The sequence below is a fragment of the Cupressus sempervirens genome, chromosome 2 (genome assembly GCF_028749045.1).
Source record: "Cupressus sempervirens isolate cs-2001-9-10 chromosome 2, ASM2874904v1, whole genome shotgun sequence".
Classification (NCBI taxonomy): domain Eukaryota; kingdom Viridiplantae; phylum Streptophyta; class Pinopsida; order Cupressales; family Cupressaceae; genus Cupressus; species Cupressus sempervirens.
This window is the reverse complement of record NC_143119.1, coordinates 650,774,233-650,918,411: the sequence shown is the minus strand read 5'-3', so window position 1 is coordinate 650,918,411 and position 144,179 is coordinate 650,774,233. Positions and strand designations below refer to the sequence as shown.

The 144,179-nt window shown below is 36.0% G+C and overlaps 2 protein-coding genes across 3 annotated transcripts in view; both read left to right on the top strand.

The window, feature by feature from the left end:
- UMAMIT2 (nodulin MtN21 /EamA-like transporter family protein) overlaps positions 1 to 13,789 on the top strand; it is a 22,387-nt gene extending 8,598 nt beyond the window's left edge. The window contains exon 7 of the mRNA XM_089814919.1: positions 12,930 to 13,789. Within this exon, the coding sequence (XP_089671045.1) occupies positions 12,930 to 13,167 (238 nt within the window). The 3' untranslated portion in view covers positions 13,168 to 13,789. The remainder of the gene's footprint in view (positions 1 to 12,929) is intronic.
- Positions 13,790 to 49,101: 35,312 nt separating this feature from the next.
- LOC149575053 (tRNA (guanine-N-7) methyltransferase) lies at positions 49,102 to 100,800 on the top strand. Of its 2 annotated transcripts, none has more exons than XM_089814918.1 (8): positions 49,102 to 49,417; positions 49,735 to 49,788; positions 80,035 to 80,110; positions 81,852 to 81,931; positions 82,187 to 82,236; positions 82,416 to 82,500; positions 98,909 to 99,007; positions 100,039 to 100,800. In XM_089814918.1, exons 1-8 carry the CDS (start codon positions 49,190 to 49,192, stop codon positions 100,150 to 100,152), a joined length of 786 nt encoding a protein of 261 aa, XP_089671044.1. In that variant the 5' UTR covers positions 49,102 to 49,189; the 3' UTR covers positions 100,153 to 100,800. The 2 variants fall into 2 exon arrangements, with proteins under 2 accessions (XP_089671044.1, XP_089671043.1); XM_089814917.1 differs by having other exon boundaries at positions 49,106 to 49,417; positions 100,023 to 100,800.
- The last annotated feature ends 43,379 nt before the right edge of the window (positions 100,801 to 144,179 follow it).

Here is a 144,179-nt window from a genome sequence, read left to right as displayed (position 1 = left end):
TTCCACCAACATTGTTATTGGCTTATGGTGGGTATGTAAGCAACGGGGTATCAAGACTTATGACTTCATAAGAAGGCTTTCAATACGAGTGGATCTTGGTGATGGCATCACATATCTAGTTACACCTATAAGATCTATTTCTGTAATGTCCCCGTTTTTGGCAAGTCTATGCAGTGATGGAGTTAGCTCATCATAGCGACCCTCGTGAGCTGGCAAGGTGTTATGGGGGTCCCAGTTGTGGACTTACTATTTTTAGTAAGTCTATTATTGGCAATTGCTATTTTTGGCAGTGCAGTGGGTGGCTTGGCAATTGGTCGTCACTTGCAATAAATCAAGTTAATAATTGCACGAGCTCTTATTTATTCAATAATTATTAAGTTGCATTATTATAATGATATTTATATTATTATAATAATGACATTAAGAGATATTTCTAAAAAGTATGTTGGAAAGTTTCTAGTATTGAGTTCTTTTGGGAAACTTCCACAATTTGTGAATTGGAGTTTTTTAGGAAACTTTGGCCAACGAAAGATTATAAATGAGAGCTCATTTCATTGGGAAAAGCACGCTTGAATATATATTTGCTTTTTGTGCCTTTGTGGTTTGTTCCTGATTTCTGAATTGTATGCCTTTGCTGAAGTATAAGGGTAAGTCTGAGTAGTTCTTGGCAATTGTGCTAAAGTATACAATTGGCTAATATTCTCCTACTATATTTTCTGTGGCTAGGGAGAACAATCTTGAATATTATATTTTCTTGCTCATATCATTTGGCTGAGGGTTTGAAGATTTTTGAGAACTTCATTGATAATTGTGCTGAGGTAAACGATTGTCAAATTCTTCTACTGTGTCTACTATGGCTTGGAGATTTCGATTGAAGGTTTACGTTTTCTAATTGGGAGTTTACATTGTTTTTTGTTGTTGGACGAATTGATATTGGAAGTCAATGAATTTTCTAGACTGGCAGATGTGGTTGATAGCAAGAGCAGACTTCATGAATGACATCACCTTGGAGCCCACACAATGTTCTTAGGTTTGCGTTTGAGCTGGACGGCTGTTGGGAAGCCAGCATTACATATAATTGGGGCCTGTGGTTTGATATTGGTCACGTGAAGGACCTGACCATAGTTGTGAGTTAGTGTTGGGCTGCATACTGGAGACGACAGTTTGTTTGGATTGCTGTTGAGGTCGGAATCATATCTGCAGATTGGAATTATGCATTGGTTGCAGGTGGTATTGGAAATTTTGGGAGCTGTTCGAATCACATATTGATGGCCAACGTTCAAGATTGCTCATTTAGCAATTTGATTTGGATACCTGTGATTTGCAATGGAGGAGTCAACTGCAAATGGATATTAGTAGAGACGACAATTTCAGAACATTCAGTTCAGGTTCCATTTGCTATTCAGAATTGTATTGAGATTATATGCAGGGTTCATTTCTTCAATTTAATAAATTGACAAGTGATATTCGGATAGTTCATACTTCTGCAATTTATTTCTTGATAGTTTATATAATTCAAATAAAAGACTAAGAAATAGATATATGATCCGGAATAATACAAGAAATTAGAAAAACTTCTCGAAATTGCAAAAACCAATAAGTTGTGCATCAGTATTCAAATTGGGAGCCAGTACGGGTCTTTTCAATTACTTTTTGCATGCATTCAAGTAACATTCTTGAACTTCATGATGTCTTATATGTCCTTAGTTGGACTATGAATTCCTTGTAGGTTCAAGCATGGTAGCCATGGTAGATCTGGGGGTGTAGCCAAGTTTCACAATCAACAAGCTATTGTCAAAGGCTAACTAGTATCTTGGTTGATTGGCTAAAGGTATACAAGAGGAGGGCCTATATTGGTTGCTTGCTAATGTGATCAAACATAGAGCTTTGGTGCATAATAGTGACCACTTGGGTGAGCTATGGTTAAAGAGACTTGGTGACATGCACCATGGAGCATTACTTCTCTTGAAGGACATGGTGTAGAAATTGCCAAAATTATAGATAGAAAATATAGGAATGTGCAAAGGCAATGCACTAGCCAATGCACCAAGTTGCTCCCTACTAGTAGGCATAGATCAAGACAGATTCTTTTTTTTTTTTTGTTTAAATGTTTGCATACCTATGCTATTAATTTCATTTGTAGGTAACAACTATAACATCTCATTTCTTGACGATTTCTCAAGGAAAACTTGGATTTACTCCATGAAAAAATATGAGATCTTTGGAAAATTTGAAGAGATTACACAAGTAGAAAGATTATGGTAAAAGATTTGACAATGTAGGCAAGTTTCCTTTAGGACGTTGATGCTTTTTCTAGAGATTTAGGGATTATGGAGATGATTTTCATATACCCTTGCAAAATGGAGCTGCAGAAAGGAAGAAAAGGTCCATTATAGAGACATGATTGGTGATAATGCATGACCTATACTTTCTCATGTTTCTTTTAGTGAGGGAATGCAATTGTGTTGTTTTGATTCTAAATAGGTGTTCGAACATGTTGAAGAATAGGAAACCAAAGGAAGTTTTGACACGAGAGGATCTTGTTATTTCACATTTTAGGGTGTTTGGGACTCACATCTATAGTCATATGCCATAGTCGAAGAGGATGAAGCTTGAATCTTCTAGCTTCAAGGGTGTATTTGGGAGATATAATGAGTCCTTCAGGCTTACAAGGTCTATGCTTCATCACAACGGTAGATAGTAATAATTCATGACATGAAGATTGATAAAGATGCTTGGTCATCTAAGTATTAGGAGCCTCAAATGGAAGTCGAAAAAATTTCTGCCACAAATACTAATTCCTTGAGTATGAAAGTACCAAATGCAATTCAACAAAGTTTTAGTATAGGACTGGATGTTGTTATTGTTTAGTAAAGCCAAAAAGCCTTGAATGTGTATTTAGACATTGTTTGAGGCAAAGAACAAGTGTGAATGATGAATATTTCTTTTTGGCCCCAAGAAGTTTCTGAGATATGCTGCATTGACATGTTGGACCATTGAATTAGAGCCTTTTAGTTTTGAGAAAGCAAATTTAGCACAAGTGTGACAAGAGCCACGGAACAAGAGTGTCACTTGATTATGCAAAACCTTGTTTGGAATATTGCATCTGATACTAGAAACGAAGTCAATGATTGATTCTATAGTTGTACAAGGTGAAACATATGGTAGACATAAACATATGGTAGACATAAGCATAAAGAAGTACAAGGCCATATTCGTTGCATGAGGGTTCTAAAGAGAGGTTGTTTATTACGATGAAATCTTTGCTTCAATTGTAAGGGACACTTCTAATAGGTTAATTAAGTCTCTTGCATCTTATTTTGGTCGGTCCTTATATCAAATGGATGTAAAGATGACTCTATTAAATGGCAAGATAAATGAAAAAGTTTGTATCATTCAGCCTAAGGGGTTTGAGGTGCGTAGGTGAGTGTCACGTGTGTGCGGATAGGTTGAAGCAAGCACCATGTACTTGCTATTGATGGATTGATGAGTACTTATTGAAGTTGAGCTTCACCAAAACTGTAGTAGATTTTTACCTTCACTATTTGTTTTTTATAAATTGGAGGGTGTTCCTTGCCTATATGGATGTGTACCCATAACATGAATGTCTTGTGTATATAGAGACATTGCAAAAATACCCCTCACCGTCCTTAAACCCTCAACATCAACATAGAATTTCATGAAATGGGCAAGAAATGATATCATGAAATCTGAGACAAGGGATTTTTGTTAGGAAAGGTGTGTTGTACACATTGCATAATTATAATGCGCATATTTAATTGTGGTACATCTTAAAGATGTGGATACCACATGGGATAGGCATTCTTGGGGATGCTTGTAGGCTGCATATGTGGAAGCATGGATTGGTATGTGTGGCTACATGGTTTTCATTTGCTTGTTCACATGGAAGAATGTGACTAGAGTGCTTGATAATTCACAAGCTTTGCATGGTGTCTTTGCCAGGGTATTGATAGTTCAAATATACATTGAATATGTAAGGGTTTTGGAGGTTGGGTTTTTCCCTTGAATGGGTTTACCTAGGATACATTTGGTGTTATCTTGTTGTACATATGTTATTCTTTTGCATTGTGGATTCCTGATACTTGTTTTGCATGCCCTTTCTCATGCAGTTTATGTGGAAATGGTATATTACTGCTAGAAATTTCCTTTCAATCATCCCCATAAAATATATCCAGGAAACTAAAAGGGAACTAGGGTGAATTAAAAATTAAAACTATCTTGTTGTGGGCCCTTCCTTACTCAACTCTAAATGTACACAGCATAGCTCCCATGTCCATTCCTAACTATTTTACATATCCCAAACAAATGCTGTGACAATTCTGAAGGAAGAAAAGATTTTGTGAAGAGCAAGGTATAGCTTGATAAAAATCAAGTTAGCAAGGTGTAGCATAGTGATCAGGGCGTACTAGGAAGTAGGGCAGCAACAAAGGTAAGTCTATTTTTCATTTCAAAGCTTCATGGAATAACTTTGAAATATTATTTTCCTATTTGAGTTTGCACTTGCATTATTTTTTTCACAAAACAAGTTGGGAGGCAGCAGTGAACATTGAATGTTAAAATAACAATTATAAGTTTATGGCTTAGCTAGGGTTCACCAAGGTGTAGAAATGGCTTGGGTGAAGATTACTACCACAAGATTTCTTTAAATGTCCCATTTTTTAAAATGTCATATCCCATCATAATACTTTCAATATTAAAAAAGCAACAGAGCAAGGCAGTTGTCTTATCTGAAGACTTCGCAATATTCTATGAAGTTGACCAGGCTCAAACAAAAATCAAGCTAAGGTTCAAACAAAAATCAAGCTAAGGTTACTCAACGAAAACAATTGAATACATGATATCAAACCAAATAACTTCTTTATACCATTTGCAATCCTCATTGATAATCTGAAGACAACTCCTTAGACCATCACCCGAGGAAAAAGAAAATGTTTCAGATCTACAAGCAGTGATGCTATAGGAAGGATGTAACTGAGGGAAAGTGCAGTTGACTGTCAGACAGAAGCTTCCATTTAAGGAAAGAGTATAATGAACAATGATCAACATAAGTAAAGTAGTAATGTGATTATTTGTTTTAAAGCAAACAAAAGAAGTGAGGTTCATTCTATATAATTAATAAAAAAGACCGATTAATGGGGAGGCAACAGTAAGATTGTCATTTCCATTTAAAGCAAATACAAGAAGTGAGGTGCATTCTATATAATAAAAAAAAAAGCCTGATTAATGAGGAGGCAACAGTAAGATTGTCATTGCCTATCTTGGTGCCAAAGGTTTAGGGGATCGTCGCCAATGGACATTTACGGGAGAAGAATAGAATTAGCATGGTTGTCATCGCAGATGATTGCCATAAACCATTCACAAAATTGTTCCCATGCTGACAATCAGTTGAGTCTTCGATTACTTCAGATTGAATACCACTGCATATCAAGATTTACCAGGAAGGATTTAGCAATGGTCAAAGAATATCAATTAGGGCAAAGCGATATCAAATAACGTTTAAAGGCAAGTGACTTGAATAATTAATGGCAGTGATTACCTTTAAATAATGATAAAATCAATTAAGGAAGAGGCACATTTGTAAGTAAGAACACATTGGTTGAGTGACACAACTCCTCACACCAAGTCTCTTTAAGGATACTTAAGTGGATTGATGCCATTTCAGCCAGGGGTAATTTTGAGTTATTTATATTCAATTCGCATCTGAAGTACTCTATAAGAGCCAGTAGGCAGAGAAGGAAGAGGTGGTGTTCATCCACCCTATTCGCAGGGTTAAGATACACAAGTATAAGAGATACCCGTCAATAGTCAAGGGAGACAGTCATCAAAGGCGCAGGACTGTATCAAGGAGAACAACCTAAGTATCATAATCCAGAAATCAAATAGGATTCAGAAGTAAGTCATCAATTTTGTATTTTGAGTGGTGGTATACAACAGTACGAAGACAGAAGATTAGAAGCATCTAGTCAAACCAGGAGCTGAAGGCTCAGAGTAAATACATTAAATAGCAGTTTACATTCTTATAAAACATTGTGACTTTAAATCAATGACTCCCAAATGTAGTCCTAATTGGGGTATAAATTTTCGGAATTACAAGTTATAAACTGTACAGTAGTTTTACATTTTGTCTAAACACTTGGTTTCAAATCAAGATAAGAGTAAATTAATATAAATCCCAAAAGGGTACATTACATAAAACCTTATGCATAGTACATTACATAAAACCTTATGCATAGGACCCTTTTAAATTTACTAAATCTTTTCTCTAATTTGTGACAGCTATAGACAAAGACAAAATGAAGATTTTGGGAGGAGTTAGTGTGGGATTTTGCAATATTTTTAACTGATATTTTTGAGAGAGATACATCAGTGTGTATAGTCATCTCTTGGTATTATGAAATAGAAGGTTATAGTTTGGCCATAAATAAAAACAGTCCATTGGTAGAGTTTACATATTAGCTATGAAGGGCGAAGCAAAGTCTAAGGTTATGTCAATGCTAGTGAAGTCTACACAATCAACTAGCCATCCTGGTTTCTAGTGGTATTGGTTATGTTTCTACACGAGAAAAGAGAAATGTTGGTGTTAGTGAGAGAGGTTGGGGACATGAATAGGCGTGTTCATTATGCAAATGTACAAAGTCTTCTATTACCATGTTTTCTTTACCCATGCCATCCCATTTTCTATGGCATATTCTCCTTTCAAACAAATGTTAAAAGTTGAAACTTTTGTTGCTTCCTTGTTTACTTTGCTTGTAGAACATAAACTATGGACTAGCCCCTTGATAAAGAATATTTTATGGTGAATTTGGGGAAGGGCATGAGGTAAACTTGGATGAGAACAAGTTGCTCTATTGTGATGAATAAGTGGATCAATATAAGACATTGACCACTCATCAACATTAGTGACGCGCAGTTGGCTCATATTTTCTTAAAGTTGTTGATTCTATAGGTAAGTGCAAGAATACATACTCCCAATTCTAGATTTTGAGAGAAGCCAAAGAGGAGGTTAGGACTTTAAGTGCATTGAATTATTGTAGACGTGGTCATTGATTTGACGATGTGTGTGCAAATTAGTTGGCAAGTTGGTGGAGGGTGCTTACAAGCACATCTTTTGGACTGCATGTATGTTCATGTATTGAACAACTCATTGGAAGACACAGGGGAGATGAATTGGGATAAGAAAGTGGTGGCATAAGCCAGAGATATTAAGATGTTCTTTTGCAACTACTACACCTCGCTTTCTTTTAGAATTTGTCAAGGAAGGAAGTGCTAAAGCCTATGAAGACTAGATATGTTGGTTGTTTCATTTTGCTAGAGAAGATGCTTGAGATGCAAGAGGCTTGACAAGTGCTGATGGTTAATCTATAGGGTGGATGGACTAATGCAAAAATCACTAAAGGATAAGATGTAGACACAAAAGATTGTTGATGATGATTGATGGTCAAATGTGGGTAGTATTTTTAGTTAATTATCAACAGTTGTAACTTTGTTAGTTGAATCCTTTATAAGTATAATGTTATTCTTTTTGAAAGTTTTGTTTAGAGATATGTTTCCTCCTCCATTTCACTTGTAGATGTAATAGATATGCACATATGGACTCCCTTAGTCTTTGGAGAGATTTTGATACATTTGATAGCATGCTTGGGTCAATGAAACAAACACATTATGATCATGATCCTGATTTAGGGTTATATGAGCAGATTGGTGTAGTATACTTAAATCAAAATGGGTTGGGGGGGGGGGTAGAGAAAACAAATTTCGGCGAACTAGGGCACAAAATCTTGAAATTTATTTGCATACAATATTTTCATTACAAACTCAAATTCTGATCAATTGTCAGAGCTATTTTTGCGGCTGAAAGATATAGATTTCAGATTATTATTGGGCTTAGGAAAGACGCAACAAAAAACCCTTCTGCCCAGAATTTTCAGAATTGAAACGCTATTGCTTAAATTTTTTGAGATAAAAGAGAGATAAATATGCAGATTTTTAATACCAAAATACGCCATATTGGTTCAGAAATTCAGAATAATTTCCAAACCCTAACCCTTAAAATGGTGCTAGGTTCCCAAAATGGTCAACACTAGGTCTATTTTATGTGCTCCTCAATAGCTGTCCACAGAGTGCTTAGAAATTGATGGTTTGCTGGTGTAGAGTATTCCAGATCTGAGTCTTCAGCACAGAAATTGTACTCCAATTTGACATACGAACCTGATGAATACTTGCAGCATTTCTAGGGCTTCAGAAACAAGAGTTCTTCCATTGAAACACACTCCTTTGACTAGCGAGAGTCCAAATGTCTCACCAAAATTAGATATACCTATGGGTTTCAATTCTCAAGCCAAATTGCAGCAGCAATAAACTGAAATCTTCATCACATCTAAAGAGCTATATATAATAGCTCTTGAAAAGATAAATTGATCTCAGCTCTTGATTTTCCACCTCTTAATCTACTGCTCCATATTGAAAGCCTAAAAATGCACCAGTAGGCTCCTTAAAATCCATGCACCTGTTTCCTTTTTATCATGCACTTAATATCACTTATATTACGTAAAAGGGGGACAACTTAAGTCCGTTGGCTTAAAGTCTCTTCAGTTGCTTAAAAAGATGTGCTTATAATTTAGAATAACTCAAGTTCACTTAAGTTGCATGAAAAGACATGCACACAACTTAAGATTAGAATTGAGAACAAGCCAAAGACTCAAATATTTACCCAATGATGCTCTAAGTCCTCTTCCTCTTGGGTAATTCAAACGAAAGGACGATCAACATGCTATTAATTCTTATAATTTGAGTTTGGGGACATTACAATGGTTGGAGTGATTGTATGAGTTGGGGGATATCTCAGGAAAGTACATTACGTTTGCTTGGGTTGATTGCATGTGTGGAAAGGATGGTCATAACTTGGAGACACATAAAGGGATAATTGCTGGCAGTGTAAATGTTTGCTGAAATGTTATGACAACTACAAAGTACCAGTCTTTATTTGAGTCAAATTGTTCATGATGCAATAAATGGAAGAAATTTGGTGCATACAGAGATGGAGGGAAGTAGCAAAGTTGCAGAAAAAACTGATTTCTGTACCAGCAAATCTACAAGTTCATCACAATCCAGGCCTAATGAGGATGCTGAGATTTTGGCTGGGTATAAAGCATTGGGGATGCATTTGATGCGGTGTTCACTTCTAGAGACTTCTTGGTTCACTAAACGCATGAAGCCAAAGAAGAAATAACAGAATCAAGGGAAGGATAATTATGGGCTGCAAAAAAGGTTGGGAAACCTATCCTTACCTAGCTTATCTGAGGGTACAACCAAAACTGTGATTTAGAAATTGGATACCTACCTTGCCTTGAATCAGATTAAGGAGAGTGAGGCCATCAAATCTGCTAAATTCCACTTGAAGGAGTTGCACATGAATGGTGGTATCATGGTTTAGTGACACAAGGTCATAGTTCGATTGTTTCATATGAACAGTTTTGCATTTCATTGATAGAGCTGTTTTTCCACAAGGATTTTAAAGTACACTCCAGGGAGTTGGTTCAATTGAGACAGGTTGGGATAATTGATGCATACATTTCAGAGTTTCAATGATTGCCATTAATGGTATCTGATGTGAATTAGAAGAGATTTATTTCTTGGCTTATAGAGGGTTTGTCAAAGCCTCTCATGGGTTGGGTCAAAGCTTTTGATTCTCCTACTCTTGCTGATGCCAATAATAGAGCATGCGACATGGAATTTTCTACTCCTGAGAGTAAGCACAATCATGAGGATACACATGTCAAGCAAATGAAATCATCTCAAGAGGAGTTAAAAGTTCCATCCAAACCAAGGAAGGAAGATGATGATAAGAAATTGTATTTTCTGAGCAAGAATGAGCTGTGTAAGAAAAAGTTGTGTTTCCATTGTCATAAATCATAGGTGCCCAGTCATAGATGTCTTGAGAAAGATAAAATGTATTACTTGAAGTTACATACAACAATGTAGACACAATTAGAGGTACTTTTGAGAGTGGTAATGAGGTAAAAGATGATATAGCTTTGTCACATGGGGCTACTACTTTACTTCCTTGTATTTCCCCAGTATGGTGCGAGTGACATGTTTGGTGGACTGTGATGCAGCTCACAATTTTGTGAGTGATAGTGATGTAGAGGTAGATGATGGAATTTTTTATTATTAAGAGAAATGCAAAATCTTCCAAGTTTCTTTATTTGCCTACTAGCACTTAAATGGCTCAAGGAGGTCAAAACTCAACCAAAGCTTATCCAATGCCCAAAATGATTTGAATCACTTGTTTGTGCTTAAATTTCCAACCAATTTTAGTCTTCTTGGTAGGGGTTTTATCCTTAAACTTCAAATTACTCCTTGTAGGCCTAGTTTTGCTCAAATTAATACAGCTGGGACAGTTTTTTCCGTTTTCTCACAACTTTTCCAAACTACTTGAAAAATAATTTACATTTTCAGACACCCATTTCGGCCTACTACAACATATCAAAAGATTAGGTACTTTTGTTTAGGAGCGTACCTTGCTGTTCTCACCTGACGCTATTTTTAAGGGAAAAATGGTCACTTTTACAAAGGAATTACTCCAAATATTTGTCCCCAAACCTTGTGTCTTTGTACAATATTGTATTTTGTCCCAAATCAAAGGATTCTACAATCAATTTCAACCCAGAATGCCAATTTGTATGAAAACTCCCAAAAAACCTCACCAAAATGCACCAAAAACAAGGGTTTCTCAATACAACAACTTATCAATGCTTTCAGACTCAAATGAAGGTGACTACACCTTGTCACTAATCATATGAACTCCTCCCATAATAAAAATATGGTCTTGACTCTTATTCAAGCAGATCTTCTGCTGCTATAGGCTAGCCTCCAATTTCTTCCATTTTCCTTCATCAAACTCATAGTGTACCCCAACAACTGTTAGATTTCTTGCATGAATAGAATTAGTACACCAAATTACATGTCAAAATAAGTTTATCCCTTGAGAATCAAAGTACCATTCAAGAAATGGACAAGTTTATTTAAGCTTCTACCAAAATAGTTTAAGAAAATTAGTATTTTACAAATGCCAGTCAATGCAAATCACTAACTCCAGGTTGAATGGATCAAATAGAGGTTTAAACACTACAATATGAGAGTATACAAATGTTCAACTCATCCAAAAGAAGAGATCAATCCAATACAACAAGTATCCCACAAGAAAACTTGGAATTTACTTGCTAAAATTCTGTCTACAGCCGTACAGTCACGTGAAAAAAAATGCCTCCTCCCCAACTTCAGCTGTACAAAAGGCCTGTTTATTGTCTTTTTAACTTCAACTGAATTCAAGAGGTTGGAAGTTATAAAATGAAACACAAACTTAAAGTAATATTTTCCTCCCAAAATCAAGATGATTGTTACAATTCAAAATTTGAATTTGTAACTTACAAATTATCATAGCTTAAGTCTTTTAACCTATAAAATATTGTTCAATGGCTTCATAACCTTATTCTAAGCATTATAAAACTATTCTAGACCCAATAATCCCTGTTACACCATTATTTTAGTCCTAGGGTCCTTATCATGACCTCTAGGATAATTTTCTTATACATTTGTTTATTGCCTCCAAGGCCATGATTGGTTTCAATATGTGCCAATTGATTGGTTTAGGCTCCTCCATGTCTTTATTGTTCTTCAATGCTTCCTTGTATATAATAGGTGACTTTGGTGCTCCTGCACTAGGTAGCTTGGTGGCAAGAAAAGAATTGGCATTGGAGGATTTTCGAGGATTTTTGTTATTAGGGCAGATGGATTTAAGGTGAGATGCAACAAGAAGGTAACACAAATGAGTATTGAGTTTGAGGACTACATAATTACCAATGATTTATACATTTTTGAGATTGTTGATTCCGATTTCATATTGGGATTCCAGTGGTTGCATTCTCTTGGGCGGTACATTCAGGACTTCCAGCAAATGAAGTTAGATTCATGGTGGATGGAAATAAGATAATTTTCAAGGCCTGGTGGATGAAGCACCACAGGTAGCAGCAGAAAGGTTGAGTGTTGGTGCAAAAGATTTTTCAGCCATGACATTTTATGACAAGTTTTCGATCTACTATGCCTCTATGGTGGCAGATTGGAGTATGTAGAATGGGTAAGTATACAAAAACTAATGAGTATGCAGCAAGTTTTTAATCAAATTCCAATCTACAACATGAGTATGGACTGGTGGGATTATGATGAGACATTTTTGGAGGGAGAGTGGATAAACATAACCATAGGAATAATTTCACACGTCATAGAGATTAGCACTTCCTATAATACTGTGATATTTTATGTCAATTTATGTATAATGTCTGTTCATTGTCATTGCTATATTCCAGGAATGTTTTAGATTCTGAAAACCAGAAATCAGGGTGGAAATCAGAATTTTGGAAAATATAGGATATCCTTTTTCGGGATAATACAATTAGGTCCATCATGACACAATGGTGGAACACAATGAACACCATGTTTCATATGACAACCTTTACGACTCTGCCTGGTAATTTGAAATTTCAAAATTGATATAGTGAAACTGACTTGTGATTTTTCTTTTAAGGAAAGTTTGGATTGGGAAAAACCATTTGCATTTGTGCACTCCTCTTGGTTCAAATAACAAATGTGATAATCATCTCACTTCCTGTCTTCCTTTTAGGAGTTACTTTACAATTTATGCAGATTTATCAGGTTGAATAATATCTTAGGTGTCACTTGAAATGGATTCTATATATATATATAGATATCATTCTTTATATTTTGATTACGTTTTTGGATTTAAATAAGCTGAATAAGTCAGTTCCAGGCATTTTCCTATCAAGTTCTTTCAGCTTCTATTGACAAAGTACTAATTGCTTAAACCATTCTTTCTATTGTACTCTCTGCAGTATTATTGGTGGAACATGTATTATTGGGGGTTTGTACCTTGTAACTTGGGCACGTAAAAGAGGGGAGAGGCATATACTACCTCCTCGTCGCATATCCACTACTGTCAATCACAATAATGAAGACATGGCATATTCTGTAGGTGATCCACTACTGAAGGCATCTCATCAGAGGACCCAAATTCACACAGGGACCAGTCTACCAGTTTCACGATCTTGGTCAGAGCTCTACAGGCCCTAAGCATTTTAATTTCTTTGTAATGCCTCGTGAAAGGGTATTTAGTATTCTATTTCTTGCTCCACTGATTTCTTCAGTTCTAGCAATTCCAGTAATTTCTATGCTTTTCTGGTTTATCATCTTAAAAGTTGAAATTACTTCTTCATTGGTGTGCTCCCACAACATGAAGAGTTGAGAACTTGAGAGAGAACAGATGTATAATGTGATTTGTTTTGATCAATTACGCTGTTAGTTGCACTTACAATTATGTTCTGGGGCTCTCAGATCTTTGGAATGAGAGTTTGGACAAGTGCAGCTATTATTATTTGATGCGAATGAGGTATGTAGTTTTTATGACCTGAACACGGACTATGAATAACTTAAAGCTCATTCACACCAAGACTCCATTAGTTATGTTCTTTAGACCATTGCTTGAAGTTTGTGCCACATCATCTTATGGACTATTATGACTCAGTTGCAATAGTCCAGATTAATTGCAATTATTGCAAATGCATATATGCTGCGATGTACTCAAGAAATTAGAAGTGAGAACTAGTATAAGTCTGAAGCATTGTTGGAATTTACAGGGAGATTGTAATTCATAATTTATCAATTGATTTACCATCAATGGGAATTCTACCCATCATATGAATGTTACCAATCAAATGTCATTGTCCTTTTTAGAACGAAAAGTTAAATTGTTTATCAGTAACCTTAAAGGATCTGCTGCACAATCATCTAGTCTAGGAGATTTCGTGTGTTCCAAAACTCATTGCAATAAATGCCACAAAAATGGATTAGAAAAAGGGTTTTGTGTAATATTGGACCTTTATAGATACTATATAGAGCAATTGTTCAACCTCTAGAAGTTTTTGTGGATTTATTTTTAGAATAAATTTTTAAGCTACTTCAAACAAGGCAAACAATGTTTGAAGCTATGTTCCACTGAGCTTTCGGGATGTAGGGATGAGATTTTATGAGGCTATTTCCGGGGACAATTGTGGACGGCCATGTAAAAATATATATACATTACAAATTCGTCATAGTGACATACATTATAGAATCCTTGAAACACAACAATCTTCATGGTGTCAAACTTCATTTGTATTCTTGAAAATATTTAATCTATATGCTTTCATTGAAACCCCGATAAATTGTCTATGTACTTGCATTGAAACCCCAATAAATTGTGTGGGTCATGTATTGTTTACAGTTTTAGACCTGACAAAATATCCTTGAGCTGTCCCTGTCCTTAAGATGAGACATAATGACACAATTCTGTATGCATGTGAACCAATACATGCACATACATTGGTTCTTTTTGTACCTGCATATTAATGTTATGCAGGAAGGCAAACGCAGTGATATTGTGGGAATCTTTGGTTCGATCAATAATCATATGAGGAGTCTAATAATATTTTTTGATCTGTGAAATTCAATAGAAATAGATGCAAGTAAATGAGTTGTATGGTTGATGACTGGAAAGAAAATAATTTGATTTAAATAATTTCAACCAATTGAGAACAAATCACCCTCGATAAAGTTGCTGAGATAGATAAATGAAAGAAATTGGTGTGCTGAAATGAATGAGCTGATTGGATTTACTAAACTCTACGATAAAGGATGCTTGAATTCTCTTACTGATGTTATTGTTGTGAATCGATTTGCTAGTAAGTTGTCTTGATTTGATGGTTTTGATGGATGTATTAAGAGTTCTATTTTGTTTTCTCAAATTTGTGCTACAGAATAATGGTTTGACATGCCTTCTAAGTGTTTGAATTTGTCTAGGTTGTGGTTAGAGATTTTATTGAGCTTGTTGTCTCAATTTGGGAATAAATTTTTATAGGTCAAAACCCTTGGTACTGAATAAATGACTATTTGCAGCAGAACAAAAATGGATAGGAAATGAACTAGAAGCCAAAATTGGGGGACGGTATATGAGTATGCTAATTTTAACGATACATTTTGCTTCCACCTTTAGGTATATTTGAATCTAATATGAACATGCATTTAAAAATTCTCAAGTATTCTTATTTTTACTCAATTTAACTTCCCCCGCTCTCGCACCCCTTTCTCTCTGCACACCCATATTTACTTAACAAATTATATTTTTATTTTTACACTTATTTAATATTTATTTATTTACATATATTCAATGCGGAGAGGCATTCAACAATGTCAACTAGTGTTGGAGTGTAATAGGAGTGCATTAATAAAATCTCTTCTATTTCAAATTTGGCAACCATTTACATGTCAATATTAATTTATGTGACACATTCTAAAATAACAGCACATGGCGTGGAGTGTAATAGCATGGAAGTGTGTAGAAGATTTATTATTATTTTATTTTCACTTAAAATTGACAATCATTTTTTACATCTTAAAATATTAATATTTAATGATAAAGATATTATTTCAAAAGAAGCAAAAGATAAAAGTTTTGTCTCCACTCAAGTGGTAAATGAAATAACTCTTAAGGTGAATCAAATAGTATCAAATTTACTATGTCTTTATGTTATATATACATGTTTATGATTATATCATTTTTAGATAGATATATCTGTACTTGGATTATATATTTGTATGTTTATTTTTATAGTTAATCCAAGTATAGATAATCCATAGATGGATTATGTTTTTTTATATATCTATACTTGGATTAAGTGTTTGTATGGCTAAGACTCCCAAAAATAAGGTTAGGGTTCGTTTAGTTGTTGGAATATGATTTCAGAATTGGCATTCAGAATCTTTGATTTGGGATTCTAGAACTTGAATTCTAGATTACGGTTTTGGGAATTTGATTTGGGACTGTTTGGTTCACCAAGAATTCATTATAAGAATACTCATTTCCTTCGTTTGGTTGCACATTTCTGAAATTGGAAATATCGATATGAATGTGTTTTTTTTTTGAATTTTAAAATTTTAACATGAATGGAATGTGTTTTTAATACATCATTTTAGCGTGATCAAAACTTGATATAGTGCAGGTGTAAATCAATTTAAATTTTGATTTTTTGTGTGTGGGGGGGGGGGAGCGGCAGGATGGGGATTGGCACGTTGGCCTTGATCGCTTTGTTCCATCTCTCAATCCCCATCACACTTCTATACAATCACTCTTTCTCTGCAACAACACTACTGAAAACCTTCCCCTATCACGATCTCCATCTCCATTTGCAACTTGTTAAAAATGTCTACTGTCGTTGGGAAGAAGAAGAAGAGAAGACCAAGCAGAGCAGATGCTTCTCATCCTCCTCCCAACTATGAAACGAGGGTTGAATACTAGTACAAGTGTAGAGATAGGGAGAAAGAGAGAGAATATTCCTCTCCTTCACGCGGCAAGGAATGTCATAATCGAGGGTTGTAGTGGCAGGGGACTGGCTGTGAGGAATAATAATCTCTCTGCTTCCAAACGCAACACTTCTGCAATGCCTTCGAAGCACACCATTAGGTCAGGGGTTGGAAACTCGGGCAGATCAGAGGAGCCTAAACAACCTGCAAAGGAAAAGGAGGAAACTCAAAGTCTTAGTCTCAGGTGGTCTACTTCTTCTCTGCCCTTCTCCACCAATAATACCAATGGTAAGTCCTCTTCCTTTGTTGTATGCATAATCTTTGATATGCAACGAGAACACAGAGGGACCGAGAATGCTGAAGAGATAAACGGTAATGACAACAACAACAATATATTTTTGAGCACGAAACCAAATAAGGTTGTGGTGGATACCAAAAATTATTGGTTTCAATAAGTCTCGAATGCTCATTTTCTTCCAAATTGGAATAAAAATAGGTATATCACCAATTCCAAGTATTTGGATGGAAGACAAAATCCTTGAAATGGAGTATAAATGAGGATATTGAATCCCATTTTAACCAAATTCTAATTCATGTTTTGCACACCCAAACAGTGGATTGGAATTTTTTTAGAATTCCAAATTCTAATTCTCTTTCAAATCCACAATTCATATGGACCCTAAAAGAATCCAAAATGATTGGAAATGATGAGGAGACCAAGAGTGACATCCTTGTTTTATCTACTACAATGTAACCAACAAAGAAAATATGAAATGTTTCCAATAAACCTTAGGTCACCCTTTTATGAAGAGGGGAACTTAATCAAAATCACCTCTTAATAGGTTCTCATACACATCCCAAACTGGGAAGAAAACATAACAAGATTCAAAGGTGCCATTTTTTATTATCACATTATGGTCTTTTTAAAAGTGAAATGTGAATGTGCTCCATGTTCTTTTCACTAATAACAAATAAATATGTTACGAAATGCTATGCCTATTTGACACTAATAACAACATGAGATAAAACCAATGTTAGGATTGTTGCTCCGTGTATGGGTGAATTTTGGTCCAACACTAACATATCCTTAAATATTAATAAAAGACATAAATGATAAAAAACCAACATGACCAATTAATAGGTGTTTAAAGATACTGTATGACATCAACAAATCATTACAAACAATGAATATTGTCCTAACCATGGATGGATCATTAACCACACCAATTATTAATCAAATACACTGTTATGATCTAAATAAAATAATAAAAGCTATAACTTTTGTATGGTACTATGCCATTCCATCACGCTCTGCGAGAACATTCCTCCAAGTTCTCCAATCTCCAGTGGTGGTTGAGCATCACCCAACCATGTGGTACCTTCATGTCCACCTTGTGTGGCTAGGAGATAGGTGTTCACAAGAACACTCAACAATAATGGGGTATGTTTGCTAAGATACTAATCATAGAGATGATCCATTTAAGTATAGATGACAACAAGCATTATAATCATCAAGGCATACACCCCAAGTTTAATCAACTAATTTTAGAATAATGAACTCGAGCGAAAATTATTACCAACAATAAGATATGATACACTTCATCTACTATAAAATACAAACAATAAAACACCCAATATGGATATAAACACACACAATCATGGTATCATTCAATTGCAAACATTTATTGAGATGACTCTTATGTCGAATGCTAGTCTAACAATGATAAAGATGAAAATTGTAGGGGAAGGGCAAGGAGTGTCACAAGATTGAGTATGCATCCCATTTGGCTTGCAAGGGTACCCAATCAATAATATCTATCAAATCTTCAAGAGGAGTGCCCTCAATAATCTTCAGTGACATTTAGAATACATCATGTCATTTATGCTTATATTAAGCCTTCAACATTACTCTAGGTGAATCATAAAACTAATATTTAAACTCATTTTTATTTATCTAATGAAGCTTCATTATAATTTAACTATTAAATCTTCACTCGTACTTTATTGGGATCCATTTTGTATCCCCACAAATTTGAAGAGCCAATAATTTCCTACACCATATACCTCAAACCCTAGTTCCATCATGCCAAAACACAATTTGAGTGGCACAAATTTCAATGTACAAAATTGATACAAAAATTTAAAAGATCTTTCAATCCAAAAATATTTAAGGAAATCTATTTTCTTCGAATCAATTTCATTAAAAAACATTCATAAATTTTTTCTTTCCAAAAACACTCTCCAAAAGAAAAACATACATTTTCCAAAAACTTTATTAATGAATGCTCAACTTTTTCAAAATTGGAAATATTAAAAATCAAGTATGCCCTTTGCCTCTTCTAAATATGACCCAACTACATCTTTTTGCCTCAAAAATCTCATTTCCTAATTTTTGATTTTTTTTTCCATATCAATGGCTTTGGTTTGACACACACACACACACATATTCTAAAGTCTAAGGTTTATATTGAAGTTCAAACCTATATGAATGAGGCCATGTATAACCACCTATTATTCACATATTAATACATGAAATCCATTTAATTCTAATTTCAAAATTAAGATAAGAGAAAATTACCTTCCAAACACACAAACAATAAAGCAAAATTCTAATGGAGGCAAACATGTCACCAACATGGACTCAAAATGTCCAGCCTGAGCTTTGTTTTCAGTTGTGCTTCTTTGCATCTGTGCCTCTTGTCTTTGTCTTTGTATATTATTGACTTTTTATCTTCTCTTTGGCTTCTTGATGCCTTTTCTACACGTTCAACTTCAACTATGCTTCTAGTGACTCCTAATAGAGTGTGTATGACTTCCTTCAATGGTGTTGCTACCAATACCTTGTCCACCTCTCCAATGCTACATCACCTAACGAATAACTTGTGCCTCACACGAGAGTCCCTTCCTTGCCTCTCATCTTAGGCCTATTGGCAACTAATGGACCATCTTCTATGGCCCTTGATAGACCTTCATGCCTTCCTTTTTGCAGCTAGATGGACAAGCACCTATACCAAAACCATTAGCAAGAATCACATAAAAAAATCTTCTTGGGCTAGGTCCTAGTGTGGATGGCCTCTTGCGGCGGTCTACCCACACACTCAGGTTCTTCTAACTCTAATACCATTTTGCAACAGAGGAAACAATAAAACTCAAACAATCTCATAAGATCTATTGACCCATTCTTCATTTCATAATGTAATCAATATGTCAGAGGCATAATCAACTTCAAAGAACTCATTCAATCTTCTAATTTCCAATCATGGCCAAGTTTCCAAATGGAACCAAAACAATGTTAAGGCATTCTATTACTTTCCTAAATCATTAAATGGATACATGCAACTCATTTACATCACATGCAAGCAAGAAAATTTATCAGAGAAAGTGACTGTAATAGAAACAATTAAAATACTCAAAGCTAAACTATAAGAGAATTTATCATTCCTATCAAAATACAATGCAAAATATGATTGTGACATTGTTGTTCATTTCTTTGATTAACCCTAACTTTAATAGAGTTCACATCTTCATTAACCTCAATTGGACCCTACTGCAACAGGACAACCAAAGCGATTTTTTTACATTTTAACCCTCTGATCTACCTCTCTTCAAACTCAAGCATTACAATGTTTTTATAATATTATGGGATCGTTACCTTTCAACTTCCCTAAAAGTTACAATCTATTGGGTGGATATTTTGCAATCAACAGTTTGGGTAAAATCCAGTCACAAAATAGGTAGATTGTCCACAACGTGTGAGATAGAGTCTGTACTACCTTAAAGGGAAGGCTCCCCCTTCTAACTGTTCCTTAGATCAACTCAAGGTAAGCAAGAAGTTGAGAGATTTTGAAAGGGTATTACCAACTATTCTTTCCACTTAACTTTCAGAAAAGAATCCACTTATACATGAAGTGAGTAATGGGCAAGATGAAACCTCCAACTACACTTCTATCTAAAATTGTAAATGGTGATACTGATAAATCAACACTAACTCAAAGACTAGCTGAAAGCAAACCAGTCTGGCTCTAAGTCCATTCTTAATCTATGCTATAAGAGTAACCTTTACTATTGGGGCACAAAAACTTCTAGAAGTAAAGAATTCTAACTATTTTTTTCAATTAAGAAGGAGATACAAGCTACAGTCAAAGCTCCTAGTCTATGTATCACCACAACAACTCCTAGTTAAAGCTTCAGCTCTGATTTTTTCTTAACTCTTCATACTCAATTATCAAAAACACATGGATGAAAGATAACAAATGCAAATCATAGTCAAAGCTTCCAATTTGCACTAATGACAATTGCACGCAATCAAAGTTCAACTCTAATTGTCTCTTTGTATTCAATTTTCTTTCAAAATAGTACTACACAATGAAAGATATGCTTGCAAAATTTATCGAGAGCTTTCTTGCATACAATAAAAGATGATTTTTACAATGAGGGTGCTCTCCTTTATATAGGCAAAGAAGTTGAGAAAAATGAGGAAAAAGTGGGAGCAACTCAAACAACTTTGACCTTTTCTAACTAAATGAGAGAAATTATTGGATTGCATGTCATAAGAATATGCACATCGTATTACATGCAATTACACAATTTCAAGCAATACATCCTCTCCAATCTACAAACATGAAAGCTAAAGAAGAAAGAAGATGAAAACGAGTGATGAGACAATCCTTAGGATTGTTCTTAAGTGCTTGAAACTTGACGATGACATTACAGACTATAGGAATATCAAAGATTTTCATTGTCTTTGATATAGCCTCTATTCTAATTGCATTGACATATGCTGATTTTACAACTTTGCAATTTGCCATGAGAGAATCCTGTAGGTGTTTTGCTAATGATTTATACAAAGAAAACCTATTCATTTTGTGCGAACCAAAATCTTCAGAATCCAAATCAACATTAACTCTAACTATATATTTTGAAGTCATCTTCTCTATTGTGACCAAGTAGTCATCCCCAGTAAGAACTTGGCATCCCATTTGTTCCAGGTTGCACATTACCTCAATTTCAATTGACTAACAATCTTCTAAGGGTTTGCAACTTTGTTACAAGTTTCCTTAGCATCTCTTCCTTGTAACCTATGAGTTTGTGGCATCTGTAGAACATTTCACAAGATGGTACATCACATGCAACTAGGTCGTCCAAATCAGAATTTGCGATTTCATCCCAATCACACAAGATTTATTTGAAGGTGTTATCTTCTTGATTTAGAGATGCAATTAGGTAATGCAACATCTCTTCAAGACCTCCGATACATTCAAAGATTTTGACCAAATCTGTGATGGCCTGAACTCCTTCAGAGACAACTTCTCCAAACCAAGTCTTTGTCACTTCCATTATTTGTTTCTCTTGAAGTGTCTGAGATGTAGTGACTGCTTGTTGTTGAATAACCTCATGCTTGAGTTGATTCTTCTTTTCCCATAACTCATGATTGGTCTTCAATACATTGGCAAGTGCATAATGAGCATCTTGTAGACAACCTAGCCACGATTGCTTACCAAGTTCAATTTTGGTGAACTTGTAATCTAAACAGTTAAGTTCTTCATCTAGTTTGTCCACCAATGGTTCAACAACCTCTACAAACTTAGTCTTTTTAGAATGCACAACAATTCTTGAAACAATCCTATCTTTTAGAGATTTAGACTTAGTTTTTTTGATAGGAAGATTATTTGGTGGCAACACAATCTTCATTCTCTTCATAGTGATCTTGCCCAACCATGCAAGTGAACTTAAACCTTCATCTGCTAAATCAGGTACAATAACAACCATTGGCATTGATCGTAATTGTATTTTCATTGCGACTGAACATGCTTTAGTTTGCACAGATGTACCAAGAGGTACCTGATGAGAAGATTCTATCATGAATGCTTCAAAACCAATCATTAAAATTCTATCATGAATGCTTCAAAACCAATCATTGAAGTATCAAGTTGGGAAACTTGACCTTCTATGAGTATCGGGAAATCTTCAAACATGTTTCCCAAATTCTCACATTGCTAAACTATGAGAATCAGAGGAGCTACTGAAGAGATAGGAAGTGCCAATGTGTTTACTTTCAAGGTAGGGATGGTAGGTGTGAAAATAGTGGACCTTGCTAATTTATTGGTCATGGAGGGGAAATGATCATAACCTCTCCTTCTTCCTGTTCATCCTCCTCATCAAGTTCTTTTCCAAATTCCTCTTCACCAGGTTCTTGAGCTTTCACAGATGCTTGTGAGGGTTTTGGAGGTGATTTAGACCCCTTTCCGCCTTTCAACTTAAACTTGAGGAATTTAGCTGAAATGGAGGAAGAGGCAACATCCTTGCTTGAAATTTCCAGTTGAGATTTCCAAAGCTACCACAGTCTACCCTGAGCTCAGGATTCACCCTTTTTAGGCCTTTGATCTTTAACCATTTGTTAGTATTTGCTAAGATAGACTGAAATCTATGAAAAATAGATACGCTTTCTTTTTGCTGCCAATGTAAAGGAAAAGGGCATTGCTTGTCAAAACTAGTATGATGGTATTTTGGATCGAGAATATTTCCATCATCTTCAATCTGGAGATTGGATGGGGTTTTGAGCATGTTAAGATCAATGATTTGTTGCAGTGTGTGCTTGCAATAGTCCATCCTCATGATGTCCAACTCTGTGTGCAGGTCAATCCATATGTCCTCTATGCGATGAACATGGGTGAATGCTCTTTCGATCATTGAGTGCATTCCTCAATAATCAAAATCATACCCAGCCTTGAACTTCTTCAATGTGATAAGATGGAGTTCTACCTCCATATTTTTCGCCTTGTAAACTGAATTGATCATATACTGACCAATTACCAAGGCTTGGCTATAGTGATACCAAATCCTGGCCTATGTTGAGTATTATGATACGACTACACTTCCATGAGCTATCTAGATAATTCCATCAGTATGATTTTATTAGTAGCATATCTTGAAGAGTATATGGTTCTTTAAAATAGCCAACTCTCAAATAAGTGAAAGTTGGAAATTGCAAAAAGACAACACCAAATTGATTTACCCTATTCCAAGCTTCATCTGACACTCTCTTAATTACCAACTATTTATTAAACCAACAACTGAAATGTCCAAAAAATGCACCTTGGACTCTCCTATAATGGTATTTGCTATGTGACAAGGTGATTTGATCATAATATTCCCAAATAAGAACTTGAAGTCGATCTCCTTTAGTTGAAAGCCCTGAGAAAGATCCCATGGATGCAACAATGTAGACCAAGTAGGATTTAATGTAAAACGGTGTTGAGGTTCCCACATTGAGCAACTGTTCAGAAAGTGTAGTACTAATAAGCTCTCCCCAGAAGATAGGTTCTTCATTATCAAAGATCTGGAAAATGAATTTGTACATCCATGGCTCGAAGTCATTGGAATCTCTCAGACCACATATGTTGCTAATCAAGTCCTTGCATTTGAGATTGAAGGTAGATGTATGAATGAGGTTTGGCCATCTTGAGAAAATTGTTTCTTCTAACCTTCAACCAGTATGCATTTATATACTTATGATAATCTGCCTTCTTCTCATTCCGTAACTCCAAAGATGTCTCCTTTGACAAATCTACACACTTTGCATTTTGAGGAACTTTGAAGATATGTTCAATAACCTTTGGGTCAAGGCTAATGATGACCTTTCCATCTACATCTTTGATTGTTTTGGTCTTTGGACTAAAATGTCGTTCACATCCTAAGATGACTTTTGGTTCCAAGGCAACCATAGGGAAAGTAGACACCAAATTAATACTACTCTTCTCGATGTGTCTCATTTCAGGATTTGAAGGAGCTTTGACCCTTTGTATGAAATCAACCATGTCAACATGCTCGATCTCTATGTTAGGAACATTATCTACAGTTGATGAAACTTGAGATGTTGTCGCATGGGCTAACTCTTTGTTGTATTGGTACTTCATCTTTCCCTTAGATTTTATGGATGAGGGCATATCTTGTGCTACAACATAAAATTCCAAAAATGTTAACACATCATCAGAGGATATTGATTCCATAAAGACGTTGATTCTTGACTAGCAACAATAGATCTATTAGGGATAATATGTTTGGAGTATGGATTCAAAAGTTCTTATGCGAAGGCTTTGAATGGAAATGGTATGCATATGCAAGGGGCTGAAATATGATTCAAAGAGATAGAAAACATGTGAGTGAAGGATGAGTCCTTATGTAAATACTTTGATGAAAGAAGGCTAAGCGCGGGGAATGCATGCAAATGAGAATTTTGGCTTTTAAAGAGTGACCTTTAGCCAAAATTGGCTTCTCTGGATGCAATTACATGTAATCATTATTTTAATGCAAACATGTAATTAGGTTCCAAGGATGGAAATGCATGTAAATGATAACAAGGAATGAGATTACATGTAATTGTGAATGAGGGATGAGATTATATGTAAACACATATGGAGAATGAGATGCAAAGTGCTATGACATGTAATGATGGATATGGAATGAAATGATGCACTTGCACGAAAAGATGAAAAGTGGAATGACATTACATTCTTGGGAAAGAACTTGCAACTTCTTCGAAAGAAGAAAAACAAAACAACAAGCTAAACAAGAAATAAAAATATACCTTTGGTCTTTGACTCAAACATGCTAAGAACAAAGTTTCTCTCTTATGCAAATTCGAATTTAGAACTTTGGGAAATTCTAAACATTAAAAAATGGAAGTTCTCCTCTTATTTAAAGAAAAATTACACTTTTCATGGCACATCTTAGGACAAATGTACAAGGATGAATGGAAGATCCAATGAAATAGCAAGATAAGTATGAATTGATAAGGAAAGTTAAAAATGTATACTCACTTGGAGATCAAAGAACCAAAAGTGGAAGATAAATAAGTTTAAAGAATGATTCTCCTCCAAATTTGAATCTTCAACCAACTATTTTGACCTCCTTCACACTTGCAAATAGATATTAATGAGAAATCAATGAGGCATTTTTGGATATGGATACCAAAAACATGTTTCTTAATTACCAACATTCAAGATGTTTTAACAAATACCATGTTCTTGGACATTTTTTGCTAAAAACATGATCCCAATATGCAAGAGCATGAATCATTTTGGCATGGAAATGCATCTATATGACCTCTAATAGCAATGAAATGCATCTAAACTAAAAAATGACCCTCCATTGATAGAAACCGTGAGCTTGAAAAGGACAGATTTGAGTGTTTTTTTATCAGAATGTGCCCTTGAAAGGTAATGAAAATAACTTTTTTGCAAAGAGATTGAATGCCTAAAGCATGGAAAGGCATGGAAATGCCAAAACACCCTTCTTGGAATGGATTTCATGCCATGAAACAAGCAAATATGAATATTTTTAGCCAAAACGTGCACTTGGAGACTCAAAGCATGGATGTTTTGCACTTGAAAGCCAAAATTGGGTTCTCAAAATGCATTTGCATGTGTTTCAAAGGAAAAATGCACTCTATAAGGGAGTTTGCATGTTTTAAATGTCATGAAACTTAGTCTCTTATGCAAATCACACTCTTGGAGTGCATTTGCATGTTTTAAATTACATGTATTTGGAGTCTAGATGTAAATCGCATTCTAGAAAGGGCATTGTTTTAAAATTGGTCAAAAACAAGCAAGTAGTGTAAAATCACTCTCTTGGAGGGTCATTACATGTTTCAAAATACATGCATTTACATGTTTTAAATAATTCAAAATGCCTTTCTAGTGGAAAATCGCGGTCTTTAGAGGCATTTGCATGTAAACATGTAAATAGGTTGAAAACTATGCATATGCACAACTTAAATGATCAATTAAGCACAAGTCTAATTGATTTTTGAGGACATATCACTTAATTGGGTCAAAAAAAACATTTGCACTATATAATTTAATAACTATGTGCAATTATCATTTCAAAAAGTAATATTTAATCGAGATGTTTTAAATAAAACATAAATTAATTCAAAAATAAATCAAACTATGTAGTTAATAAAGTCACTTATGTGAAAAATATAAAAAACAATTCAACATGAAAATATAACATAAAGTACACTATAGTCACTTAAGTGATAAATTTAAGTAATAAAGTAACTTAAAAACATAACATAAAGTGAATTTATGTTATATTTTTCAAAAAGTGAATGTCAACATTAAAATATAACATGATTTTTTTAATCATGCAATTGCATCTAGAGAGTCCACTTTTTGGGCACTTATTTGGTCATATCTTTTGACTACCAAGTTTGCTTAAGCCCTAAGATAGACCAAATCAAAGGGAAAACCGAAATCAATGATTTGAGCAAAACCAAAAGGCCAAAAGCAAACAAAAGCACACTCAAAAATATAAAAAAGATGTTGAAGACCTCAAAAATCAAGCATAGGCTCAACAAACAAAAAAACTAAAGGGACTTAACAAAATCTTTTAGTAAAAGGATTCATTATATCAATTGGGGTCAATTGGTTGATCAATATCAACCAATTAAATAATGGATCAACTTAGAGAAAAACAAAACCAAGTTGAAAAAGTGTAGTACTGTTACCTACATTTTGTGGTGACAAAATGCAGGACAACACAAGCAAATCGATGGTTTGAATTCCTATCATAGTTAACAACTATTTTAACTTCCCTAACTGACCATCTTTCTATTTTGGAACCATTTGTTGGTTCACAACTTATAGTCCCTAGTGTTGAGAGTGTTGACTTGGTGGTCAACACCTCCTTGGAGATTCATGTCATGGAAAGTCTCAACATTTGTCTCAAGCAATAACAGTTTGAGCTTTTGGTGCAATGACAAATGTTACCTACAATTAGTATCAGAGCCCTTGGGTCACGAGTTTGAGTCTCCCTTGAGTTGGAGCTGAAGGCCTAGTCTGTGTTGAGGGGGAGATTGTTGAGAGTGTTGACTTGGTGGTCAACACCTCCTTCGAGATTTGTGCTATGGATTTGGGTAAGTCTCAACATTTGTATCGGACATTAATAGTTTGAAAATTTGGTGCAATAACAAATGCTACCTATGCTTGGTACCTAGGAAACAATGAAATTTTGTAGTTTTGCGAGGTGCAGTTTGGAAGCCTTGCAAAATAGTGAAAGTTTTTCTATTTTGAAAGGTGCCTATATACATCGTTTACAAATGACTTAAAAGCGTTTACATCTTGACTCAAATGCCTTATGAATGATCTCAAATACATTGAAATCTCTCACATTGTAACTCTTTAGCCTCTTGGAATGCTTACTCTTTAGGCTCTCATGCACCAATGAGAACTAGTGCAATTTCCACTAAGGACCATATGTATGAACCAATAACATAAAAAAATCCCTACACTACAATTTTGAACCTCATCCATTAATCTTTGTTAGTCATGAAAAGTGTTGATATCACCAAATCAATTATTTTGCATCTATGTCTAATAAAATGGAACACATTGCATTATTTCACATAATCTTATATTGGTGGTAGGACCTTCCATTTAAAGAATAAATAAAGCTTTATTAATTATATGAAGTTAACTGGCAAATCATGATTTTGTCGCAATATGGTGGTAGGCCCATCTTGAACAACATGTGATAAAACAAACTAATCATGTAGTACCAAACCAGTGTGGGAAGTATTTTGCACCATTGCATATTGTTAGTATGATCAACTATTTGAAGATGAAATAATAGTTCAAAGTTAATTCAAAACTTAAATAATATTAAATTTACTTCAAAATTTATTTGTAATTGTTTATAAGATAGCCTTACCAAGGTGTGTGACAAGTTATGGCTTCATCACACTATGGTTGTAGGCCCATCTTGACCATATGTGATATAGTAGCTAGTCATATGGTACCAAACCCACATGGAATTAGTTCACATCATCATATATTATTAATATTACCCACCACTTGAAGACACAATTAATAGTTTAGAGCTAATTTGTAACTTTAAAAATATTAAAATAATTTCAAAGTTTTTTTTTTTATTGTTTATAATTATAAGATGGTCCAATGAAGGTCTAGGGAAAGCCATAGCTTCATCGCAAATATTTTATATTACACATTGTTAGTGAATGGTTTCCTCCCCCCCGCCACCCCAAGTTGATTAAGTTTATATTAACAAGAAAAACAAACTTGCACCACAAATGAGTCTTGATGAACTGCAAAAACTCTATATGTTTCAAAGGCACAACTCCCTTTACAATAATTTGCAATACAACTCTTATCATAAATGAATTATGATTGTCATTCCTTTGACCTTAAAGAACTTAAGGAAAGGTGTAAACATCCCTTCATAACCATAAAAGAATGTTGCTGATTTGAGTAATCACACTTTAGATATATGTCACATGACATAAAACTTCAGAAAATCAGAACTATGATCAAGCTCACCAAACTAACAAAAGGAAAAGAACTACAACACTATTAATGAAATAGTATCCATATGGAAATGAATTTCATACAAATTTTGCCACCAACAAGATAACCACACGATTATCAAATAGATACTCTAGAATAACCAAACGATCACTTCTATTATCATTAACTTCATTGTTCAACAACAACTAAAAGAAACAACTAAAACCTACTAGCAAAAGAAAAACAATGAAAAAGTCCAGAGAGTCGACCTATAAGATCACTTAAAATATTACATATATAGCCACGCAAGGCTTTTTGAATTCCTTCAAAAAGTGAATCCCTTCCGAAAGTTCAAATGTTTTCCAACAACAGAGTTTAAAAAAAATAGATAACTACAAAAAGAAAGATGCAGGTGACCCTTCACTTCTCCTTTAAGCTCCAGTTTTACTATCTATATTAGCATGAGAATCCTGGGCATCAAAACAACCACCACTACTTTCTTTCCAAACCTTGTGCGCAACAAGAAAACCAACCCTCTCTATTGTGGGACACCTAGCTGTTCCAATCAAAGCTTCCACATCCTCATGATTCGACAGATATGATCCAAATTTTTGTCTTGTACCTCCAGGTGATCAATATAGATAATCATCATTGAGTTTTCCTTAGTGACGATTGTTAGATCGTGAACAAAAACTTCGCTCATTTCCTTCAGTAGCTTAATGTTGGAGAAAAAGGTTGTCTCCACTTCCTTAGGGGGATTTTCACTTCGGTCCTCATTTCCCATGATCTTCACATCAATACACTTTATGTCAGCAATCAGGATCTCCTTCAGACATCCTACCTCCTTAAGCAGTTCAGAGCACTCTTCTAAACCCCTATTCCAACACTATGTTCCTCCACTCCAAATTAGCTTGGGTGATGAACAGAAAAAATTGGCATCGATCTTAGCTCCAAGGACTTCATTCATAAATTTTTCTATGCCATATTCTTGAACTTCAGAGGTGTCAATGATATATTCATCCCATTTGATTTTCTCAGGATCCTAGGCATTTGTTTCTGATTCTAAGGCTACCATCAACTTGTCAGCTCTTGCACTAGTACTGGTAAAACGGGAAAATAATTAGTTGCTTGAGCATGTAGAGCGTTCAACCACTCACCATAAGCTTGAGCAATGGAGCGATATCTTTTAACTTGCGTGATGAAGCTCTTGTTGAAGGGAGACTAAACATCAATAACCAAAATGGCATTCGTCAAGGCTTCTGCATGTGGACTTTGAAGCTCATGAATGTACTCAACCATTTTTCGAATTGATTGTTTTAATTCTTGTTTATCTGTTTGATCCTTCCATATCGACTGGGAAATTTTGGTGTTCCCTACATTCCATATCTTCATATCAATGGCTCTGGAAGCAGGCCCAAGGATGGTCTTCTTTGCCAAATAGTCTTGGGGGTGTATTTTGTCTATACTTTTCTCAGTTGTTGGTTTTAGTACCTCTGCAACCCACTATCCTGTATCTTCATCAATGTTCAACAGAGCTTCAATCTTTTACCTTTTGGTCTTGGGAGTCTTCCCAAGACATTTACTTACCATGTCACCCATTGGGAGCATCGCTGTAACTATGCTTCTTTTCTTGTTTACTGATAGATCAAACCAATTGGGGACAAAAGATTCTCTTTGGGAGGAGAAGTCTGTAACATAGGCGATGAACTGAGAGACATCACACTCAAAGTATTAGCAACCTCTATTGCTTGTTGACACCCTTGTTCCATTTCACTGATTAGGGATTCCCTTGTTCCCTCTGTCTCTTCTCTAAGATCAAGCTCTATTATTGCCAATTGTCACGAATCTCGTTCAAGCCCTTTGACTGCTCTTGCTTCTTCTTCCTACGATAGCAGGTCCACTTAACAGATGGAGGGAGATGAAGTGAACCTTGAACAAGAGGTTCAGGTTCAACACTCAACTTTGGCTTTCCTGCAACGAGAGAAGCAACAACTTTATTAGAACTAAGAATAACCAAGGGTGAACTTGAACTAGTACAAGCCTTCTGAAAACTACAGGAAACTGATCTTGACTGCTTCTTTTTTGTGATCCATCACTCTGTTTTGGCTAAGACAGGTAGGGTTCTTTCTTGCAAGTCATCTTCCTCTAGCATTGTCCAGTCAATCTTCGGTAATGGGTAAGCTTCTACTTTCTCAATGTAAGCTGGGTCAATGATCTCTTCATCCACCTCTTTAGTTACTCCTGAAACATCTAATGGGAGACTGAACTCTTTTGATCTGTGCTAACATCAGTCTAGACCATAACTTTTTTCTAACTTCGAAATCATCCTGACAATCAACCCAAAAATCTTCTAAGTGGGGAACATGCAGAGCAGAGGAACCTAGTTCATAGTACTTTAGGGCAAATTTTTGGCTGTCAAAATTGGGTCTAGCAGGGTAAGTCAGTAAGCTCATGGATTTGATCTCGACTTTGAGCTTGAGGGCATCCTGAATGGTTTTGCATTTATAGTGTCCAAGCTCGACCAAGAATGTGTAACCTGAACCTTTCCTTGTCTTACAATTCTTTTTAACCTCTACCAACTATCTACATATTTCCATTAACACAAACTAGTCAAGGCAATGGCAAGGTAGCCATAGTGGCTTGCTTTCATATCCTCCAATCCTAAGACAAGTGAATTTGGGAAATTGGGTAAAGAAACTACCATAAATATCAATTAACTAGGTGGGTTCTTCTATCAATATCATATTCTCTTTTCCTTGCAATTCAAATACCATTTTGGCTAGGAAGGTGTCTTGAACTATTTAAAAACCTTTAGGGTTTTTACTCTTTTGCAAGAGAGCGTAATACTCATAGATGGGCATACTTGGGTCCCAATCTAAGTATGGTAATCCTTTCCATTCTCTGTGGCAAGCTAGAATGTAAAACAAGTAGGAAGTCATATAGAAACTAGACGTTCCAAAAGCCTGGGAGAGCTCTTCCTGTAGCCCAATAGCTATTGTATCTACCCAATCAATGAACTTATCTTCCCCTAGAATAGTTTGGATGAAAAAGTACATCCAATTCTCCCAATGAAAGGCATGTGGGTTACCATTTACCCTCTTTAGTAGTGTAATGACATCCTTAATTTTAGGGATCATGTATTCTCTAGTTAATGGATGTGCAAGATGGGAAACCCCTCTCCTAGACTTGAAAAGCCAACTTTTAGCAATGTTGTTGTTCAACTCTGTGACATCTATGGAAAATTAGGCATAGGAGGAACTTGTTGTGGCCTCACAATGTACGCCTCATTTTGAGTCACAAAATGGGGACTCCCTAGTTCCAAAATTCCCTATGAGGCATCTAGTCCGAAGCCTTAGTCATTTTGGGCCCTCCTCTAGGTCTAGGTCAAACCCCGATCTCTAATCGGGAAGGTCCGGGCAGTCAAACATAGGTAAAAAAGAACAAGTTTAAGACTTTCATGTGCTTAAAGTGCGCACATGCACAGGTTGGCCAAGTGTGCACATGCACACTTCACCCCTGCTCTGGAGATGCACACATGCCTCAGAGGTGCGCACTTCGGTCCCCCCCTCGCTTGCACAATGGGCCAATGTTGCAAGTGCGTAGTTGCACACCATGCATACCTTGTCAAGGTGCACATGTGTGCTAGTGCACAATTGTACACTTTTCCATTTCTACAGCAAGCACTTTCCAAGGTGTGCTAGGTGTGCTAGTGTGCAAAACTGGCTTTTGGGGGGAAAAACCCATTGTCATGTCTATTTTGACTGGTGTTGACCTAATGTTTTGTGAGTCTAAGTCTTGTGGATTCCTCATTTGGGTCTTCCAACATAAGATAACTAATGTTTGCTTCTTTGTATAGATAAAAAGACATCCTTAACTTGTCGTGGTCGTAAATTTTGACCTAGAGCTCAGAATTAAAAATCGTTTACACTTTTGGAAAGAAGAACTAAAAATCTAATTTTAGTCTCTAAAACAGCGAGCCTTTGGCTTCAACTCACTATTTTAAAGACCGATGAAAGTTTCAACTTGAAATCTTGAGTAGAAGACCTTTGAAAAAGCCAATTAAAAATGCCTAGAAAAGCTTTTTAAAAAATATATGAAAAAGTTTCATACATTTGATTGTTTTGGATAATCTGGATCACCTAGTCTCTAATCGAGAAGGATCAGGCAGTTGGAGAGAAGAAAAAATCAAGGAATAGACTTCGCAATGCACAAAGTGCACATACCACAAAGGTGTGCCACATAATGTGCAAGTGCACAGATCATCATCGCATTTTCATTATCAGCAACAATAGAGATCTCACCTAAGTTGGTAACCTTCACCTTCAAAGGAGTCACATGTAAGTTTTGATTCATGAATTTACACTGAAGATCAAAGATACAAAGGTTGGACACATGAACTAGACAAGTTCCTCATCTTATGAAACTATTAATGATAAGATGCAACACATGTACTTTGGGAGTTTAGATAGAAGAAGAACAAGGAGTTCAAGTCTATGACAATGTTGGGCTATAAAGAGGGTATAAATCATCAAAAAGGGCAAAATAAGTACACAAGAGTACTCCTAGACCTCGTCTGAGAAAAACCCAAAAACTATTTTCAAAACAAATAACTTTGATTTTTCTGTGAATTGAGCACCTTGCACAAATTTCCTAAAGGTGTGAAGGTGCACAAGGTGCGCAAGTTACAGAGGTGCACTGCCAATTTTGAAGAAGTGATAGTGCACTAACAGTAAACTATCAGTTGCTAATTTAGAGCTTTCCATGCACCAAAAATACATTCTGGCGACAGTTTAACTCCTACAAATGCTTAGAGAAGGCCGAGCTTCCATTTTTAGAGCTTCTAGTGACTCTCAAATCCTCTTACAACTTACTTCTTATCTACTTCTTCTTTCATTGTTTTAAAGTCATGTGAAGGCTCATGAACCCATTAATTGATAAAAACAAGAGTGGAGTCCTACTTAGCACCATTTAGAGAGTTAGTTTGTATATAATTAGATTTGTATTACTAGTTTAGAAGCACATGTTTTCATTAAGATCTCTCTCTCTCAACACAAATTGAGAATATAATTTCTTATAAATTCAAGAATGTAACATGTATTCCAAGTCGTTATTTTGATGCAATAATATATCCTATTGGTGCTTTCATTTTGAGTGTAGTTATTCTTGCCGAAGTTTGTTATTTTTGTGAATTCTTTTTCATAAATAATAATGGAGGCAATGGTTTTGTTGTGTTTATATGATTGTGCAATCTTTTAATTCTGGTGTTTGTCACATGTTGATGAATTTCGTTGACATACAGAGTTGGAGAAGAGATCACCTTATTGTTCCTACATAGCTTCTTGTCTCACATGAGTGCACTTTCTCTGGCCTTTTGATTTGATGAGAAGTGAAACATCTTTCGGTTTTTACTAAGTTCCCATCGACGATTGCATAAGTAGATTTGAGGAAGCGCTACTCCTATTTTCATTGTTTTCTTACCCGATCTTTTTGACGATTCAACTCACAAACGTATTGTTACCGTGGTTTATGTCCATTAGGAATCCCTTTCAAGTTATTTTCTTTCATCTCTCTTTACCTTATCTTCATTATTTTCTTTATTAACCCTTGGCTAAATTAGGAATTCATATAGTTGCATTGTTAGATTGCATTCATTTTAAAAACAAAAAATACCAAAAACATATCTCTTTTGTGTTTAATTTTGAAACAACAAGCAGATTGAACATCTTATCCAAAATTGGTCAGAACAAACAAAGGCCTTCCTGTGAACAAACACATTTATCTTCAATTGAGCGGATTCCAGTAGGTCACAAGATCTCCTAAAACCTTGGAGTTGATCCCAGATTAGCTTTTCAAGAGAGGAGTTCGAAAGAATTCTTGTCGTTAAGCATCGTGCAAAATGACAACTCAATAGAACTGATAGTATAGTCTTCATAAATTTCACGTGGGGGAATTCTCAGAGCACCCATGAAAACAACTTAGCTCACATATACCAAGACTTTTCCATTGAAAGCACAATTACATTTGTCAGCTGTATCATATCTATTTCTGCATGGTAAGACTAACTTAGGGGAGGGGAAGGCTTATGGGAAGGCATACGCTTGCAACAAACCACTATTTGAGACTTTTTAGGATATGGAACTTGGTTTTGGATTCGTGAATCTAGCTAGCAATTTGCTCATGTAATCCTTAGCAAGGAAGGTGTCTTCCATGTCAGGAAAAATACTACTAATAGCAGACTCTCTAACCTGGTCAGGTAGCTTTGAGCATAAAGGAATGGTCATGACACAAATTTAACCAAAGCAAAGTGATACAAAAGAACACACAACTCTAAAGAAATGCATAAGGAAATGACACTTGAAAAATTAGAGGCTAGAGACTCACCAAGCTGAGTGCATGCAGAATAGAAAGCTTAAGCTATCGCCATGTACATCCGACCCAGACAAAATAATCTTTACCAAAAGCTGAAGTAGTAGGGGAATGAAAACAAGGCAACTTCCATTTAAGACGTAAAACTTGGACTTAAGGCGTGGAAATGGATGATAGGACTTATGACAAGACAAGAGTTACAATCATTAAAAACTCACCCGAGTTCTGCACGTGCCATGACATGCCTTACCATTATTACCCTTTACTCTTCATTAATGTAATTTTTTTCGTAGATTTAGTAACATTGCGCTTCTGTTGAGCTATCAACTTGCACATGTGGCACCGAAAGCATTCATCTTTATGACCAGGTGAACACAAACAGTTGAACTACAAAATAGTTCAATCTTCAAGTTTAATAGTCACGATATATTGGAAATTGTGCTCATAACAACAAAGTAGAGACAAAGGTGAAAACGTGAACTTGAACCTTGAACAAAGTGTTCAATGTTCAAGTTTAGCATCGACATTGAGCGACATTATCCGTGGAGTGGTTAACTCTTTTTTTGACTCGACCAAAAGGATTGATGAACTGATGAACCTTGAATAATGAACAAAGTGTTCAATGTTCAAGTTCACGAATTTGTTCAACCGAGAGACAAAAATGCCTAAAAGGTTAAGATTCACAATGGGACTTCAATAGGGGACCCAATTTCTTTACAAAAGCTTAACTATTTCCATGTTTATGTGCAAGAAATATATGTGGACCATTTATGGATAACACACGTGATTAGTCATATATTAACAAAACTAACCTAGCTTTAATTTTCATCATTGCATATTGTTGGTAGGTGTAGTGCCCCACCTAGATATCCTTGGAAAAAGGATGAAATACAAGCCAAGATAATTTCTTTTACAAGTATGAGTGCACACAAAAAACTCACACATGGATCACAAAGATCGCAACAAAAGACTTAACCACAATCCCAATAACCAATGAATCTCTAAATGCCACTACCCGAACTGACAAAACCAACTAAAGGACGAAAAACCACTATGATAGCAGAACCTAAAATCTTCGAATTCTAGAAGTAAGGAAACACTAGCAAACCCAAAGGGTACCAAAAACACCAAAAATTAATCCTCGAAAACCAATGGAGATACCCCCTATTTTATGCGCGAGGACAACATACAAACATAATTTTGGACGAGGAACTGCACCACTACATGCAAGGATTTTTCTTTTGCGCGAGGAAATGCATCAAAGGGCACGAGCAAGTACTTAGCCCAATAGCCAAAGTACCCCAACACTGGTGTGGGCTTTCGCATGAGAAAGTGCCAAAATCCACGCGACAAAACCCAACACACCACACAAGCATTTGCATTCTCGTGCAAGAAAGTACAATTTTGTGCGAGAATCCAAAACAACATGCCATAAGGTAAAAAGGTAAAAAAAACTAAGGAAATAATTCCTCCACATCGGGGAGTACAGGATCCACATATCGAGGAAAGACACCACATCAAATAATTGAAAGATGGAAAGCCGAAATCTAAATCTAAACATTTAAACATAACAGTGAAGGTAAATAACTGAAAGCAATATCGTAGTGTACAGAAGTAACAAACTAAGTGCACGGTTTCTCCCAACCATAATAGCATCATGAGACCTCAAAGGTCCTAGCCATCCCTTGTGTGTAACATCCCAAATTGCCAACTAGATAGTCAAAGTTGTCTTATAAGGACATCACTACTAAAGCGTAATAACATCATAAGAGCAAGAAATCTAACATGCTAAACCAAAAGCAATCAATACTCCAACCAAGCAGATAACATCATCTAATCATAAACTAAACATCATAATAAGAGAATGTGTCAATGAACTAACATTATCTAAACATGATATACACGCATTCCAATGAAATCATAAATCACAAGAAAGCATACTCTGAAACCCGCAGTACCATGTGAAAACATCCAACAACAGTCGCACTGGCATAATAGACCGTCTTTGTACACTGATCCCTAGTAGTGGTATGGGTAGCTACTCCTCCCCAACTGTGAAAACCGTAAGTTTACTCTCGCCATGCTGATAGAGATAATGATCCAACCACAAACACACTCAAAGAAAACGTCCACGACTAACACATACGCTAGATAGTAATGAAGACTGAAACCAAGATCATGAGACAATGCAAGTACAACAAGTCCTAGTTAGACACTCAAAGGGCTACTAAGAAAGGGCTAACATCATGGAGAGTCACTTCGCATCAACAAGCCCAAGCCAGTATTGGAAGCTGCACTCCCCAACGAAAGGTGCACAATCTGGGTGGCAACTCTTCCCATCTTTTTAATTATCTTATATTTATTACCACCCAATATTTTAATTTGGTTATCACTTATATAAAACTTCCTCTACCAACCAATGGGAAATAGTCACTAGGTTGAAAGATAGAAGCCCCTCCATGTGCTACCCTACCCTACCCATGCTCATCCAACAATGAGTGTTTGTAGGCATGTATATTCCCAATCCAACCCCAATGATCATAACTTTCGAAAGTACCACAAAAGATTGGGCTTTGCAAGTCACCCAACAAATGTACGTATACGTACTCATGTGTGGTGCACCACCATCACGAAGATCATAACACAAGGACTTGATGAGAACACAATGCAGAAAAATACTCAACCAATAACAAACTCAGGAGGACGGATGTGGCACACATACCAATGCAACATAAAAAGTGCAACAATGGTCTGACAGACATCCAAACAAATGATCTAGGTCCACGACCAGGTCCATAACCAACATCATACCAAGAAAACTTGAGAAAATAGGGTGGCACACAAAGCGAGGTAAAAACCCCAAAATTGAAAAACTTCGAAATAAAAACCCATCTGGTCATTGGGCACAAAGCCTCAAAAATCCAATAAAATTTGGGTTCAGACACCATATGCAAAATGACCAGCATAACAATGTGAAACCCCAAACCCTCATCCCGAAAATGAGAAAAATGTTCATACTCCACCAACCAGGCAGAACCAACAGAAACAAAGGGGAACACTAGTTCTCAGCCTCCAAACAAACAACTACTAGAAATAGATACAAAAATTGAGTTGAAACAAGAAAATGAAACAACTCTACCTGACAACAAAAGGGGCTAAAATAGGAAACGACACAAAGAAATAGATCACCTGTTGAAACTATCAAAAATCACGACACAACAAGGTCTCCTCAAGCTAGATCCAATGAGACTGACCTTGTGAAGATCCCACACTTGCAACTCTCACAACGAACATAAACGTAAAAAACTCTCAATTTTGTGTTTTGTAAAGGTGAGAAGTGAGGAATTAAATTCCTCCTTCCATACTTATTCACTTTTTGAGTGAATAATTGATTAGGGTAAATAGCCAGTTAGACTAGCTAGACTTTGAGTCGACCCAAACGAAAACAAGTTATTCCTAGAAATAGGAATTCATCTATGGCAAAGCTGCCATAAATTAAATTCAATAAAATTTAAAGCCGAAAAGTCCAAAATTATAGAAATTTCTTTAACTTTCGTGACATTGTGAATCTCTAAATGCACATACACGCTCATGGGTCTAGTCACATAATGCAAATGAGTTTGGATTTAACAATCACCGAAAAGTTTAATTAAACAATTAAAATAAGGATACGTCGGCCATATAGGGACGACATTGGTGAAATATGAATAACTAAATCACTAACTCCATGTGCCACTACTAGGGATATAATTCCTACACACTGAAACACATGATCAAGTGCAGTTGCATATAATATCATAGCCAAAGCAATAAATGCATTAAATACCTAATTTAACCATTTACATCACTCACGTTCGCATAAAGCACATTGAAACAAGAATGAAGTAAATATCTATAACCTAAAACCCATCACATAACATAATCATTGATATGTCTAGAACACTAGATAACTAGATATCATCACAGAATATATTGTCATCTCAAAATGGCATCAACATGTAAATATGATAAATTCAATAGCATAGCAGTATAACATCTATGATATTGGAATCAAAGTATAAGATCTGACCCTCAGGTCATCTCAAAGTACAAATAATAATAGTATCAACTATCTCTCAAATCAAAATAAACAAGGTACACACTGCAAACATGAGATGCACTATAGTAGGACCCACCACTTCAAGACAAGATTAATATTTTAAAAGTTACAAATTAAAGACACTGTTTACAACTTATTTATATTCATGTGAAATGTTTCATAAACAAAATTTGGAAATTTAATAAATCAAAATTGAAGACAATGTTTACAAAGATTATAAATGAATCGTGGAATGCAACAAAGCTTCTCCACATTGCAACAAGTTAATAAATAATTTATAAATGAAAAATGAAAATGTGCACATGGGTTTTTATTGGCAAAAAGAAATTATTTTGGATTTTGCAATATGATTCATGTTCATGAATTACAATAAATAGCATAAATGCCTAGTGATACTCTGAGACTCGATAGTATCCTAGAAAATGGTAAATCTCATTGACAAATAGTTGAATTACCATGTCTAACACAAACCCAATTGTAAATCTATCTCCTTGAACTAAACTTCACTTTCTTTCTCATTCTACCTACATTTTGGTTGCTTGAGTTCATCTCAACACGACTACTATAACTTGATGTGATATACAATTTAACATATCATTATTATTGGAAATGTTGCCTAACCCTCTTATTTCACTTGTGGAAGTCTAGTGTGTGTGTGTGTCCTCTCATAAGATTTTTTCCCAAGATTTTATCGGCTAGTATAAACCCTTAGAAAAACTTCCAAGTTCTTGTCGAGTTTACTTCTTGTCTTTGATTTCAGGAACCCCAATTCATTGAAAACTCTCTCATCCACAACATAACCCAATATCATCGTTTGACACAAGCAGATAAGTTTAAAACACTTTTAGAGTTTCAAGAAACATTGGGCTATAATTCCCCCCCCCCCCCCCCCCAAATTCATGTTATTGATCTCAATAGGTACGAGCTATTCAAAGATTTAACTTTTTCATGCATTGTTGGCGCAAAATGGGTTGATCATTTGCAAGTTTAGTTATACTTATAGCTCCTTTTGCTTCCTTTCCATCAACTTTAAAATTGACACTCAAATAATTCACCAATTTAGTTAGCCTCTTTTAAAAATCTTGTAGATCAAGCATTCTCCTATAATTCGGATACATAATAGATGTATGACTTGTAATAGTTCCTCTCGAGAGAATCAATTTAAAATCTTTGTTGAAATCTCTTTTGTAATCTTATGTTTTACAAAACTCACAGTATCGTTGAAAGCTTTTAGTGTGATTGATCGATGGTTTAAGCTTGTTTGTTACAATATTCATTTTGTCAATGCTCTAGTAAGTATAGTTTAATCGACAATTTGAATTAGTAGCTTACCTATTGTATGGATCTCCCCTCCTCTCAGTACCATTTCATACCAACATGTGAATCCCATATAAGACATTAATAAATAAGATATATCATATGCTAATAACATGTATATCTAAACTGCCAAACATAAGCTAAAACACTACTTAAGGAAATTGAAACTATTACAATGATAGTAAACTTAACCTTGCATGAATAGTTTAAAGGTGTAAAACAAGGCATAGACATTATGCTTATAAGTTTTGTAAAATTTACTCTTATCACATTAAGATCCAATTCAACATATGATTTTAAAATTTTAATTTTAGTATCCATGGTGTAACTCATTACAAGACATGAACTAGTTTTTTTATTTAATATTTGAATGCTATTTTTACAAATAATGTAGCTCTAGAGAGTTTTCATGAGTTAGTTTATTTCTATTTAGAAACCTAGCCTTTGTTGAAAAGTAAAAGTCTCCCTTTCCCAATTGTAATTAATATCTTAGAAAGAGACATATTGTTTCAATACATAATCAAATAAAATCTTGAATTTTAGCTCCTAGGTATGACTAAATTACAATACCAAACTATAAAATATCATTGAAAAATTAGCATGAATGAACTTGAACACACATAAGTCAATCAACCATATAAGCAATTCTAGTTACAAGAAAAAAATGTTAAGTTGATCTTAGAAAGAAATAACAATTTGCCGAGATTTTTTTTAGTTTACTCTTTTATTGTGGTAAAAAATGCGTTAACTAACATATGAATTATGCTAATTATAAAGCTAAATAGGATCGAGCTTGTAACAAAATTTTAGCTAACATTTACCAGTTATATACACGACACCGTCTATGGTGCCACTACAATGCACCATTTTGCAATGCTGATATAAGTTACTTAGACTAGTGCATACAAGTTGCCCCCTAACCACTGACAAAATAATTTTGATGATCCTAGTACAAGATGTTCACATTTATAAATAGTTTTCTCAAGGTATTTAAGCATAAAAATTAAACATAGATAAATGTAAACACATTCAACAAAATATGATCTATTGTCATTTTAAGAAAACAAGAATAAATCATAATATTAATCAAAGATTTACAGTAGGGCCATGCTAAGTGATGGGAATGCATCCAATTTAATGGCTTATAAACATCACAATTTGAAGATAAAAAGCATATGGTTCTTTATAATTCAAGTACAAATTGTTGCAATCTAAATTAGCCAATATCTCCAATGAATATACACCATTCTAAATGACAACATAATGAAATTTATAGTGTATATAAACACACTATTGATGAATATATAATGTATATACATATATTTGGGAAGAAATTCAAGGGTTTAGAGTTGAACAATTATAGCATCAATTGTTTCTGTTAAGAACAAAGCAATGATAAAATTGTTCAGATGATCTAAATCAAAGGCGATTTGACAATGATGAACAATTTGTTTCTAGAGCATAAAATTAGAGCAACATTTTGAAAACCAACCCCTCTCCCCCCTCCCCCCTAAAAAAACCTTACAACATACTCATGCATCCAGGAAAACCTTCTCATACATTTAACATGTTTTGCACTCTTGAAAATAGAAAGTTTCAATTAGTAGATACAACCTTATGTCAATTATTAGTTTTTATCGTAGGAGATAACTATTGCATTGATGAAAAGCAACTTTCCAATTTAATTGACCAATCGCAATATTAAAATTTTCAAAAACTTTTTATTCTTATTTGAACTGAAAACATTTATCTCTAATTGTATTGGTGGAAGTGTGCTAGAGTCATGTGTTTGACTTTTTTTGTCCATTTTCTAAACTTTATATCTTCCTATTTATTATTATGAACTTTGACACAACTATTTGTTATGATCTTTGACATTGTCTATATTTGTGGGTGTATTGTGGAGGACACAATTGTCAAATCATAGTTGCATCACTAGTTGAAATGATATATTTTTTCATTATTTATGGTCTATATGAATTATATCATTTTCTAAAGACCAATGTCCAATGAATTGTTAAGTTTATAACTGTGATAATCTACTGGTCTGAGAGTGTAGACCACACCTAATCTTCCTCCTCTTTAATGTCATTTGAAGGCATTAAATATATAACAAACACCTCTTGTGATAGGCGGCAATTCTTGAGATAGTTTAATATTAATGTTAACTTAACACATTGTGTTAGTTATTGATTATTGTTAACCATCCTTGCTAAGTTGTTGATTTCTGGGAGAGGGGTTTGAGCTGACTTGGGAAGGGTCATGTCCCTTTGAGGGACATGCTCTTTGGTCATGATATTAAAGGAGGGTGTTATTGTAGTTTGAGGACACACAAGAATTACAAGTCTGCTCTCTCAAGTAATAATACCAATTTGAATTTATTGCATAGATAAATAACATTTCAGTAAAGAATAATTTAAAAAAAAATAAAAATCGATAAACAACCAAAGCCTAGATTAATTATTATTATTTATTAGAATTAATTATTATAATATTTTAAGCGAAGGTAGATTTGAACACAAGACCTCCCACATGAGAGGCTCGCAAGTTACCATTGCATTGTAGGCTTTTGCCTGGTAAAGAATAAAAGTTGACAACTCCTCCAAATATCAGAATATTAAGAAGATCATTTCCAACAACAAAGGATAACCTAGAAGTATGAATTATTTAGTACATAATTTGTAGAATCTTTACATGGTATTAGAGCTCTGGTAGTCGAACCTAGGCTTTACAAAAATTCAGTAATCAAATTTTATATCTAGCATCTATCTCCTATCTTCAATGGCATACACAATCATACCCGAGGACAAGCTTGATGGGAAAGAACACTTTGAGGCTTGAAAATTCTGAATCAAGATGATTCTTGAAGAAAATGATGTAAAACAATTTGTTGATAGAGCATCCAAACAACCTAGTATTAAACCTCATAAAACTATATGGAGTAAAGGAAATATAAAAGCCATTCAGATCATATTAGATGGAGTAAAGAATGATATTGTACCTATGCTAACAAAACATCAGACATCATTTGATATGATGAAGGCATTACTAAATGCATATAAGGTCAACAATACAACTAGAGTTCTGACACTGAAAAGACAACTAAATCACATACAAATAAAAAAAGGAGAATCAATGAATTCTTATTTCCTAAGGGTTGCTGGCATTAGAGATGAACTGTCAAGTATAGGAACCATTATTAGTGACACAAAACTAACACTGGTGGCTATAGATGGATTACCAAATTCATGGGAAACTTTTGCACAAGGAATAAGTGCCAGAAATAAACTTCCTGACTTCAACAGACTTAAGGGCGATTGTCTTCAAGAAGACTCCATAAAATTAAAGAAATGAGGGAAACTGAAAACAGAAGATGAAGAACTTCATGTTCTTAATACAAACTCCTATAAGGGCAAGAAGAAGCATTTCAAGAAGAAAAAGGGAAATCAAAAGAATGGCAAACCCAAGAAAGATCTATCCAAAATAAAGTGTTTCAAATGTGAAACATTTGGACACTACAGATCAAATTGTCTTGAGAATTCTAAACAACAAGCAAACTATACCAATGTTACTAGGGAAGAAGATAACTATGATTCCAAGAATTGTGTATTGTATTCGTCACTATCAAATGAAATCTCAAGTAAAGCATGGGTAATCAATAGTGGATCTTCTAGACATATAACATGATGCAAAAAAATACTAGAGTCTATATCTGAAAAGGTTAATGGAAAAGTCATCATTGGTGATAATTCAACACATTCCATCGAAGGAATTGGAAATTACACCTTGAAACTAAAATCAAGAAATTCTCTTCTTCTCAAAGGTGTACTCTACGTACCAGGAATAAAAAGAAATCTAATCTCAATTACAACACTTGAAGATGATGGGCATAATATTGCATTCATGGACAGTAAAGTAATAATCTGGGCAAAGAACTACTCAATTAATAAAGTGAAGTTGATTGGTTAGAGAAAAAAGATATTTGTATGAATTAAATTCAGAATCTAGCCGACCTATTCAAGCCTTAATTCATGAAGCTGTAGACATAAATGAAATATGATACAAAAGATTAAGGCATCTAAATTTCAAAACCTTATCAACTATGGAGAAAATGGTTACTGGTCTACCTATACTAAATAAAAGCCACTTAAGCATATGCAATGGGTGTGCATTGGGTAAGAACACCAAAAGTCTATTTCATGATAGCACTAGAAAAACAAATAATGTTTTGGAATTAATTCATTTAGATTTATGTGGACCTATGTCTGTTCCTTCTCCTGGAGGATTCTGGTACTATATTTTGTTTATAGATGACTTCTCTAGGACAACGTGGATTTACTTCTTAAAGTGAAAAGAATCAGAAGAAATCCTAAAGAGATTTAAAGAATTCAAAACATTAACTAGAAAACTTATCAGGACATAAAATTAAAACTCCTAGAACTGATAATGGAGGAGAATACACCTCAGATTTGTTTAAAAGGTTTTGTAAAGAAACATGAATTAAGAGGGAGTACACCATTCCTTATAATCCAGAACAAAATGGGGTAGCAGAAAGAAAGAATATAACAATTATAGAAGCTGCTAGAGCTATGATATTTGATCAAAATCTAGAATATTATCTTTGGGCAGGAGCCTCTTGTATTGTTGTCTATATTCAAAACAGAAGCCCTCACTCGTACCTTAGAGATAAAACTCCTGAAGAAGTCTTTACTAAGGTTAAACCCAATATAAGTCATCTTAGGATTTTTGGGAGCCCTGTATATATCCATGTTCCAAAAGAAAAGAGAACTAAGTTATAACCCTTCAGGAGGAAAGGTGTTTTTGTAGGGTATAGTGAAAATTCCAAAGCATATAGGATTTTCATACCTGGACACAAAAACATTGAACTTAGTAGGGATGTAATTTTTGAAGAAGATCTAACATTCAAAAGAGCCCTAAATTCTGAAGAAACTTCTCCTTTACCTAGTTTTGATAGAAATCCCGAGTCTGAGTCTCAGAGGGAGAACATAGAAGAAATTGAAGATGAAATTCAAAATTTAAATATTGGAGAAACTCAAAATTCAAAGAAAAGACCACTTTGGGCCAATAAAATAGTCGAGGAAGCACAAGACTTTACTGCACCTTCTGGAACAGTCAAAAAAAGAAAAAGACCTAAAAGATTTTCTAGTTATACAATAAACATGAATTATTTGTCCAAAACAGAACCAACCAATCCTTCAGATGCTATTAAACATACTTGGAAGCTATGATAGAAGAATAACAATCTATTATGAAGAATGATGTTTGGGAAATTGTTCCAAGACCTAAAGGAAAATCTGTTGTTTCTTCCAAGTGGATATTTAAAATAAAGCATGTTGCTGATGGTAGCATTGAGAAATATAAAGCTAGATTTGTGGCCAGAGGATTCTCTCAGAAAGAAGGGATTGATTATGAAGAAATCTTTTCTCTTGTTGCCAAATTTACCTCTGTGAGAGTAGTCCTAGCAATTGCAGCATCAAAGGGATGGAAAGTACATCAGATGGATGTAAAAACAACATTCGTAAATGGAAAGATTATAGAAGAAGTATATTTGGAGCAACTTGAAGGATTTGAAACTCATGATCCTAATGTTTTTGTTTACAAGCTCAAGAAAGGTCTTAATGGGCTTAAGTAGGCTCCAAGGGCTTGGTATGAAAGAATTGATAAGTATCTCATTGGCTTAGGATTTTGTAAGAATCAAGCCGATCCAGATTTATATTATAAAAGAGATAAAGATGATACGGTAATTCTGATACCGTATGTTGATGAATTACTAATAACAAGTGATGATCATCTCATAGATCAATGCAAGAAAGATCTAAGTAGAGAATTTGAGATGAAAGACTTGGGACTCCTTCATTACTTCCTAAGACTTGAAGTATGACAAAATTCTGCCAATATCATACTTGATCAAGGGAAGTATACATTAGATATTTTGAAGAGATTTGGAATGTGGAATTGCAAGTCTATGTCGTGTCTAATGGAGACTAATCTACAAAAACTTAAAGAAGCAGCAACAAAATCACCTTCCATGTATTCTACTCTCTACAGACAGATGATTGGGTCCCTTATGTACTTAGTAAATACAAGACCTGATATTTGTTATGATGTTAATGCCTTGAGCTAGTTTATGTGTGAGCCAAAGGATATTCACTTAGTTGCAGTTAAACACATTATGAGATACTTACAAGGCACTCTTAATTTTGGGCTCAAATATGAGAAAGATGACTTAGATTTGCATGGATTCATTGACTCAAATTGGGGTGGAAGTGTTAAAGATAGAAAAAGTACTTCAGGATGTTGTTTTAGTTTAGGGTCAACAATGATATCTTGGATATGTAGAAAGCAGTCTTCAGTAACTCAAAGCTCCACAGAAGCCAAATACATTGCAGTAGCAATGGCCTCTTGAGAAGCAGTTTGGCTAAGGAAGTTACTTGTGGGATTATTCGGGCAAGCTATGAATCCTATGATTATTCATTGTGATAATCAGAGTTCTATCAAACTTTTGGTGAATCCAATTTTTCATGACAGGTCCAAGCATATTGAAATTCCTTACCATTATGTAAGAGATATGGTAGATATGAATACTGTAAAATTAGAATACATTTGCATTGCAGATCAGACAACAAACATACTCACCAAACCTCTATCTAGAGTGAAGATAGATCACTCCAGGAGAAGACTTGGTATGGTTGAATTGTAATCTGTTTGTATTCTTTAAATTATTAATTAAATAATTTTATTTGTGAGGCTATTGACTGTTATGGGCTCCACCATCTGTATTCATTATTTAAGAGGTGATGATGTCTGAGATAATGAATACTTTGATTATTTAAGAGGTGACAATCTCTGAGATAACGAATACTTGTAAAAAGACATTATGAGAGATGACGATCCCTCAGATAATGTATTAAACAACAAAGAACTACTGTTAGATCTAGGTGAGTTCAAGATCATTTGTGAAATAAGCATTTCTATGCCTATTTATCACAACTTGGATAAAGGAATAATTCATTCTTCAATCTTTATCATGTTTTTTGGTAGATCTTAACTCAAGATCAAATTGTGATATAGGATTACCAGTTCCTATGAGTCCCAACCTGGATAAATGAAGAATTTGATCATTCTTCAAATTTTATCCTGTGGGCATTGCATCATATATGCAATACTAACATCACTAGTATAAGTGATGAGACATATCACAAGATGGTTATATGACTCAGTATCTTGTGATGCTATTTTCTCAAGAAGATTCAGACAGATATAGAGTATCAATCTATGCTTATTCATCATAATTGATGATGCTAGATATGTTATCTCTCAGTATGATTATCAAGTTAAGAGGGAGTGTTAAGTTTATAACTGTGATAATCTACTAGGTCTGAGAGTGCAGACTGCACCTAATCTTCCTCCTCTTTAATATCATTTGAAGGCATTAAATATATAACAAACACCTCTTGTGATAGGCGACGATTCTTGAGATAGTTTAATATTAATTTTAACACATTGTGTTAGTTATTGATTATTGTTAACCATGCTTGCTAAGTTGCCGATTTCTGGGAGAGGGGTTTGAGCCGACTTAGGAAGGGTCATGTTCCTTTGAGGGACATGCCCTTTGGTCATGATATTAAAGGAGGGTGTTATTGTAGTTTGAGGACACATGATTTACAAGTCTGCTCCCTCAAGCAATAATACCAATTTGAATTTATTGCAGAGATAAATAATATTTCAGTAAAGAATAAAAGTTGACAACTCCTCCAAATATCAGAATATTAAGAAGATCATTTCCAGCAACAAAGGATAACCTAGAAGTCTGAATTATTTAGTACATAATTTGCAGAATCTTTACATGAATGAAGGTCAACAATTGGATTTTGTAATCTAATGACAACCTATGATGTAGAACATTTATAATTGAAATTATTATTTTTGGTTTTATACTATTTTAATAATTCTATAATAAAGTTCAAAAAAATATTTTATTTAACATATTCAAGTGAATGTTCTTAAAGTTGTCAATGGGCCGTTGGTCTACTAGTGAAGTTGAATGGTTCACAAAGAGTCTTGACGACATGGATGCCCCTCAGTCCTTGGCTCTAAGCCGAAGAGGTTCAAACATGAGTGAGTCCGTATCAAATTCCTAAATTGAACCTTCTATCCAAAAAAAAATGTTCTTAAAATTATATTTATTTAGTTGAATTCATTTTTTGAAATATTTTGAACTTCATATTATACATATAATTCTTATTTCAATAAATGAAAATTAAATTTCTTTTAAATAAGATTTATTTTAATTTGATATTTGCTTTAATAATAGTTAATACTTTAACTACAACTTACCTAATTATACATGAACAAAAACTTCAAAGCTATGACCTTGTTCTACAAATGGCTCTTCAAAACATTTAACAACCTATTTCAATATGCATTAAAAAAAATATTGGACGTTATTTAAATCTATCATATCATATTATATTCCCCACAAAATGCACCCAAAATTCATTGAAATGTTTCTAATTAAAAAAAGAGTTAAAAGTACATTTTGTCGGAAAAAGAAAGAAATAAAGCTAAATTTCTGCAGACTAGAACACCGGAAGGATTAAATTTCCTTCCTTGGCCAAAACACCACAAAGACGATTGTGCAGTCGATAAGATGACAGGAACGAGATGGGTTGCAATTTCAGCTGGTTTCTATCCCACAGCAATTCCCAAACCACAGCTAAGCAAATCCTTCGTTGTTTCAAGATTTTCCTTTGCCCAGTGGAAACATGCTAGAGCTCTATGTACAGAAAGATTAGACAATGCTGTGAGAAAAGAGAGCCGCGAGCTGGTGGAAATGGAATACGGAGAACTCAATCTTAACCAAAATATAAGAGAGAAGGTAAACTTCCTTCTCTAAATTTTCACGTATTTGTGATCGATCGAGGCCCAAAGTCGTTACCGTTTCTCCCACAAATGATTTATACTGCCTTTCGCTTTTCTATTATAATGCTTTTTCGTAGTTCTTCAATTTATTAGGATCTCAACGGTGTTCTTGATTTTTTCTCTCCAACATTTAATAATTCATTGGCGTTTGAAGTCTTCTCACAAGTCTGGGCTGGACCTTATTGTTAATTAAATTTCTTGTTGGATTGCATTCTGCTATATTATGCTGGATTTAGTTGTACTGAATTTTTGTATCTTGGTTTGCTTTTACAGTTTGGAGGTGTTCGGATTCGGCAACATGTTAACCCTCTCAAAGCATCTCTAATGGTACTATCTGTAAACCCTTATATATGTGTGTGTTTTGGTTCCGGCCTTTCTTAAATACACCGGGAATGCGAAAAACAGAGTAAAAGAGAATTTGCAAATTCCATCTATGTGAATAATATGAGGAAAAACAACTGAAAACGTAAACAAAAGTGTATTTTTATATCCCGTTTTTCGGTGAGAGATGCTGAATTTGAAAATGTATTCGCCACTATCGCGAATGGAAATTGTATGATTGACCAATACCCCACCAATAGACTTTGGGATAATCTTCTGCACTGCCCTATGTTTTAATATTAGTCGTGTTCCACGGAGTTTCGCGACGTGGGCAAACCAAGGGCCTAAGTTTGGGATGGCGGCAGCAACCCCGATATAAGTATAGTATACTTGGGAAACCAGTTGTAAAAAGACTTATAAGAATTATATTCCAAATTAAATTTTGGTAAATTAGTAAAATAATTAAATTTCAAATACTATATTCTAAGATTCAAGATTTTAATTTTAAATACTTGAATACTGAAAAGATTGACGAATGAAAATGTCAAATTGAAGATTTTTATTATATCTAAAATATCTGTTATGTCTCTGCCATGTAGAATAATTGCAGCCTGATTAAACTTCAGACACAGAGTTTCAAGGATAGGGACAGGGATGGCAGGACATGTTTCTGGTATGGGGATAAATTGGGGCCATTTTTAGGGAACAGCACGGAATGACTATTAAAATAGAGGAATTTAAAAAAATAGTGAAATTTCAAATATGCATACTATAATATTGATAACTATAGATATTGTAAAAGCTATTCATTATTGTAGAAACTTTCATTGTCAATGTGCATGCATATTATATTTAAAAAATTAAATAATAACAAAAATGCTCAAGGCTCCAAGTTTTAATCATGAAATGACATAAATTGTGAATAATAAACATGGAACTAAGAAAATATAATAATATATCGCTGTCCATAATAGCAGATGGTATATCTAAGAGTTTAAATCAAGTACATTTGATGCGCTAACCTCCTCATTCAACTTCTGTCCTTTCCTTGACCAGCTGCTCCTTCTGTTGCTGCTCTTCTCCTTCATTGCAATGTGAAAATGAATTTTTTTTCTTCTGTTTGTTTATTTTATGCTAGATTAGTCTTTGGTGTTGTATAATGTGGTTTGGGTGTCCTTGTGGATCTGACCAGCCTTTCCTTCAAATGAAAAAATGTATTTTTTTAAACTGGCCATCGAGAAGTGGCCTAGGCTGGAGGGCATGGCCAAGGAAGGAGTCCTTTGGCCATCCAGAGACTTGTGGCTGTCCCCCATGCCCCCGACCCTTCTCAGAGCTGTCCTGGAAACATTTCTCGAGTTTTGCATAGATTGGGGACAGGCAGGGTACTTCAAAATATTGTCCCCATACTGTCCCCAGTACTGGAACAGGGGTACCAGCATCGGGAATAGTGAATTTATAGGCCATGTTGGATGTCAATGTGCCATCACAACTTTTATATAATTACCTAGATGGTATATCTAAGAGTTTAAATCAAGTACATTTGATGCCCTAACCTCCTCATTCAACTTCTGTCCTCTCCTTAACCAGCTGCTCCTTCTCTTGCTGCTCTTCTCCTTCATTGCAATGTGAAAATGAATTTCTTTTTCTTCGTTTCATTTATTTTATGCTAGATTAGTCTTTGGTGTTGTATAATGTGGTTTGGGTGTCCTTGTGGACCTGACCAGCCTTTCCTTCAAATTAAAAAATGTATTTTTTTAAACTGGCCATTGAGAAGTGGCCTAGTGATGCAAGGAGGGATAGGGAAAACTAGAGCCAAAGGCACACCCAGCTCTTCGAACCACCCTGCAAGAGTTAACACAATGGAAGCAAACACAAAGAACAACAACCAAAGGAGGAAGAAGAGTAAAATACTTTTATTGATTCTTCAAATATTCAACATACATGCCTAGCTGTAAGGTCTTCTAGGTTACGGCCAAATACAAATACATTCAAATCCAAGATCCAGCAGCAAATTCGCACTTTCCAGTTCTACTCTCGAATCCTCTCTCTGAAAACTGCCTAAAAACTCTTCACTCCTAGCTCTAAGCCTAAACAGTCTATTTATACTAGCCAAAACGGCTTACAAATCATTCTAGAACATGGAGAAGCCACAAGTATGATCTCAGCAAATATTAAATGAAAATAAACTTAACATTAAATACACAAGTCGGCCTGCATCAGCAATTAACTGTCCTGAAATCGATGTCCGAGCAAAATCATGATATCTCATAGCTCCCATTGAGTTAGAACTCGTGCTTCGAATTGTGGGCAGATATCTAGGTCCTTTACAACCCCTTAAGTGCGCAAAGTCTGATTCATTAAGGAAAAGTGCGCATCCATTCCGAAAGTTGAGCACAGAAAACTGTCGCGCAAAACTGCCAAAAATCGATGTTCCGGAAGAATTTCCATATCTCCCAACTCATAAGGAGTTAAAACTTGCTCCTTGGACCATAGATAGTACTCTAGGCCCTCTTCAATCCTTGAAGTGCGCAACCCTTCATTCATTGTGGAAAATTAATTACACGGTCTGCAACAGGCACCCAGAAACCAGAAAACACAGTTTCAGCAGAACCCAGTTTCAACAACAAGATAAAAACTCAAAACATGCAAGATAGTAGTGCAACCCAGGATGCTCTTGCATCACCTAGGCTGGAGGGCATGGCCAAGGAAGGAGTCCTTTGGCCATCCAGAGACTTGTGGCTGTCCCCTATGCCCCTGACCCTTCTCAGAGCCGTCCTAGAAACATTTCTCGAGTTCTGCATAGATTGGGGACAGGCAAGGTACTTCAAAATATCATCCCTGTACTGTCCCCAGTACTGGAACAGGGGTACCAGCATAGGGGATATTGAATTTATAGGCCATGTTGGATGTCAATGTGCCATCACAACTTTATATAATTACCTAGTTAAGCATAGGTGATTGAACGTATGCAAGAGGCCGACCCAAAATAAGGGCAATAACATTAGCAGTGATTAATCAAAGAATGCTGACTTAGTTAATTGAAATTATCTAAAGGATGTTTGCAGAAATAAAATAAATAAGGCTCACCTAGAATGGTCGCCACGTGTCACAGAGTCACACCTCTTGGGCCTTGAAATGGTATAAATGGGGGTGTCATTGGAAAACATATGGAATTGCAGACCCTAAATTCAGACAAGCATATTAGGAATACAGACAGCTTTGAATAGATTGAAGTTACGCTTCAAGTCTTATTTACCTATTAAATTGCCAATCATCAAGGCAGATATGGATAAGCATGTACAGCAGTCAATACATAAAGTAAACTTCAAGTAGCCTGAGTAGTAAAAGAAAGGCATATTGAAGAAATAGTAATCAGTATATGAATTCAGACCAATGATTCAGAATAGCAAATATAAATAGAGATCGAACCAAAAGCAGCAAGTTAACAGATAATAGAATTGAAGAAAGACTTCTGCTCGAATACATAAGACAGTTACAATCTGCAAATGATGGGGGATCGATCAAGTAGGACTGTCAATAAGTGAATAATATTCAGCATACGGTCCCTATGCATTATATAAGTGTTTGGGTCTGATGCATGATGCATAGACTCTGATCTTGCTGATTTGCTATTTTATCTTCCACATAGGAATCGTATTAATTAACTGTTAGCAAGAGACACTCTATTCTAGCTTGCATGTTGTCATTGATGGCAACACTACATGATTCTGTTTGTCTCTTACCATCACTGAAGGTTATCAAAGGTCAAAAGACAAAAATGTCCAATTATGGCAGAACAGAGACAGTGGGCAGGAAACAGAGAAAGCTTTGGTAAGGACAGTTATGATGAAATATTGAAGAGTGAACCTAGGGGGATGTATTCTATCCTATTCTAGCTTTGTGACAGTTAGTGATGATAGGTGATGAAGTTATGATAGACTTGATAGAAAACAGAGGAGAACTGAGTCAGTCAATTAGTAAATCAATCATTGATCCTGACTGATTGATGATCAATGATGTTTTCCAGCTTGTGATGATAGAGCCGACACAGTTGAAGACATCCATGATAGTTATCGAGGATAGGAAAAGTTTTGTGTGAAGATCTGGCTGACATCATATGTACCTAATGTTTTGTTTTTGAGCTGACCCATGAAGAACATATCCTTGATACAAGGTATATAAGATAGAGTTTTTTGAGTTGAGGAAGGAAGATTGTAGATGATAATGCTATGATGGGTATTGTACATGCAAAGGAACAGATTGCAGAGGCTAGGTGAGCAGCGTAGCAGAGTTTTGATGTGTAATTAGATGTGCAATAACAAGCATAGTTTGTGCTGATTCCCAGTTCATCTTTGGATTATAATTCATTTGTGCTCATGTAAGGCAATGAGCTTTCCCATATTGTAAATTGAGCATTATGATCTAGACAGTGCACCTGTATGCAAGTACATACCTATTGTACTAAATACCCTAACAGGGTACTTTTAGTAGAGTAATTTGTTGGTTCCATTCCGAACGTGGTTTTTCCCTTAACAGGGTTTCCACAATAAATACTATGGTGTCATAATTTTGTGGATGCTTGTTTCATACTCAAGTTGTTTACTTTGCATTTTGGTTTGTTTATGTTTGCACACTTAAAGTTAAAAGTTGCAGAACATGATTCACCCCCCCTCTTAGTGTTCATTGATTCTAACATTTACATGTTTACATATATATTTCATTGCTATTATGGTGTTATGCTTAATGAATTGTATACTAGATTCCTTCGCACTTTCATCAAATCTACTGTCCCATCATGTAGGGGTGATATGGAACCTGCAAGGAATGCAAGCTACATAAGGTTCATTCGAGTACCAGGGAAAATGAGAGGGATTGAGTGATCAAATGACAGGTGTCATTTTGCATTCTTGAGCTCAATGGATAGGCTCAAGTCATCTTGTTTGATCCCCCACGCTACCACATGATGTGCATGGGTTATCGGGGAAGATCTTAAGGGAATTCCTCATGCTTAATGATGGAATATATTTAAGGTATGCAAGGAGCACCTAAGTTCCATTTGAGTAGTGGTGATCCGAGAGTAATAAGTAGGCCGAATAGCAGGTGTTATTCTATGCTCTTGGGCTTGATGGAAAGGAATAAGCTCGAGGTGCCTTATATGTTTGTCCAAGGAAATCCATCAATGAAATTAGTTATATATGAATATCATATAATGAAGTTAATGATCCTAACCTTATTGGGAACGATGTGTTTTATGGATTATGTTTCAGTGATTACCTAACATAAGTGTAGTGGCTCAACTAGGATCCATCTTATTCCACAATTGGTAAGTAATATTGCTAACTTAATTCCATTTCTTGCTTTACTTGGTATTGAAAGTAGGGAAAAAACAAGGGGATTGGAAAAGGGGGCATTCCAATATCATAAAGATGATTACAATGAGTAAATGATATATCAAAATAAGTACACAATGTCAAAACGTAGGGAAGGGAGGCCTCAGATCATCCCCAAACTCCTCGTCATTGTAACTAGTGGACTCTTCATTGTCAAGCTCCACCAAACTAACAACGATCAGCCTTGAACCTAAAGTAGTAACATCCTCATCATTCTGTGTTGGCTCGTCTGGCTCTACATTCCATTTGTGTTGCGGGGCTCTCTTTGTACACAAGTGTCTTGTGGTCAATGAGACACAAAACGTTGTATTACAAACACAAATTTCTCTACTCTCTTAGAGGTGAGTTCATTCCTTTTAAGAGAGTGGATGAAGCTATAGGTAGACTAGTCCCTCTCAGTAGTTGAAGAACTCAAAATTTGAGATAGCAATCAAATGGCTAGATTGGTAGTCGAGGATTTCAGTCCATGGCAATTCCTTCACAAAATTGGGTTGTCTAGTGCCATAGTTGCTATGTCTATCTTGGCTGCTTTAGAATAACCCCTAAGAGACAAATTTTGTCCTCTCGATGTGAATTGTGCTGGTATCTGTAGGAGTACACACCTTCTTAATGGCCCTAAAGAACACTACATTCACCTCAACATCTTGTATTGGTGCAACTCTGCTAGGCCTAATCTTGTACCACTTAGAATTTAGTGCATAGGCAACCATGTGCATGGGAGTATTGAGCCAGCTTCTCTTATCTCTGATGGATGATTGGCTGACTGTGCTCATTGTAGAATGCTAATGTGGGGTCCTCTTACATGACAATCCTCATCAGGTCAAGCATAGAATCAATGCATTCATACAGCTTTCCAAGATTATTTGCATTCGTCTAATGCCTCCTTTTTGGGATTGCTCTAAATCTTACTTTTGAGTATGTTGTTATGATTTAGCAGACTGAGTTTATGCTGATTCCTTTTTGGATACTGATTGCTGCTTGATAAATGCTTATGTGGATTGGATCAATTTATGTGCATGATTTTGGAATGATTACTTGATCTCCTTGATTTCTTTGAATGATATCTCCTTTATACATTATTGATAAAAGGTTCACTGTCTTTCATATAGTACCCAAAATTTATCACCATTTGATGTCCTCGTCAAATGAAACTTTCTCACCATTATATCTTCCAATATAGGGGAGGGTCACACATCTTCATCATGTCTGCAAACCCTTTGCAATGGTCACAACCTTTTGCAGTTACTATCCTTTGGAAGAGTCACAATCCTTCATCATTGCTGCCCCTTTGGAAGTCACTTCTTTATTCTCTTCCCCTTCCTTTATTCTTCCACTAATCCTTCCTTTAATCCTATGTTCCCTCTTTTCTTCCTTTGTTAGTATTAAATGAATTCTTCTCCCTTTTATATCTCATGCTTGAGGGAGTCACAACTCTTCATGGCATGCCTTTTTATCATATTATATTATTTTTATTTTTATTATTATGAGTTTTTATTAAATCCTATTTCAAAAAGGGGACATTATAGTCCACACTGCCCTAGATTGGTTGTCCTCAAGCAATCTTGCTTTTAATTATAAAGTAATCATAAAAACATATGGAATAGAAACACATTAGGTATGAACTAAGCACATAGCATACACATGAAATCACAAGGTATGCACATGAATATATGCAGAGATAAAGCATCAGACAAAGCCTTATGTATGCACTTGAATGTATGTAGACACAAAGAAGACACAAAAAGCACGAGTATACACATGAATGCATGCAAACATAGAGAATATATGCCAATACGTGTGTTGTTAGATCTCTTTTTTGAGCCAAAAGGTACTCAAACCTCAATTTTGCTGCTCATAATCCATTTCAAGCTAGAAAGTGGGATTAATCTTGCTGCTCATAATCCATTTTGAGCTAGAAACTGGGCCTAACCCTCATCTTGCTGCTCGTAATCCATTTGAGCTAAAAGTAAGCCTAAACCCCATCTTATTGCTCATAATCCGCTTCAAGCCAAAAAGTGGGCCTAATCCCATCTCCCTTTTTTCCTCTCCTAATCCGCTTGGAGCTAGAAAGTGGGCCGAATTCCATCTCTCTGCTTGTAATCCATTTTGAGCTAGAAAGTGGGCCTAACCCTATCCTTCTGCTCATAATCCATTTGGAGCCAAAAAGTGGATCTGATCCCATCCTTTTGCTCATAATCCATATTGAGCTAGAAAGTGGGCCTAATACCATCCTTTTTCTCATAATATATTTTGAGCCGCTCATAATTCATTTTGAGCCAACAAGTGGGCTTGATCCCATCCTTTTGCTCATAATCCCCATTGAGCTAGAAAGTGGGCCTAATACCATCCGTTTTCTTATAATATATTTTGATTCAGAAAGTGGTCATAACCTTATCTTTTTTTGCCCGTAATCCATTTAGAGCTAGAAAATGGGCTTAGCGATTTAGAGCCAAAAAATGGGTCTAACTCCATCTTGCTGTTCCTAAGCCATTTATGTTAAACAGCATGGATCGTTTTTGCAAATGTAATTATATTGCCATTGTTATAGATATTTTCCAAATGTAGATTTGCGGACTCATAAATATGAGACTAGACATGTCTCATGAAGAGATATGTCTCTATAGTTAATCATCATTAGTTAGTGTATTAATAATATAAATAACCATATATATATATATATATAATGATGATTTACCATCAATAATGGATCTCATGATCATATCAATTTGACTGTAGCTACAAACTTAACACTCCCTCTTAGTTAGGAAGGATTGATATAGAACATATTATATTCTTGAGTATATGAAGAGATATCATATATTCCTAGAATGGCATATTTAAGGATGTCAACATAAATCCATCAACACACATACACACACACACACACACATATTAACATATATTACATATGGAATTGGCTTCGATTTACAATGGAGCTAAATTTCTCAACACTTCTTCTTTAGCAAAGAGGGAATTGAAGAAAATTCTCTAACTTTAATGTAAGTTTAAACACCACCTTAAGTGTGGTCTATAATAAATTTATGTTATGGTGTTTGGCAAGATCCGGCCCAAAGAACCATAACAATTTAATTTCATGGTGTTCGGCAAAATTTAGCTCGAAGAACCATGATAACACTTGCTTCAACACATTTTGGTGTTAGGAGATAGGTCTACTATTGATAAGATTGTCACTTTTCAATAGTTACCTTCTGTTCGTTATCATAACTTCCGGCACTGCGAGACAACAACTTAATGTAGTTTGTTATGATAACAGGTCCAATTATTGATAAGATCGTCACCTTTCAATAGCTCCCCTCTAAATATATACATCAATGAAAGATCGTCACCTTTCATGACATAGTCACAACAACATCATGTAGTAACTCACATGGTATCCACCATGAACCAAGTTAGAGGGTGGACCCACCATAGCTGCTACTAGAGGGTGGAACAAGGGTTTTCACCTCAAACTTCTCTCTCATAGAGGATAACACATGACAAAGAATTTCTCGTAGAACTTCTCCTCATAGAGAAGATATCATCTACAAAGGATTGCATCTCAAAATTTCTCCCTTTGAACATCGATCCTGGGAAGTCAGGTCCTCTAGTTACTTCCTCATAATCTCTCTTTACCCAAGGATGCCTGTTAAACTCACTCTAAATCTGATATCAATCTTTTGATTTTCTAGTGATAAGTCAATACTTCCTCATAATATACATAGGAGTAGGCCCATAAAAATCATGCTGTCACACATGTATTTCTAGACTCCCCCTAAGTATCAATCTTCTAGGTTGCTGCATTGCTTTAGAAAAAGTGTCATACTCCCTCTTAATGTAGAAGAATCTCATCATCTCAATCATCAAAGATGTTTGCTTCAAGAGCCTCTTTTTATCCCTCTTGATCATCAGGGTCTTTGGACCTACTATCATTAGATTGAGTCTGCACAATATTAGGTAACATATGTAAGTACCAAACTTCTTTTCCATAAAGAAAAGATCAAGGCAAATAACCCTTATAGTATGTATAGAATTACAAATAAATGTAAAAGATAAAAATACTTATCTACACATGAAGATTCATAAATTGTCTTTTTAGATTGTTTGAGAATGGAACATCTCCCTCTAAATAAGGTTCAATTGGGAATGGAACTTTGACTATTATTCCCCCCACAATGTAAAACTTCCACTCATTCTTATATTGTTGAACAATTTTGTATCAAATATGACAACTCCTCTCTAAGTTCCAACTTGCTCTTTTTATCCATTGAAGGTCCAAACATCATTTAGCTTAACAGTAGAAGCGAACATGTCCTTCCATTTTGTCAAACTCGTCCACAATACGCCAATATCTTGATTGAGTATGATTGTGCCACATGAATGACTCTACAACTCATACGTCGAGTTTCATTTATCAAAGAGAGATTCGTAGATGGTTCAAATGAATTCTTAAAACTTCATTAACATCTCACAACATCTCAAATTTCCTTTGTTTCATGCAAAGGTATTTGTTAGATCTTTTGATTAAGCCTATATTATGCATCACATAAGATTGTCATCATATATATTAGGGGGCAGACCCATTAAAATCACATAGTCCTTGAGGTATATTCATGAATCACAATCATCTTGATTGCTACAATTTATTGATCACTAAAGAATCCATCTCAACATGGTTTACTCCCTCTCAATCAATATGATCGAGATCACCGAAGGTTCACTGAATCATATCCTCTATTTTATTGCTCTCTTTCAAGGTTACCTCTAATGAAATGTCAAGCTCCCTCTGAATCTCAATCTCCCTCATCTTGTAGTAACATTCTCGGAGGAAAGGATCAAAGCACACAACTCTTATAATATAAATATAAATAAGAATGTTAAGATTAATTAGAATGTTAGTAATTTCACTCATGCTTATTGCTAACAATAACATAAATAATTTTAACATAGCTCTTTAGTTTATATTTCCAATAAATGAAATAAGAAAACATAATACTCAATCTTTACTTTTCATACTCCCATAATGAATCTCTTTATATTTAACAAAATTATAAATTGTCATCGTTTCCTTACACTATCAAATATCTACCATTATATGTTAATAATGCAAGGAATTAAAAAATATATAATTACCTTGGACTATTTAGCATATCATAATTATGTTCAAGTTAAATAAGAAAAAACATTAATGAACATACCTCTTGAATCTAAATTAAAGATGCATTTAATATGTTGTTACCCGCATCAATGGTCATATGCATGCACTTCGTGCGACATCTTTACTTTTCAATGGTTCTGCCCATCCTTACATATCGCCTTTATCTTTCTTTATTTCACATTATAGCCTAGTTCATAGTGGGTCACCTTTCTACGTGTCATGCTAGGTAAGAATTTGTATGGTGACTTATTTGTCACCTTGACATACCCTTTGATTATCGGGTCGGTCACCAATTTGCACCATTACATATACCATTGCTTTTAATGTATATATCTTTCACCCTCTTACAAGATATCATATTGATCTCCTCAATCCTTTATATCGCACTTGATTGGATTGGTAAGCGAAAGCTTATCTCTATATCACTGTAAACCCTTGTTTTAATATCTTTGAAGGTTTCATGATTGATGGTGATCTTGCCTGAACTCACTTTACATGGTTTATATGTTGAGCCCTCACTTATTCATTGGTATGGTCCACTACACGTGGTTTTGAAATGCTAAATAAATTATACTCACCCATATTTAGATTGAATGCAAATGTCACGTAATCTCTTCTTCATACGGTTCTTTCCCGTGATTGGTCTTTCTATCCTTATGGGTTTGTTGCGTACGGTTAAGGGTCTTTGTACTTCCTTTTCGGTCGATTAATGTTAGTATATATTATTCCCTATATTATACATGTCCATGTGCAATATCCTTTGTGATGTTGAGCTACTATTTCCTTTTGCAGTTTATCATGGTGCTGCATATGCTTCATACTCTTGTAATATTGTTATAGTAACTGCTGAAGGTATTACGAATAGTGTAACTGCTATGTTTGCTGACTGGATGTCATTTCTTCATTTTGATCGCTAATTGGTCCATGTCCAAACCCTTATCTCCATGATATGGAATATTTTATATGTAACTAGAATTAATAGAAGCTCGCGGTTTGTGGTCACAACACAACGCCTCATTTGGATCTCAATTCACAGCAGTATTTTGATAATTCCTGCCAATTCAGTAGCTTGATTCTTTCTAAATGTTTTCTTCCCATCTTCGGTGCCATCCTTTGTCTTTGACGATGATTTTGATAATTTTTGTCTCTTCTTGAGGATGCAAGATAGAATCTATAACAATTGCATATCCATAGATTCCATCATTCACAAAATTCAAACTATATTAAGTTTATTTGACGCTTCCGAAATAATATCACATGAATCTGTTTTAGTGCTATCTGTAATATCGATGAAGTCAGAGTATACATTCAGTAGACGATATGTTTAAAAATAGAGACTTCAAACACAAACAGGCTGAAGAGAAATTTATTTTTCGACAAGCTCTCCGAGTCTCCTTAATGTTATTCATACTAGACAAACACGATACTCAGAAACTCAATAAATATTTTGCAAACATCGATAACATACATAAGTGCCTCTACTGTCATAATACAATGTTCAAGATTTGTTATGATATCGACATGCTCCTTCCTTTATGGTATCGTGTGATCCGATTTGAAATATTTAGAATCATAAATGTTAAACACTTACAATGATATGTATGTAATCAGATGCCATTATGAGTTCAACTTGTCGCTTGGCAATCCATATTAAAACAACACATCCAACTATCACTACATAGATTGTTTCTGCAAATCCATCACTTGCTTTATATTTGCAGCCTTGCTCTGATACCATGTTAAGTAACATAGATCGTTTCTGCAAATGTAATTATATTGCCATTGTTATAGATATTTTCCAAATGCAGACTTGAGGACTCATAAATATGAGAGGAGTAGACATCTCTCATGAAGAGACACGTCTCTATAGTTAATCATCATTAGTTAGTATATATATATATATATATATATATATATATATATATATATATATATATATATATATATATATATATATGATGGAGTTAGGCAAATGGATACATATATGAGCATATGGAGTTAGGCAAATGGATACATATATGAGCATATGGGAGGATTAGGCCACATTCTAGCTCTAAATTGTTAAGATTGTAGTTACAGTCAAATTGATATGATCATGAGATTCATTATTGATGGTAAATCTCATGATCATATCAATTTGACTGTAACTACAATCTTAACAATTTAGAGCTAGAATGTGGCCTAATCCTCCCATATGCTCATATATGTATCCATTTGCCTAACTCCATCTATTTTCTCATGAGCTATTTAGAGCCAAAAATGCTTGAAGAGAAGTAGTGATAGGGCTATTTTCAAGCAAGCATCACATACCACAGTGCCTACAAAGCTGATAGATTTATTATAAGATTTCTGGAAGTAAAGGAGACTAAAACTAATGTTCATATTATTTTGTGACAAGGAGCGTACACATGCTCACCTATTGTTAGAACTTAGAAGACACAATGTCAAGTGAAGGAGAGCATATTAAACAAAGAGGAAACCAATAGTAGAGCCTCCATTGTTAGAAAATCAAGTGATCGAATCTATGCCTAAGTCCTACTAATGAACCTAACTTGATATTGATAGTACAATAGTATGTCCCACCATTTTGCCAATGTGGGACAGTCAGTCAATCTAATGTCCCCAAATTTTGTCCTAGATTACAATCTTTTATTTTAAGAAAGTAGGGTTTAGAGATACCTTTTTGGTTTAATTGATGTCGTACAAGCAAGTTGGAAATCATTAATAAATATAATACTTAGAAGTTGTTGAGTCAGAAATAAATATATATTGAAAATGCAGATCGAATCAGTAGAATGCTCGAATCAGATTTAAGATGTATCAATCATAAAGGTGATAAGGTAGGATCACTTGATGAGGTGCCCTAGTGATCCCTTACCCTAGGCTCAAGAGAAAATATATCATGCCTCTTGGTCTCTTGTGGCCTGCACCATCCATAGAAGGTGGTACCTAGTGTCATGTGCACTCACCGTTTCCCTCTGTAATGTACCAAAATTATGAGAGTATCCAAATTTTGCCTTAGATTGCAATTTTTTATTCAAAGCAGGTAGGGTTTAAAGACACCTTTTTCCTTTGATTGAGATCCTGCGAGTAAGTTAGGAATCATTTATAAACATTGTATTGGTATAATTTCAATTTTCAACACTTTGCATGAGAAGCCGCGTGAGGAGAAATGCTTGTTATGGAGATAAAAATAAGTATTTTAAATATAGAGCTGGTATTTTGACTTCTCCCACTTGCAAGGGAAGAATTGCAGTTAGAGATACATTTTATTAAAAATAATTTTTTCATAAAAAGCTAGTGCATGAATATATGATTTCTTTTTTGGCATTCAATGTGTCAAAGATGGTCTATTTATTGAGGTAAAATTGTAATGTTTTCTTACCTCTGATCTATATGATCATCTGATCCTTCATTCATATGATCAAAAAGGGTTTGTAATTTTGTTCAAATGAATATAAAGATTTATTAGCTGTTGAGCAGCAACTTTTGTGTGTGTTTCTAATTTCTTCATACGATATCAAAGTAGGTTCGAGAAGTTATTGAGTTAAAAATATTACAGATTGTGGGTGTGAAGTTTGAAGAGTCTGAAAACAAGGATTGTAGAAATTGCGGACAGAGGACAAAGGCTACACCAATGTTGTGGCTCATCAAAATGATATTGTCAAAGTTGATAGGATGAAGACAACCCTACTATTAATGCAGATGCCACCACCAAAAAGATGTGAAGCCAATCTCATAAGAGGGAGATTGAGGACTCCAAATGGAATAGGATTGTCAAAGGATGAAGCCACCTCTAGAAGAGGTGAAGCTAATCTCATAAGAGGAGACTGAAGTCAATGGGATTAAATGTCCAAAGAAAGAGGAAGTCCGACCAGCAAGAAGCAAGGTCAATGAGATTGAAAGATTGTCGTCTTTCAAGACTCTATTATCCCTTTCAAGATAGTAGTTGCAGATCTGAACATGTTGATTTGCATGATGTAAGCTTCAAGTTTCACAAAAGGCTTGAAGGGGCTAGAAGCCAAGAATTTTCCAGCCAAATTTGCTAGATAATGCATTCAAGTAGGAGAGAATCCTGCTAAAGTTGGAAGAAAAATAACTGTTTTGTGTTGCTTGCATTAGTGATTGAAATTAAAGGGAAAATTGTTGGTATATAAATTTTAATACTTTGCATGAGAAACTATGTGAGGAGAAATGCTTGTTATGGAGATAAAAATAATTGTTTTAGATATAGAGCTGGTATATTAATTTCTCCCACTTGCATGGGAAGAATTGGAGCTAGAGATGTATTTTTCTAAAAATATAGTTTAAAAAAAAGCTAACTATAGTTGTGTATGAATATGCATGATTGCTTTTTTGGCATTCAATGTGTCAAAGACTAATATTTATTGAGGTAGAACTGTAGTGTTTTCTTATCTCTGATCTATATGATCTAGAAGGGTTTGTAATTTCATTTGAATAAATATAAAGATTTAATAGCTGTTAAGCAGCAATTTTTGTGCGAGTTACTAATTTCTTAGTGCATATATTGGAAATGCAGATAAAATCAATAGATTGCTTGAATCAGATTTAAGATGTTTCAATCATAGAAGTGATAAGGTAGGATGAGTTGATGAGGTGTCCTAGTGACCCTCCACCCTAGGGCCAAGAGCAGATATATCATCCTTCATGGCCTCATGTGGCCTGTGCCATCCATATGAGGTGGTGTATCTAGTGTACTTTCCTATCACCATTTCCCTCAGTCTTGTTACTTCTATCTTACTTCCAATGATTGAGCATCTCTATGCATTTATTCACCATGATAGAGGTTACGAGTGACATTCACAATGGGGTGTCTGGATTGTCCCTCCTTCCTAAGCCCAAAGGCAGTCCCTTTGCCCCCCTTCAGCCTCATGGGACAACTTATTGATATACTTTGGGGTGGTGTGCGGATAAGGTGAGCATCGTTGTTTCCCCTAGTCTGTTATCTCATTTCCCCTAAATCCTACAATAAGATATCCCAAATCAGGAATGCAATATATTAAATCAATGTTATGCAGATTATCTTTACACATGTCTGTATATCTATGTATGTATAAACAATCACATAATATCATACCTCTGAACTGCATACATAATTCAATAAAGACAGTCATAAATATATGTGCCACATAATATTCATACCGAGATTGCAGGTCTGAATTATTATTATAATCTGCTCTTATCTTTTTATGTCTTGTCTTCTATTTTCAATGATTGAATGAATGAATGTGGTTATGATAGTGTGACACTTAAATGATTGATGTTTGACTTTGAATCATAGAAGCTGAAATTGGGAAAGGCTCTCGATTATTCCTGATTAATTGGCAATCAGGGGTTGGCTCGTCCCCTTCACCCCCCAGTCAATCAAGTCTCACTCAACAATTATTTGGTGAAAAATATGGGAATAGTAATTTTTTTTTTTTGATAAATTGGTTGCACAAATCGGTTAAAATCCCTACCAAAATTCCTGAAAACATAAACCCTAAAATGCACGAAAATTAAAGCAATCATTTGTGATAAAATCCAATGCAGGTTTTGTGAGATAAAACAGATTTCTCTGACGGTGTAGGTCGACGCTAAAGCCATGGGCGAAGGGAGACAGAGCCAGAGCTGATGGGGACAACCAGTTTTTTTTTTGAATTAGTAATGTCTATTTTGAAATTTTCATAGATATTTTACTATTTAGATTATTTTCATTTTTTTGAAATCATTAGTATTTCGTGAGATTGAAAAAGATTCATGGTTATATTTTAATACTGTATTCTTTGACTTAAAAAACCTATAATTAATACTGTAATATTATATTTTTTTAGTTGTTTTTTAATTAGTTTATATTTTTTAATTTATATTTATTCTGTATATTTTCAAGACAGCTTAGTTTTTCATTAAAACAGTATTGTATTTCTCATACTGTAAACATATATTTAATATTGTAATTATGCATTCTTACTATAACAGTACTGCCTTAAAAATATTTTGTAGCCTGTTAATATAAATACTGTTAAAACTAAATATATACTATTAATACTATAAATATATTAATAATACTGAAGTTATTTTTAATACTAATATATATGGCAATGTCAGAGTAAATATATATTAGCTTTTAAGACAATAATATTCAAAATATTTAGGTATGCAAAAAATAGTACCTAAATAAACATTATTTTTCATAGAAAATATATACAATAAAAATAAAAATGAATTTAAAATTTATACCAAAAAAATATATCTATACTAAAATGTGCACACACACATATATAGAGTATATATGCCATTTTATATTCTGTATGGATTTCACTGTATACAATTTTATATGCATTTTAGTTTTTACTGCATATATTCTATATAAAAAAGATTTAGGTATAAATTGTGTGTATAAATTTGTAGAGTTACTCTGTATAATTTTAGCATATTCTACAAGTGAAATAAATAAATTATATGTATTCACAAAAAAAATTGAATACATAATATTTGCATTAAAAAACTGAATTAAAATGCTTGTGTTGATTCTCGATCACAATGTTGCCCACGAAAGACTTTGCATGGACACATTGGACACCGATTGTCCGTAGTATAACAAAGGTTAAAAGCAATTGGTGTCTACATGAAGTCATTGGTGGAATTTACTGCTTCAAATGGCATTTGTCAAAAGGAGTGGGAAATAACACTACAATATGTGCTGAATGCCTTGCAAATAATGTCTATGAGGCTAAAAGAGCTCTTGATGGAGTTACTGATTGCAATGCCAAAAAAAGGCAAGAATTGGGACTGAAATAGGATAGGAGAGGGTTTAAGGAATCTGAGACTAGTGAGAGAGCACCTACTGCAACATATGGTCCAAATACAAGTGGAGGGTACATCAATGCATTCTTTGCACCTTGTACTGCACTAGGATCACAAACCACTTTGGAGAGTATGGAGTGGAGGAAAATTTTCTATAAACAGACAATAAAGGGTATTCCAATTTTTTTCCCCTCTACCTTGACATTCCATGCTTGTAAATCTCCATATTGGCAAGCTATGATGGGTGGTGTTGCAGCCATAGGGCCCGTGTCTAAAGCCATGTCTTATGATACGATGTGAGTTGCATACTCAATGATGCAGTAAAAGATGTTCAACATGTTGAAGACCATCAGTTAGACTGGGCTAGTAGTGGGTGCACTATCATGTCGGATAGATAGATAGAAGGAATCAAATCCTCATCAACTTCCTCGTCTCTTCTGATAGAGGCACTCTATTTTTGAAATCTGTGAATGCATCAGATACAATGAAAAATGCAACTGCATTGTTTGAGATGCATGACTTGGTAGTCATTGATTTTGGGCCACAGAATGTAGTTTATTTTATTGCAGATAGTGTTGCGGCTTGTGTTTCTGCTAGGAAACTCATGACAGAGAAATACCTCTCTATGTTTTTACCCCATGTGCAACACATTGCCTCCAAGAGGACATTGCACTACAGACTCCAGTTCAACAAAAAATGAACTTGAGATGCTTGGAGACGCTTGTTTTTTTTTTGCCAAGTGGATGGACTCATGATTTTCAAATCAAACAGATGACATGAGAGTGGTAGAGTACATATATTCTACCATTTTTTTGGGAAGTAATTGAGCAAGTGGTAAAATTTTCAAGGCCTCTAGTAAAAGTCATGAGACTAGTGGATGGATACCAATCCCCAATGGGATATTTGTACGAGGCCATTGATAGGGCCAAGGAGGTGATGAAGGGTAGGTTGGCAAATGACAGGATGGGGTTATGGGCTGTTATGGGACAATTGATAGGAGATTCGATGGACAGATGAACTCTCCTTTCCATGCTGTAGGATAGTTTCTCAATCCATCATTGTTCTACAACACAGAATTCAGAGAGATTGTTGTTGTGATCACACAAGGCTTGTTCAAGGTGATGGAAAAAATATTTCTAGGCAAAGACCAATTGACGAAGCTATGTCAGAGTTGCAAATGTATAAGCAGGCAAGGAGATGATATAATATAAGAATATTTTCTTCCTTTCTCCATATCCATCTCAAATGAACTTTCCTCCTTTTAATACTTATTTTGAGGGAGTCACATCCCTTCATTACATATCACTTGACATTTAATTAAATCTATTTAATTTATATTATATATATATATATTTTGATCGGTAAACGGCCAAGGCCATGATGATATATTATTATTAATAAAATAATTACAATAGCGTTCCATCGTTCAAATGGGCACTGGTAGGAAAGAACGGGGAAAGAAAACCTCCAGTCTCGCCCGGGACCATAGTCCTATATTATTACATCATAAAAGCGGCATACCCCAGTCAAAATATCCAAATTATACATTACAACGCAAATATTTATTTACACAAAGATTAAAGAACAACTCTCTTTTGAAGCCACCATGTTCTCTGGGCATGAATTCCATCTTAATTATGCATAAGAACCAAATGCGATCATCCCTATCTAGCTATCTTGCACAAAAACTGGTTAATAATAAATAATATAGAATCAAGGATAATATTCTAACTAAAACTGAGACATTCATAATCTCCTGTACAAAACAATAGAATAAAAATGAACCTGTATATAATAGGACATAAAGGATGATATAAACCAATAAATAGCCTAAAATAGAAGTCAGAATACCTACAAGAACTAATTATATCTGAAATACGACAACTAACTTTTCCCCAAGAATAAAAATACAACGACCAGTTCCTATTTTCCATAATTAGACCACCACCACAAAACTGCAGATCAAACAATTATATATTAATCTAGAGAGATGCCTAATTAATAAAACCAAATATTGCAATGTAGAAAAAGAGGGCAGAATTAATCAAAGATATGGGAGCTTTAGCCCAAGACCATAATAAGAGGGTATAAACCAATTCCAATCCATTTATAGTGCAATATACTGCAAATTCCATTTAACTAAAACTATCTGCAATACACAGGAAATGTCGTAGAAAATGGAGAAGATAAAAATTATGATAATCCAACCCTGATTGTCATCCATAACTCCGATTCACTGGAAATACAACATAGTGCCTTCCCCTTAATCGAATTCAAATCAATACCTCCATTTTACTTGAGTAATTTCAAAGATGAAATGTGAAATCTAAGATACCAAACTAAATGTATTCCGTCTCGAAAAATGAATATCTACTATGAAACAGCCACCCGTATGCGGAAATTATACTATAGTCTTGAACAGAATTGTCATACATTATCTTATTGAAATTTCTATCATAAACCAGCAAATAAACTACCTTACTTTCATCCATGCTCGGTTATCTTAACTAACGAAACTGGAATCTAATAAAATTGATTATTGAAATCAATAAACACATTCATAAATTGACAAAACCAAAGCCACTAATCAGTACTAATACCAGCTATTATTGATATGAAAATATGTCTTTATACATATCCATGATAACAGAGGTTTCAACAACTACAAACTTCTGTAAACCTGTAAACTAAATCAAAATGCTTTAAACAGCTAAATATACCGATATTGTATCATAAGCATCTATTACAAAGAAACCCTTAACCAGGGTACTAGGAAATCAAAACCTAAATGGAGGACCTAGAAACCTACCAGCATCCAAAAACCCTACTTTGGGAGAACCATAATGACCTCAGAGATGTCATTAGGGTTTTCCACATGAAAGTTGGGGGGGAATTCAAACTCGGATTTTACCTTGCTGGTCTTCTCCGAATTTGGAGTGCAGAAAATTAGGGCATCCAGATTGTCAAATGCTACTCCAGGATGAATATAAGCATTATAAACATTGAGGTAATCGGTAAGCCAAATCCTGTTCACCTCTTTCACAATGCCCCTCCAATGCAATAGAAACTGGATACTTGCCACCATCTTGGGCCATTCCTTGTAAAATGCTAGGCTCTTGCGAATGATCAGAGATGGATGACGATATGCAACCTCCAGATCTGGAGACCCTGGTGGGAGAGCCATGTACTCCTCTGGTAAAGGAATTCGCAACTTGTCATCAATGCTCCTTACCGCTTGTTTGAGGCCCTTTCTCCAGGTTAAATGAAAAATGTCACAACAAAGTTGGGTTATGTACCCGTGCTCTACCTAAGCTCTAGCTAGGCAACCAATGAAGGATCCAATTATGTCGCTGTTTGACCTCTAGGTGTATTTGTAGTCGAAGACTCCTTCCTTAATTACCCTACTCACAGCCATCCTTGTCATATCATCCATCGGATTCAGTAATCTGTTCCAACGCTTTGGTTTCACTTTGCCATGGAAGGCCATCGTGCGGGATTCCTTAGAATGGAAAACGTAAATGTTGGATTCCATTTACAGATCAAAGGAAATCAAACAATGAACAAGGAAAGCGATAGCATAGGATAAAACAAATCGAACAAAGGGTTTGGATTGTCAGTCTAGCATGGCTTCTACAAATAAAGACAACATCAGCTCAAAACATGAGGAAAATAAAAGAGGGAATAATGAAGAAGTAACAAACTAAAGATCCATAATGACTCTGCTAAGTAAGGACAAAATTTATCAGAGAACGACACCTACTGTGATGATAAGCAGAAAAGGAAGAAAATAAAATGCCAAAACGAGGACCAATCAGAAGCCTTCACAGTTGTCACCGAAATCATGCAAAGAATTGCTTGCTTATTAGGGGTAATCATAGAATATAGAACAAAAAGGAAAAAAAGAAAAACCCAAAATTCAAATTCAAAAAAATAATGGAGAAAAATAAAATCACTAACCTAGGAGATATATCTTAGCTAGGTAATATTTCATTAATGAGTTGGAAATTAACACCATCAACACCTTTATTTGCTAGATAATCCGCCTTTTGATTACCTTCACGGTAACTGTGACAAATTTGACTATCAACGAACTGATCAAGAAGATCAAGAACTTCGCCTAACCTAGAGTTGAGGACCCAATTAGGGGTTGCACGTTTCCTGACCACGTTTAAGATGATCTGAGAATCACCTTCTATGATAACTTTTGTCACCCCTAACTCATGACAAAGATGCAACCCTTTTTCCAAAGCTTCTAATTCAGCAAGATTGTTGGAGGTGGGCCGAATAGACATAGCTTTTTTAGCTATCCATTTACCTGTATCATTGTTAATGATACAACCAATTCTTGCCGTACCTGTATTGCTTCTGGCTGCCCCGTCAAAATTGAGCTTAAACCATCCCCTCGGAGAGGGAGACCATTTGCAACTTTCTTTGGCTTCTTTGCTTTTTTTGAGATATACTAGAGGGGGGTTAATCAAGTTGGCCCAGTTCTTGTTCATGAGGCCATCCCAAATAGAGAAGGATCCTTCCTCTTTCTGACAATTTCTTAGATTTGAGTTAGTTACTTCTACTATGCTCGCCTCAATTTTTAAAATTAACTCCTCAATTTTTAATTCAGACCTCGAAATATGCGTCTATTCCTCTCTTCCAAATTTTCCAAGAAATGATTGAAGGGCAAATGTTCCAAAGTTTACTATAAATGCCTTTGACCAAATTTATAGGCCATCCTTTTAAGAGATAAAGGAAGGTCTTCGACAAAGGTGTGGACCACTCCAACCTAAGTCTAAGCCATTCCCAACATGCTTGAGAAAAAGGACAACTATATAATAGGTGGTCCAAATCTTCGCTATTGTGTCTACATAACACACATCTGGATGGACCTTGAAATCCAAATTTGCATAGCCTGTCCGCCGTCAAAATTCTATTTTGGAAAGCTACCCATAAAAAGAATCCTGCCTTGGGAAGACAAGCCACATCCCAACAAAGCTTGAGTGGGATATCTACTTTATTCCATCTTTGTGAATGTAATATAGATTTGTAACCATCTCTCACGCAATAGTTTCCGTCATTTGTTGCTGCCCAGATTAGTTCATCTTTCCGATTGCTTAATTACCCTATTTGACAAAATCTTTTCAAAGGCCTCTATAGCCACAGGATCTATTTCCATCCCTTCCACAGATTTCCAAACCCATTTATCAGAACCTTCTGAAGTGATTTTTGTCTTATAGTTACTAACTTTAACACTCCACAGAGAGATTAGTATATCCCTAAGCTCCTTAGGGAAGGGTCTAGAGACTATAGGAGGGTGGCCGTCCCAGGACTCTTCCCAAAATAAGGCCTCATCACTCGAGCCAACATCCCAAGAAAGAAACTTGCAAATTAAGTCACGACACTTCAGCATAAAGTTCTAGCTTTTAGAACCCCTAGGAGGATTTTTCATTCTGAAAATCGATAGCGGGTCATCCGCATTGAGATATTTATTATATAAAATCTTTGCCCATTTTTGATCTCTTTCTTTGAAAAGATGCCAAATCAATTTTGCTCCTCAGGCTTCATTTTGCCACTCTAAATTCTTGATCCCAAGTCCCCCCATATCCTAAGGTTTATAAATGTTTTCCCATTCGATAAGCGCCAATTTTTTGTCTTCTTCACAATCTTTCCAAAGAAAATTCCTAAGTTTGGCTTCGAATTTGAGACGATAGCTTTTAGAGAGAGGGAGGCAGGAAAGAGGATAAATAGGAATGGCAGAAAGAACAAAACTAATTTTAGTGGTCTTCCCTGCCTTTGAGAGCCATTTGTCTTTCCAACATCCGATCCTAGCGTCCATTTTTTCAAAGGTGTTATGCCAAACCTTACTAGATTTCGAGCCCTTCTCTAGAGCAATGCCTAGATATTTGCAAGGAAATTGACCTTTTTTCATAACCCATGCACTTACATATCTGATCTTCTGTCTCTTTTTTAGTATTTAAAAAAAAGATTTCAGATTTGGCCTCATTTACTTTTTGACCGGATGCCACCATATAGGATTTTATGATGGCCTTAAATCCCGCGGCCTCTGTAACTGTACTTTTGCCAGGTAGAATCGTATCATTTGCATATTGTTGATGCGTGATGTTGGGCATGTTTCTGGCAATAGTATTACCGGAAATTTTCTGCATATGTTAGGCATCAGACGCATCTCTCCCAAAGGCTTCTGCCATAATGATGAAGAGGGAAGGAGATAACGGATCTCCTTGTCTAATACCCCTCGATATTTCAAAAAAACCTTCAGGCGTCCCATTAATAAGAATTGAAATTTTAGGCATAGAAATAAATTTAAAATTAAGGTTGATCCATTGATGAGAGAATCCAAAAGCTTCAAGAACCTTACACAGGAATCACCAATCAACCATATCATAAGCTTTTTGGATATCTAGCTTGATGAACATACAAGGTTCCTTGCTCTTACAAGCAGAATGAATCGTTTCTTGAATTGTAATGATGCCATCAAGAATGGATCTCCCAGGAACGAAACCTGTTTGTTCCTTTGAAATCAACTTCGGTAGAAAACCCGTAAGCCTATTTGCTAGAATTTTGGAGAATATTTTATAAATCGTGTTACAAAGAGCAATAGGCCTAAAATCCCCTGCAAACTCAGGCTCATTCTTTTTGGGTATCAGTGTAAAGAAGGAGTAATTAATTTCCGATAACAGAGCTCTACCATTCCTCAAGGCTTCAATGGCTCTCCATAAATCTACCCCAATGATATCCCAACATTTCTGAAAGAAGAAAGCTTGAAAACCATTAGGACCTAGAGATTTATCCGGGTTCATATTAAATACTGCCGATCTCACCTCTTCCAAGGTTATAGGTTTATTTAAAACCTTATTATCCTTAGGTGAGATTAATTTAAGGATAAATTTGAGCAACTTATCTTGCGCCTCTCTATTTGACCCTTCGTAATTATTTAGTATTTCTTGGAAGTGTGCCATGAAGGTGTTCGCAATTTCACTCGGATTCTCAATTCGTCTACCCAAGTGGTTTTTAATACTAATTATTTTTCTCTTTGCTCTATTATATAGGGTAGAATTGTGAAAAAAATTGGTATTCTGATCCCCTTCATCTAACCATTTTTCTCGAGATTTCTGTCTCCAAAAAATTTCTTCTTTGGATAGTATATCCTCTTGTTTAGCAAGTAATTCTTTTTCTAACAAATAACTTTCATTATTCATCCCTTTCTTAATAATTTTTGAATTTAAGTTTCTTAATCGGTTTTCTATATCTATTTTTTCTTTGAAAATATTATTAAAATGTTCTTTATTCCATCTTAAAATTCGCTCTTTTAGCATCTTCATTTTGGAAATGAAAACAAACATCTTGGAACCTTCAAAATTATCTTGTGCCCACCAATCTTTGATGTTCTTAATAAAATCAGGATCTAGGAACCACATTTTTTCACATTTAAATGGATTCCTTATTGGTTTTATTGGTTCTAAAAATTCTAGTCGGACTAGGTAATGATCAGACCCAGCAATTGGCAAAATGGATGAATGAAGATTAAAGTTATTAGCATCTAGATCACCTATAATAAAAAACTTATCCAAATTTTCAGCAATGTATGCAAAATCTTTCCTCCAGTTATTCCATGTAAACTTCCCATTATTAATAGGAACATCAATCATGTATTGCTTATTGAACCAAATTTTAAAATCTAAAGACGATTGCAAGAGATGTTGAATACCATCTGCTTTTTCTGATAGGTCTAAAATAGTACTGAAATCTCCTCCTACCAAGATAGATTTATCCTTATAGTTATTTATAAAACTACTAATTTCTTCCCATACTGCTTTTTTTCCCATATAACTAATAGGACCATATACAGTAATTAAAATGAACTGCAAATTTGACTTTAGACTCTGGACACTAATACTGATCCAGTTGTTACTACACTTTAGACAACCTATGGATACCTTCCTAGGGTTCCAAAATATTCCTAGACCCCTTGACGCACCTACAGATTCTTGAAAGATGGAAGCCCATAGACCTAGCATCTTATCTAGTTTCATTCCTTCTACCTTGTTTAACTTTGTTTCTTGAACTAAAATGATTTCCTACTCAAATAATTTAAGATTTTGTTTTAATAACCTTTTCTTGCTAGGGGTATTTAAGCTCCTAGCGTTCCAAGTTGTAATCTTCATGACTCTTTGGAAAGGCACTTCCCCTTCCTGATATTAAGTAGCTGATCTATCTTTTGCTGTTCTCTGCTAAGTCCATTTGCTTCCCTGAGTTCCTTCAAAGATCTTCTGCCTCTTTTACCATTCATTTTGCTGTATTTAGGTGAGCTCAGACCTTCCTGATTCATATGGATCCCGAGGTGCTCCAGATCTTTTTCTGTATTTTGTATAATAGTAATCTTGTTGCCGATTTTACCTTCCATATCTTCAGTTTCAAGTTCTCTGATGATCTGGTTGATTATACATGGCTGATAATCAACTCTGTTGTCAGAACCTTTCACATTATCAGTACTAATCCCTTTATCTTTTAACTTTGGAATCTGAATCTGACCCTTAATATTATCCTCTGCCTCTATATGCAACAGATCCCTTCTTAAATCTTCACATGAGTAATTGCTGCCTCCTAGTTTAAGAATTCTCTGAATCAATTCTTCCTTCTGAGCCTCTGTACTATTATCAATATCCTCGAAGTAAAATACCTGGACTAATTCATCTGTTAGTTGATCAAGATTCTCATCCAATTAATTCAGATTTTCCAATTCTGATTCCATAATACTTTCCTTATTTAGGAAGTTTTGTACTTCTTTATACAGGGAGCTCTCTGCCCTCTTTACATTGCAATCCACTTCATTTTGGTTGCCTGCTGGAGTGAATGGAGAACTGCCAGAAGCTGATGGGGTCTGCCAAAACTTGGAAGACCTGCTATAGCCCTCTTTGCTCGGAGTTATTTCTGTAGAAACCTGTACATGACACTGCTCCATATTGGGTGCTTCCTTCGGGGATTTGAGAGACTCTTTACATTGCAATCCACTTCATTTTGGTTGCCTGCTGGAGTGAATGGAGAACTGCTGGAAGCTGATGGGGTCTGCCAAAACTTGGAAGACCTGCTATAGCCCTCTTTGCTCGGAGTTATTTCTGTAGAAACCTGTACATGACACTGCTCCATATTGGGTGCTTCCTTTGGGGATTTGAGAGACTCACTTTTATCTGTCTTTGACTCAAAAAGCAAGAAATTCTCTAATTCCTCTATGTTGTCTTTTTTAGAACTCCATGAATCCTTGTTTTGCTGGAGTGGGGGTAACATTCTGTCTGGATCTTCTTTGCCTATAGGATTTATTTGCATATCTATAGAGTCTTTGCTAAGAGAATTATTCAATTCCTGCTGTTTATTGCCATTAGAGCTAGCTAAGCTTGAATCCCTTGCACTGGTACCTGACTGTTCTTGCCCCTGTATTGGGACAATCCCATTTGTTTCCATATCTTTATCTTCTTCTGTTGATAGACTCTGCTCTGAGGTACTCTTTGGAACTTCTTGCTTTCCTTTCTTTCTCTGCTTTCCTGCTGCATAGTTATCTATTGAGAAATCCGGCCTCTTCATGTGTTCATCCACTATAACAGATCTGAGTCTTCCTTTCGTTTCTGAATTATTGCCAGTGATTGTCTTATCACCATCTGGAGGATCTATTTGAATCTTGCTCTTTTCATAACCCAGTGAAGAATTATTCAGATCGGAAGATCTTACCCTCAAATTCTTTCTCTGAGCTCTGATCCTTGGGAACTTGTTAGAAAAGTCTGATGTAAGAGGTCGAGTTTTGAATCTTATTTCCTTGCACTTCTCTATCTTTATAATTTCTGATATTTCCCCCTCAAAACATTGCAGATTAAGATCATAAGACGATCTTTTTGTAACCACTTTCCTTTTCCCTTGCAGTGATTGATTAATTTTTGTTCTTATGAGCAATTTAACATTATTGTAGTACTGAAAAGAGGAATCTATGCCTATGAGTTCTCCCAAACCAGACCCTGTTGACCTAAGAATCTCTATATGATTCAGCTCTGGCAGCAAAGACTGAATATTAACCCAGATTGGACACATAATATCTAACCTTTCTATATTAAAATTCGGACACCATTCTATGAATTTAACAACATGACCATTGAAAAAACATTCAGCTACATTGATAAAGTCTTTTTTAATAGCCTCATCCATACAATGTAAATAAAGGGCTGTATCCAAAAAGTAAGAGATACTTACTTGTTTTTTGCAGTTTTCTCCTAGCCAGTTCGAGAGAAAGAGCAAATCATCCTTAGGGCCACACCATACCGCGAAGATTCCAACTTTTTGACAATCGTTCCATGAATCTTCAATTTCCTCATCATGTAAAAAGATGGACTTATCTTCATTTTTTGGGTGAGCCGGGGATCTAAGGATGCCCTTAGGGTTTGTTGAATCCACAGGAGCTGCAACCGCAGGACGACAGTGTGGAGGGATATACGAACAAGGATACAAATTGCCAGGATATGTGACATAACTAGATCTAATGGAGGGGAGTGAAGAAGAAAGTGCGAACCTATCATTATCTAATGGATGAAAGGAGGGCTTGCAGATATTGGGGTAGGCATATTTTGTCAAGTTAAAAACCCTAAATTGCTGCTCCAAACTGTCAATAGTGAAAAAAGACTCAGAACAATGATAACCTAGCAATTCTGATATGGTAAGTGTGGATTCAACCTGCGGAATTTTTGATAAAACTGACCTCCCATTCGAAACATTCTGCTGATGACTTGCTTCGTGGTGAAAATGCTGATTGTGCCTTTCTGAATCTTCAAATTCTCCAAAATGAAGAATTTGTTCAAAATTTTAACCACGTGGTCTGATTTGGAAGTATCTTGAAAGCCCGCTGAGGATGGTCTGAACTATTGCTTCGAGGAACCTTTAGACTTCCTGCCTGCAAAATGATTCGACCTAGGGTTTGTTTTTTTGGCTTGGTAATTGATAGTCTGCTCTGAATTTTTCGCTTTTTTGCCAAAGTTCGCCATCTTCATTAATGTCAAAAGAATTGTAAAAGGTGGACCGACCTAGAAGTTTTTAAAAATTTATATTATATTATTTATTTATTCATTTTTTAATATTTTAATATTATTATTATTTACTATCTAATCCTATTTCTGAAAGGGGACATTACAGTCAACATTTCTTGACAGTTTTCAGCTTGTATCAATTATACCAAACCATGGTTACCAGGAGACCCGTCTCCCCCCTAAAAGTGGCGTCTCGGAGACCGAGACGCGTCTCGGAGACTTTTCGCGTCTCCGGAGACCTCAAAAAAGGTTGGAGACTTCATGACGAAGTCTCCTGAAGTCTCCCCGTCTCCTAATCCAAAAAGTGAAGTCTCCCCGAAGTCTCCTGATAAAATATAAATGTAAAATATAATATTAAATAATTTTATATATTTTAGCCCTCATTTAAATGTTTTTAATGCAAAAATCTAAGGTACTATATGAATTCTGTAACAACTGCTTGGTGATGTACGTCACCTACTGGAACACGATACAAGTCTAAGACAACATATTGGAAGCTATACAGGATTGCAGTAAAGATCCCAAATCACATAAATTTATGCGGCTGAGGAATTAGGGTGCAAAAACTGTTGTTAGTGCATTAGAAGATAGTATTACGTATGTTACAGAAATCTGATATGCAAATGCTTGATAATAGTATTATTCCTCATGAAAACCAAGCATCTATTTGTTGATAAAGACTCAGCGATAACAGTGATAGACTAGAGGATTTATGTATGTTAACATGAATGTATTTGGTCCCATATCATGTTTCAGTTTGATGTATAAGTCATATTTGTTATTCGTACCTGTTTATCTACTGTTGGCAATATCCTAGTACCAATATAGGAATCTTTGTTAGTTGAATCTGTGTAACTGGAAAAAAAACACTATTACAAAATGATTTACTCCCTTTTAAACTAAGCAATCCTAACTCTTAGTTAGAAAATAGAAATCCTAAGTGTGTCTCTATGCATGCATCGATGTTGAATAATTCAATAATTTTCACAATTTTTTTGTAGCAATGCCAATTTGTCAGGTTTTAAAATCTATTTCAGTAATGTGCTTCTGTCTCTGACCGCTTATTATTATTATAATCTTTGACAGTTTGACTCTATGAATCTATTTTAATTTTTAATGTGACAACACTAGTATTATTAATTTATTATTTACTTTAGTCTTTTAGTCTTACGGTATTACTATTTTGAAATTTTGAAATTTTGTATTTACTTTTAGTATTAGACTCTTTAAGTTTAAACTATTAAAAATTTATTTTAAACAAAAAAAAAAAAAAAAAAAAATTGCCGTCTCCAAGTACCCCCGTCTCCTATTTGAAAAATTGCCGTACCGGTACCAGTACCAGTACCGGAGACCTCAAAGTCTCCCCGTCTCCCGGTGACCTTGTACCAAACAAATTGTCAAGAATTTATTAATTTAAGGATGATGTAAACTATCAGTGGTCTGATCTTCTCTATCTGCATGTTCTGGAATGATTTCTATCGATGCCCAATCACCTATTCATCATAATAGCTTCCTTTAGTCACATTAAGCTTCTCTAAAAAATTAACTTGTGGATGCTGCTTTTATTTCGGTGTACAGGAGTTCTGATATGATATTTGCTTTGATCTATTCTTCAACTTTTTCTGGTTGATTAAGCCTAAAGTTTCCGTGAGTTAGTGGGATTTCTTATGAAATATGTTCTCATGCTCTCATCAGAGGTATGAGTTAGAATGATGTTTTGATTAGCATGTTAGTATTCAATTTTATTGGTACTCAAATATGTCACAGTGAAGAGCTTGTGATTCCAATCTTTACTTATGTTTTTTGGAATATCTGTTATTGACAGACCCCTGTTGAACCACCTAAGTGGGAAAATGTTTTTGAAGACACAAGTTTACCTCTTATGGTGGATATTGGCTGTGGTATGTCATGCAATCCTCAGTACGATATCTTGATAATGATTGCCTAACATCTTCACTGAAGTTTTGTAATGATCTCTGATGTACATTTTACCTAAGTTTTGTGCAGTCTTCTTTTTTGCATTCCCAAACCCCCCAAGGAGAGTCAAAATTTAGAATGGCAATCACATTAATTACTGTATTAATATAGATTCCCAAACCATTTCTAACATCTTCCATTTGTTAATGAATATGATAATAACTCCCTTCACTTGTAGTTTATATATTTGTATGCAAACTTGAGGAAAATCACACACTCTTTGTACTATGTACTTTTAAATATTTTGTCAAGTTTTAGGGTCGCATGAAAACATGCTCTATATCCCAAACTGTGTGTCCCTGAGACATGAATGTGGAAGGGGACATTCCTGAATGTTTGTTTTGCACAATTCAGGTTGTGCGTCCAGGTCTGCACTGTTTCGATAGGGAAATCAGATCGAGTGACTAAATTTTGCTCAGCTTGATGATTTACCATCAGGTTATTGCAATTTGCCAATCACAGAAATTTAGCTTGTTGCTTGACACCTGGCGCAACATTATAAAGGAGCAGTTGTGATAGCTGCCAGTCTTTGATTGTTGTTTTCCTCGTTCTTGAAGCTATTTGTTTCATTTGAATTTGTTCGAAATGCTTCCTGCTTTGCAGCCACACTGGCCGTGCCTGAACAGTGATTCTTCTCATCATGGAAAACACAGTCACTTCTTGCTTCATCATATATAACATCCTTCACATCTTCAAACTCAAACCTACCTTCCACTCAAACCTGGAAATAAAACAAGTTAGTCAGGTTTGTTATTGAAAGAGTCTTGTAAGCTATCTGTAGGTTGCTGTGCTAGGAAATCCTTATATCTTTTCCGTTCAAGTACATTTGCCCCATCTAAGTATGTTCTTCATGATGTCTGTCCAGTACCTTTCTATGGGTTGCACAAGCTGTAAACTGAAAACAGAAATAAAGAACATTTTGGCTTCTGCCAATTAAGATTAACTTTAGATGCTTTTGAAGTTAATATCTCCTCCAGTGACACTGACATGATTCAGTGATAGTACATGCATGATACCTCTTATATATTTTAAACTTTTAGCTCAAGCTTATCCTGTTCTCTCCGAGGAAAACTAAAAATTATTGCTGACACTGGCAAAACCCAGTTAATAAAATTTCCAGTGTCATAATTAAATATATCCAAAGCCCAATAACGTATTGCATTTCTTTTTAAACATTCATTTATTAATTTTACAATTTCTTTTTTTCCTCCTTTTTTGATTTCCCCATAGTATGGTGTTTTATCAAATCCCTTTTCCAGTAATTTGGAGTCATTGATTATTATTTTTTCTCCCTTGTTTGTATGGGAGATGAATCATGATATACTCCAAAAAAGCAAAATTCACCATTTAATTTGTTGTCACCTTTTGCAGATCTACTAATTAAAGTCTCAAATTTCAATGCATTGTGTTTTTCTTTGACTGTTCTAGCTCATATGTGCTAGCTGACAATAGAGGAAATTAGGAATTTCTTGCTCTATCTGGCTTATTCATTACTATTGTTTCAATGTTGGCAAGGCTTCTCTCAGCATTCTCATTCGCTTTGTAGTTTCTTTCACTCTTTTTTATATTCTCCTCGCACACTCATAATAATGCAACATTTTCTCCACATGCGTACATTTTTGCCGACTGATATTTTACTTGCTATTTTTTGCCATTGATATCCAGGAAGCGGCAGGTTTTTGATATTGCTTGCCAAAAGATTCCGTGGAACAAAAAATTTCTTGGGATTGGACATACGGGATAAGGTTCTTCCATTCCACTCCCAGCTCCAGTTTTTCAACTTTTGTTTTTATTACAGCTCTATCAGTTGTGTGTATTATATACATTGTGATGCACTGTTAAACTCAAAACTCCTGGCAGGTATAAACCATTGGCATTTTTTTAAAGTCTCAAATCACTTAGTTTAATGGTAATATCTCATACATTGGGCTTTTAGAATACACTACTAGAACTTTTTTGTTGTTGATGCAAAAGCTTTCTTTTTGATTTTTGGTACACAGTTAGTACACCGTTCACAGTTTTGGGCAAAGGAGTTGGCAATGAAAAACATGTAATTGTTTGCTTCTTCATAGATTAAGAAAACTTTTTAGCATTTTATTCTGATGAGTTCTCTGACAGGAAGGCTGAGTAGCTGAATGCTTCACATCAATTTCTGTAAAAATTATTATTGCTTTGTCTACTGTACATGTTAAATACATATGTTAATGTCTAGTTTATTCTTGTTTTCAGACATTTCATGGTTGCCAATGCTACAGTCTCTTTTGAAAACATAATTTCTACATATCCAGGTCCATTGACATGCGTCTCAATTCTGGTAAGCAACCTGTTTTTATCAGTTTGTGCTTATATTATACTCACTCAACTGGTGTCTAATGCTTACTTATGAACCTTGTTTGAATTTTTTAAAAACCCACAGTATGGTTCTATGAGTGTCAACTTTGAAGCACATTGCATAGTTTTACCATTAAATATTAACAGTTAGAAAAACCAACAGTATATTTTTTTAATTTCACACCCAGTTTCAAGAAATAACTAGATTTTTTTAGTTTTTGCTCATGATAAGTCTTTCCATTTCCGACTTATCTGTTCGTTTGCAACTAAGGGTATGTAAGTGTATTGGTTTTTCTTGTGGTAAATCAAACTGCCTACTAGTTGACAATTGTAGGATTTTGCTAAGTTGCTGATTCAGGTTCAGGGATGGATTCGAGTTTGGGGTTCATGTTCGTGGGTTCGTGCAATTTTTTTCCCCCATTTGGGTTCGTGGGTTGGTTCGTGAGTGTATATATATACATATACATATACATATATATGTATATATGCAAAAAAAAAAGAAACGTGCATAATTGTGTTGTGTGGATATTTTGCAGCCGACAGTTTTGGGTAAATTCCACTCCCAAAATAGGATGACCGGCCACAGCGTGTGAGACAGAGTCTCTTCTACCTTAAAGGGAAGGTTCCCCGTTCTCACCGTTCCTTAGATCAACTCAAGGTAAGCAAGAAGTTGAGAGATTTTGTAAAAGGGTGTTACCGATATTCTTTCCTCTCGACTTTTAGGAATGAATCCACTTACTCGTGGAGTGAGTAAAGGGCAAGGTGAAATCTCTAACTACACTTCTATCTAATAGTTGGAAACGGTGATACCGATAAACCAACACCAACTCAAAGGCTAGCTGAAAGTGTACATATTTGGCTCTAAGTCCGGTCGTAATTTTATATGAAAAAACTTTACTATTGGAGCACAAAGACTTCCAGAAGTAAAGATATCTTAATTATTTTGTGAATCAAGAAAGAGATATAACCTACAAACAAAGCTTCTAGTCTATATATCTCTATAACCGCTCCTAGTTAAGCTTCGGCTCCAATTGCTTCCTAATTCGTTTTATACTCAATTATCAAGAAGTAAAACAACATGTGAATCAAAAACAACAAATCCAAATCACAGTCAAAGCTTCTAACTTGCACCAGTAGCACTCACTCAATCAAAGTTAAGTCTCAATTGATTCTTTGTATTCACTTTCTTTCAAAAACATGCTACATAATCAAATTTATGCTTGCACAATTTCTCCAGAGCTTTCTTGCATACAAATAAAAGATAAATTTTACAACAAGAGAACACTCCCTTATATAGGCAAAGGAGTTGAAAAAAAGATGGATCACAAAGTGGAAGCATCTCAACCAACTTTGACCGAGTGAAGACTAGAAGAGAAATTATTGGATTACACGTAATTATGCATGCAATTTGCATTACATGTAATTACATAATTCCATGCAATGCATCCTCTTTGATCTACAAATAGAAAACAAAAACAAAATAACAATCTTAAAGATTATTCTTTAGTGCCTTGAATTTGATGATAACATCACACACTATAGGGAGATAAGAAATCTCCATTGTCTTTGATATTGCCTCTATTCCTACTGTTCTTACTGCATCTGCATATGTCGATTGCACAACCTTGGAATTTGCCGCCAGAGAATCTTGTAAGTGCTATGCCAAAGATGTATACAACAAAAAATTGTTCATTGTGTGAGAACCAAAATCCTCAAAATCTAAATCAATATTAATCCTGATTGTATATCCCGTTGTGATTTCTTCAACTACAACCAAGTTATGATTTTCATCAAGAACTTCACATCCCATTTGTTCCAAAGCATACATGTTTCCAGTTTCTATCGCCTGGCAATTGTTGAAGATTGTAGCTGCAATAGATATCTTTATTTTTGGAAATATGGACGTTATTACCGTTATTGTCACCTTCAGCTGAAAAGGACAGTTATGTTTAAATTGTAATATTAAATGTAATGACATGTGTCATTCGACATGCATTGAGGCATGGAAATTCAAAGAGTTGTAATTGTAATTGTTATAAAGAATCGTTTTGGAAATTTGGAGGGATCTGGAGAGACCTTTGGTTGGAATATGAAGAGTCTCTCCTTAAGTTATATATATCGCATCAAGCGATAGGCATTGTACACTTGAACATTTAATTATCAATAAAGATATATTTTATGTTGTGGTTGGGTTTTTCCCTTCATGCTCGAAGGGTTTTCCTAGGATATTTCTGGTGTTCTTTGTTTCAATTTTGTCTCTTTCTTATTGCTGGTTATTTTCATGGATTTCTAGGCTCAAGTTTCAACATGGTATCAGAGCATAGTTCTTTTGATATCAGCAATAGGGAATCTTTCTCTTATATTTGTGGTTAAATCTAGGTTGTGATTTTTTTAAAATTTTGTCTCTGTCTGTGATCCAAGCTAATTTTTTTTTTTTCTGGGCTCAGAATCTGAACATGGTATGATACCAGCATTGAAGGTATCCGCCTATTTGAGAGATTGTCTTATGCAAAGTTCTTTTTATGGTTATTCCTCTCATGGGCAGATGTGTATTAGTGGTATCTTCTGGTTCTTATGCCTATCGTCTTTCCTTGTCATCTTGTTTACCTTTCATATGCTCTATGGCTAAGTAACATTCTCTCATATTACTTCATGTACCTCTTGATGAACTCGTATGATCACGTTGAAGTTTCATGTGCATGAGTATCAGTTGATGGAGAAGTCTTGCATTTGTTTGGCCCATTTTCTTAATATTTTGTAATAGTCCCTCAACCTCTTAGGCTTCATTAGTTTCCTGTTGATTTTTCCGTTTTGATCTTTTTGGCATCTCATGTATTAAACTTCTATTAATTTTTTTTGCTATATCAGGTGTTGGCTTTTTTCTGGCATGAGGAGTGAGACCTGGTTATGTCTCGTTGCAGCTTCTATAGATTATATCTTTTTCATTCATCTCTAGTTCGTTATTCCTTAGCATATCGCTTGGTTCCTTCATTAGTTTTTTTTTCCAGCATAATGGTTGTTTTTAGCTGCCTTTCGTTATTGTATGTCCATGTGTCATTGCCATCAATTTTGATGTTCACAAGAGTTAATTCTAAAGATTGGTAACCGTCTATATTTTTTTTGTCATCGAGCCATACTCCTATTGTGGATGTCACCGTTTTTCATTGTTATTATCTCTTCGTGCCAGTTAATTTTGTTACTGGCGGCATATCAATCTGGCCTTTGGTTGTAGTGGAGGAGGTCGTAGTTGTGTGGTTGGGTTTTTCCCTTCATACTTGAAGGGTTTTCCCAGGATATTTTTGATGTTATTTGTTTTAGTTTTGTCTCAAGACATTGGCAAGTGCATCTTGAGCATCCTGTAAACAACCCAATCGCGACTGCTTTCCAATTTCTACTTTGGTGAACTTGTAATCAGAACGATTAAGTTCCTCAACTGGCTTCTCTACCAATGGTTCAACAACTTCTACAAACTTAGTCTTTTCATAACCAACTATGATTTTAGAAACAATCTTATCTTTCAAAGATTTAGACTTAATTTTCTCTACAGGAAGGTTATCTGGAGGTACCACAACCTTTCTTCTTTTCATTGTAATCTTACTCAACCATGCAAGCAAGCTGAAACTTTCATTTGTGAAAGTAGGTACAGTGGAGACCATTAGCATTGATCCCGATGTATCTCCGTTGTAACTGAGCATGACTCAGTTTGCACATTTGAATTCATTGGCGCATGATAAGAAGATTCTATCAAGAACAACTCAAAGCCAATCATAGAAGTGTCAAGTTGGGAAACTTGACCTTCTGTGAAGATTGGAAAATCCTCAAACACATTTTCGAGATTTTTTGCGTTGCTCAACTGTTAGAATGGAAGGTGCAAATGTATTTACTTCCGATGACGGAATAGGAGGTGTGAAGAATGTAGAGAATGAATCTATATCATCATCAATTGTACCTAGAAAAGGTGCCTCTTGCATAGATGGTTTATGAGTTTGTGCAAGTCTCGGAGAAGGTTTGATCATGACTTCTCCTTCTTCCTCATCCTCTTTATCAAATTCTTGTTTTGATTCTTGAACTTGAGCCGGTTTTTGAGAGTTTTAAATACTTTCCCATCTTTTAGTTTGAACTTGAGGGATTTCTTCACATTGGAGGAGGATGCACCATCTTTACCCACAACTTTCAATTGCGACTTTCTCCCAAACGGACCAAAACCTCCACAATCCGAACCCAACTTTGAATTTACCCTTTTGCGACCTTTGATCTTCAACCATTTGTTAGTGTTTGCCAAAATGGGTTGAAATCGATCAAGGATAGAGTTACCTCCCTTTTGTTGTCATTGTATGGGAAAAAGACATTGTTTGTCAAAACCAGCCCGATGATATTCTGGATCAAGAACATTACCATCATCTTCAATTTGAAAATTAGATGGAATTTCAAGCATATTCAAATCAACAACCTTCTGCAAAGTTAGCCTGCAATAATCCATCTTCGTAATATCCAACTATGTCCGCATATCAATCCAAATGTCTTCTATGCGACAGACATGAGTGAATGCCCTCTTAATTCTTGAATTCATTCCACGATAATCAAAGTCATATTTGGCTTTGAACTTCTTCATTGTGATTAGCCGAAGTTCTGTTTCCATAACCTTAGCTTTGTAAACTGAATTGATCGTATAATGACCAATTGCCAAAGGCTTAGCAAAGGTGATACCAAAACTTGGCCTACGTAGAATGCTTTGATTACATTGTACCAACATGAGTTGTCTGGCCAACTCCATTATAATGATTCTGTTAGTGGCATATCTAGGTAAAGTATAAGGTTCTCTTTTGAAATATCCAACTCTCAAATAGGTACAGGTTGGAAATTGAAGGGATATGCAGCCATATTGATTAACCTTATCCCAAGCCTTATCAGACACCCTTTTGACAGATAATTGTCTATCAAACAAACACCAAAAATATCCAACGAATGCATCTTGAACTCTTCTGTAATGGTATTTACTATTGGTCAGAGTAATTTGATCATAGTATTCCCAAACTAGAATTTGAAGACGATCTCCTCTGGTTGAAAGCCCATAAAAAGATCCCATAGTAGCAACAATATAGACAAAATATGAATTCAGGTAGAATGGTGCTGATGTTCCTACATTGAGCAACTGCTCACAAAGTGTAGTGATGATAAGTTCCCCCCAAAAGATATGTTCTTTATTATCAATGATTTGGAAAATGAACTTATACATCCATGGTTCAAAATCTCCTTGAGGCCACATATCATGTTGAGAAGGATAATTAGGTCTTTGTATTCCGGCTTTAAACTAGATTTGTGAATAGTTTTAGGCCACCTTGAGAAGTTGTACCTCTCCAACCGGTATGAATTAACATACCTTTGATAAGTCGCCATATTCTCATTCCATATCTCTTGGGATGACTCTTTTGTCAAATCTACATATTCTGCTCTTTGTGGCACTTTGAAAATCTGCTCAATAACCTCTAGATCAAGATTAAGAATGACATTACCATCTGCATCTTTGATCGTTTTAGACTTCAGACTAAAATGCTTTGCACATCCAAGAATGAATTCCGGTTCTAAGGAAGCCATAGGAAATGTGGACACCAAATGAATATTACTCCTTTTGATCTGTTTCATTTCACGAGTGGTAGGAGTTTGTATTCTCTGCAAGAAATCCACCATGTCCACATTCCCAATCTTTGTATTTGACACACTATCAAGAATAGATGTGACCTGAGATGGAGTTGCATGAGCCAACTCTTTATCATACGAATATTATATCTTTCCTTTTGTTTTTGCAGATGAGGGCATTTCTTGTTCTTGCGCTGCAATATGAAAATCGCAAAACATGTACAAATCATTAGAAGGTATTGCTTCCATAAAATTGCTGATTTAATGGAGTATGGATCAAATACTCAAAGGACTCTTGTGCAATGATATGGAAAAGTATATACAAAGGCTGCAATGCGACTTGTGATGATGAGAAAATGAGGCAAAGTGAGCTCTTATAGATATCTCTGAGGAAAGGTGATGTCCAAGTACATGGGAATGCGTGCACATGATGTTTTTTGACTTTTCAAAAGTAACTTTTAGTCAAAAATGGGTTCTCAAGATGCAATTACATGTAAAGGAATTTTCATGTAATGATGACATGTGATTGGGTGCAGAGAGTGAGGTGTGAAAGTGGGAATAGAGAATGAGATTACATGTACATGCAGATGATGGATGGAAATACATGTAATCGCATATAAAGAGTGACATGCAAAGTGTTATGATATGTAATGATGGAGGTGAAGTGAGATGTTCAAGCTCTTGGGAAAGAATTTGGAATTTCTTCAAAATGAATAGAAACAAGAGAACAAACAAAAATGCAAATAAAACAAGCACAAAACAAACAAATACCTTCGGTTTGACACTCAAACATGTCAAGAGACAAGTGGTTTTATCATGCAATTTCAAATTTGGAGTTTGGGGAAAATCCAAAAATGTGAAAATGAAAGTGTACATCATATTTAAAGGATAAATAGACTTTTCATGGCATCTCTATCAACAAGTGTAATAAATCAAGCTAAAATGTTCAAGATAATAGCAAGATAAATATGAATTAATGAAAAAAATGAAAATGTCCACTTGTTGTTAATGATCCAGCAATGAAGGAGGAAGAAGCTCTATCTTTGAAAAATTCCAAACAAGCTTTGATTTCTTTAATCCTTGCAATGATGAATGATTAATGAGCAAGAGATGAGGCATTTTTTATGTATATGCCCAAAAACTTAAAAGCACAAATTGTTTTTGGCAAAATGCGTGGAAAGAAGCCGTTTTTGTCAAAAGTGTGGTTTCATGAGGGCATTGCATGGAGCGATTTTCATCTTAGAATGCAAAAAACATGACCCTCAATGTCATATACAATGATCAAAACTCCAAAACAACCCTTCATTTGGCAAAAACGTAGATTCTAATGACGCAAATCTAGGCATTTTTGTCCAAAACGTGGCTCCCAATGAGGCTGAAATGAAACATTTTCCTCATGAATAGGGATGCCAAATGCATGGAAATGCATAAGGATGCAAAAACGCCTCTTGAGGAAGAGATTTTAAGTCATTTCATGGAAGAATCCAAGCAAAATCATCAAAAACATGTTCTTGGAGGCCATAGACATGGACGTTTTTGCCCTAAGAGTAAAAAATGGGTTCTCAAGAGGCAATAACATGTGTTAAAAGCCCAAACGCACTCTTGGAGTGCTATTACATGTATTTGACTTCTCCAAGCTCAAACACACTCTTGGAGTGCATTTACATATTTTGAAAACATGTATCTTGAGCAAAAACGGGATCTCAAGATGCATGTGCATATTTTAAAATATGCTTTATGTGCTTGCCCATGTTGAAAGCACTCTTGGAGTGCATATGCATGTTTTGAAAAGATGCAATATGCTTAGCTCATTCTTGGGAGACCATTGCATATTTTGAATGAAAGGCATTTACATGCTTTTAATTCAAACTATATAGTTAATATAGTCACTCAAGTGAAAAATTAAAAAGTAAGTCAACTTAAAAATATAACATAAAGTGCACTATAGTTACTTTAAGTGAAAAATCAAAATGATAAAGTAACTTAAAAACATAACATAAAGTGAATTTATGTTATATTTTTCAAAAAGTGAATGTCAACTTAAAATATGACATGATATTTTTAATTCGTGCAGTTGCACCTGAGGAGTCCACTTTTTGGGCACTAAAATGGTCATATCTTTTGATTGCCAACTCCGATTCAAGTCTAAAATAGATAATAAAGGGAAAACTGAAGGCAATGTTTTGAACAAAACCAAAGGACTAAAAACCAACAAACACACACTCAAAAGCGATAAAAAAGAAGTTAAAGGCTTCAAAAATCAAGCATAGGCTCGACAAACAGAAAAACAAAAAAGACTTGATGAAAGCCTTCAGTAAAAGAATTTGTTACGTGAATTGTATTTGATTAGTTGATCAATGCTAGCTAAATAATGAACTAACTCAAAAAAATGCGAAACTAAGTTGAAAAGTTTCAAACTGTTACCTACATTTTGTGTTGACAAAATGCAGGACAACAAAATGTAAAATTAACTTACCAAGTCATTTTGTAGTATGAATATATGAATGTTACTTGATCATTGATCAATGCCAAATGTCAAAGATAAACATTAAATACTCGCTCTTTAATCTATGTTCATGATTGTAAAGAAAATCATATATTGAATTACTAAATTGCAAAATGAAATTTCAAAACATAAACTAGTTCATTACATTGAAAGATAATAAAGTTTGAAACATAATGAAATATGCTAAATGTTTAATAGTTTATCAATAATCATAGATCCATGGTATCATAGTTTGAAACACAATGATATATGAGAAATGTTTAATAGTTTATCAATGATCATAGACTCATAGTATCAGAGAGCAAAATGAGAAAGAAAATGAGAGATTAGATGAATGAAATGTTTCATTAAGGGCTTCTTTTAGGGTTAGAAACAATTTTTTATTATATAAATTGATTGTTTTATGTTTTTAAAGCCACATTTTTTGGCCCTACGCACCGCGGGTTTGCTCGGATTCGCCTAGGTCCACTTTGGGTCAGAAAAAATCACCATTTCATCCAAATGGAAGGAATGGTTGATACGAGTCACCATTGTCTTCTTGTGCTGCTGCATTTTTTTAAATCTTTGTTCAGATGGAGTATTGTAATGCTTGAAAATTAAACCGAAAATAATTATTTTAAGTATCATGAAATGGATGCATATTTGTTAATTTATTTATTTTTATACAATGGGAATTTGGAGCTTTAGCAGGTTTAAATAAATGCTTCTATATAAAAGTATTGTATATATTTAAAATTATAAATCATAAAAGCATATGTTATTGAGGAATGAAGTTCAAATATAAACGTATTAAAATATGAAGATGTTACTTATTTGTTTATTTGGGATTCTTTTATGGTTTTAAAATATTAGATATTGTCATTTCAAGAATATAATGGGAATCTGGATTTGAATGAATGAATGAATGAGAAATTTTAGTAACATGCATGAGGTTGAAGCAGCCTATGGGACCCAAGAATGGTACACACCCAAAACAAGACACCAAACCTTTATCTGTTAGCTTCTCTTTAGATCCGCCCTTCAATAGTGAATTTTGATCAATAGGTTTGCTTTGTTTCTTTATGCAAATTGCTTATATTTTCCGTTTCTAATATGTCCTTATGATTGGTACAAATTGTTAAATCTAAAGCCTAGAAATCAATGGTGATAAACAACAATAAGGAGCCAAAACTGAATTAAAAAAAACACCAGAATTATCCTAGGAAAACCCTTCGAGAATGAAGGGAAAAATCCAGCTACACAACACAAATATATCTTTATTGATAATGAAATGTTCAAGTGTACAATATCCTTTGCTTGATACGAATATATAACAATAGAAGTGATTCTTCACATTATAACCAAAAGTCTCTTGAGATTCTCATAACTCCTGCAATTAATTATGACTCTTTGAATATTCATGCTTCGATGCATGTGAATGACACATTTCATTTAAATTTAATATTACAAATTAAACTTAAGTGTCATTTTCAGCTGAAGATGACAATAACGATAATAACGTCCAAATTTCGAGAGATAAAGACCTCTATCGCAGCTACAAACTTTAACACTCCCTCTTAGCAAGAGAGAGATCTTTAGCTGAACAATCACACAAAGCTACAACCAAAAAATGTCAATGATAAATTCTGATCATATGAATTCAAAACATAATTCATGGAGTTACTCAACATGAAAACCTGCAACGAGTCATATTCATGGAATCACTCAACATGAAAACCTATAACAATTACTCATAGTCATGGAATCACTCAACATGAAAAGATTTGTAAGACTCACAACTAAGCCTTTATTCATGGACTCTCTAAACGTGAACTATCATGGAATCTCTCAACATGACATTCAACTCCCATCACGAAATCTCTCAACGTGATGACACCATGGATTCTCTCAACATGATATTCACTATCGTATAGTGAAAGAGTTATCATAGCTGATCTTACAATCTCATTTATTCACACAAGAATAAAATAGGCAATAACAAACTAAGAATTGATTCCATTTAAGTCCTAAGATTTTATAAATACCACAAGCATCACAAGCATCTATGAGAGTGATAGGGATTCCATAAGTACTCCTTAGTTATGAAGCCTTCGTTTGAAGCTAAAATCTCCCTCTAAAGCTCAACATCTCCCTCTAGAGCTATAATCCTTATCTTGTTGCATCCTGTAACCAAGAATGATTATTAAAATCAACTATCAATGCTAAACATAATCTCTTTTCAAGTAATATAACCATAAATACTCATCTCTTTGTGGTCTAATCTCAATAAACACACACACACACAAAGAGGTTCAAAATGATGCCTCAATAGTTATTTCCAGTTATATAATAAGAATTCAAGAACATAAATGACTTATCTTTGATTGTCTGATTGTATAAAATCATCATAATGTTGTAGTTGCCTGTCACCAAGCAACTTCAAATACTCCCAACAATGTTGATGATTGAGAGAGTACTGAACTCTCACAATTTTAGAATGCTTAGTTTTGTCACTGCACAAAGCTTCATAGGGTTGTGGAGAGTCCCTGAGAATATCCAACCTCTGTGAGGTGACTCCATGGATGTGAGTTCTACTCCCCAAAAACATCCTGCCCCAAATTGTGCAAATTGGTTATCGAGTGTAGGTGAATCTGTATCAGGCCCATTTGCTCCTTCCATTCTGAAGCTAAGTATTAAATCAGTCCTAAGGAGTGTTCTCATCTCGAGGTTGAGGGACAAGGTCTCTGCAACATGACGCATAATGGAATGCACGAGTTTGCTCTTATTGTACCTCTACGCAAGTCTGAATGTCTTCCTCACAGACACAATGCTTTCTAAGATCGATGCAACCCTTCTTATCAACATGGAGCACCATGATAGGCTGCTGCCTTCCCACCTTTATGAGGCTGCTCATGCTTCGAATGCGCCGTCGCGACAGCTCCGAGAATAATGTCATGCCCTCTATGTTGTTATATTCCTGTTAATGTTTGGTAGCTTCTGTCAGATAACTCTATGATTAATTATATAATTATATATGAGATATAATACTATGTGAGAAATATACATATACATATATAACAACAATTAAGTTTATATAAATTAATGATTTGATTATTGAATAGACATGTCTATTCAATAACCTATGCTCAATATAAAAAAGAGGATGTTGCATATGGAAAACATATACCTTATCATAGGGAATGCTTAGTACATTTGCAGCAACGATTCAAGAAACTTAACAATTCCAACAGTGGTACATAAGCCCCCATGTCTGCAATATCATCACCACCATGTCCACTTTCAGGTAACGAGATTCATACATCCTACACTCTAAATTAGGTGTCATTGCCATCGCTAGACTTCAATCCCTACAACTCTCTAAATTGCCAAAATCTTACGAATTGCTAGCTCTGTCTCGCCTTCTTGGAATGGATTGAAGGATGCTCTACTCCTTTTTTCAAACCTGCTGCTCCTTTGCATGGAATTTCTTGTCTCAATGAAGAATAGAGTCCAAACATTGGCCTCCAAGAAATGTATGACCCGCAAACAAATGATAGGGGAGGAGATTTGGCAAGGCAATATGATGATGTAGAAGTTTTGGGCGATTGCAGTAGCACAAATTGACTTCCCATACAAATTTACCGACTTCTGTTACCCTTGCTTGACGAGGGTACAATTGTAACAGATGTTTCACAATAAAGTAACTGACGATGACAGTCAAATCACGAGCTTCCTCGTCATACATTCACCATTTGTGTGGAAACTCCCTTACGCTGCCAATGTTGAGTGTAACCGATGATAGTAAATACGTAGTCAAGAAAAAGAATATGTAATGCTTGATGCCTGAATGGAAACCAATAACAATAGGGATATAAAAACCAATTGGAGTAAAACAAACGCTCAACCTCACACCACACGGAAAACTATTACGGAAAGATGCAAAGAAAAGCGATTCTCTGCAGTCATCAAGATATCCATGCCTTGAAACGAAAAGACTCTCAGATAATCTAAAACTGAGACCCATGCAATCAAAAGATATTAAGGACAATAATAAACAAGCAAAAGTTACCTCAATATAAGTCAAGCTTGATCTACGGAGAGGAAAAGCAATGGATAAAACACAATCACAAAACAAATTTGAATACAAGTGACGACATCACCAAAATATACTTATGAAAGCATTTACAGACGACTTCCTAACAATACAAATCTTGACTTATGCCAAAGAAAACTATGTCCAACGCGGCAAAAATAATAAAATACTTAAATACACATAAATCTAAAGAAATACAAGATATCATAGACTGCCGATATTGCAAATACACCAAATCGAAGAGGAAACTGCATAAGACAAAATACTTAAGAAGCCATAGAGAGGCATCGCTTAGAAATGAAAGATAACAAAAAATAAAATTCCCTTAATCAATCTGGGCATCATTTACACACATCCGCCCAAGAGTCTTAGATGGAAGGCATAGAACTATCTGCCAAGCACAACATAACAGGACTAAATAAAATATAATAATATTTATGCAGAAGTTGATGACACCAAGAACACAAATAGGCTTCCTTCATTAATAAAATCAAACGAGGCTTTGATTCCTTGTTAAATCTAGAGCCCAAAAATCAATGGTGATAAACACCAATAAGGAGCCAAAATTGAACAAAAAAGAAACCAGAATGAAATGTTCAAGTGTACAATATCCTTTGCTTCATGCGAATATATAACAATAGAAGAGATTCTTCACATTATAACCGAAGGTCTCTTGGAGATTTTCTGAACTCCTATAATTAATTATGACTCTTCGAATAGTCACGCCTAATACTGACTACAATAACCATGTATCATGAAGAGTTGTGGCCATACTTTTGTTGCCTTGAAATGCTGTATAAAGTTGAACTCTTTGGTTGTTTCACTAAATAGATAAAAGATTTTTGGTTATGTTAGGAACATATTAAACATCCTTGAAAGTACAATTTATGGTATATTTAATGTGACACGAACATTTCCACATCATTTAACATAATGAATTAGCACTAAAGAAAGCAAATTCATCTCTACCTGTACTCTCAGTAAAGATTACATACTAGTTGTTATGACATGTATAGTATGGCTATACCCAAATCAAAATACCAAATTTTGGACTCAACTGATTGAAATATAATGCACAAAATGCAAATCCTTCTGTTGCGTCTTGGACATCAAGGCTCTCAACAACATTAGCTTGAGTATGAGTGCTTTTGGATTCAAATGTGTATTTTTATTTCAATACAAAAGAACTTATACATCTGAGTCTAAGAACACTCATACTGTTGCTGTGGACTGAAAAACTTTTGCCTAACATTAGCTTGCTTGGATTTCCATTTAAGTGTGAAGTCACCCTTTCTTTTTGGGCATTTTCTCTTCTGCTCTGATCCATTGGATGCATTACCACCTTTGAAGGAGTCACTTGACGAGCTACTAGTGTTATGTTGGCCTTTTCCCTTGATGCATGCACTGATGCATTCTCCATGGTGTCTGAAATTGATGCTTCCATCTCATCTTACCTGCACTCTTTTGCAAAAGAAGTGTAGACAATTTCTCAGGATCAAGCATTTCAGTCCCTGCAATTAGATTAGGATTTCAAAAAATAGATTTTAGGATGATGGCGGCCATTTTAAGTACAACTCTTACCATATTTAATCAGCCATTTGTCTTTGAATAGTTGATAACTGATGCAGGGACTTCTAGGGGGCATAACTTTTGACTCGGATGTGGGTTTTTGCTCAAATTTTTAGGGTGGCTTTGTTAGGAGTTGTTAGGTGGTTTACCAATTCAGCTATGTTTATATTGTGGCCAGTAAAAAAAAATTCGAGTGCCAGAAAATTCATTTAGACCCCTAAAACTCACTTTCCGTTTTTTTGGTGCTTTTTAATAACTTCGAATGAATGTTTCCAAATTCAAAGATTAGTCAGCAGTTCTAGTTGTCGTAGTTTAAGGAAAGTCCAATTTAATCTTCAGATTTCTAGGAGTTATTTTCAAAGGTTTCCTAAAATGACAAATTTCAAGATTTGTAAAAATCTACTGAAAAGGGTAATTTCTGTTATTTCTAGTTTAGATTTTTAGTTATTTAGGAAGATGCTGAACTTTGTAGAAGGATGGTTGTTGAATGGAAAATATGTGAGTTTCGAAATATGTGTGTCTCATCTATGTTTGTTTATCTGGTTTCATTTTGAAGAACATATTACTGTGTATAGATACCTGGGCGTTGCATCAATAACTGATCCCAGAGATCCTTAATCTGCAGCAAGTTTTTAGAAATTAATTCTGCTTCCAACAACTTAGATACAAGGAATAAATTCTTTAGATGTAAGATCTGTCCATTTTTTTGTGTCTGGTATTTGTTTTTTAGGATCTCATAGAGTTGGCACCCCTGTACAACTTCGGACTTTTGATATTAATCTGTCTACAATTGACAACTTTAGAAGTATTAAAGCTTCTTCATATCGCCAGTCAAAATCTTTGGGTCTGCAAGCATATGGTCTGGTCCAGGTATTTCTACTTAGAAATGATGAGTATTATATGATTCTATACACTTTTGTTTTTCCCATTTGACTCTTAAGACTTGGAAAAAAGTAATATTGTATGTTAGCCCTCATTGACTATGAACCTTAAACATTTGGCTTCCAAAAACTTAAAAATCTTGCAGCACTATGCGAATACAAAGGCTAAATACCACTGCAAGTGAACTTGAAACTCTAGGAAAGGTAGTCTGACGAAGTTTCAGATTCTGATCAATCTCAACCAAAAGATATCTAAATTAAATAAATTTGAACCCAGCCCAATATGGACAATGTTATAATGATTTTCAAAGTAAAAAACTAAAACAAATTGAAACTTTAAAAAACTCAATATTTGCAACCCTAGTTTTTTCTACGACTCTATTCTGTAAGAATTTGTCAAAAACATATTAAAAATGTACCATGCATCATGCTTCACTTGGTCTAAACTTCCACATCACTGCTATGTTCTACTCCTGGTGCCACCTCTCTACATTAGTAATCATGCAGCTTGAACAATCAATATTTAGAGTTAAAAGTTTAACATATTTATAAATGTCATATATACTGAATATTTATGTGCTTGACTACACATCATCCAACCTGCACTTCACTTTGCTACTAAGTTACTGATGCTGGTTCTAATGCTGATGCGGGTGTGGGGTGCTGATGTGCAGAATTTTGGATGCATTTGTGTGCGTCCACACACACACACATATAATGTATATATGAAAAGAAATGCAAGAAATATAAAAAAATAAGCCATTCCATAGCATGATACTTCACCATTGATAGTTCAAATTGAAATAAGAAGAGACCCCAGCTGCAAACAAGAGCAATGAATGGCCTCTTTTAGGGCAGTTTTAGGGTTTAGGAGCAAAATAGAGCAAAAATAAAATTAAAATAAATCAATTAAGACATGCTTTGAAAAGTTGCCTTAGTGATTGGGCATTGAAAAAGTCACGGGTGCTCTCCAAATGCACCCGGATGTTGTTTGGGTGCTCTTGGAAGCATCCTGAGCGCATCCACAGATGCTGGGCGTGCTTCCTGAGAGCATCGGTGCAGCATCCTAAAGCATCGGCGCATCCGAACGCACCAGCATCAGCTCCCTGAGTTTTTGGGATAGAATCGGTATCTTAGCTCTGCTACAAACACCACTGCTCCATGTTGAGCTCTCCACTCCACCAGATTTGAATGTCCTTTTTTGTGCCTGACTCTTATATCTCATCCTTCTCACCTCCCTTGCACATACTGCACAAATCTTTCTTCCCTGCAGAACACCAACATAATCTGATGGCACTGCTTTAACGTGGATGGTTATCTTAACAGGTAAGCAGATAAAATCACCCACTGGTTGTTGAAAGTGAAACACTTTCTTCCTGATTTGGATATGCCTGCTTCTTACCACAGCTCCTCACTCAATCAAATGCCACCCACAAGTGTATGCAAGAGTCCGGCTTCAAAAATTGCATCTCCTCAATCTTTTCTGATACCATATTAGCATTAATGCACAAGCCATGTTATTACATGGATTTGGATGCTGCTATTTATAAGCAGGCAACCTGCTCATACAAACAAATAACATGAAACAAAAAAATGAAGCTGCTACTAATTTAGGCACATCAAGTCATCTATTAGTAAGAAAAGTGACACATCAAACAACTATCTTGCCTAAATGTATATTATCTAATAATTTTTTCAAAATTTTTAATTGATGTGTTTCCTGCAGTGTCCTGATCCACATTTCAAAAAAAAGCACCACAAACGAAGGATTCTTCAGAAACCACTGGCAGATGCGATTATCAACAACTTGGCTCCTGGGGGTCAGGTAATTTACAATGTTTTTCTGATTGATATATTAATTAGCATGACTTTGCATTAAACAGAGTAGAAAAAATGCCATGCTTCTTGTGAATGTTTATGTTTCCAACTAGTATTGCATATTTCAGATTGCAAAATTATGGATTTCTTGTTTCTCAGCATTATAACTTTGGTTTTGCATAACATGTTTTTTTACAACATTTTTATGCTTGATAAAAATATGAAGTTCTTTCTATTAGAAGAACCTATTTATAATCAATGTAATAATGTAATATAAGTAGCTGGATGATAATCCATCTGTATGTAGCATGAATGTTTTTTTATGGTTATTTATGAGAAGCTGTTAGTATAAGAACTATTGTATCAGATTTGGTTTATTGGATCAAAACATACTTTATATCACTATTGCTGACCCTTCTCTGAACATAAGTAGAGAGAAACTAGGTATAAAACTGTAAATGAATAACACATAGATCAGAGATTCCAGGAGATTCGCAAATGTCAAGATGAAAATGTTGCATTAGGAGCTCACAGAAAAGTTGCAAGAAAATGACAATGAATTATTATGAAAATAAATGCTAGGTAGTGAGTTCATATAGAACTAGGGAGAGGGTAGAGGACGCAAATCCAATCAATAGGAAGGGACCACAAAGTGGCTTAAATATAGTAAATTCTCCTCCCTTTTAAATGAAGACATCTCAACTACTAATCCACTAATTATATTTAACTAAACTCACTTTAGTAACCTAAACAAGCTTAATAAGAGTGCAGGAAAAACTTGTTAGGATGCTAAAACAAGAAATATCAAATACAGCTGATCCATAGAGCTAAAGAAGTAACATTTGCTACAAATGCATGTTAGTTCATTTTTCACATTTAATTACAGTAGGCATCCATACCATAAGCACTAGACATTTATAATTTTATTGTATTCAGTTATTTTTTATATCAAGAACTAATTAAAATTTTAAAATACTCAAATTATAATGTTACTATAGAGACTGAACTTTATTCATGAACAGATATTTGTGCAATCAGATGTTCAAGAAGTGGCAGTTGACATGCGACAATATTTTGACAGCCGACATGATTCATTACTTCCAATGTATATCCATCATCATAATTTATGTGACGATGAAGGATGGCTCTTAGAGAATCCTATGCATATAAGGACCGAAAGAGAGATCCATGCTCACTCTGAAGGTGCAAAAATCTATCGAAGAGTTTATGAAAAACGATGAATGATGAAATTATAAAACTCTGCTTAACATTATCAAAGCATGGATTCTGGTCTCAGTGCCAAGATCTGGTGCTCTACGGTGAATCATGTGCGTTGGAGTAGCTGAATTTTGAAATTTATGGCACATGGCAGTATGGTGCTTCTTTCCCTTAATGAAATGGCCTCATCCAAACAGTCAGGCTTTCTTCAGGTGCATCACTGGAATTGGTAGAAGATTGGAATACAGTGTTGAGCAAAAGAAACACCTTATTTACTTTGATCAATAGTTGTCATCATAATGGCAAGGTCAAGAATCTAAAAAAGGTTGAACAATCAATATATTTATCAATCTGCAAACCTATTATCAGAAGGCCTTCTGAAATGAAAACCTAGGTGTCTCTGGCTACATTAATAATTTTAAGTTTGTAGCTTTTTTGGGTACACCCATTATGCTTAACACAAGAATATTGTAAGGCTTATAGTTATTTTAATTCAGTTGTAGGAATTATGTATGCACTTACAAAAGTTGTTCTTTTGGAAACAGTGGTTTAATCCTTGCAAATGTAGTGCCAATTTAATCATTTCAGTCATTGCCATCTTCTCTTTTCTGTTTTTGATATGTGGAAGTATACCTCTTGAAAATCTGAAAGTATCTTTCCCTGCATATTTTTTTGAAATCATGAGAGTATCTTGCTGTATATATTCTATGCTAGTGAATGTTGCTAATGTTATAATATCATTTTCTAGGAAATGAAAACTGTTGGTAGATGCTGAATTGTATGCAAAAGTCATTTGAATATTTAATGGCCAGATGCTGATTTTTGAGTTTCTAGCTTTGGAAGGTGGAGTTGCTTTAAAGCAACTTGAGTTGGATGTTTTTTTTGCAAAAAGAGGGGTAAAAATTTATTAAGACAGAAAGAAATACAACAAGGAGAGCTCAACAAGGAGCTCGATCCTGAGCAACAAGATCATCAAATTCTTGCACCATCTCAAAGGACAGTTGCCTCCTATCCCTAATATTCCAACCCGGATCATGACTAGATGCCCATTTGACTAAACAATCAGCAGTTCTATTCCATTCACGAGGAATATACGTGAACCTAATGAACTGAAAAGAGGAAGAGAAAAAAAGAATCTACTTAACAACAGTGGCCAGCTGCCAACTAACATCCTCAAGCTCTTGCGAAGAAAGCATGTTCACCACCACCTGGGAATCAGACTCACAGATAATCTTACTCCATCCCCGCAAGCAACACTGTTCCACAGCATATAAAATAGCCTGAGCTTCCATGAGATTGTTAGTATAATCACCCTTATGAACTGAGAAGAAAAATTTAACATCCCCAGAACTACAACGAGCCACTCCGCCAATACCAGCCGGACCAGGATTCCCACGGGAAGAACCATCAGTGTGAATTTTCAGAACTCCACAGGGAGGAGGAGTCCAGTGCCCATCCCGGTTAACCCGACCCTTCCTCTGATGGTGAAGCTGCCTGGACATAGAAGGAAACCTATGAGCTACAGCCCCATCCTGCAGATGAAAATTGAGGCGATTACAGATAGCAAGATCAACTGGATCCATACCCCCATCAAGCTCACACTTCACAAGAATAGTTTCCTGAAGAGAATGTGATATTTTCCACCAAAGATGCAAAACACCAAGCCGAACATCTTGGAATATGCGACGATTCCTCTCCAACCAAATATGCCAAAGCATGAAAGATGGGCCAGCAATCCAAGCAGCATGGAGAAAAGAAGACTTGGAGGGAGCAGTACCCAAGCGGGCCCAAAACTCAGGCAAAGAGGAAGCATGCCGACAAGAGCAACCCCAAGCGCTCCACCAAAGGTGCCATATCTGAGTAGAATAGGAGCAATGGAAGAACAGATGGGAGATAGACTCCTCTCCATTACCACACAAAACACAATAAGAGGGGCCCTGAAATCCACGTTTACAAAGATTATCCCAGGTAAGACAACGGTTGTGAGCCACTAGCCACATGAAAAAATTGCATTTGGACCAAGAAACTTTATTCCAAACTTGCTTCCACCAAGGGACCTCAGCATCCCCAAATAATTGTCTAGTTATCTCCTGATACCCAACAAAGACATGATATTTACCAGACAAGGTACCGCCCCAAGCCAAAACATCTGGACCAAGCAAAGAAGAACACTGTCTAGAGGCCAAAATTTGAGAAAGCTCCTGACGATCCATGTCTGTACCTCCAGGAGGCCAATCAGAAGAATGCTTCCATCTGTAACCAACAACAGGTCCCAATTGATGAGGAGTCTTGTAATGAGCCACTTTATCCCATCCAGCGGCAAGAAAAGAGTCACAAAGAGGCTGAAGATGAGGGTATATGGATAAAATGGAAGGGAATCCATCCCAAGCATCTGACCAAAACAAAGCCTGAGAACCTCCTTTACATATCCAAAACAGACCCCTCTTTACCAACATCGCACCTGTCTTCAAAGTATGCCAAACCATTGAGCCACGACGTTCAAGAGGAAGTGTAGAAACAGAGCAAGGATCAGCACCATGAAAATATTTATGAGTGATAATACGAGCCCAAAGTTGATGTTGTCTAGAGCACCATCGCCAATAAAGTTTAGCAGCCAAAGCTTGACTACTCAATAGAGCAGATCGAAGACCAAGACCACCGTCCTTTTTAGGCCTACAAACAATTGCCCAATCAACCAGGCTCCATTTAGTACTACGCAAATTACCACTCCAAAGGAATTGTCGAGAAAGAGCATCAAACTCCTTGAGAAAGTAAATAGGTGCAGCGTGAACCATGCTTCGATAAGTAGGAAGAGCTTGGATAACAGCTTGAAGAAGAGTAACCCGGGCAGCAGTAGAAAGCCATCTATGAGTCCAATGATTTACCTTATCCTGAAGCTTGGTAATCAAATTTTGCCAGAAGAGATGTGGCTGCCTGGAAACAACAATAGGGATGCCAAGATAAGTCAAAGGAAGTGATCCTATCTGAAACCGTAGGATACCAACAATCCTGTGCTGAATAGAATCAGGAGTGTTAAAAAAGTAAATGGAAGATTTGTGCTCATTAACTTTCTGGCCTGAAGTTGCCAAATAAACGTCCAAAGCATGTCGAAAGGCTTCAGCTTCCTTGATCCTAGCAAGACCAACAAGAGTAGAATCATCAACAAATTGAAGATGGGAAAGAGAAGGTAAGCCATTACCCCACCGCCAGCCTTGAATAGAATTCTGGGACACCTGATGCTTAATGAATCCGCCCAAGCCTTCAGCCATGATGATGAATAGATATGGGGAGAGAGGGTCACCCTGGCGAAGGCCTTTAGAAGCACCAAATAGTTGAGAAGGTTGACCATTAATAAGAACTGAAAAAGAGGCAGAAGTAACACAACTCATAATCCAACTCACCCAGTCAGAGCTAAATCCAAAAGAAAGAAGAATACTCCTTAGGAAGCTCCATTTAACTCTATCGTAGGCCTTAGCCATATCCAGCTTAACAAACATGGCTTTCTCCCTGGAAGTAGCCATAGAGTGAATAGCCTCAGTAGCAATAACCACTCCATCCAAAATTTGTTTGCCAGCAACAAAACCACCTTGTTCTTCTGAGATAATAATGGGAAGCCACCTTTTCAATCTCTCAACAATCAACTTAGTAATAACTTTGTAAACCACATTACATAAGGCAATTGGTCTAAAACACTCCAATTGATTAACACCCTCTCTCTTAGGAATAAGAGTCAAGAATGTAGAGTTCAAAGCTCGAAGCATCTGCTTGCTAGCGTAGGATTCTTTAACCACTGCCAACAATTCATGATTAATGATGTTCCAAAATTCCTGAAAGAATTCAATTGGAAAGCCATCAGGACCAGGAGCCTTCCCCTTAGGCATGCCAAAGACCACCTCCTCCAGCTCTTCCAAAGAAATAGGACGCATGAGATAATCATTCATTTCTTGAGTGATAAGGGAAGGAATATAGGACAAAATAAGATTTTCTTCATTATCAGCAGGAGGAGAGTCCTCAGAGAAGAGGGTAGAGAAGTACCAAATAGCCTCCTGGAACAAAGCTGGCAAGGAATTCAGTTGGATACCTTGAGAATTAACCAAAGAAGAGATAGTGCTTTGATTCTGGCGAGATTGCACTATTTTATGAAAAAAGGTAGTGTTACGATCACCTTCTTGGAGCCAATCAACTCTAGCCTTTTGCTTCCAAAAAATTTCCTCTCGAAGTTCCCATTCTTCTAGAGCTCTAGAAGCAAGGGATTCAGCCTTGCCAAGAGCCTCTGAGAAACCTCGATCTCTAATCTCCCTTGTGATGACATCAAGATCTTCTTGAGCAAGCCTTTTCATAAAGTGAAGGTTCCCAAAGCAATCCTTATTCCATATCTTGAGCTGCCTTTTAACATATTGAAGCCTTTTAGAAAATGAGAACATTGCAGTACCATATGTAGGAGCACCATCTTTCCACCAACATAAAACACAATCATGAAGAGAGGAGTCCCGAAGCCACATCAACTGGAACTTAAAAGGAGGATGCTTCGGAACATAAGCCCCTATAGCAGAAAATTTGATTGGCCAATGATCTGAACCCCTCCAATCAAGGATTTCTGAAGAGATAGTAAGGGTGCCACTAACCCAGAAGCAAGAAACAAGAAATCTATCCGGACGTTCTGAGATAGCAGCAACACCAGTCCTGCGATTATTCCAGGTATAGAGACCATTAGAAGGCTTAACATCAGAGAGATGCAAAAGAGATATCTGTTGCCGAAGAAGAGCAGAAGAATGCCCCAATCTAGCCAAACCACCATGCTTCTCCTCCAGACTTAAAACTGAATTGAAGTCCCCTGCTAATACCCAAGGATGATAAGGATGACAATTTCTAACATATTGAATATGTTCCCAAAGTTCCTCCTTTCCCACAAGATCAACAGGTGCATACACATTAGTAACCATGATTACCTCTCCTGAGTCTAGAGCAGAAGCTACCATAGAGAGAGCTGAGCGAGAAGACATCCAGCCAAGAGGAGAAATTTTTTGAGGATCCCAAAATATAGCTAAACCACCCGCACTGCCTGTTGCCCCAACACACTGGCATTGGCCACGAGACCAAATACTAGAGGCATGTTGGACCATAGACTCCACAGAGAGCTTAGTCTCTTGGATACAAAAAAATCAGGGCTATGATCAACCACCAAGTTATGAATAGCCTTTTATCTAGGGATGCTATTCAACCCCCTTACATTCCATGAGAGAATAATCATCATTGGGTAGAATTGGGAAAATGAGAATCCAAAGGTTTCACTGAACCAAACTCAATCAATATATCGCCTGTGAGTTTAATCTTCTCTTGGTCTGTTTTGCGCCCACTCCTTAGAGGAGTAGAAGAAGCCCGCTTAAAGGGTCGAGACATCAACCCCAAGGGGAGAGGAGAACCCTTGCCCTTACCTGATGGTAGCACATCCTTAACCAAGTCAGCTAAAACAACATCATTATCCTCCAACACTGCAGGAGTCACCAGAGCCTCTGTCATAGGAGCTACAGGGCCCTCACAGTTCTGATATACTACAACTTGGGATGCCCCACAAGCATCATTAGGAACAGATCTCTCATCTGGGCAAACTGGATCAGAAGAGATAGGAGGAGGAATACCCTCCTCTAGAACCATACTATCCAGCACCTCAAAGCGGTTAAAACCTGAATCAGATAATCTTTCTTTCAAAGGCCTCTTTTGACCACAGCCCTTAGCACGAGGGCGAACAGGGGTAAATCCATCCTTATCCTGCATTTGAGCCTTACCCTTACCTGTAGCATCTTGCGGATTCATCCCCTTGGTAGTATTAGCCATTTGAGATTGTCCTTTCCCTGTAGTATCTGCCAAACCACCAGTATTGCCAGCTGTAGAACCATCCACTCCTTTGAAACTTGAGTTACGGGGGCACTGACGCAGTAAATGATCATACTCATGACAAATCCGGCAACGGAAAGGGAGAGATTCATAATCTAACTGCTGCACCCAAGAAAAATCCCCCATACAAATTTCCAAAGAATCTGGTAATGGGTTATTCAAATTAATTTCAACACAAATTCTAGCATAAGAAATAACCTTTTTATCGAGGGATTGATATGCGATCGCAGCCGGCTTCCCCAACAAAGAAGCAATTTGTCGAAGGATGTCTTCACGCCAAAATTCCAAGGGAAGACGAGGCAAGCGAACTCAAACTGGCACTGTTGAAGGGAGATCCTCAGCATAATTAAAACCTGAATGCCAAGGTTTGACAAATAACCCCACATGGTTGTAGAAATAAGGGCCTCCTTCAAAAACACGATCTCGATCAGACATGCAAGAGAATACAACAAAAAAATAACTATTCCCCGCCAACATAATCTCCATATCACCTTCCACCTGCCATGAGCGGCGGATCCATGCCTCAAGAGCGGATAGGGAAATCCGGATTCCAAGAAATTTGCATATCAAAGCATGCTTGGTCCAATAATCAATGTCCTCCATTACAGCCGTTGAAGGAATAACTAGAACAGGGCGATCATGGCTACGCGGAAAACAACCATTTACTTTTTTCAACTTGGAGCTCTCCCTTGAATAAAACGATTTAGATCGCATTGCATGCATAGTTGGAGAAGAACCATCTGTTCTCACCAACGAAGAAGAAATCCCAGGCCCTACCATGCAAACAATAAAACCCTAATCCAAAATTGACTGCAGAAGATTTCCAAAAACACCGACGCAAATTATGTCTAGTAGCTAGCAATCCAAACAGAACAGAAAAATAGTAAAGATCAAACACCAAGAACAGGCTAAGGGAAAAACCCTAGCCCAGCCGGCAGCCAACGCTTCTCCACATTCTCCTCCAGATCTCCCTCACCAATAATAATAATGTATTTTAACATTCTCCAGATCTCCCTCACCAATAATAAGAACAGCTTTAATTTTTATTCTTTATTAGGATGATTATGAGTTTGTGAGGTTGCATAAAGCAAAAGTGGTTTAAAAGCCAAAGAAAGCAAGGAAAGTATCGTTTCTTGCAAGCTAAGTAAAGCATCTGGTCTATATATGTAGAATTGTTGCAGAAAACTCTATTGAGAAAGGTGGCTGTTAGGCTGAATAGAAGATCCAGTAGTGCAGGTTTTTCCCCAAATTGGGATTTCTTGGGTATATCTATGTTATTGTCTGTGTTTGCCTTATGTTATTTTGTTTCCGCTATTTAGTTGCATTTAATTAACCCAAAGTATCAATTGTTATAAATGAGATTGAGTTTTTTTTTGTGAATTTATTGTGCAATTAATTTGTAGGTGGGTTATAAGAAATTAACATGGTATCAAAGCTCCAAACATTGAATATAGAACCAAGACTTGTGACACAGATTTCAAAAGAAAAATAAATAAATCAGATTTTTGTCAGCAGGTTTTCTTGTGGCTATGACAATTGATATGAGGACAAACTTGAAGGTGCGTCTAACTTCTTTCAGTGGAAAGTTCGAATTACATCTGTTCTCAAGGAGAACATGTTGTGGATCTATGTTAGTATAGTAGTGACACCACCTGCAAATGATCTTATTGCTTTGGATTCACATGAAGTCAAAGAAGCCAAAGCTCAATGAATCATTCTTGATGAAGTAAGAGATCATTTAATTCCTCATTTGTCGGGGAAAGACATTGCCAAGGAGATGTGGGATATGCACACAAGACTCTATCAGAGTGACTCCAGAGTCGTAAGATGATGCTTAAGGACAAATTGCATGATACCAAGATGTCCAAAGGTGAGAGCATGTCCTCTTATTTGTCCAAGATGACACAAGTCAGAGATGAGTTGGCTATTGTTGGAGAGACGATTGCTGAAGATGAGTTGGTATAGCCAAAAATGGTTATTCGAAGCACTTAGAAGTTTTTGTCAAGTGTGTGGTCAACAAAGATCGACTACTTGATTTGGTAAGACTTTGGGATGATTTTGTTCAAGAGGAAATCCGTGAAAGTGCTCATCGAGGAGACCAAACAAAGAAGGGTCAAAATGAAGAAAATTTTGCTCTTACCAGCAAGGGTAAGAAGTCTAATAAAGGGCAAACATAAGGTTCTTCTAAGAGTGGTCAAAAGAAAGATCCGAGTAGGATAAATTTTTTTTGATGCCATCAAATGGGTTGCTATGCTAGTCAATGTCGGAATAAGGGGAAGAAAAACAAGGACAATCAAAAGAAGTAAGTTGCTGCTACAATCGAGGTGGACGAGTTTGCATCATAATTTTAGAATGCGTTTTCACTCATTGCTTGTCTCTCAAGCGCAGTTGCCAACATGGTTTGGTATATTGACAGCGGGGCTTCTTGCCACATGATGGGAGTCAGAGATTCTTTCACCAAGTTGGAGGAGAAGAAGTTGGATTTTTATATTGAGTTCAGTGACAATGCCAAGTACCATGCAATTGGTGTTGGCAAAACCCTTGTTGTGGAGGATATGTTGTATGTTCCTAGTATGATGAAGAATTTAATTTTAGTTTCTACTTTGAAAGACAAGGGTTACATTGTAACCTTTGAAGGAGAAAAGTTTATATTTGTCCCAAGGATTCCAAAGTTGCAAAAGTGATTGGAGTTAGGCATGGTGACTTGTTTTGGTTACAATTTGAGCTTGCACATGCATTGGTAAGCAGTTGTAAGTGCAAGGAGAATTGTGGCATAGGAAGATAACTCAGCTTCACCATGGAGCACTTAATGTGCTAAAGTAAATATTGGTAGGGCAAAGTTTGAGTTGAAGACAAAAAAACATGAGATGTGTAATGGTTGTGCTCTTGGGAAATATGGCAAGACCAATTTTCCAAGTAGTGACAATAGATCTAAAGGGATTTAGGATCTCGTTCACTTAGATGTGTGTGGGCCTATGTCAATAGGATCCTTAAATGGGTATGAGTATTATGTTACTTTCATTGATGATTTCTCCAAGAAGACATGGATATACAGTATGAGGAACAAGGATGAGGTTATTAGTAACTTCAAAGAGTTTAAGGCTCTTGAGGAAAACTAGACAAGGAGAAAGATCAAGACACTGAGGTTTGATAATGGAGGCGAGTATACCTCAAATGCCTTCAAAGATTTTTGTGCTCAAGAAGGTACCAAGAAAGAGTTGAATGTTTTGTATGATCCTCAACAAAATGGGGTTGCTGAGTGAAAGAGCATGGCTATAGTTGGAGCAACCAAGGCCATGCTTCATGATCAAGACTTGCCTTGGTTCCTATGGGCGGAAGCTTGCAATACAACTGTATATTTGCACAATAGGAGTCCTCACAAAGTGTTGGGCAAATTGACTCCAAAAGAGGAGTTTAGTGGTAAGAAATCATATTTGTGCCTCATTTGCATTTTTGGATGCCTTGGGTATTGTCACATTCTTGTGGAGAAAAGAACAAAGTTAGAACCAACTACAAAGAAGCGTATCCTTGTTGGGTATAGTGAAACTTCTAAGTCTTATCAAGTTTATATTCCTTACCTCAAGAAAAAAGTTGTTTAAAGAGATTTTAAGTTTGAGGAGGAGAGGGCTCTTTAGAAGTCTAACAACTTAATGAATGAGGAAAACTCAACAAAATGGGGTTGCTGAGCGAAAGAGCATGGCTATAGTTGGAGCAACCAAGGCCATGATTCATGATCAAGACTTGCCTTTGTTCCTATGGGCAGACGCTTGCAATACAACTGTATATTTGCACAATAGGAGTCCTCACAAAGTGTTGGGCAAATTGACTCCAAAAGAGGCGTTTAGTGGTAAGAAACCATATTCGTGCCTCATTTGCATTTTTGGATGCCTTGGGTATTGTCACATTCTTGTGGAGAAAAGAACAAAGCTAGAACCAACTATAGAGAAGCGTATCCTTGTTGGGTATAGTGAAACTTCTAAGTCTTATCAAGTTTACATTCCTTACCTCAAGAAAAAAGTTGTTTAAAGAGATTTTAAGTTTGAGGAGGAGAGGGCTCTTTAGAAGTCTAATAGCTTAATGAATGAGGAAAAATCCACAGTTGAGGCAGCAAAAATTCCTCAAACTTCAGATAGACAAGTTAGAGAGCAAGGCAAGCAAACCGAATAGGATGATCAAGAGGAACAAGGAAATCCTCAACCTCATATCCCTATTACATAGAAGAGGAAAAATAGGGCAGTTGAGAAATTTTTGAGAGAGGCTCGGGAATGTGTTGGTGATCCCCAAGATTCAGTTAGAGAAAGGTTCCCAAACATTATTTTGATTATGTGGCACTTATGAGTGAATTAACTGCAATAGAGCCTTCTAGCTTTCAAGAGGCATCAAAGCACCAAGTATGGAAGGATGCTATGGTGGAAGAGTATTATTCCATCGTGAAGAATAATGTGTGGGAAGTAGTACCACGACCAAACGATAAGTCTTTGGTGGGCTCAAGATGATCGTATAAGATTAAGCATGCTTAAGAGGGTAGTGTGGAAAAGTTAAAAGCTCATTTTGTGGCTAAGGGGTTTTCTCAAAAGGAAGGAATTGATTATAACGAGACATTTGCTTTAGTAGCCAGGCACTCTTCCATCAGAGTTATAAAATCTGTGGATGCATAGATGGGTTGGAAGAATCATTAGATGGATGTTAAAATAATGTTTCTCAATAGAGTAGTTGGGGAGGAAATTCACATTGAGCAACTTGAAGGATTTGAAGCACATGAGAGGAATTCACATGTTTGCAGGTTAAAAAGAGCACTATATGGACTCATGTAGGCTCCTAGGGTGTGGTATTCATGTATTAACAATTACTTGTAGAGTGTGGGCTTCATCAAAAGTGAGGTAGATTCAAACTTGTATTACGTTTACGTGACGGGTGAACTTCTCATATTGTTGTCATATCTTGATGACTTATTTCTCACAGGGGTAGAGGAGCTCATAACACATTGTAAGCAAGATCTTGCAAGAGAGTTTGACATGGAGGATTTGGGGTTGATGCACTACTTTCTAGGATTAGAGTTGTGGCAGAAAGAGGGAGAGATCTTGCTTGGACAGAGGAAATACTTAAATTGATATCTTGAAGCGATTTAGGATGGAGAATTGTAAGCCCATGTTGACATCACTCATGCCCAATTGGAAGAAGATTGATGCTTCTAGATTAGAGGCAGTGGACCTTACTTTATACAGGCAATTGATAGGCTCTCTTATGTATCTAGTCAACACTAGGCTAGACATTTGTTTTGCAGTGAACTTTCTCGGTCAGTTTATGATGGAACCTAAACGTGTGCATTGGATAGATGCAAAACATGTTTTGAGATATCTTTGAGGCACAATGGATTATTGATGCAGATTGGGCAGGCAATACAGTTGACAAGAGGAGCACTTCAAGTTGTAGTTTTTCTTTGGGATGAGGAATTGTCTCTTGATACGACATGAAATAAAATCCAATTGCACAAAGTTTTGTAGAGGCTGAGTATATAGAAGCCAACATGGCTACATGCGAGGCTCTCTGGCTTTGTAAACTTCTAGCTAGGCTCTTTCATTAGGTTTGGATCCTACTGTCATTTACTGTGATAATTAGAGTTGCGTCATTTTTTTTGACAATCCAATGTTTCATGACAAGTCCAAGCATGTTGAGATCAAGTATCACTTCATTAGAGATTGTGTGGAGAAGGGGATAGTAAAATTTCGGTACATTCCTACAGACAAACAAATAGCGGACATCTTGATAAAGGCTTTGGTGAAGAACAATTTTGTATTCTTCAGGGATAAACTGGGTGTTGTGCAGAACACCTTCCTCGCTAAGAGGGAGTGTTGATTTTTGTTTTTCTAGCTTGGATGGTGGAGTTGCTTTAAAGTATCTTGAGTTGGATTTTTAGCAATAACTTTAGTTTTTATTATTTATTAGGATAATTATGAGTTTGTGATGTTGCATAAAGAAAGAGTGATTTGTTGTGATTTTAAAGCCAAAGAAAGCAAGGAAAACATCTTTTCTTGCAAGCTAAGTAAAGCCATTGGGCTCTATATATGTAGAATTGTTGTAGCAAACTCTATTGTATTCTTGAAAAGAGAATTGATTGTTAGTTTGAATAGAAGATTCAACAGTTGCGGGTTCTCCCCCAAACTTGGGTTTCTTTGGTATATCCATGACATTGTTTATGTGTGGTTGGCTTTTGTTATTTTGCTTCCGCTATTCAGTTTCAATTAATTAACCTAGAGTATTGATTGTTATAAATTAGATAGAGTTTCTTATTGTGAATCTATTGTGCAATTAATCTGTAGGTGGGTTATAAGAACACCAAAAAAGAAAAATTTAGAGACAAACCCTTTTTAGAAACATCTAAGAGTTTCATTATTCTGATAATTAAATTGGTTGTTAGGTGATTGTTATGAGCATCAAACTGACAGAGCATCAAAAGCTCACCATGTACATTGCAAGTGAAATGGTCACAAGGAAGATATTGTTTCTAGGTGAAATGAATATAGTTGTGTTAATCTTTACTAATTAGCACACAACAAAGAGTACTAGAGATGCACCTATTATACAAAGAGTAAATGTGTTACTTGATTGGTACGCCTCTACTTGTTTATCATTGTTTTAGTTAAAGATAGTTGATAGCATCAAAGTTCACCATGTACACAACAATCGAGATGGATGGAAGCAATTTTTTTGTATTTCCAAGTCAAAGGATAGTTTTCCCAATTCCCTTTGGCTTAATAGTAAATACACAACATAAGCAATTTTAGAAATTTTCTTACATGTTTTTAGCATGACCATTAATTAAGAATAGGCATAAGCATAAAGATAAGAATCCATACGGAACAAAAAAAAATTGATAAAATGAGTAATACAAATCCATTACACAAGCCCTCCTTGTAGAGAGCATGGTATAACTACATCTAGATGGCAAACAATGTATTATTTTGTGTTACCATTTGTAAAGGTTGGGTGAGAGCTCCTTATATGGGCGAGGTGGATAACGTCCAATCCAATTAGCTCCATGGTGTGATTGTAAATTGTAGCTACCTAGGAGATGAGAATTGATGTTTTAGATATTTAGTTTGATGTCATCAATTGAATGAATAATATCAGAAAATTACTTCATAGAAAGAGTAAGAATTCCAATTGTTTGTCATCAGTAAAATTGTATATCAATTGACGGGGGCCTTCAGGAAGGTTCTTGTTATGTAGCCGACAGACCCCTTTGGGAAGGTTCTTCAGAAAGTATATATTCACCCTTCGGGATCATTGTAATCATCATAAGCATAATGTAATGTATTTGGCATATGTGAATAATAAAAGGAGTACTGTTGTTCTTGTCTATTGTCTGTATGCATTAATCTATTTACCCATATGGTAAACATTTGGTGCCGTTGCCCAATGGACCTGGAACGAAGACCAAAGGAATGAAAATTAATGCCAAATCAGCTGAACAAAAATAAGAATAAGTTGAAGGAAAATGACTAAATACACACCGCGCAGAAAAATTTAATTTTGGCACAATAGGCCGAACGCAGACGAAGGTTTCATTAAATTGCCAATGGACACCGAAGCATTGAAGAATTGTTAGAAGAGACTCAACATAGGCTAGATTTGGTGGAAGAAGCAAAGGAGGAGTTTCTGAACCTGCATACGCCGAGGGAAGAGAATCTAGACGGAAGGGGATTCACTCGCATGACTCGGAGTGCCAAGGGAGCACGAGCGTGGAGTGAACTCTTTGTCCAATATACACTTTCGGAATGGACAGCTTTGGTTGACAAAAACCCTTCTTCACCAAATAGCACGTTTCACGAAAACAACGCGGGTGTTCAAAGCAACGTGGGTGTTCAGAACAGTGCGAGTGTACACAACAGCGCGGGAGTGTGGAATAGTGTGAGAGTACAGAATAACGCGGCAGTGCGAAACAACGCAGGTGTGCATAACAACGTGGGTGTTGAAAACAACGCGGGAGTGCAAAACATCGCAGGTACACAACAAATCCCTCAACCTCGACTAGTAATGGTAGGACCAAAAGAAAAATTGCCAAAGTTTGATGGTGATGGAACAACCGATCCAATCTGACACTGTAAAATATGCGAAACAATTTGGAGGGCGAATGGCATAACAGATACAACAAAATGGGTTTGACAATTTCCAACAACACTAAGGGGGGTAGCAATTGATTGGTTCACCGATACGGATCCCCAGAAATTAACCACTTGGGACAACCTTAAGAAGGAGTTTATCACCGAATTTCAACTGCTCCGTGATGACAATGAGATCGTAGCCGAGATATACAACACAAAACAGGGGAAGAATGAAACAGTCCAAGTCTATGCCAGGAAATTAAAAGACAATAAATAAAATGGAAAATAAGCCGACTGATGGGCTACAAAAAAGTGGTCCATTGAAGGCCTACACCTGAAGTTGCGAAAGAAGATGAAGATTGTGCCGCCATCGTCATACACTGAAGCATACAATCGAGCAATGAACCTAAAAAGTGAGCAGAAGACAAAAAAGAAGAAGAGCAGCTCATCCGATTCAAATGACGACGCATTTTCGGAAGAAGAGAGCAACGATGATAAAAAGGCCAGCAAGAAGGTCCGAGCCCTCCAAAAGATATGATCCAAATGATGAAAGAATTTAAGAACATGCAAAAGGAGACTAAGGGAAATGAGCTATGGTGCACAAAGTGCAAGACAGAAGGCCATAGGAAGGGATCCTGTCCGAAACACTAGTTCTGTGAGATCTACTAGATCATGGGACATTCCACAAAAGAATGCCCCTTTAATATGAAAACAAGAGGACCTCAACAAGTGTTCCTAACACAAGAGGCTTTCGCGTCAGGAGGGAGTGGAAACACCAGTATGAAGGGTGCCACCTTGGGAGGGTATAGAAATAATAAACGAGGGCAAAATAACAACAACAATGCCAATAATAATAATAGGAACCGCAGTCGAATTTAGTATGATGCGAATGGACGATCGATGGTTCAATGCTGAGCATGTAATTTGTGGGGCCACTTTATCCGAATTTGTACAACGACAAGCGCACCAAAGCTATTATGTAGATGGTGTGGTCTGAGAGATCATGAACCATCGAGATAGATGAAGAAGAGGTTCTGGCAATCACACAGAAGCAAGCAAAACTGTATCTAAACTCGATGGAAGAAAAGAAGAGACTGGAGGAAGTGCCGGCATAAATTTAGAAAGCAACACAGGTGGAGAAAGCACACCTGAAGGACACTGCCGGTACCTCAGCAAGGAATTGCGCGAAATAGAACATCATACGACAGATATTACAAACTGAAGTATCAGTCAAGATAAATGATTTGCTGCTCACAATGCCTCAACTTCGCTCTGCACTCACACACATCGCCCCAACGGCTAAATTACTAGCAAAACAAGGAAGGGAGAAAGAAAGTGGCACAAGTGCAAATGATCCAATGCTGCTAGCCCTCTCATCTGGACAGCATCCGACAGTCGTCAAGATGAGAATTTTGGGAACTGTCCTAACAGACACAATTGTGGATGGGGAGTCCGGCGTGAATGTGTTACCAGAGGATACTTGGAAGAGGTTAGGACAACCGACACTGTGGCCACCTACATTTCAATTGCTAATAGTGGACCAACATAGAATCAAACCGTTGGGAGTCCTGATCGCACAACCTGTGACTATTGGAACACAATCGTTTCTGCTGGACTTCATCATCATTCCGCTAAAGAGGAAAGGATACGATGCCATTCTGGGCCAAGGATGGCTTATACAAGCCAAAGTTAAATATGATTGGAAGAAAAAAACTCTATCACTCGAAATCAAAGGGCAGAAATTCATCATCAATTTACACACACAAATGGTGGGGGAAGAAGTTCTGTCATTAGATTCCGAAGAAGAGGATGAAGGGAGGTAGCAAATGGAGCCAGATTAGGAAGGAGTCCTACAATTGGAAGGAGGATCAACAGATGATGATTTGGATTCAGTAAATGACCTTTTCCACTGGTAGATGGAGGACTATGAGCTGTTCGAGGGCTGCAACGTACTGACGATAGAGGAAGGGCACAATGGAGATGGATTTCCAAGAGAATTCACAAAAATAAAAGAGGGGGATGCACCGCTGGATGAAACACCCGCCCATGTATTTAGTGAGAGGGAGCCGATCAAATACAACAAAGCCACACTGCAAACCATGAATTTGGGAGGCGAGGCCGAACCAAGAAACATATTGGTGGGAGATAATTGGGATCCAGTACTAAAAGCAGCAGCATTCAAGATATTTTTGGAATACAAAGATGTATTCGCATGGACATACAAGGATCTGAAAGGAGTATTGCTGGAGTTGTGTGTGCACTGCATCCCGCTGGTCGAAGGAGCAGTGCCTGTACGGAAGTGACCTTACAGGATGAATAAGAACTATGCATCATAGGTTACATAAGAGATCAACTGGATGCTAGAAGTCGGTATTATTTTTTAAGGTTTAGACAAGTGAATGGGTGTCACCCATAGTAATCTCATTGAAGAAGGACACCACCCCAATCTAGATATGCGTAGACTTTAGATGCCTAAATGCAGTCACAATCAAGGATCCCTTCCTGATTCCATTTACAGACAATAAATTGGAGGAGGTAGTAGAACATGAAATTTATTCCTTTATGGATGGGTTTTTGGGATACAATCAAATTTTCATAGTAGAGGAGGACAAACTGAAGATGACATTTGTCATAGAAGATGGGGTGTACGCATACAACTAGATGCCATTTGGCCTGTGCAACGTGTTGACTAAATTCCAGCGGATCATACTGCACATATTTGACAAAATGTCTATTGGAAACTTCAAGGCATCCTGGATGATTGGTTTGTATTCAGCACCAAAGACAAACATCTGGCAGCATTGGGCAAATCCATGAAGAGATGTTGACGGGGGCGACTAGCCTTGAACCCCAAGAAATGCAGATTCATGGTTCCATAGGGAAGATTTCTCGGACATATAGTATGTAAGGAGGGATTGAAGGCAGATTCAGACAAAGTCAGAGTCATATTGGAAATGCAACCATCCACCAATGTAATAGAGGTAAAGTCTTTCCTCGGACACATAGGCTATTACAGAAGGTTTATCAAAAACTTTGCCAAAGTATCATACCTATTGGACAGGTTAACATGCAAAGGAGAATCGTTCAGATGGGAGAAAGAACAGGATGAGGCATTTGAAGGACTAAAGGTACACTTGGCTACGACACCCATCTTGGCATACTCGGATTGGAATAAGAAATTTCATGTTCATGTCGACGCGTCCAACTATGCAATCAGAGCAACCTTTGCGTAGACAGGTAGCCACGTGTTAGATCACCCGATATAGTTTTCTAGTCAACTTCTATCAAAAGCTTAACAAAATTATAGTACAACAGAATGCAAAGCCTTGGGAATGGTCTAGGTCATACCGAAGTTTCGTCATTACTTTTTGGCGACATCGTTCATGTTATATGTTGACCATTAGGCCCTGTTGTATTTGGTCAATAAACCTGTCATCCAAGGAAGAATTAGCCATTGGTTACTTTTTTGTAGGAGTTCACCTTTAAGATCATTGTATGGCTTGGGAAGAAACATGTCAGCGCAGACCATCTGTCGCGTCTCAAAATAGGGGAACTTGCAGACGAAGTGAACGATGATTTTCCTGATGCACAGTTGTTTCAGATTGCAGTACTGCCGAAATGGTACACGAGCATTGGAGAAAACCTTTTGACAAGATAGTTTCCAAGTGAGATGCCACCAAATGAAAGGCAGAAATTAGTATTCAGGAGTCGTACATTTCAATTGATCAACAGATTACTCTACAAGATGGGGCCTGATCACATCTTGCAATGATGTGTGTTAGAGGAAGAAATACCATAGCTATTGAAGGAAGCACATGAGTGTCTGATAGGAGGACACATGGGACCTGATGCTAGAGCACGAAAAATATTGCTGGCAGGATTGTGGTGGCCAACAGTGTACAACGACGTGCACGAATGGGTCGTTGGGTGTGACACTTGCCAATGAGCTGGGAAGTTGCTATAGAAAGACTTCATGCCACTTAACCCCTCCCACGTGTAGGAGCTTTTTGAAAAGTGGGGATTGGATTTCATTGGACCTTTGAAGGTGAGCAAGACTAGAAGGTGCCAATACATTTTTGTAGTGACAGAGTACTTGACCAAGTGGGTGAAGGTATGTGCACTACCGGATAACTTGGTCGTAAGCAAAACCAGATTTATTTATGAGAAAATCATTACCAGGTACGTGATTCCATTGCAGTTAACAAGTGATAGGAGTGGACACTTCGTTAACCATGTTATTCTACTACTGACCACTGAATTCAAGATCTGTCATTCACTATCGAGCCTGTACTACCCAAGAGCAAACAAACAGGCCGAGGCTACAAACAAGATCCTGGTATCAATTATCTATAAGTCTTGTGCAGTTGAAGGTGAAGACTAGGAGGAAAAATTGCCCTCTGCCCTTTGGGCTTACTGCACGACGTACAAGGTGACAACGGGGCACACACCATTCCAATTGATGTTCGAACAGGAAGCAGTGGTACCAACGGAATTCATGATACCGAGTCTGAGGATCGCTTTGGAAAATAAGTTAGGCGACATGGAAAGCCTGAGGGAGAGGTTGCACAATTTGAACAAGCTCGAAGAAAAGCGGTTATTAGGATAGTGGACCACAGAGGTGACACAAAATCAGCGTAAGGCATAGCATGATAAACACCTGAAACTGAACAAGTTTCAACCGAGACAGTGGGTGTTGAAGTATGACAGACAGAACGAGATCAAACCTGGCAAGTTTAAAGTCAGATGGGTTAGGCCATACCAAATTTAGGAAGTAGGCGACAACGGAGCAATAAAGTTGTGGACATTAGATGGACAAGAAATACCAGAGATAGTCAATGGTTCAAAGCTAAAAATGTACCATGCAAGAATGACTCCCTCGTCATCACAGGATGACGGAGCTCCGAAGGAGAACTGATTTTATCAAAAAAGAAAAAAGAAAAAAGCAAGTAGAACAGTCACCATACGGTATCCTTAAGCATCCTTGAAGGCACCGTACGATGCTTGCCTTAGAACCTTTTTATAAGATCCCCTTCCGTACAAATTTTGGAGATGATTGATCATGTACACTATTTCGCAGATGAAATTTCACTTTGGCATACGGATTTCCTTCCCAGTTTGGCATACGGATTGTGAAGTGTTAATTATATGCTTGAACACGTATAGATTTAGAAGTTCCAGTTTGGCCTACGGATTTAGGAGTTTGAGTTCTAGTTTGGCATACGAATTTAGAAGTTCACAGTTGCCGTAGGGATTTGAAAAATATAGGTTGCCATACGGATTTGAAAGATAAAGGGTGGAGTACGGATTTAGAGAAAATAAAGTTCTCTCGAGCGTACAAATTTTGGAATTGGCTTCTTGTTTGGTATAGTACGAATTGGGAGGTTAAGCTTCCTAATGCCATCGTATGGATTTTGGATTTGGTTTACTTCACTACAGATTTGGGGTCTAGTCTTCTATTTCACTCTGTATGGATTAAAAGAGCTTTCATAAGGGTTAAATATTTAAGTTATCACCGTATGACTATTGGTACAACATCCAATTCAAGTATGACATTTTTACTCTTGTCACCATATAGACTTTAACATAGCATTGTACGACTTCTTTTTCTTGTGTCTGTACGACGATTTTCTGGAAGGAATATGTAAGTTATTGTATGACAAGTTGAGGGATACTTGATGCATCCGGCTTCTCATGTAGCCGTACGGACCCTGCAATCCAGAGCAACATAGATATATATATATATTAGCACAATACGACAATATCAATTTATTTTTTGAGGCAAAGTAGGCAAAGGGAGGAGTGACGATAGGGAACAACAAAAGAGATCATACAAAAAAGACCATCCACAAATTCACAAGGGTTCAAGGAGAGGCTGTACGGCTGACCAGATGCAATAACCAAAACAATTTGAGAAAAAGTCTAAAATCTGTAGCATTCGGCTGTGCAAGGATGGGATTGCTTAGCTTTCATCCGAGGAAGGGCCATACGGATCCATACGGTCATTAGGAAAGGAAAAGAAATTGTGTGAGGGAATAACTGACCTAAGAATAAATGGAGTCTGCAGGCAAGAGTAAGTGGAAAAGGAAATTGGAAGAATCTACAACTGAGAAGGGCATGAAAATGTTGACTGCAGGTAACCAGAGTAAAGGCATCAGCAAGAAAAAACATAAGGCTCAAGCACCTGCAACCACTGAGATCACACCACAGACTATAGCATTTGAAGGGTTGAGCAAAATGGACTGTAGAAAGTGGTGGCAAGAAACTCCCGACGACCATGCCATAAAAACCAGCATTAGAAGGGCACAAGTGGAATGGGCGATTCATATGCCTATTTTTTGCATTCGAGATTACAAGGGTTTCCTACGCGCCATGATTGAGACTTATGGTAGGGGCTCTCGGAAGAGCACATTTCAGTAGTTGGACAGAGACTTGGTAGTTTCATTCAAGGTAGCGGATTTCATGTGAGTGTTTGGCATATCAGGGCCGTAGGGCAAGAAGGTTTAGCCTGAGAAAATTTCTAAGGAGGTAAAACTGTTTTTGATTAGGCTGGTATGTGGAGACATGGTTGAAGCAGAACATGAAGCGTTGGCTGAGACATCAAAAGGAAGGGGTTTAAAGAAAACAAACATCCAAGAGGGACCATGGTGGTGCCTGATTGATTTAGTTAAGAGTAGATTTACGGGATCAAGTAGGGCATTCGATATCTCCTTTCCCCAGGTATCTATGATGAATGACATAATGAATGAAAAGGTGTATGATTTGGCATCTGTGCTGGTTGAATGTATGCACAAATTTATGACTCTCCAACATAAAGACATTTTATATGCCACATTATGCCATAGGACTGTTCCTTGATGCTATAGCGCGGATGATTCCAGAGGACAGGTTAGAGGTGAAACCTGGGCCTTTAGCTCTCGGAGAACCCCCTATCATGCAGTGGAGACACTTGGACTCGACCATTGGGCAGAAGGGTCCTATAGGATAGAAGAGACCTCGACTTGATATAGGAGGTGATACAGATAGCAGACAATAGGAGACATCTTCCAAGGAGAATAGTGTGGGGGAGGAAGAATGGGAGGACGACGACGAAGAGGTTGAGATTGTCACAACCACTCCTTTGTTATTCTCGTGCCCTGCGTTATCCACCACATCCTATCTAGTCCCAACGGATCTGCACATGGCTCATATACTAGGGTTTGGACGGACATGACAACTAATATTGATGATAGTTGTACCTCAGTAGGCAGTTATAGTGGCAGCACCCTAGCAGCATGAGGTAAGGCCTTCCCCAATCCGATTAGCAGTTGGATTTTTCATGGGGTTTGCACAAGTGGCAACACCTGTCAGCCAAGAGAGTATACCAGCTCTTTCTAAAGCACTTCCGGTAGCAGAAACCATGGCACCTACAGAAACACAACCAATAGCAGCAATGGGTGCACCTACAGTAGAGAGCATACCAGAGGCAAGAGAAGAGATTGCCATGGAGGTACCTGACTTACCAGTACTAGAGATAACAGAGAGCCAGAGTACGTTGGGTGTGCACTTGGATGTAGTAGGGTTGGATGTCGTAGTTACGGTGAATGCAACACTTTTGGCATCGCCCGAGCATGACAGGGAGAGTAGAGCGCAAAGGTTAAGTATTTATTAAAGTATGCGATTCCACCATAGTCCAATCCCTTGGATGGCCAGCATACAGACACTTATGTGGGATGAAATTTCAGAGGGAGATACTCAGCAGGAACAAGTAGCGGAGCTAGTGCAGGATGAGGGACCGTTGCATAGTGTTGCTAAGCGTATGGTGGAAGCAGTAGAGATGGCTATGGGTGTGCAGCGGGAACATTCAATAGTGTAGGAGATAGGGATGAGAGAGGCATTTCTTATTGATGTAGCAGCCCTAACATCTCTAGCGTTCCGGGCTTGCCAAGTGTTAGCTTCAATGGAGACTCAGACACTGGACTCAATGGTGAAGGAGCTGGAGAGGGTTATATCTTTTATGAGATTGGGATGCCTCACTACCTTTACTATCTTCTTTGAGGAGCGGGGATGGCCAGATGTGGAGACTGCAGAGATGCGATAGGATTGGGCTACGATGAGAGATTCTGGTATAGATAGCATAATAGAGGCTTTGATTCATGAGGTAGTGAAGATATACAGGGAGGTATATTACACTCTTCGAAGGAGCCAGACAGATCAGGTAGCAACTGAGAGGGCTTGGGAGGAGTCAATTGTCAGGTTGGCCTCAGAGAGGGTGGCTTGGGAATTCGAGAGGGCAACCTTGTTGGATAGACAAAGTTAGCTACAGAAGTTCGCTGTAGAAAAGGAATTGTTGGCAGCTGAAAAAGAGCAAGTGGCAGTAGGGAAGGAGAAAGAGTTAGGGGAAATTGCAGACATGATGCAGTTGGCTCTAGAGCTTTAGATGGAGGCAGAAGCAGAACTGAAGGTTCGGAAAGAACAAGTCTACAAGCTGTGGGCAAAGCTAAACGAGTTGAGAGTGTGGACGACCACTATGCCAGGGACCCATCCTTCTGTTTAGTATTTATTAATGTACTTGGATTATTTTTTATTTTTGAAGTTTTGTTGTATTGTCATCCAGAGATGACTTTTTTTTTTGGGGGGGGATGATATTGTCGGTAAAATTGTATATCAGCCAATGGGGGCCTTCAGGAAGGTTCTTGTTATGTAGTCGACGGACCCCTTTGGGAAGGTTCTTCGAAAAGTATATATTCATCCTTTGGGATCATTGTAATCATCATAAGCATAATGTAATGTATTTGGCATATGCAAATAATAAAAGGAGTACTGCTATTCTTGTCTATTGTTTGTATGCATTGGTCTATTTACCCATACCCTTTGGTAATTGTCATGTAGCTGACAAACCCCTCCGGGAAGGTTCTTCGAAAAGTATATATTCACCCTTCGGGATCATTGTAATCATCATAAGCATAATGTAATGTATTTGTCATAAGCAAATAATAAAAGGAGTACTTTTGTTCTTGTCTATTGTTTGTATGCATTAATCTATTTACCCATATGGTAAATATTGTTTTGAACTTCATTCTTATAATCCTTGAATTGAAGGGCTTCTTGACTTTATGAAGTTGTTCATCTACATATCTAAATTTTTAGTCAATGTGCATTCCAAGTTTGAATGATTGATAAATTGAAGTAGTATCTTGAGGCAAAATAAGGCAAGGGTGATAGCTATTATATAAATGTTGCATTTTGAGTTGGTGGCATGGTGGAAGGAAAACTTGTTGGATGAAGGTGTGTGTACTATTGCAAAGCACAGAGTTGCCAAAATCAAGATGACTAGGGTTAGGAAGTAGTCCATAAAGGGCACACACAAGGGTGAGTAGTAGTGTGGGAGAGGAACAATGATGGCTGAGAGCAAGGAAAAATGGGTCCATTGATAGATCATCAAACTACTTAGGTAAAATGATTAAAGAAGAAAGGATAAGGAAGACAACTATAATGGGTCCATTGATAGATCATCAAATTGAGGTAATCTAATTAAATAAGAAATCATAAGGAAAACAACTGTGTGGATATAGAATTGGTTAGGTAGATTGTCAAACAACTGAAGATGACATTTCATAGAAGCAATGTGTGAGAATGAAATGTAGTTGAAGGCCACATGCACTAGGAGCAAGAGAAAGTTCAAGATTAAGCACACCACTAGGAATGTGAAGGAGTGGGTGATAAGAAAATAAAAGCAATGCAAGGATGCACAATAGAGAGTGAAGAAGAAACAAAACAAGCCAAAGGAGACAAGTGCAAGCAACATGGCATGCAAATGAAGGAGCCAATAATGTCAGAGACAGAGGAATGCATAGTGGGGAAATGTGTAAGAGTGGGGGATATGTGGTAAGGATACATGCATAGGCAAACAAGGAACTCATAGAGTTGATAGACAAACTAACAATGATAGAGATTCAATGCCAACAATGCCAAAGAGGGAGGAATACACAACAAGAAATGTGCAAGAGTGGGGGAATGTGGTAAGGATAGATGCATAGGTGAACAAGGAACTTATAGAGTTGATAGATAGACTAACAATGTTAGAGATTCAATTAATCTAAGGACTTGGTGATGCATCTAAAGACATCTAGGATATGATGAGTTGTCATTATAGGGAAGGTGCAAGTTGTCGTGTAAGGACCAAGTCATTCAGGGCCAAAACTAGATCTTGAAATCCCATGGGCAATACTCTAAACAAGAAAAAAGCTATAGAGGAATGACTTATTGAGAGAGTTCTTCTATAAGCAAAAGGGTATTTGGTTAGAAAACTAGAAGGCATGAAATTAAGTTGATTGGCAAGAGGCTTGAGTTGAGTAGGAGATAGTTGCTACTATGTTTGCATGCTATTAAGGAGGTAATGAGCTAGAGTTTCAATTGCCAAATGCAATGAGATCAATTGAAAAAACATGCTAGTAGAAGGTGGTCCAAGCTAGGGGGTCTTCATGTGAGGTGGAAAGTGAGGGTAAGAGGATTTAGATCTTCAAGGGCTGATGAGTGCACACAAATGGTGAGGCAAATGACCACCTACAAGTGGACAATGAAATAGGAGCTCACATCAAAGTGCATGTAATAGGATATGATACATTACAATGTAACCTAATGACTTCTTTCAAAAGATAATAAATATAAATGTTTTAACTAGTATAAGTTGTCTCTAGATTTTTCTTGGTGTGTAAATATGGGTATGTGCCCATAGGTTGCATGACTAGACATCCCCTAACTAGGACCTACGGTCTCGAATATTGCATCATTAATGGTATCAAAGAAAACTCCCATGATGGTAAAAGGAGAATATAGGCATAGAAAGGTTCTAATCCTATGTAGTGGAGAGTGTTGTAGAAGAATGTAAACATCTAAAATTGTGGTATAGAAAGGGTAAAAAGAAAGAAAGAAAGAATGCAAGGCCAATAATGGTTTGAGGATAGGAAGAGGAGGTTATGTTATAAGTAAAAGGTGAGGCAAGGAGGAAGTGAGGCCATAGTCAGAATTTAATGAGAGAAACTTTGAGAAGATTGTTGCTTGGAGGGAATTAAAGGAGGTGGAAAGAGGTACGAATAAGGGGTGTTGATGAATTCATTGAACTTAGATAAATATGTTGAACCTGAAAGTGCCCACCATTTGGGCAATTCAATCAAGTATTAACTTGAGGCAATTGGACAAATTTGTTGGACTATGAGGTGATTGAGCACGAGCAGAGGGGAATGCATCTTCCAAAGAGGATTATTGGGCAGAACTCACAAGAAAATAAGAAAATCTTTCTCTGCATCAAGAAACTATAAGAAAAGAATGAACCAAAGAAAGGTGCAAATACAAGAGATGCATAAGGGAGATTAGCCATGCATTAGAGGATCTTAAGAATATAGGGAAAGGATGGCTTGTACAGAATAAATTGTAAATAGGGGACATTGAAGAAAAGTTAAAAGTACTACACAAACATTAGAGGCTTGACAATGTAAAAACATATAATTGAAATTAAAGGAATGACAAATAAAAATAATATAATCTATGTGGATCAAAAGTGAGGTTAACGAGGGAGATGATACGAAATAATGAAAGATGATTTGAGGAATAATATTAGGCTTGGGGTAGGAGATGAAGAAGTTATCTACATAAGAGTTGATCAAGTGAGGAGCAATGGTTGTGGGTTGTAACCCTTGGGATGCATGAGGCGGGCTTAAGGAGTGCTTTTGAGGAAGTCCAAGATGCAAAGAAGTGTCCTTCTAGGCGCAAAAGGAAGAAGTTAGAGGTGGAAAGTGGCACCTAGTAAGGGTGGTAGAAAAGTGCATGGAAGGAATCCATACTAGTTAGAGACAAATTGAAAGACCCTAAATTGAGACCAGTGCACCAAGGAATTAGATGGGACAAGGTGATCATAGTGATTTTATGGAAGTGCATGTTCAAGACAATCATGTCCATCGTGAGAGAAGCGTGAAAATTATATTTTGATACATTTAGGTAATTTGGTAGATTTGATAAATCATGGTAGTCAAATATGCATTTATCAACTAGGCAAATTGATGGAGAAATAAAGTAGAGATAACTAAATAGATGTGATAAATCTCAAAAGCAATTTGAATTAAAGAAAAAAAAAATGTCAAGAAAAGAGGAGGGTACAAAACTATCAATTCTAGATAGTCTCACTAAACGTGGATGCTAGATGAATAATGATGATTGGATCATTGATTTAAGGTAGCTATATCAAAGGAAAAGGAGACAACATTGAAGAGTAAATTAAGGGGATGACAAAGCGAGATCATGATAATGATAGAGGTCCTAAATAATAGGTTCAAATTGATGAATAAAGGTTAGTAATGAGAAGAGTCATTTTCTTTTGTACTTGCAATCATGGGCTAAGAAGGGCTTGTGTGGAGTGTAAATTTGTTAAGAACAAAATCACTATAGTGAGAAGCTACATATGAAAGGCATGTGTAAGGGTGAAATGTAGAATAGGAGAGAAACACACGTGGTTGAGTACAAGGCTAAAGGAAAATTTGACAAAGCATCCAATTGAGGAAATTTGATTGAAGTCTTGATTGGGAAGTAGTTAGGTAGATTGTGAAAAAGGGAAGAAGACAATGCCCAAAATCAACACAAGAAATGGGAAAGCAAGTGAGAAAAACAACACAAGCAGTAGCAGTGTGTAGAAGTGTGATGAGTGTGCCAAGGCAAGAGAAGCATTGTGGGGGTGTGTGGAAGAGTGCAAAGCACACAACAACTAAATGGGCTCAAGGGGATATACACATATGACACATACACATGAAGGGGCCAAGTTGAAGGGATGAATTTACATTAGGGAAAGGTGTAGAAGTTCAGTATATGTGGCTAGGATGGATGTATCGATGAATGAAAATTTCAAGAATAATTCTACCATATAGGTTGATAATATTATATATCTTGTTGACCTAGGGATTAGATGATTAGAATTGTATGACTTTTAGGTGTGATGATTTTCCACAATATGGAAGGTAAATGGCACAATGAGGTAGTAACCAATTCATTAATAGAGAGATGATTTCTCTTGACATGACTTGGTAGTTGATTATATTGATTAGGAGATTGTTGTATCTTTGTGTTCCAGTAGGGATACACCAATTAGAGTTCAATTTGCCAAAGGATGAATATACAAGTGGAGGATTTGTGCTAGTAGATGGAGGTGTGGGACTAGGAGGCTTCTCTTAGGGTGTATGTTGAGGGTCAAATGGATCATTGATGGGTATTATGTGTAAGGGATGTATGATATGATAAATGACCATGTGTAAGTGTGTCATATAATGAGTGCTAAGAAATCAAGTATAGGATGTAAAGGAGGTTTGACATGTTGGAATATAACCCTAAGAATCCCTCTAAAGATTAATGAATTGAATAAAATATTTTAGCCATTATTTTTAAATTAGAATCAATAGCATAACAATGGTGTTGATCTTTACATACCCATAACCCATAGGTGTCAAAAGAGATCACCAACACATTAATAGAGGTGTTGGCTATTTAAAATAAGGCCAAGAACCACACACTAACAAAAAATGTTAGTAACCCACCTCAAGAGTGGGTACGTCATAGGGATGCAAATGAGAGGTTCAAGAAAATATTTCTCTACTCTATCAAACAACTATCTAGGAAATTACTATCATTACGACCACACTACAGGGTGAAGTGGTGAAACCCCATTAAAAAGTGTTAATTTCTAGGATTGTTTCTGCAAATGTAGAATCATAGCCATTGTTATTGATGATTTCCAAATGCAGATTTGGATCTCATATAAATATGAGAGGAGGAGACATGTCTCATGAAAAGACATGTCTCTATGGTGTAATAATCATTTAAATAATATTATATTAACATGAATAAGAATAATATGTATAACGATATATAATAATATATTATTAACATTAATTAGTATATATAGGAAATGATAATTACCAATAAAAATTATGTATATCAGATCAAATCAATCAGACTGAAGCTACAACTTTAACATTCCCTCTTAGTTAAGGAGGATTGATATAGAAAGAGATATCAAGTATATAAAGAGATATCATCTCACTTTTTATAGCACACAATTGAAACAACTTCCATAACTTTAATATAAGCTTAATCACCACCTTAAATGTGGTCTATAATAGTATCTATGTCATGGTGTCTGAAAAGATCTGACCCAAAGAACCATAACAAGTTGGTTATCATGGTGTCTAGCAAAATCCAGCCCAAAGAACCATAACAAGTTGGTTATCATGGTGTCTGGCAAAATCCAGCCCAAAGAACCATGATAATAGGTCTACCATTTATAAAATCACCACCTTACAATGTTTACCTTTTGTCTGTTCATTATCATGACTTCCAACACTCTAGGACAATAATTTAATGAAGTTTGTCATGATAATAGGTCTACCATTTATAAGATCATCATATTATAATGGTTACCTTCTATTTATATATGTCAATGAAAGATCGCCACCTTTCATTACATATCATATCTGAAATAATAACCATCATGAACCTAGTTATAGGGTGGTACAAAGGTTTTCACCTTAATTTCCTCTCACATAGAAGAATGCATTACAAGGAGTTCCACTTAGAACTTTGCCTCATAGAGAAGATATCATTCACAAAGGATTGCTAATGAGGACACAACCGAAGACAAAAATGAACACACAAGGAAAAGGGAAATATTATTATCAGAAGTGATATGCTATTACATCCAGTACAACAAAAATAGAATCCACGACATTCCCTATGGGCTTACAATGTTACCAAATTCTGGAGAAAACCCTTCTCACAGTACTTTCTCCCAAACTCCACCAAAAACTACCTTTACAATGCTCGAAATGTCCTTAAGTAACCCGAATAAGGTTTAGGGTTAGGAATACATTTTAGAATATGCCATTTGGCATCCACCACCAAAACATAAGGTTCTAGAAAACTCATTAGAAGTCGGTGTAAAATTAGAAGAATCCAGAAATGGTAGTCCAACTTCCAGGAGGCATAACGTTTGATTCGGGACTCTGATTGATGAACCACTTATATTTCTAGAAAGCTCTCCAAGCACTTTATAGCCTAATGGAGGAGCTTTCCTTGTCCCCCATTTTTTAGGCCCATAAAAGGCCGTTTAGTGCCTCAAGTTTGACTTTGAAGTGCTCGTAGGAGGTCTCCAAGCAACTTAAAACTGCAATAACTTTCAAACTGTAAAGCCTTTTGACTTGATTCTTTTTCTGGAGTGCTTTAAATAAAAAGTATAATCATCCCTCCAAATTACACCCTCTAGCTCATCATAATTATGGCTCAATTACAAAATAACCTTTTTTTGCATTGGCACGTATCCTAAGGTGCTCAAAAACTTTAACCTAGAAAACTAATAGTGGAGCTATGAGAGTTGAAATTTTTATTAGACCCAAATGGGTATCCAGAAATGAAAACACTTTAAATAGAAACTAACATTAAGCATATTTTTGGGTGATACAGGATTGCCCTTACACTACTGGATGCTCCTGCATCAATTGTACCTCAAAAAATTCTCCCTCTGAACAATGATCTTGGGAAGTTAGGTCTAGTAGTTAATCCCATAGAGGCTCTCCTCCCCCAAGGATTCTTCTCACACTCACTCTGAGTCTGATATTGATCTTCAATTTTTTTAGTGAGAAGTCAATACTTCCTCATGGTGCACTCAAGAGTAGGCCCCAAAGATTATTTTAGTGGCGAATCTTCACCATTTGGTGATCCTGTCTCATTGACTATTTGTCATTTGGCGAATAGAGCATGTAACTTTGGTCAACCACGTCACCAAAAATTTATAATATTTGGATCCAATGCCCATGCTAGTCGCACATTAGTTTTCACATGATTGGTTGAAAATCCTAGTCCAATCGCCATTGTAATATACATTTTGGATACAATTATTTTAAATTTTTTTCCATCTTTTACATGTTTTCTTATTGGACAACGTTCTTCCACCATTAGTATAACCATTTAATTTTCCCTTGGATTGGGCGTCAACTACCATTTTCTTGACGTGTGTTGACCACCAGCCCCATTTAGCCAACTATTTTCTATTTTGGGCTTACATAGGAAGGTACGTTTCATTTACATCTAACATTCCTACTTGTTAATCCCACACAATTTGCCAACCTAGTTTGGTAGTATACATTCATAAGAGACTATTATTCTACAAAATTAGCTCTTTTCTTGTCTAGAGACTGACATTTCTTATTGTTGCCGAAGTTTCAAAGTGTTGAGTGCATTGCCCATTGAGCAGTTGTGACTCATGGACCGTGGTTTTCGTAAAAGGTGAGTGATTTTTAATTTATTTTTTTAATGTGGTATTGGTTAATTTTTACTGTCCACTGGACATCTCACATGCTTAGATAGGCTTGCGGATTTTATTGGGTAGTACCATAGACTATAGTATTGTAGTACCCTTTTTATGCGAATGAATCATATTATTGTTATTATATGTAGTCTAAGACTCTAAGTAGTCTACTAGCACAATCTTTGACTCGTTACTCTTTTGAGTCTTGTTCAACAAATTGATTTTTTTTTTTCTGTAGCCTTTATTTGTTTGCAATGTCAAACAAGAGGGGTTCTGGTAGGATCCCTGAAAGCCAAGAGAGGCTACCAAAACACAAAACCTTACCCACATATTTTGGTGGTGGAAATGTTGGCAACCTACTGTCATAGGGGAAATCTGCAAGACTCAGAGAAAAATAGTTAGTAGCACCGATTTATTCAAAATGCTAAACTAATAAATTTATTCAACCCTATAAATAACAAAATAAGAAGCATAATCAATAAAAAATCAACAAATAATCAAACATGCAAACCAAATGATTGCTTCAAGCATTTGTTGCTTCTCTTCATTTGAATGAGGGATCACACTCATTTGTGAATCGGGCAAAACCTTGACTCTAAACTCTAAGAAATATGATAAAATTATATGATTTCAAATGATAGTAAATTGTTAGAGGTTCTATTTGAAAGTGATTGATGAAATTAAGAGATAAGAGGGTTGTTTATATAGATGTTCCACAAATTCATAAATAGTTGAGATTGATTTGGGAAAATCATGATCAATAGATAAGGATGAAAGAGATTGGAGGAATAATTGGAAAGTTTCCAATTTTAAACTGAAAAAGATAGAGGATAAAATTTGATATATTTTCAATTTCTGGAGAGATAAAGTTTTCAAAAATTAAAAATAGAAACATTAAAATCATTTCTAATTTTGGATTTTTAGAAAAAATTGATTTTTCAATTTATGAAGATATTCTAATTTTCTAATTTTATATTTCCTCATATAATTGATTTTTCAGATTTTAGAAGATTTAATTGAATAAAAAATTAAATTAAATTTGAAAGATGAAATTAGTTGGAATTAAATGGACATTGATCGACATTGAAATTGACGTGGAATGAAGATGAAAATAAAATAAATTTAAAATCTAATTTAGTAAATTGGAATAAATTAGTTTATTTAATTAATCAATAATTATTATTTAAATTGTGGAAAATTAAATTTAATTAACTAATAATGATCAATTAATTAAAGGTTAAATAATTAAATAAACTTAATTATTTAATTAAAATTAGGGAATGATTAAATGGTGCAAAGATTTGATAATAGAGGAATAAAGATGATTAATTAACGATTTAAGAACCCTTAATTAATAGAAGAATAATTTGGGTGTTAAATGTAAACTCCTAAGTCTATCCATTTTTGGGTGTCTATATTTACCCCATTGATATAATATGATTATGAGCATTGTATCAAAGAATTTCATATTAAGTTCGGCCCCAACTTGCCCTAGTGATAGCAAGTGGGTTGTATGCCCCCTTGAGAGATTGTTTGTGCAAGAAAGGCATGAATGATCTCTCAATAGAAGATGAGAAATGTTAGATGAAATGATAAAAGAGAAGAATAGTTAGTAAGAATTGAAGACTTAGTTAGATGATGATGATTGTTTGATTGATAGAGATTGCTTAATAAGAATCATGTATGGTTTCAAGAAGGACTCATCTTGTATAAGACTAGTGATAGTGTCTAGTTTCAGGGAAGATACACCCTATATAAGACAAGCGACAACATCTAGTTTTAGGAAAGATGCAATTTTGTATAAGACATATGATCATTGAGTGATTGACTGATTGGTAGAAATTTTTGAATTTTGTTGACAAATTGATGGATTGACTTGTTTGATTGATACAAGAAATGTTAGTGAGAAACATGGATGAGCTATAAGAATGATTTAGGAGAATTGATCTTGTGTTATCAAGTGAGATGATGTATTGAGTCGTTGCTAGATTTTTTCATAGGTTTTCATCATTGTGCTTTATTGAAAAGAAAGAGATATAAGGGCACCCATATATTGACCACCTAGATACTTCTACTATCTCTAATTAACAAGCAGGAAACAAACAAGGAATGTTTCAATATCATTCTAGGTTGTCTCAAATCATGGGTGTGTGCGGCTACCAGATGCGTGATAGTTCTTATCACATTCACCCTACATCATCCTTTCCCAAAACTTTATTGTAGCACTCCACAAAAAACAAACAAAGAAAAAGATATGATGAACCATCATAGCCTCTCTCACCACTCAATGATATCCTTGAGGAGCATAGGAACATAATCATGAAAGATAAATCAATAATGAACTGACATAAAGGACTTTGTCAACAACCTTACTGATCATTAATTGGATTGATTTGATCTTTGATTTGATTGAGTGATGTGTCACATGAGTTCATTATTTATTTGTGAAGTCCATTGCTTTGATATGAATGTTTGATCATCAAATGTTTCTACTTGTGGACAGAGATGTTTTATTGCAATTTTTTTTTGATGTGTTTTAATTTTTTAGGACCGTATATGATGTTTTTGATCTTTTAAAAAAAAAAATTCAGGACATTTTTCAAATGTTTTTGAAGATTTTTTTGGGACTTTTTTTAGAAGATAGCCCTTAGTCTGGTGAACCAATTCCATTGTCCAATGGGTACAAGCATGATCATTTATGTTCATTGATGTTAGAGTAGGACTTCAACACTTGACACCTGTTTGCCAGGTTTTCACCAAGGTACCTACCCAATAGCGCTTGTTTACCAGGTTTTCACCAAAGGGTGACTTTATTTCTCTTTACTCTTTTGTCCTTTTTTTGGATTTTTCAGGATCTTTAAAGATATGTACACTTGACCTTAGGATATTAGGTATAGAACTTTTTGAGGTGCATACTATTGATGTAGCTAGGGACTTGGTCTCCCTGTTGAGTAGCTATTTGAAAAGCTCCACTTCCTATAGATCTAATAATGCTTAAGATCCTAACCTATTGGCTTCAGATTTTCCCAACTTCTCTCGATCTGCAAGATTTCTATTATTTTGTTTTAGAACCAAGTCACCTACCTCAAATGTCCTAGGTTTGACTTTCTTGTTGTAACTTCTGCAAAAGTGATTCTAATAGCCTTGCAAGTGGTTTAGTGCATTTTGATACTTATCATCTAGTAACTCAAGTTCTGATAATCTAGTTATCCTGTAATCTTCATTTGAAACAAAGTTCTTCAGTAAAATCTTGAGTGAGGGAAGCTCAACTTCAAGATGTAGAACTGATTTTGTTCCATATACAGGAGAAAGGGGTGTAGCTCCTGTAGGAGTCTGTATACTAGTTCTGTATGTCCATAGTGCAAGACTAAGTTGTAAATGTCACTCTTGACCAGTTTCATCAACAACTTTCTTTAATGTTTTCAAGATTGTTTTGTTTGTAGCCTCGGCTTGGCCATTTCCTTGAGGGTAGTAAAATGATGAGAAGTTTTGTGTGATTTTGAACTTCTCACAAAGATATATCATATTTTTTTGGAATGGTGATCCATGGCCAGTAAGTATGTTTTGTGGAATTCCATAATGACATATAATACAATTGAGAATAAACATGGATATCTAATTTCATGTGATATGTGTCAAGGGAATGGCCTCCACTCACTTTGTAAAATATTTTGTTGCTATGATTATGTACTTGTGACCATTAGAGGAAGTGGGTGTAATCTTGACTAAAAGGTCAAATCCCCACCTTGAAAAAGGTCATGGTGGAGTAAGGGGTTGAAGCTCTTGAGTCAGTCCATGGATGAGATCTTGTGTCTCTGACATTGTCGACATCTTTGTACATACTCATGTACATCTCTCTCTAGAGTTGGCAATTCATATCCCACCCTTACGATTTTATTTGTTAAGCTATTACCACTTGAGTGGGCCCCACAAAAACCTTCATGTATCTCATACAAGGATTTCATGGATTCTATGGTAGTAAGACATCCATGGAGCATACCATCTAGACCTTTTCTATATAAATTATTCACAAGAAGGGTATACCTAGAGGCTTGTTAGATTAAGGACTTCTTTTGGTTTCTAGATAAGTCAAGAGGAACGTAATTGTCTTGGAGGTAAGCATAAATGTCTTTGTACCAAGGAGACTCTGGACCAATAAGGACACATACTGATTTTTTTATGGATTCCTCATGTGTTGGGATCATGAGTTGTTCTACAATAAATTGGAATCTGGTTTCTTTTCCTGGCATGTCAATCAAGGATGCTATGGTAGTCATCACATATGCGGCTCTATTTTGAACCCTTAGGACTTGTTTAAAGATAATGTAGTGAAAGGAAGCACACATTTGTTCTAATAATTCTTTGTATGGGATCAATTTTTTATCCTTTGTCATGTAGTCATTATTGACTTGACTAATGACCAACTATGAATCACTATAAACTTTTAAATTCTTTATCCTCTATTATATAGCCATTATTAGTCCTATTACTAGAGCTTCATATTCGGCTATGTTGTTGGTGCATGGGGAATTTAGTCAAAAAGACTCAAAAATTTCGTCCCCTTGAGGATTGATAAAAAAATTCCCACTCCTGCACCATGGTTTGTATATGATCTATCAAAATGTAGTTTCCAAACTAGTATTGATGCCTCTATGTTAAAAACTAACCCGTCAGGAAACTCAGACCCAATGGGTTGATGATCTAGTAAAGGAGCTTTTGCTAGTTGGTCTGCAATTACTTGTCCCTTTATTGCTTTACCGTCCACATCTTCAATATCAAACTCACTTAAAATCATGACCCATTTTGTGATTCTTCTAGTTAATGTTGCTTTGCTCAATAAGTACCTTAATGGATCTATATGTGCAATGAACTTGGTTTTATGACTCAACATATAATGTCTCAACTTTTGAGAGGCAAAAACAAATGCAAGACATGGCTTTTCAATGGATGAGTAGTTTAGTTCATATCCCACCAAAGTTCTATTGATGTAATATATGGCTCTTTCCTTTCCTTAATCATCATGTTGAGCCAAGAGAATTCCTAATACTAACTCTATTACTGAAATATATAGTAAAATTGGTTTTCCAAGAGTTGGTGGAACTAGTACTGGTGAACTCAACAAGTAGTCCTTGAAAATTTGAAAAGCTTTCTCAAATTGCTCAGTCCAGAAAAATTTAACTCCCTTATGCAATAAATGTTGAAATGGATGACACTTATCAACAAGTTAAGCAATAAACCTCCTTATTGATTTTAATATTCCCTAAAGTCCTCTTAGTTGTTTCAGATTGGAGGGAGGAGGCATGTGTAATATAGCTTTGACTTTCTCAGGATCAACTTCAATTCCTCGATGTGAAACAATGAGCCCTAGGAATTTTCCAAATGTGACACAAAATGCACACTTTTTTGGGTTTAGTCAAACCTTGTATTCTTCTAATCTATCAAAAATGGGTCCCAACACTTGTAGATGTTCATCTCTAACTTTAGATTTTGCTACTATATCATCTACATAGTCTTCCATTGTCTTGTGGATCATGTCATGGAAGATTGTTTTCATGGCTCATTGATAGGTTGCACCTACATTTTTTAGACCAAAAGGCATCACATTCCAGCAACATGTGCCCCAAGCGCAAGTAAAGGTTGTCTTGTGTTGGTCCTCTGGAGCTATCTTGATTTGGTTATAACTTGAGAATCCATACATTAAAGATAGAATCTGGTGCCCTATCATCGTATCTACTATCATGTCTATATTGGTCAATGAGAAATCATCTTGGGACAAGCTTTATTTAGGTCCTTGAAATCTGTACAGATGCAGACGTCACCTAAGTGTTTTGTGATCAATACTAAACGTGATATCCAATCAACATAAGGGATAGGTCTAGTGAAAACTACATCCAAAAGTTTTTTCAATTCTTCCTTCACTAGTTATGCAATGTGTGGATGCTTTTCCTTAGTTTTTGTTTCATAGGCTTTGCATCTAGAAAAAAAGGCAAATGGTGCAAGACCGATTTGGGATCAAGTCGTAGCATATCAGCATATGACCAAGAAAAATTAACTTTCCTTGATTTGAAGAACTCAATGAATTTCTCTCTTTCCTTAGGTGAGAGAGTTTTGGCCAAATAGATTCTCTTAGGATGGAGTTCATCTCCTAAGTTTACTTCAATGGTGTCTTCTGCTAGCAATTCTAACTTTTCTTCTTCTAAGGGTAGGAGGTCCACTTTTCCATCCTCTGGAACCTTAAGAAGGTTTTCACTAGAAGATACATCTTTTTTAAAAACTTTTTTCATGGTCAAGAAGCGCCTTTCAGTTTTCAATTAATGACCTATTTTCATTTATCTCTTTTTTCTTTTCATTTTTTATTTTATGACTGGAAAGAGGAGCTACCTCCCCAAAGTAGGCTGATCTATCTAGGTCAATAGAGTATCCTTCTTTGTGATCTCTTGACAGAATACCTTCTCGAAGCCCCAAAAATTCAGAAATGGCCTCATCATTCTCAAAGATGTCTAGATTTGGATGTTCTTGTTGGTCCCAGTCAATTAATTCAAGATGGACTAGGTAGAGGTTTGTACTAGGCGTTGGCTCAATTTGGGAGAATGGAATTGTAGAAATAGTTTTGAAAAATCTAGAGTTGGAGGTGGATGCACCATTAAGGGAATGCACATCAACATGATTATCAATACAAGGTTCTTCCTCTAGGTTGAGTTGGCCAAACATTTCAGTTATGTGCATGGTATTGGTAGAATAGGGGAATTCCAAGGGATGTTTGGTTCAGAATCATGGAGGGATAACCACTCATAGTCATGTGAATCAATCACACTAGAATTCTCATAAGGTATCTCATTTCTTATAGAGTCCAAGACTCCTTGTTCGAGTGACAATTTAGTGTTTATAGTTTCCATTTCTTATGGCAACAACTGTGGAAGTATGTGACTAATCTGGGCATGTCCATGAATTTTCCCTTGGTTAGGATTGATGACTTCTAGAATGTCTCTAACATCTGCACTAGAACTTCCCAATCTAACTCTGGCTTGACCATGATAACCTAGACCCCTTTTGTTTCTTTGAGTAGTTGGTAGTGGTAGTTGTACAGTTCCTTGTTGTTGTGCCCCCAAACCTGTGGTTCCATCATATTCAAATTTTTGTAACATGGTGAAGCCATGTCCATATCCATCCAAGGGTAGTTGGACATGGTAGTGAGTCTTGAGGGTCTTGGTATAACCATGTGTTAATATCATACTCAAAAGGATTCTCTTCACTCATATCACTCCATCTAACAAATGTTGTAGGTGGGCACCTAAAGATAATAAGTTTTGATTCTTCAACTGTCTCTCTGGGTCTAGGTCGACCATATGATCTAGGAGACAAAGGTAATTGTGTGATGGTGAATGCCTCCTCATACCGATATTCACCACATCCTCTATCTTGGATTGATAGTTTGATTCCCTTCCTCTATGTGCTTGTGGGAATTGAACTTGAGGTAGAAGGTAGACTCACTTCTTGATTCAGGGGCACTTGATTCTTAGAGCTAACTCTTAAGTTAGCACAATACTGGAAAGGATTTGGATCACCTTCAATAAGGAAAACACCTTGATGTGGGAATTTAATGCACTGGTGATAAGTGGATGGTACAGCTTGCATCTCATGTATCCATGGCCTTCCTAATAACATGTTATATCCTAGCTCCAGATCTAGGATTTGGAATGGAGTTTCTTTCACCACTGGTCCCACTCTAATTGGAAAAATAAGGACACCCTTGGATGGCCTTTCCTCTTCATCAGAGACTCTGATATTTATCCTTCAGGTGACATCAACATTGTCATCTAAGTATCCCAAGGACTTAATGACTTTTAGAGTACATATGTGTAGTCCAACCCCACCATCAATGAGGAGCCATTTGATTGTATGTTTATGTACTTGAACTATGAGGTGTAAGGGGTCATTATGCAAAGGCTTATGTGGAGGTGCATCTTATTCAATGAATGTGGCATGCTTATTGGTTGTGACATAGTTGACCATTGTTTGCAAATTTTCAAGAGTTATATCCCTTGGGGCTGCATCATTTTGAAGGGCTTGGTCCAATGCTTGTTTATGTTAGGGAGATATGCAAAGTAGCTCAAAAATTGATATTTATGCAAGTATTTTCTTAAGCTGGTCCACTATGTTGTGCATTGAGTTGGGAGGAAACATAGCATTTGTAGGTGCAATAGAAGTTGAGGGTGCCCTCAATAGGACAACCTTGGAGTGGCAAGTTGTGACTGTACATTTTGAATTATCATTTCTGATAGTGATTGTAGTAATTTAATTTGCAGTAGGATAACCATAGTTGATTACATTATTAGAAGAAGGATAGATGTAAATAACTTGCTTGGATTGGTTACCATAAGTAGGGGCCTTTCCTTTATTATGATTTTGTAATGGATCCTTGAAAACTGTTGTGATCCATGTTGTCTTAAGGTTTGGGTTTATCCACATCGATTGGTCCTTGCTCAATTAGATATTGAGTAGTATTCTTCAATTGATAACAATTTGATGTTTTATGACCTTTAAACGGTGATATTCACAAAAGTCATTATCATTCCACCACTTGGGTTTGAATGCACCTTGTTCAAATTCTCATATTTCTAGTAATGTGATCATATTGTTTAGGATCAACTTCTTTAGTGTGGATTCAATTGGTTCACCTAAAAGGGTATACTCCCATTTTGGAAAAGGTGGTCTTGGAGGGCGAGACACATTTGGTTGAGATTGAGCAACATTAACAGTTTGAATATTAGCATTGGGAGTTTGATTATTTTCCAATGGTGCTAGCATTACCTAGGTTGGATTTTTGTCAGGTGCCCTTTTTAATAAAATCTTTGGTTGGGTATAATTGATTGTCTTAACATCAACAACACCACCACTAGTGACATTTTTGCTCTTACTCCACCATTTTTCTTTGTCAACATTGTTCTTGGCGGTGTTGGGTTGATGAGGATTAACAAGGACTCCTATCTTAATCAAGTTTTTCTCGCATATGATACCTCTCTCAATAGATTGTTTGAAGTTTAGTGCAAGTTGAAGTTCAATAGCGTAAGCCATATCTGGGGTGAGGTTGTCAAAAAACATGACTATTAGATTTTGTTCTTGGACATCATAAGATGTTCTATTAGCATTAATTCTCCATCTTTATAAGAAGTTGGCAAAGGACTCGCCTTCCCTCTATTTGATATCGCATAGATCCTTGACACTGACCTTGTGTTCAATGTTATGGTGAAAGTGTGTTATGATCTTCTCAGCTAGTTCCTCCCAAGATTGAATGCCATGGGGTAGATTTGAGAACCATTCCATCGCTAGGCTAGCCAAATTTTAAGGGAATAGTCGCATGAGATATGATTCATCATTAGCCACCTCTATGCTACTAGTGAATAACTCCTCGATATGTTCTAGAGGATCTGTCTTTCCTCTATATTTATCAAACTTTGGCACCACAAAGTGTGGGGGGAATGAAGGCATCAGAATTGATTGGTCAAAGAGGTAAGGATACGAGTCTTCTAAGGTATAATACTTTGTTTCCCCTTGATTTTGAATGTCTAACATCTCATTTTGCAATTTTTGGAACTCTTGAATCAAGAGGTTAGTTTGATCTCGAGGAAGGTTTCCGAGGTTAAGCATTTGTCCAACAGTTGATGGAGGTGCTTGTCTTAGATTCTGAAATCTTGATGCAAGAATATAAGATCTATTAGGGACTTGGTTATGACCTCCAGATTATGGATTTTGTTGAAAGTGAGGTAGATTCCAATTGGGTTATTTTTCTTGTTGTTGGAATAATTATCTAGCTTTTGGTGGTGGTTGACTATATGTAGGACTGACAGAGAATGATCCTAATTGTCTTGTTGGATGTTGAGCTCCATATCCAATTGGCACACTAGAAAAGGGATTATAATAGCCTTGGCTTCCAAAAGATGTGATAGGGATGTTGGCAGTGATCATGGCCAAGCGATTTTCTTGGGATGAACTAGCCATGGTAGAAGAGCTAGTGGCATTTTGAAATGCAGGGATCCATTGAGATATCATTTGGTTTTGGTTAAGTCCCCATGATGAAAAAGAGCCAACCACTATTGATGTCTAAGATGTAATTTTTGGTGAGGCTTCAGGCATGGACATTATTTGAGATACCATAATATTTGTTGAAAGTTGGGAAGAATTGTCGTGTGTTGCTAGGGGATTCTCAGGCCATATTTTTGAGACATCAAACCCAAAAGGAAGGGTGACTCCTTTGCTTAGAAGCATTTCTAGATACTTTTTGGAATTGCATTCAACTACGTTCTCTATGACTAGAGATGAATATGCATCTTGTTCAACATCTTTGAGCTCTCCTTCAGTACTATTTTGGAATGCTTTTGATCTGCGAGGTTGGGATGATTCAGGAATATTTTCAACATACATAGATGAACCAACTTGTTCATGGGGATTAATCTCTAGTTCTTCCCATGGAGGGAAAGGGTTGATAAAGGATTCCTCTGGATGTTGTTTGGATCTAGACCTGGTGATAGGTCAATGACCAAGAGTATGAAATGGAAGATCCCAAAAGGTACTCATTGAAAAGTTTTGAGTTGTACTTAAGTGTATTTTACAGAATGTTTAAGTGTGTCTCTTTGATATTGTCTTTATAGAGGAATATGTACCTCTAGTTTAAGACTATTTGGTTGATGAACATGTTAGCTCTAAGGACATGTAGCCCTTGATGATGAGCTTCCAAATTTGTTTTAAAGGCTTGTTGACGACACTTATACAAAGTATGAATCAAATAATCCAACAAACAAATGATAGCCAAACACAACACCCACTCTAATCAATAATCCTAAAATCTAACAATAAGTGTATGTTATCGATTGTTTCCATTGGTCTTGTTCAAGAATAGATACCAAGAAATCTACATAAGGACAATTTGGTTTGGACATGGTTGAAAAAGGAGGCTTGCTAATTATCTAGGATCTAGTCAAGTTTTCATCCAAAGAGCATCCTTTTACCTCTCTTTTGAGAACTTCCCAACAATGCTAGGGAGGTTTCGTGCAATCTGTGAGGACTACTAGAGGAAAGATATAACACACTCTTTTTCCTTCACCCCATTAAGGATGAAGGTCTTTGGGCTTTCCCTCTCACCAGCCCTACTAAGGAAAATCTTGGAGGTATTCCCCTATGGCTCTATTTCAACTAGCATGTTCATCAAAGTAATGAAAAGTAGGTTTGGGAATTTGATCACCCTAAGAAAGGTGAGAGAATATCCCTATTACTTTTCACTTCCAAACACAATAGTCAGATTTTATTTCTTGACCTTTAAAATTTGACAAAAGTAGGCTCTAAATGCTAGTGTGTTTGTTCATTTCCCAAACTGCTTTCTTTTGAAACCCTTGGCATGTTTGGCATTATGATCAACTCAAAGAGTTGAGAGCATAGGCCTAATACTAAGTGAGTTGAAGAAATCAAAATTTTCTACTTAAGCTAGATTTTGAACTTTAAATGCTGCAATTTAAGCAAAAACAAAGGGACCATGCTTACCTTGTTCGGAGCTAGCAAAGGCTAGGCACATTTTTGATATTGCTTTCGTCTCACTTTTTTTTTATAGTCACATAGTGGTGATCATTCCAGCTCCTAAGTGTCCATAGTAGCTACCACATATGTTATTCCAACACATTTCCAAGACAAAGTGAAGAAAACCCAAAAAACACATACAATATAAAGTTCATATCATGAAAATTTAGCGTCATTTGCATTAATAACTTTTACAGAATGACGAAAGAGTCACAATGTCTAAGTAAAATGCTATGCCTTTGAGAGTCAACTAACACCTACACAAGCCCAATAAAAAGAAAAAAAAGTTTCCCACAAAAAAGAAAACATACGAAAAAAAAACTATTTTAGAAAAGAAATCTATTACAATTTAAAATCTAATTTAAAACAAAGATTCTAATTAATTAAAAAGCTAATAAAAATTAATAATCTAAAACTAAACTAATTAAAAAACTTTTTAAAAAAGTAATTGAATAAATACAACTAAAACCTAAATCCTAAAACTATCATATATTACAAAACCTAAAAACTTTCCTCTATAAAAAGTAAACTTTGATCTCTCTTTTATAAAAAAAAAACTATCGTGCCTAAACCTTAGTTTTTAAAGAGAAAATTGATCACCTAAGAATGCCACCCTTTTTAAAAAAGAATATGATTTTTCATTTTTGGGTTATTGAAATTGACCATTCCACTTGCAATGTTGGATGACAAATGTTTGTGAAAGAAATATTTTGGTTTCAATCTACAATGGAATTTTCAATACAAAGATTGTCTTTGCAAATATGAACGACTTTCAAATCCACAAAAATTGGATATTTAGAAGATGAGAACTATTGTCATACCAGAGAACAAATGCAATTTGAAACCCAAAAAATCTAATTTTTAAGCAAAAAACACCATTATGTTACTATTACATTTGGGCCCAAATTGTGATAGTAGGCCGTTACCCAAGCGATAGTACCACAAATTGGCTCCCGTTGAATGGGTGTCAGACTTTTTCTATCACAAATTGTGACGGCGAGGGCTTTCATCATAATTGTGATAGACAAAGTTGTTGTGACTTGGAACAGGCAAGGGAAAGAGTTCATCTTCTTGTCATCCCAATTGCGACAGTAGACCATTCCAATTGCGATGGGCTAAGCTTTCAGTCTGTCATTGGACCAACGACTAGTCATCAGAGCTCTCTGTCACAAGTGTGACAAGTATGCAAAAGTTGTGATGTGGAAGCGATAGCTATCCATCAAAATAGTCTGTTGTAATTGTGACAGGTATGTGACAACAATGTTGTAAGTGTGACTGCTATCCATCAGAACAAGCTGTTGGAATTGCAACGGCTTGTTGAATTATTAAAAAAAAAAATTGGCAGAAAATGTTGAATAAGTATTTTGAGATTCTCCACAAGGACACCACAAAGAGGGTTAAAGTCAGTTATGATGCTCTAGAGAAGAAAGAGAAGGAAATGTTCTTGGATGCAACATGTTTCTTCATTGATTCACATAGATTTACATAGTTAGTTGTCATGCAATCATAGGTTAATGTCACGCAATCATCGATTAATATTGAGCTTCACTTGGTTTCAAAAATAGTTTAATATTCTTTACTAATTAGGGCCAACCACGTGAAGGTGGAAGCTCATTTGCTGCACCCCCCCCCCCCCCAACATCTGAATTCCTTGTTAACATCTAAAATCTTTTAGAAAGAATCAATCTTCAAAGTACCTAGAGTGTCCTCATTGCCTCCTGCTAGTTTTAGGGGAAGTCGATCTTCATTGCTCACAAGCAATTCATCACAATTCTTTAGTGATTCTTGTACATCTAACATAGGTACATCCAAGAATGTCCTCATTGCCTGCTCCATAAAATGAATCCAATCTTACAAAATGCCTCCTTAAGAAATAATAGTTCAAGTGAAATAAACACATAAAAAATGAGAGAGAAAAATAGGAATACACTTACAAAAAAGATGTTGCCATCACATTTGTGGCCATGCTACCTGTTGAGTGATTTTATTATTATTTTGTTGTGCCAAGATCTCTCTGTTTATATACATACATACATACATACATGGACACACACATATGTGTGTATGGATGT

Coding starts and splice junctions, on each gene's coding strand:
- LOC149575053 (XM_089814917.1), top strand. CDS start 49,190: ATGACAGGAACGAGATGGGTTGCAATTTCAGCTGGTTTCTATCCCACA. Junction 49,418..49,734: donor ACCAAAATATAAGAGAGAAG/GTAAACTTCCTT, acceptor TTGCTTTTACAG/TTTGGAGGTGTTCGGATTCG. Junction 81,932..82,186: donor GATTGGACATACGGGATAAG/GTTCTTCCATTC, acceptor TTTGGTACACAG/TTAGTACACCGTTCACAGTT.